This window comes from Trichomycterus rosablanca, chromosome 24 (genome assembly GCF_030014385.1).
Source record: "Trichomycterus rosablanca isolate fTriRos1 chromosome 24, fTriRos1.hap1, whole genome shotgun sequence".
Lineage (NCBI taxonomy): Eukaryota > Metazoa > Chordata > Actinopteri > Siluriformes > Trichomycteridae > Trichomycterus > Trichomycterus rosablanca.
In genome coordinates this window covers 11,226,459-11,370,637 of record NC_086011.1, presented here as the reverse complement: position 1 = coordinate 11,370,637, position 144,179 = coordinate 11,226,459, and the positions used below count along the sequence as shown (strand labels likewise).

At 38.4% G+C, this 144,179-nt stretch overlaps 2 protein-coding genes across 7 annotated transcripts; both read left to right on the top strand.

The window, feature by feature from the left end:
* Nucleotides 1-35,113: 35,113 nt before the first annotated feature.
* On the top strand, nucleotides 35,114-39,580 carry tmem167b (transmembrane protein 167B). Its single transcript, XM_062986613.1, has 3 exons — nucleotides 35,114-35,204; nucleotides 36,426-36,557; nucleotides 39,247-39,580. Exons 1-3 carry the CDS (start codon nucleotides 35,195-35,197, stop codon nucleotides 39,327-39,329), a joined length of 225 nt encoding a protein of 74 aa, XP_062842683.1. The 5' UTR covers nucleotides 35,114-35,194; the 3' UTR covers nucleotides 39,330-39,580.
* A 7,915-nt stretch (nucleotides 39,581-47,495) lies between these two features.
* Nucleotides 47,496-143,582, top strand: srpk1b (SRSF protein kinase 1b). 6 transcript variants are annotated; one of them, XM_062986605.1, is made up of 17 exons: nucleotides 47,496-47,728; nucleotides 49,381-49,435; nucleotides 99,529-99,644; nucleotides 107,727-107,835; nucleotides 108,985-109,072; nucleotides 110,858-110,945; nucleotides 112,388-112,494; nucleotides 114,201-114,366; nucleotides 117,137-117,162; nucleotides 120,776-120,983; nucleotides 132,540-132,670; nucleotides 132,758-132,902; nucleotides 136,182-136,273; nucleotides 137,211-137,318; nucleotides 138,315-138,384; nucleotides 139,257-139,349; nucleotides 142,063-143,582. In XM_062986605.1, the coding sequence occupies exons 1-17, from the start codon at nucleotides 47,716-47,718 to the stop codon at nucleotides 142,245-142,247; spliced, it is 1,800 nt and encodes a 599-aa protein (XP_062842675.1). In that variant the 5' UTR covers nucleotides 47,496-47,715; the 3' UTR covers nucleotides 142,248-143,582. The 6 variants fall into 6 exon arrangements, with proteins under 6 accessions (XP_062842675.1, XP_062842674.1, XP_062842670.1 ...); XM_062986604.1 differs by having other exon boundaries at nucleotides 132,752-132,902; XM_062986600.1 differs by having other exon boundaries at nucleotides 132,540-132,902; nucleotides 136,185-136,273.
* The last annotated feature ends 597 nt before the right edge of the window (nucleotides 143,583-144,179 follow it).

Genomic DNA, 144,179 nt, shown 5'->3' with positions numbered 1-144,179 from the left:
TTTACTGTGTCATTACAAAATGCATTTTAAATGTCAGACAAGGTGAAAGAATAATTTCTGTTTTGGTGTTTTTTAACAATTCTATTACTTTGTTGATATTGACATTACAAAATGCATTCTAAGCGTCCAGCAAACTCAAAGAAGTTCAGGAATGTTTTATGACATGAATATGACACAGTAAATGAATTGTGTTCATATATTTCTCATATTTTGTTGATGGTGACATTGCACAATGCATTTTAGTGTCAGACAAGCTTTAAGAAGCACTAAAAGCACAGTTCTGGAGCAGTTCAGTGTTTTCGAAAAATTACTTTAATTTGATCCAGGGCCGGCGCTAGGGGGGGGCTGAGGGGGGCATTGCCCCCCCAAATTGTGTCTTTGCCCCCCCAAGCAGGGGCGTAGCACCAAATTCTGGGCCTTATGCACAAGAAGTGACCGTGGGCCCCCTTGCGCGTCTACCGGACTGCCGATCCACATCGGGTGCTCTATTTCTACGTTTCTTTTCTCATTGTGCCTTCTAGGGCCCTCCCCCGATTTGGGGCCCTGGTGACTCTATCCCACTTTGCTCCCCACTACGACGCACCTGGGTTTTACTGCCCCCCCAAGCAAAGCGGTCCAGAACCGGGGCTGATTTGATCTCTGTGACATTACAAAGTGCATTTTCAGCATCGGACAAGCTCAACAAAGCGTTTAATTTTTAGTGTTTTAGTGTTTTTGTACATTTCTATTACTTTGTTGATAGTGACTGTACAAAAAGGTTATTAAGAATCAATGAAGTCCCTTAAGCACAATTTTTTAATTTTTGGGGTTTTTGTACATGTCTTTTAGTTGGTTTACTGTGTTATTACAAAATGCATTTTAAATCTCAGACAAGGTGAAAGAACTGTATTTAGCAAAGTTCTGTGATGTGTTCTTGTTTTTGTACATTCCTATTACTTTGTTGATAGTAATGCATTTTCTGCGTCATACAAGCTCAAAGATGCGTTTAAGCGAAGTTCTTGAGTGGTTTAGAAAAAAACAACGTTTCCATTGCATTATTGATCTATGCATTATGCATTTTTAGCGCCATTTTTGTACATTTTGTACATTGTTATTACTCTGATGATACTGAAATTACAAAATGCATTTTTAGCGTCCGACAAGCTTAAAGACACGCTTACGAACAGTTTGTCGCAATAATCAAAGTAATAGGAATGTACAAAAACACTAAAACACTTCCAAACTGTATTTAAAGCCCTCTTTGAGCATGTCTGATATGAAAAAGGCAGTGTGTATTGTCACAGTGAACAGAGTAATAGAAATACAAAAATACTAAAAACACTTCAAAATTTATTTTTTCAGGTCAGTTTCATTAAAGTAACAGAAATGTACAAAACACTTTTTTAAAAGCACAGTTTAGAAGTGTTTTGGACATTCCAATTACTTTGGTGACATACCAAAATGTTTTTCATTTTCAGTGCCAGACAGGCTACCAGAAGCTCTTTAACCACTGTTCCAGCTTGTTTTAGTGTTTATTAGTGTTATTCTTATTTGTTTTATAAGATATAAGGTATACTTTATTTGTCATATACAGTACAATGAAATTCTTTCTTCGCATATCCCAGCTTGTTTGGAAGCTGGGGTCAGAGCGCAGGGTCAGCCATCATACAGCGCCCCTGGAGCAGACAGGGTTAAGGGCCATGCTCAAGGACCCAACAGTGTCTGCATAGCAGAAACTGGATTTGAAGCGCCAATCTTCCGATTGATAGCCCAATGCTCTACCCACTAGGCTACCACTGTCCCATTTAGTGACTTTACGAAAAGCATTTTCAGCATCAGCCAAGCTAAAAGAAGGACTTCAAGCAGAGTTCTACGTTTTCAATATTTTAATTATAGTGATGTTACAAAATGCATTTTCAGCATCAACCAAGCTCTATGAGGCGTTTTAATCAAAGTTTTAAAGGTTTTAATGTTTAAGTAAACTTTTATTAGTTTGTTGATAGTGACTTTGTACAACAAATTTTCATCGTCAAACAAACTTTAAAAAGCACTAAGCTTAGTTCAGTGGTGTTTTTGTTCATTCCTATTACTTTGATGATACTGACATTGCAGAAAGAAATAGACAAACTTAGTGAAGCCCTTTTAGAAAGGCTCTTTGGTGTTTTTTAACAATTCTATTACTTTGTTGATATTGACATTACAAAATGCATTCTAAGCGTCCTGCAAGCTCAAAGAAGTTCAGGAATGTTTTATGACATATGAATATGACACAGTAAATAAATTGTGTTAAAATATTCCTCATATTTTGTTGATGGTGACATTGCGCAATGCATTTCAGTGTCAGACAAGCTTTAAGAAGCACTATAAGCACAGTTCTGGAGCAGTTTGGTGTTTTCGATTAATTACTTTAATTTGACCTCTGTGACATTACACAGTGCATTTTCAGCATCAGACAAGCTCAACGAAGCGTTTAACTTTTAGTGTTTTAGTGTTTTTGTACATTTCTATTACTTTGTTGATAGTGACTGTACAAAAAGGTTATTAAGAATCAATGAAGTCCCTTAAGCACAATTTTTAAAATTTTTGGTGTTTTTGTACATGTCTTTTACTTGCACTATAAGCACAGTTCTGGAGCAGTTCAGTGTTTTCGGATAATTACATGGTTTCCTTTTTTTAAAGGTTTTGTTGTACATAACACCAATCCAGACCTGTTGTCCACCAGAGTAGACATTTACCACCCAATCAAACAGCAGCTTTGACCAGCCCATCATTAGGACCCTATCATCATCAGTAAAAAAAAAATCTGTACACTTGAGGCATGGCAACACTCCAGCCAAGGAAGCAAAGTAAGCACTCTTTTAACTAATCGGATTTAGAGTACTGTTTTTAAGGTCAATGGGTCAAGTCCCACCACTAGCAGATTACCACTGTTGGGCCCTGCTTTAAGGAAAATCACTTTCTTTAAAACGTTTCTTTAAAATTCTTTAAATTGGGCTGATGCTTACAATTTATTTTGTAATTTCACAATCTACAAAATAATAAGAATTCAAAACAAGACTAAAACACCAAAAACTGTTCTTAAAGGACATTTTTGAGCTGGTCTGAAGCTAAAAATACACTGTGCAATTTCACTATCAACAAAGTAATGGGAATGTACAAAAACTCTAAAACACTCTTGGGATTAAAGAGCCTCTTTTAGCATTTTGTAATATTACAGTGATCAAAGCGATAAGAATGTTTACAAACACTTAGACACTTAAGAACTATGCTTAAAGTTATTCTATGAGCTTGTAAAACGCTTAAAATGCATTGTAAAATGTCCCTATCAACAAAGTAATATAAACATACAAAACACTAAAAAAACACTACAAAACACAGAGCTGTGCTTAAAGGACTTCTTTGAGCTTGTCTAATGTAATGTCATAATGAACAAAGTTAAAGGAATGTTAAAAAAAAACTAAAACACCGCTTAACAGTGTTTAAAGCGCTTCTTTGAGATATTCTGACAATGAAAATGAATTTTGTTAAGTCACTATCAACAAATAAAAAAAATTTACCAAAAAATTAAAACACTCAAAAACTTTGCAGTCACTATCTTTATAAAAATAGAAATTTACAAAAACACTAAAACACTCAAGACATGTTCTTAAAGCACTACTTTGAGCCTAACTTACGCTAAAAAATGCAATAATCCAAGAACTGTGCTTTAAATGCACATTTTTGCTTTACTTTTAAGTCACTTTTAAGTCACTTTTAACTAAGTAATAGAAATGTACAAAGACACAAAAATTGTGCAATGTCACTATCAATAAAGTGATTGTGGGCAAATGTAGAGTAGCGGTTAAGGTACTGGACAATCAAATGGTCACTGGTTCAAGCCCCACCACTGCTAGTTTGCCACTGTTTGGCCCTTGAGTTGAGCAAAGCCCATAACTCTTAGTTGTTAGAATTTCTTTTTACAAAAACACTAAAACACTCAAGACCTGTGCTTAAAGCACTTTTTTGAGCCTAACTAATGCTAAATCAATGCAATCATCCAAGAACTGTTCTTCAAATGGATATTTGAGCTTATCTAATGCTCAAAAGGCATTGTGTAAAGTCACTTTTAACTAAGCAATAGAAAGGTACAAAAACACAAAAATTTTGCAAAATTAACAAAGTGATTGTGGGCTGTTATTGCCTGCTGTAAATGTAAACAAAATAACAGTAACGTACAGAAACGCTGACACACCTCAGATTTTTGCTTTTGGTTGCCACTGTTGGACCCTTGAGCAGGCCCATGCCCCTTAGTTGCTTAGACATTAAACAGTCACAAAACACTCAAGGACTGTCCTTAAAGCGCTTCTATGAGCTTGTCAAAAACTGAAAATACAAACACTCAGAACTGTGTTTAAATGTATCTTCAAGCTTTTGTGCGGCTGAAAATGCTTTTTGCAGTGTCACTGTGAAGTAATAGGAATGTTCTCAACTAAATCACTCCAGAAATAAGATATAAGATGAAAGCTTCTTGTCTGATGTTAAAAATGCTTTGTGCAATGTCACAAAGTGACTGTGAGCAGTTGTAGCCTATCGGTTAAGGTACTGGTTTAGTAACCAAATGGTCATTGGATCACTCCCCACCACTGCTGTATTGCAACTGATGGGCTCTTGAGCAAGGCAAATAATCCTGTAGTTGCTTAGACAGCACATGGTCACAGTACTGTAAGCTATTGTGCAATGTCACTATCAACAAAGTAAAAGGAATGTACAAAAACATTTTAAAAAGTTGCTTAAAACGTTTCTTTAAATTCTGGGCTGATGCTTAACATTTATTTTGTAATTTCAAAAGCTACAAAATAAAAAGAATTCAATATAAAAAAAAAAATACTCCTGAACTGTGTTTGCCGTGTTTCTTTTACGTCATTGCTAAGAATGCACAAAGACACTAAAGCACTACAGAACTATGCTTAAAGCATTCCTTTAATCTTCTTTGACGATTAAAATGCGATGTATAATGTTAATATCAACAAAGTAAAAAAAATTACAAAAACACTTAACACTCAAGAACTGTGCGTTTCTTTGAGCTGGTCAGGCGCTGAAAATTAAAACCAAAATAGAAAACACGCAAAAGTTTTGGTTGAAAGGTTTTTTGAGATTCTTTGAGCTAGGTTGATGCTTAAAATTCTTTGTGTAATTTCACTATTAAAAAATTTTAGTTTACAACAACACTAAAACACAACAGAACTGTGCTTAAAGAACTTCTTTGAGCTTGTCTGATGTAATGTCATAGTGAACAAAGTAAAAAGAATGTTCAACAAAACTAAAACACCTCTTAACTGTGCTTAAAGCACTTCTTTAAGCCTAACTAATTTTAAATGCAATCATTTTGTTATTTTACTTTTCACAAAATATTAGCAACTCACAACAAAACTAAAACAACAGAACTGTGCTTAAAGGACTTCTTTGAGCTTGTATAATGCGCTTCTTTTTTGATGCAATCATTCAAGAACTGCTTCAAATGCATATTTGAGCTTATCTATTGCTCAAAATGCTTTGTGTAAAGTCACTTTTAACTAAGTAATAGAATGCACACTGAATGTCACTATCAACAAAGTGATTGTGGGCTGTTGTGGCCTAGTGGTTAAGGTACTGGACTAGTAATCATAAGGTCACTGGTTCAAGGCCTACTGTTGGACTCTTGAGCTTAGACATTATACGGTCACAATACTTTTGGATAAAAGCGTCTGCTAAGTGCTGTAAGTGTAAATGTAAACAAAGCAACAGGAAAGTATAAAAGCACTGACACAATTATGAACTTTGCTTTAAAAGCTTCTGTGAGCATGTCTGGTGGTGAAAATGCATTTGTAATGTCATGATCAACAATGTAAATCAATGTACAAACTCACTAATACACTCCATGATGCAATTTCACTATCAACAACATAGTGTGACATTGTCAGTGTCACAATCCAAATTTTTAAGGAATGTACAAAAACCTCTCCAACAGACCACAGTACGTGAGGCTTCAGGACTGTGTGTCCAACGTAGTGGTTAGCAGTACAGGGGCACCACAAGGGACTGTCCTCTCTCCATTTCTTTTTTCAGTATACACCTCAGACTTTCGACATAACACACAAGACTTGTTTCCTGCAAAAGTTCTCGGATGACACAGCCATTGTTGGATGTTTATCTGATGGGAACGAACCGGAATATAGGAGGATTATCAAGGACTTTGTTACTTGGTGTGAACTAAATGTGCTTCACATTAACACCAGTAAAACTAAAGAATTGGTGATCGACTTCAGGAAAAAGGTGCATCACACCACACCTGTGCGCATCCAGGGTTTGAACATTGAGATGGTGAAGGAGTACAAATACCTGGGTGTTCACCTCAGTAACAAACTGGACTGGTCTAGCAAATCGGATGCTAAGTAAGGGCCAAAGTAAGGGCCAAAGTCGCCTCCACCTACTGAGGAGACTGAGGTCCTTTGGAGTGTGCCGACCACTGCTATGACACTGTGGTAGCATCAGCCATTTTCTATGGAGTGGTGTGCTGGGGTGGTGCAATCTTGGAGAGAGACAAAAAAAGACTGAACAAGCTGATCAAGAAAGCGAGCTCTGTCTTGAACTGTCCTCTCCAACCTGTAGAAGGAGGATGATAGCCAATGATAGCCAATGATATACAGTGTATCACAAAAGTGAGTACACCCCTCACATTTCTGCAAATATTTTATTATATCTTTTCATGGGACAACACTATAGACATTAAACTTGGATATAACTTAGAGTAGTCAGTGTACAACTTGTATAGCAGTGTAGATTTACTGTCTTCTGAAAATAACTCAACACACAGCCATTAATGTCTAAATAGCTGGTAACATAAGTGAGTACACCCCACAGTGAACATGTCCAAATTGTGCCCAAAGTGTCAATATTTTGTGTGACCACCATTATTATCCAGCACTGCCTTAACCCTCCTGGGCATGGAATTCACCAGAGCTGCACAGGTTGCTACTGGAATCCTCTTCCACTCCTCCATGATGACATCACGGAGCTGGTGGATGTTAGACACCTTGAACTCCTCCACCTTCCACTTGAGGATGCGCCACAGGTGCTCAATTGGGTGTAGTCCATCACTTTTACCTTCAGCTTCCTCAGCAAGGCAGTTGTCATCTTGGAGGTTGTGTTTGGGGTCGTTATCCTGTTGGAAAACTGCCATGAGGCCCAGTTTTCGAAGGGAGGGGATCATGCTCTGTTTCAGAATGTCACAGTACATGTTGAAATTCATGTTTCCCTCAATGAACTGCAGCTCCCCAGTGCCTGCAGCACTCATGCAGCCCAAGACCATGATGCTACCACCACCATGCTTGACTGTAGGCAAGATACAGTTGTCTTGGTACTTCTCACCAGGGCGCCGCCACACATGCTGGACACCATCTGAGCCAAACAAGTTTATCTTGGTCTCGTCAGACCACAGGGCATTCCAGTAATCCATGTTCTTGGACTGCTTGTTTTCAGCAAACTGTTTGCTGGCTTTCTTGTGCGTCAGCTTCCTTCTGGGATGACGACCATGCAGACCGAGTTGATGCAGTGTGCGGCGTATGGTCTGAGCACTGACAGGCTGACCTCCCACGTCTTCAACCTCTGCAGCGCGTTTGTGTTTGGTTGTGTTCTGTATTTCAGCTCTTAAAACACCTCTGTTTTGTGAGGAGTTATAACCGTTTCTGTTCGTAGGAAGCGCGTTTATTTGTTTTGTACACCAGCGCATAACACCGTTTTCCTTTAGAATTACAGCCGCTTTTGTCCGAACGAAGCACGTTTGTGTTGGTTTGGTTGGTGGTTTTTGTATTCCAGCTCATCATCGCCTGTTTCATCCGGAATTAAAGCCGTTCTTCTGTGACTACCAGCAGAAGCGCCGGTGAATCCAACATAAACATCATCTCCAACTCATCTTGTAAAGCTAAGTATATTTCTTTGTTGTTATGGCCCCAGCAGGAGCGCTGTATCCATGTTCCGAGTGTAATATGTTCAGTTATTCCTTCTCCGTGTTTAGTGATAACTTTACATGTGATAAGTGTAGATTAGTGGTTAGTCTAACGGAGAAGATCTCAGTGTTAGAAGGGCGCATTCGGGCGTTAGAACAGACTACTACTAGTGAGGGCTTAGATTCAGCTGTAGCAGTCCCGAATGCCAGCAGTTCAGGTACAGAACCCCAGACTCCGGCATTAGAGCCCTCACAGCGGGGCGACTGGGTGACGTCTCGGCGACATAGTCGTAGGGAAAAGCACCGACCATCTCAGTTGCACGTGTCCAACAGGTTTTCCCCACTCAGTGAGCCACCCGCTGAGAAGCCTGTTAATGTAAGTGCTCTGGTTATAGGAGATTCTCAGCTCCGACACGTGCGTATTGCAACCCCCATAGAGACACCAGCAACCATAGTCACCTGTATTCCGGGGGCCAGGGCGCCTGACATCAGAGCAAACCTGAAAGTGCTGGCTAATGCTAATCGTAGATTTTCGAAGATTGTTATCCACGTCGGCACTAATGATGTTCGTTTACGGCAGTCTGAGGTTACTAAGAGTAATGTTAAAGAGGTGTGTGAGTTAGCTAGGTCGATGTCTGAGGCAGTAGTGTGCTCTGGCCCCTTACCGATTCGACCCAGTGGCGAAACCTACAGCAGGTTGTTGTCGCTGAACCGCTGGATGTCTAAATGGTGCTCAGAAAACTGCATCGATTTTGTAGATAACTGGTCCACCTTTGAGGGAAGGCCTGGTCTTTTGAAGCGGGATGGTGTCCACCCCACGTGGGAGGGTGCTGCTCGCATTTCTTGCAGCATAGGTGACAGGCTTTACCACCGCGTTAGTGTAGCGGCAGATAGTGTTAAATGACTATCCAGAGCCAAGACCAGGCAGCAGACTAACAGGCCTAACCGACTGTCTGCGAGTCGCCATCGGACGTCACCCGGAATCCTTAGGTCACAAACCATTGAGACTGTGTCTGTTTACCGTGGCAGGTGTAAGCCAAAACAAAATCAAAAAGTATGTCATAATAACTTAATTAAAATTAATCTAAATGAGCATCATGAAAACCCTAGTAAAGTTAAACTAAAGTTAGGACTTCTAAACATCAGGTCACTTGCATGCAAAACAGTAATTGTAAATGAAATAATTACAGATAATTGTCTTAGTGCCCTGTGTTTAACCGAGACCTGGGCTAGACCTGATGAGTATCTAAGTTTAAATGAAGCATCTCCTCCGGGTTACAGTTATGAACATAAGCCACGTCTTAGCGGTCGTGGTGGAGGAATAGCCGCAATTTATGATAAAGACATAGGTCTTACTGTAAAATCATCTCCCATAACAAACTCGTTTGAAGTTCTTATCTCTGACATAACCAATAAATGTTCATCTGATAAAAATAGTATGTTTAAACTGGTTACTGTTTATCGACCCCCTGGTCCTTACTCAGAATTTCTTAACGAATTTGCCGATTTTCTTTCTAAATTAGTCTTATCAACTAAGAAAGCTTTAATTGTTGGTGACTTTAATATTCATTATGAGGATAAGTGTAATCCACTCAAAATTGCGTTTGATTCTATTTTAGAATCCTTAGGCATCACCCAAAATGTAACAGGACCCACTCACCGCTGTAAACATACCTTAGATTTAATACTTACTTATGGTATAAACATAGACAACCTGGAAATTATACCACAGAATGACTTAATCTCTGATCACTCCCTACTAATATATGAAGTGTCCCTGTCCAATAATATACAGCAACCAAATCGTTTTAAATGTAAGCGCACTATTACATCTGCAACTGCAGCAGCGTTCATAAACTGCCTACCAGAATTACCAAATATATCAGCATTAGAACCTAAAGAACTAGATCAGGCAACTCAAAACCTAGAGACCGTACTGCGCACAACCTTAGATAACGTAGCCCCACTCAAAACTAAACTGATTAGGGAGAAAAAACTTGCTCCTTGGTACAATGACCACACATGCGCACTTAAACAAGCAGCACGGAAATTAGAACGTAAGTGGCGTCACACTACACTGGAGGTGTATAAGATTGCTTGGAAAGATGCTCTAACTGAGTATAAACATGCACTTATAAAAGCTAAATCTTTATATTATTCATCCCTAATAGAGAAAAATAAAAACAATCCTAGATTCCTTTTTGAGACAGTGTCCAAATTAACTAAAAACGTCAATGAAACTGAATCTAATATACCGCCCGACTGTACCAGTGATGATTTTTTAAAATTCTTTAATGACAAGATAGAAAAAATACGACTTCAGAGTCAGAGTGTGTCACTTGCCAATGTTAAGTATGGACTCACTCCGAGCAGCATTGGTGATAATAGTAACGAGTTAATCCAACTAAATTCCTTTAATCCAATCTCCCAAAATGAACTAACTGTGTTGATTAAATCATCGAAGTCATCATCGTGTATACTCGATCCTGTTCCAACTCGTTTACTTAAAGATTTACTCCCAGCTATTGTAGAGCCCCTGCTTACATTAATCAATGCATCCCTTAGCCTTGGGTATGTACCTAAATTGTTTAAAAGTGCTGTTATTAAACCCCTGATTAAAAAACCTAATCTTGATCCACATGTTTTATCTAATTATAGGCCAATTTCAAACCTTCCTTTTGTCTCAAAGATATTAGAAAAAGTCGTTTCCAAACAGCTATGTTCTTATTTGAATGAAAATTGTATTCATGAAAAATTTCAATCAGGATTTAGACCCAACCATAGTACCGAAACCGCATTAATTAGAGTAGTTAACGAGTTGTTAATGTCTTCTGATAATGGATGTGTCTCTTTTCTTGTTCTATTAGATCTTAGTGCAGCGTTTGATACGGTCGATCATAACATTTTACTGGAGAGGCTAGAAAATACAGTAGGTGTTAAAGGACTCGCACTCTCTTGGTTTCAATCATATTTGACTGACCGCTCTCAATTCGTTTATGTAAATAATAAATGCTCAGAAACTACAAAAGTAAAGTGTGGTGTTCCACAGGGGTCGGTACTTGGACCGCTATTATTTACACTCTATATGCTTCCACTAGGTGAAATTATTCATAAACATGGCATAAACTTTCACTGCTATGCAGATGACACACAGCTGTATATATCAGCCAAACCAAATGATACTGACACAATCAGTAAGATAGAAGATTGTGTAAACGACATAAAAAACTGGATGTCGTGTAATTTTCTTTTACTTAATTCAGATAAAACTGAGGTTTTACTTGTTGGCTCTAAAGCTGCAAGAGACAAGTTGTCTAACCTGGTGCTAAACTTAAACACGTTCTCTGTTACTCCCAGCCCAGATGTAAAAAACTTAGGTGTCACAATAGATTCAGATCTCTCCTTTGATACACACATTAATAATATTACTAGAGTTGCTTTCTATCATTTGCGTAATATCTCTAAAATAAGAAATATACTATCTGTTAATGACGCCGAAAAACTGATCCATGCGTTTATAACTTCTCGGTTAGATTATTGTAATGCTCTTCTAACTGGATGCTCTGGTAGATCCTTAAACAAACTCCAGTTAGTTCAAAATGCAGCAGCTCGAGTGCTAACTAGAACTAAAAAATTTGATCATATCACTCCTGTTCTATCATCTCTACACTGGCTGCCAGTTAAATTTCGCATTGATTACAAAATACTTTTACTAACCTATAAAGCGCTACATGGTCTGGCTCCACAGTATCTGAGTGAGCTTATTAATTACTACAACCCAGCACGTCCACTTCGTTCACAAGATGCAGGGTTACTTATAGTTCCTAAAATTAAAAAGACCAAAGCTGGTGGAAGAGCATTTTCTTACAAAGCTCCACAACTCTGGAATAATCTTCCTGCCTCTGTTCGGTATTCGGACACAGTCTCAATGTTTAAGTCTAAACTGAAAACATATTTATTTTCTCAGGCTTTTGATTAGTATAGACAAAGGCGCAGAGCTTGGGGGTTCTTGGTCATAGAAACTTGTGGTGATCAGGGATGTTGGGTCGCTGTCGTTCTGCCTCTCTTGTCCAATCACTCTGGTTTGGGTAGGAGAGGTGGGCGCTGATGTCCTGTGAAAGCCTTCATGACCTTGTTACCTGCTCGCTCTCCCTTTTAGTTATGCTGTAATAATTAGGGCTGCCGGAGTCTAAAACTCTCTGTAAAACTGTTTGTCAACTAGCATTGTACATTATTAACTACATTCTCTGTTGTTTTACCCCGAGGGCATTCTGATGGAAACCTGTTTACCCGCCGAGGTTAAGGATTAAAGTCGAGACTGCCGGGACAACGATGCTGCTCCTGTCAGATGTGACGGGTCTGGAGTAATTGCAACGACAAGAAATCACTACAGACTTCATTGAAGACTAGAGCGGATAACAACTCTATTATTATTTAATTGTTTATTTATCTATTTATTACCACTGTATGACTTTTAGATCATTCAATTCTGTGTTTGTATGATTTGTGTAAATCGTGTATTTATTTAAAGTATCCTCCAGACCACCCAAGAAGGATGGGCCCTGTTGAGTCTGGTTCCTCTCAAGGTTTCTTCCTGTAATTTTCAGGGAGTTTTTCCTTGCCACAGTCGCCCTCGGCTTGCTCAACAGGGGTTTTTGTATCTGTTGGTCCTGGATTTTGTAAAGTTGCTTTGAGACAATGTATATTGTAAAAAGCGCTATATAAATAAAGTTGACTTGACTTGACTTGACTTGCAGCAATGCTGTCAGCACTCATGTGTCTATTTTTTAAAGCCAACCTCTGGATATGACGCCGAACACGTGGACTCAACTTCTTCGGTCGACCCTGGCGAAGCCTGTTCCGAGTGGAACCTATCCTGGAAAACCGCTGTATGACCTTGGCCACCATGCTGTAGCTCAGTTTCAGGGTGTTAGCAATCTTCTTATAGCCCAGGTCATCTTTGTGGGGAGCAACAATTCTATTTCTCACATCCTCAGAGAGTTCTTTGCCATGAGGTGCCATGTTGAATATCCAGTGGCCAGTATGAGAGAATTGTACCCAAAACACCAAATTTAACAGCCCTGCTCCCCATTTACACCTGGGACCTTGACACATGACACCAGGGAGGGACAACGACACATTTGGGCACAATTTGGACATGTTCACTGTGGGGTGTACTCACTTATGTTACCAGCTATTTAGACATTAATGGCTGTGTGAGTTATTTTCAGAAGACAGTAAATCTACACTGCTATACAAGCTGTACACTGACTACTCTAAGTTATATCCAAGTTTCATGTCTATAGTGTTGTCCCATGAAAAGATATAATGAAATATTTGCAGAAATGTGAGGGGTGTACTCACTTTTGTGATACACTGTATGTATTACTTTTGTATATATTACTTTTTTGATATTTTTTAAAAGTAAATAACTACACACTATGTGTGCAATATTTTTCACAGAGCTGTGCTAAAATGACTTTTCTGAGCTTGTGTGATGCTGAAAATGCTTTGTGCAAGGAGCAATTACTTAAGAATGCACAAAAACACTAATACACTACAGAACTATGCTTTTTGAGCTTGTCTGTTGCTGAAAATGCATGGTGCAATTTCACTATCAAAAACAGAACTGTTTGAATTGCAGCTGGCAATATCACTATGAATAAAGTATAAAAAGATGTACAAAAATACTCATACACTAAAAAAAGAACTTTGCTTTAAAAGCTTCTTTGAGTATGTGTGGTGCTTTGTAATGTCACTATCAAAAAACAACAAGGAATTTACAAAAACAATTAACCACCACAGAACTGTACTTAAAACACTTCCTTGAACTTGACTGACACTGAAATGCATTTTGCAATGTCACACTGAACCAAATAATAAAAATGTTCAAGAACTTTTGAAACACTCCAGAACTGTGCTTAAAGTGCTACTTTGAGCTTATCTTCCGCTGAAAATGCATTGTGCAATTTCACTATCAACAAAGTAATAGGTAGCTTGTATGATTTTTCTTTGTGAAATGTCATTATCAACAAAGTAATAGAAATTTACAAAAACCCTTAAACACTCCTACCTTTTTTTAGGGACTTTACAAATTTGAATTTAGAATTTAATTTGAATTTTGAATGAAGTTTTTTAGTGTTTTTGTACATTTCTATTGGGTTGTTGATAGTGAAATTGCAAAATGAATTTTCAGCGTCAGACAAATCACTTTAAGCAGAGTTGTAGAGTTTTGTCTAACGCTAAAAAATAAGAACTGCACTTTAAATGCTTCTTTCAGCTTGACGGACACTAAAAATGCATTGTGCAATGTCGTTGTCAACAAATTATTAGGAATAATAATTGAAAAGAAACCCTCTAGAACTGTAGCTTAAAGTGCTACTTAAAGCTTGTCTCACGTTAAAAAATGTATTATGAAATGTAACTCTTAACAAAGTAAAAACAATGTACAAAAACACAAAAAGACTCAAGAATTGTGTTTAAAGTGCTTCTTTAAGACCATCTAACGCTAAAAAAATGCAAACGCTTGAGAACAGCGGTTTACATGCATCTTTGAGCTTCTGTAATGCTTAAAATGCATTGCGTAATGTCACTATTAACTAAGTAAGTGACTATTAGAACTATTAGAACTAACTAAGGTCTAATAGTGCTTCTTTTCTCAAGAGTCAAGAAAGGCTTTTTTGTCCTTTTAGCTATATACAAGTACATATTGAAATGAAACAACATTCCTCCAGGACCAGAGTGCAACATAGAACAAAAAGTGCAAGACAATACAATACACAGTGCAGATAAATACAGTACAATAAATACAAAAAGGCCTGCAATAAATAATACAAATAAATACAGAAAGACATTTCTAATCTAAAAAGTAACTAAGGGAGACAAGTGGTCAGTACATGGTACTGAGTAAATGGTAGGTGAGGTAGAAAGCACATTCTGATATAGCTTAAGTTCCCTGACCGGGAATCGAACCCGGGCTGTGGTGGTGAGAGCATCAAATCCTAGCCACTAGACCACCAGGGAAGCTTTCTTTGAGCTTGAGTGACGCTAATATGAGCTTGCTCAGTGTCACAATCCAATTTTTTAAGGAATGTACAAAAACTCTTAAAAAACTTCTTCTCTCTTCCGCTCTTTTGCTTCTTTTTTTTGCTACACTATCAAACACTAACACTTCATAGCTGTGCTTAAATGACTTTTCTGAGCTTGTGTGACACTGAAAATGCATTGTGCATTTTGAGCAAATAGTTAAGAATGCACAAAAGCAATCCAAAACTCTAGAACTGTGCTTAAAGCACTTCTTTAAATTTGTCTGATGCTGACAATACATTTTACAATTTCACTATCAACAACCCAAGAGAAATTTACAGAAACTGTGCTTAAAGCATTTCTTTGAGCTTGTTTAAATTCAAATGTGTAAAGTCACTAAGAAAAAAAGAAGAGGAAAGTACACGAATACTCTCCTGAACTATGCTTGAAGTGCTTTTTGAGCTTGTCTTACTAGCTTTATCTTAGTAAGTCTTTAACCAATATTAACCATAACCAATTCTTTAATCAATATTATTTAAGTAAAAAATGTACAAAAACAAAAACACTAAAATATTCCACAGATGTGCTTAAAGCACTTTTTGACCTTTAGTGAAGCTGAAAATGCATTTTGAAATGTTACTATTAAAATTTTTTTAGGAATGTACAAATACGCTAAAACACTCAATATCTGTGCCTAAAGTGCTTTTTGAGCTTGTCCTATGCTAAAAAAAGCATTGTTTAATGTCACTGTTAACAAAATAAAAGTAAAAAAAAACCCACTAAAACACTAAAGAACTGTGCTTAAAGTGCCGCTTATACAAAAAAACACTAAAACACTCTTAAACCTTGCCTAAAGTATTTCCTTAAGCTTATCTGACACTGAAAATGCATTGTTCAATGTCACCATTTTCAATTTAAAATAAATGACTAAAGTGCTTTTAAAGCATGTCTCACGCTAAAAATGCAAAGTGCTTCTTTGAGCTCTTCTGATGCTGAACATGCATTATGAAAGGTCACAGTGAATAGAAATGTTGAAAAACACAAATTTTTCCAGAAATGTGTTTAAAGCAGTTTTGAACTTATCTGAAACTTAAAATGCATTTTGTTATGTAATCATGAACAAAGTTTTAGGAACGTACAAAAACACGAAAATACTCCTGAACTGTGCTTAAACTGCTTCCTTGATTTTGTTTGACTCTTAAAAAAACATTTGTAGTGTCACTATAAAAATGGTAACACAAATGTACAAAAACAGTAATTTCTCCTGAACTGTGCTGAAAACACTTGTTAAAGGGTGTCTGATGCTGAAAATGCAACTTGCAATGTCACTATCAAAAGAGTAAAAGGATTGTTTAAAAACACTTAACCACTCCCAAACTGTGCTTAAAGCGTTTCATTAAGCTTGTGTCACACTAAAAAATGCATTATCAACAAAGAAAAAGGAAAGCAAAAAATTTTCAAAAACCTTGTTTAAAGCTTTTTTTGCATTTGTATGACAATGAAAATGTATTTTGTAATGTCATCAGTCATTGAAATGTACGAAACACTAAAGCACTCCAGAATTAGGCTTAAAGAGATTCTTTGAGCTGGTCTGATGTTGAAAATGCAGGATACAATGTTGCTATAATAAAAGCATCAAAGAATGTACAAAAACACTAAAACACTTCCAAACTATATTTAAAGCCCTCTTTGAGTCTGTCTGATATGAAAAACTTTTTTAAAAGCACAGTTTAGGATTGTTTTGGACATTCCACCAAAATGCATTTTCATTTTCAGTGCCGGACAAGCTAACAGAAGCTCTTTAAGCACAGTTCCAGGTTGTTTTAGTGTTTATGTACATTCCTTTCTGTTTTAGTGACTTTACGATAAGCATTTTCAGCATCAGCCAAGCTAAAAGAAGGACTTTAAGCAGAGTTCTTTAGGCAGAGTTCTACGTTTTCAATATTTTAATTATAGTGACATTACAAAATGCATTTTCAGCATCAACCAATGTTTTAATGTCTTAGTAAATTTTTATTAGTTTGTTGATGGTGACTTTGCACAATGAATTTTCATCGTCAAACAAGCTTAAAAAAGCACTACGCTTAGTTCAGGGGTGTTTTAGTGTTTTTGTACATTCCTATTATCTTGATGATACTGACATTGCAGAAAAAAATAGACATACTTAGTGAAGCCCTTTTAGAAAGGCTCTTGATTGTTTTGGTGTTTTTTAACAATTCTGTTACTTTGTTGATATTGACATTACAAAATGCATTCTAAGCGTCCGGCTAGCTCGAAGAAGTTTGTTTTATGACATATGAATATGACACAGTATATGAATTGTGTTCATATATTCTTTATCTTTTGTTGATAGTGACATTGCACAATGCATTTCAGTGTCAGACAAGCTTTATAAGCACCGTTCTGGAGCAATTCAGTGTTTTCGAACAATTTCTTTAATTTGATCATTGTGACATTACACAGTGAATTTTCAGCATCAGACAAGCTCAAAGAAGCGTTTAATGCAATTTTTTATGCAAGGTTATTAAGAATCAGTGAAGCTTAGTGAAGTGCCTTAAGCACAAATTTTTAATTTTTTGTGCATTTCTTTTACTTGGTTTACTGTGACATTACAAAATGCATTTTAAATGTCAGACAAGGTGAAAGAACTGCTTTTAGCAAAGTTCTGTGATGTGTTCTTGTTGTACATTTTTATTACTTTGTTGATAGTAATGCATTTTCTGCGTTATACAAGCTCAAATATGCATTTAAAGCAAAGTTCTTGAGTGGTTTAGTTTTTTGTACGTTTCCATTGCTTTATTGATCTATGCATTATGCATTTTTAGCACCATTTTTTTACATTCTTATTACTCTGATGATACTGAAATTACAAAATGCATTTTTAGCGTCCGACAAACTTAAAGACACGCTTAGGAACAGTTTGGAAGTGTTTTAAAATGTTGGACCTTTTTATTACTTTGTTCACAGTGACATTTCAAAATGCATTTTCAGTGTCAGACAATCACAAAGCGCTTTAAGCACGGTTCTGAGGTGTTGTAGGGTTTTTTTACTTTGTTGATAGTAACATTACTATAAGGGGTTTTTGTATCTGTTGGTCCTGGATTTTGTAAAGTTGCTTTGAGACAATGTCTATTGTAAAAAGCGCTATATAAATAAAGTTGACTTGACTTGACTTGACATTAGACAATGAATTTTAAGCATCAGGCAAGATCAATGTAGCACTTTATGCACATTACTGAAGTGTATTAGTGTTTTTTTTTAACATTCCCATTACTTTGTTTACTGTGACATTACATAATGAATTGTGTTTCTATTACTTTGTTTAGAGTGATTTTCCACAATGCTTTTTCAACCTCAAAGATGCATTTAAAGAAAAGCACATTTCTATTACTTTGTCCACAGTGACGTTACAAAATGCATTCTCTGCATAAGATAAGCTCAAAGAGGCACTTTAGGCACAGTTCTGGAGTGTTTTTAGTATTTTTTTGTATTTCTATTACTTTTATTCTGTTACTATTAAAATGCACACTGTATTTTAAGTATCAAACAAGCTCAAATAGGGCTTTAAGCACAGTTTAGAGATGTTGTAGTGTTTTTGTACATTCCTATTACTTTGATGATAGTGACATTGCAACATGCATGTTCAACATCAGACCAGCTCAAAGAATCGCTTCAAGCACAATTCTACGCTGAAAATACATTTTGAAATTTTACTATGAACAAAGTAATAGGAATGAACAAGAAAACAAAAACACTCCAGAATGGTGCTCAAACCGCTTCTTTGAGCTTACAGTCAAGCCAGAAAGTCTGCACATCCCTTTCACCTTCTCCACGTTTTATTACATCACATTACATTAGATTGAGTTCTTTTTTGCCTCAAACATCTACACACAATCGGCAATAATTCCAAAGTGAAAACAGGGTTTAGAAAATATGCAATTTTATTTTACTGACAAAATTTTTTTAGGGGTTACATATCTGTACACATACTTAGCCTAATACTTGGTTGCTGCACCTTTGGCGGCAAGTACAGCTTCAAGTCGTCTTGGGAAAGAAGCTACGAGCTTGGAACACTTGTTTCTGGACATTGTTGCCCATTCCTCTTGGCATATCCTTGCAGGCTTCGTCAGGTTGGATGGGGAGCATTGGTACACAGCCATTTTCTGCTCCTTCCACAGATGTTTGACTGGATTCAGGTCTGGGTTCTGGCTTTGTCATTGTGGGCTGTTTTGTGTATAATCTTGTAACAAAAAATGAACTCAATCTATTGTAGAATGAGTCTGTAATGTAATAAAATGAGGAGAAGGTGAAAGGGATATGCAGACTTTCTGGCTTGATACACTTGCTTAAAGTGTATCATTGAGCTAGTCTTACATGGAAAATGCATTGTACAATGTCACTATCAACAAAGTAATCAAAATATACAAAAACACTCAAACTTGAACTGAACTGTACTTAAAGCGTATCTTTGAGCGTCTTATGGAAATGCATTGTGCAATGTCACTATCAACAACAAAGAGAATGTACTAAAACAATAAAAGCCCTTGAGAACTTTGCTTTAAACGATTCTTTGAGCTTCTCTGATGCTGACATATAGTGGGAATGTCAACAAATTAATACGAATGGACAACAATGCTAAAACACTCCTGAACTTAAAGCACTTCTTTGAGCTAGTCTGATGCCGAAAATGCATTGTGCAGTGTCACTATCAACAAAGTAATAGGAATGTATAGAAAAAAAAAACTTTTATAACTGTGCTTTGATCTTGTCTAATGATTTAAATACATTTTGAAATTTAACAAAGTAATAGGAATTTCCAAAAACATCAAAACACCACCAACTGCTTAAAGCGTCCAAAAAAACACTAAAACACTCCAGAAGTTTGCCTAAATCTTTTTTGAGCTTGTCTGATGTTTTAAATTGATTTTGTATTGTCACTATCAACAAAGTAATAGGAATGTTCAAAAGCATTGAAATACTCCAGAAGTGTGCTTCAAGAACTTCTTTGAGCTTGTCTGAAGCTGGAATTGTTTTAAATGTCGCCTGCAACAACGTAATTCGAATGTACAAAAACACTAAAACACACCAGAGCTGTGCTTGAAACAAAGAGAATGTACTTTGAGTTTTTCTGATGCTGAAAATGCAATTTCAAATGTCACAATCAATAAAGTAATGAAAATGTAAAACACTAAAACACTATAGAACGCTTATATGAGCATGTCTCATTCGAAAATGCATTTGTCAATGTTGATATCAACTAATGTAATGTCTGAAATGGACAGAAACAGTAAAACACTCTGGAACTGTGCTTCAAAAGCTTGTTTGAGCTTTTCTATCAAAATCTCTTTTGAAATGTTATTATAACAAAGGTGATTTAAGAAAACACAAAAACACTTCACTGTTGTGCTTAAAACTTTCTGAGCTTGTATGACGTTCAAAATGTCTTTTTACAAAAGTCACATTCAAAAAAATATAATGAATGTACACTAAATGCATCACTATTTTTTTAAATGCTTATTTGAGCTTGTTTTATACTCAAATTGCATTTTGCAGTGTCACTATCAAGAAAGTTATAGGAATGTACAAAAATACAATAACATTAAGTGCTTAAAATGCTTGTTTTAGCTTATCTGACATTTAAAATTAATTTGGCAATGTAACTATCAACAAAGTAATAGATCATCAGACAAGAGTTTGAAGCACAGTAGTGACATCTTTTAGTGATTTTGTACATTCCTATTACTTTGTTGACAGTGACAATGCAGAAAGCATTTTGAGTGTCAGACAAGTAAAGTCAAATACATTTTATTTGTATAGAGCTTTTTACAATGGACATTGTCTCAAAGCAACTTTACAGAATACAGGACCAAGAGATCAAAAACTCCTGTTGAACAAGCCGGGGGTGACAGTGGCAACGATAAACTCCTTTACAAAAAGAAACCTTGAGAGGAACCAGACTCAGCAGGGACCCCTATCCTCCTTGGGTGGCCTAAAGAATAATTCAAATAAATATGATTTACACAAATCATACACACACAAAATTAAATTAAACTAAAAGTTATAACTAGCAAAAAATAATAATGTAAATAATTGGAGTTATTATTTATTCCAGTTTGTGATAAAGTCCGTAGTGAGTTCTTGACATTTTTGGTGCAAACACGCCGGGCATCCGTCACATTTAGCAGGAGCAGCAGTCTCAACTTGCAGGAGTCAATGGGTAAACAGGTTTCCAGGTTCAGAACCACCTCAGGGTAAAAGAACAGAACATGTAGTTAAAATGTGAAATCGCTAAGAGTAAAATGTCAGTTTTACAGAGAGTAGCATGAGCATGGCACCCCTAATTATTACAGCATAACTAAAAAGGAGAGCAAGCGGGTAACAAAGTCATGAAGGCTTTCACAGGACATCAGCGCCCACCTCCCCCACCGTCATCAAACCTGAGTGATTGGAAAAGAGAGGCAGAGCGACAGCAACCCAACATCCCTGATCACCACAAGTTTCTATGACCTAGAACCCCCAAGCTCTGCACCTTTGTCTATAGTTGGGGTGGGCAGCTCCGGTCCTAGGGTTCAGAGATCAGGCGCAGCCAGAAGCCAACAAAGCACCAGCAAATCTGACAAACATGAGAGCACCAGACTGCCCAGATCCCAGACCCCCAGGACAAGAGCCACACACCCCTAGTTTGGAAAGACTAATAAAAAGCCTGAGTAAATAAATATGTTTTTAATCTAGACTTGAACATTGACACTGTGTCTGAATCCCGAACAGAGGCAGGAAGATTATTTTAAAGTTGTGGAGCATTGTACACCCCAAATCAGAAGAGGTTGGGACAGTATGGAAAATGCAAATAAAATAAAAAATGCAGTGTTCCTTAAATTTACTTTGGCTTTTATTTGATTGCAGACAGTTTAAACCCAAGATATTTCATGTTTTGTCTGCTCAACTTCATTTAATTTGTTAATATACCTCCATTCCTGCATTTCAGGCCTGCAACACATTCCAAAAAAAGTTGGGACTTTGGGATAATCATGGTTTGGTACAAAAGCAGCAACCAGGAAAGGCTGAGTCTTTGATGAGCAAAGATGACCAGAGGATCTCCAGTTTGTCTACAAATGCGTGAGAAAATTATTGAAATGTTTAAAAACAATGTACCTCAAAGAAAGATTGGAAGTGATTTTTATATTTCTCCCTCTACAGTATGTACTTCAAATTGTACTGGTTGTCCTGTGTAAATATTAAATAAATTCTTCTTTTTGTCTTTCGGAGAGTGTCAAAAAAAAATTCCGTTGTACGCAAGTATAATGACAATAAAGGTTCTTCTTCTAATAATAATATCATTAAACGATTCAGGGAATCGGGAGGAATTTTAGTGCTTAAAGGCCAAGGGCGCAAGCTAAAACTGAACGCCCGTGAATTTCCATCCCTCAGAAGGCACTGCATCAAGAACCGCCACTCAACAATGGCTGATATAACCACATGGGCAAGGGATTACTTCGGCAAACCATTGTCAAGCACTACAATACGGAGTTACATGCACAAATGCCACTTAAAACTTTACTGTGCAAAAAAGAAGCCTTATGTTAACCATGTCCAGAAGCGGCGTCGACCTCTCTGGGATTGGAGGCATCTAAAATGGACCATCACACAGTGGAAACGTATTGTGTTGACCAAAAAAATGGACACTGTGTGCTCTGGACCAAAGACGAAAAGGACCATCAAGACTGTTATCAGCAACATGTCCAAAAGCCAGGGTCTGTCATAAGTAAGTAAGTAAGTAAGTAATTTATTTATAAAGCACATTTACAACCAAAGTGCTGTACATGTTGAAACATAAAACACACATATAAAAAAAAAGCAACACAAAGTATAAAACAGTAGAACAACAGAAACGCAGACCATGACACTCATCCAGGAAACGCTAGTTGGTAGAAGTGCGTTTTTAGTCTAGATTTAAAAACAGAAATGGAGGAAGCGGCCCTGATGTCCAAAGGTAGACTGTTCCACAACCTCGGAGCAGCAACTGCAAAGGCTCGATCACCTTTGAGCTTTGACCGTGACCGTGGCACAGCCAAGAGCAATTGATCAGATGACCTAAGAGATCTAGGAGAACAATAGATTGATCTTAGCAATTGATCTAAGGTGAAAAAAGCTGCTTCTAACAACAGAGTTTATTTGTTTATCGAATTTCAGGTCAGAATCAAATATTACCCCAAGATTCTTTACCTGTGATTTCACATAGTCTGACAGTTCCCCAATGTTTTCTATTAAAGGATCTGTATATTTGGGAGAGCCAAAGAGAATAACTTCTGTTTTATCCTCATTCAGTTGAAGAAAACTATTTGCTAACCAACACTTAATCTCTTTCAAGCATTCCTTCAGGCATTTAAAAGAGCACAAATCGGTTGGACGCAGGGGGAGGTACAGCTGGGTATCGTCGGCATAACAATGAAAGTGAATACCATACTTCCTGATGATTTTCCCCAAAGGAAGCATATATAAAGCAAACAGTACCGGCCCCAGGATAGATCCTTGAGGAACCCCACAGCCAATGGTAGAAACAGAAGAAAAGAAATTACCGACATGTACTGAGAAGGTCCTATTGCAAAGATAAGACTTAAACCAACTCAGTGCTGCCCCCCTAAGGCCAACCACATGCTCAAGACGTTGAATGAGCAAATTGTGGTCAACAGTATCAAAAGCGGCGGTAAGGTCTAATAAGACTAAAATAGCACACTTTCCTGCATCTGCAGCAAGCAGCAGGTCATTAGTCACCTTTAGGAGGGCTGATTCTGTACTATGAAAAGGTTTAAAACCAGACTGAAAAATTTCAAAGATGTCATTTTTTGTCAAATGAGCCCACAGCTGAGAAAGCACCACTTTCTCCAATACTTTAGAAAGGAAGGGTAGTTTTGAGATTGGTCGATAATTATTAAGTATAGAGATATTAAGATTATGTTTTTTAAGTAAGGGCTGCACAGCAGCATGCTTAAAACACACAGGAACAGTACCAGAAGATAGACAGGCATTTATGGAGTAGGACCAATCGTATCAAATGTTTCCATAAGGAGGGAAGTGGGGATAATATCACCAGGAGAGGTTGTGGGTTTCATGCAAAAAACCACATCTTTCAATGCAGAAAGAGAGATGGGCTCAAAAAGATAGAAGCTATCCGAACACCCCAAATTTGGATGGGGGTCATTATTAGAGGGTGTTATATTTAATTTAATTTGATTGTCTCAATTTTCCCCATGAAAAACTGCAAAAAATCCTCACAAATTTTAGAGGACTCGACAGGGTAACAAATTGGTGGATTTAGAACAGAGTTAATAGTAGTGAATAAAACTCTGGGTTTGTTACTGTGCCTAGATATAATATTTGAAAAATAGCTTTCTCTAGCCAGCCTAGTAGCTTCTTGAAAAGCAAACAGGCAGCTCTTTAAAATCTCAAAAGATACCTGACGCCTGTCTTTCTTCCATTTCCGCTCTGCTTTCCGACACTCTTTTCTAAGGATGAGGATATTATCATTTACCCATGGCTGATTGGGTTTACCCTTAGCCCGCCTGGTTGTGAAGGGAGCCACAGAGTCAAGGATTGATGAGCAGGTGGAGTTAAACATGGTGACCAATTCATCAGCAGTTGAATTAGATAAAGGAGGCACATTGCACTCTAGAGGGGACATCTTAAGAAAAGATTCTGAAAAAATGCTTGCTGTAGCAGAGTTTATAGGCCGATAACGACAGCTTGTAGCTCTGGTGCCGGTGGCTTGCATTGGCAATGTGATATTAAAAAATACTGATTTATGATCAGAAAACCCAACATCCTCGATTACAGTATTATTAATAGGAAAACCATAAGATAAAACAAGATCAAGAGTATGACCGAGACTATGAGTGGGACCACTGATTGACTGTACAAGGTTAAAAGATTCTATTAGGTGCATAAATTCACTGACCATAGGTTTGTTTGGGCAACAGACATGAATATTAAAATCCCCCAGAATTAAAAGTCTGTCTGCAGTAGGTATAATCCAAGCCAAGAAGTTAGAAAATTCATTGATAAAATTACCAACCACTTTAGGTGGTCTATATATAAGAGCACAAATCAGAGGATTACTACAATCCAGTTGTATAAGCTGCACTTCAAAACTAGTAAAATGTTCGACTGAAAGAGCTTCACATTTAAATCGGTTATTAAAAACCACAGCCACACCCGCTCCTCTACCAGTGGCTCTTGGACAGCTTAAAAAGGAACAGTCCGGAGGGCACAGTTCCAGTAGAGGGCTAAATTCGTCAACACTGAGCCATGTTTCAGTTAAAAATATAAAATCTAACTGATGATTTAAGAAGAAATCTTTCAGGATAAAAGTTTTGTTCGTGAGTGTTACGGAGAATTCAGTTCCCCCTGTTTCCCCTTTAACGCGCATGTGCAAAAATCATGACGGTTTTTTTCTGTCGCTTCGTTGAGCATCGGTTTATTTGGAATATGTATTTATAGCGGTATGTTCTTTTCAAATTTCATGTTGTATGCTACGGAGCCCCTAAGGTGACATCCTCTGAAAAAAAAATAACGCGTGGCCACGACTTAGTAACGCGTTCCCACGCCTTATTAACGCGTGGCCACGACTTACTTAACGCGTTCCCACGCCTTACTAACGCGTGGCCACGACTTAGTAACGCGTGGCCACGACTTACTTAACGCGTTCCCACGCCTTAGTAACGCGTGGCCACGACTTACTTAACGCGTTCCCACGCCTTAATAACGCGTGGCCACGACTTACTTAACGCGTTCCCACGCCTTAATAACGCGTGGCCACGACTTAGTAAGGAGTGGGAATGAGATCGTGGCCACGACTTAAAAAGGTTGAAACAGTTGAATATTGTTTACTCTGTTTACTTTCTTGACTATCGTGTCAATAAACAGAATGGATGATTAAAGCATTGTACTTGCTTACTTTATATTTATTACATCTACAACAGTAGCGAACATTAACGTGTGTATAAACATTACTATGACAACTCGCATACGTCTGTGTGTGCGTAACAGTTCCGTACTGAAACATAAAACCATCACACGTTCCATACATTAACACATGTTGTTAGGGGAAACAGTTGAATGTGGTGTGATCATCTGTTACACCCAGGAGGGAGACTGCATATTACATCAAGGCTCCAAAACAAACAATCTACGGCTAACAACATGTGTTCTCTCTACCGCTCTGAGTACAACCAAAAGCATAACACCCAACCATCCTCGCTTTCTACTTTAATGTAGCTAGCTACTAAAAATATCAACCAAAACTTGTGAATATCACTCCACTATTACACTGGTGAATCGTGCTGCTTCGTGCGGTTATTTAAGAGGCTTATAAAATAAAAATAAAAGGAAACATTAAGAGGCTTCCAGTTTAGTGACGTCAATTCAGTGCGCAGTAGCATTAGCTTACATGTAGCAATATTCATATTTTGACTCTTTAACGACTTCATAATTCAGAGGATCCAGTGATAATAGACAAGTGGAATCTCCATAAAACAAAACGTAACAGCTTTGGAAAATTTTTTATGACTACAGGATGCGAGAGAGGCAATTTTCTAAATCTCCATTCATATTTCCCATTCAAAATTTCTCTTTGACCCGGGTTACCAAATATGGGCATAACAACATGGCGTGGCCTACAAAATGATGACACGACTTCAGTGGTCTATTGGAAAGTGTATTGTGGTCAGATGAGTCATTAGTCCAGGTTTTTTTTTTTTAAACTGTTGATAGCAACAAGTCCAAAAGCCAGGGTCTGTTATGGTATAGGGATGTGTCAGTGCCTTTGGCAAAGGTATTTTACACTTCTGTGATGGCAGAGTTAATGCAGAAAAGTGCATTTCATCTGCTGCCCTCAAAACGGCATCTTTCCCAGGGACGTCCTTGCCTTTTTCAACAAGACAATGATGCAGTTCAAAAACACATGCTGCACACAAAAGTCTGACTGTGAAAGAAGAGGGTATGGCTACTGGACTGGCCTGCCTTCCTGCATACCTGACCTGTCCCCAATAGAGAATGTGTGTCCCCAATGAACAAAAAAATTTGACATAGACAACCCTGTACTGTTGGACAACTTAATTATTGAAAAAATGGGACAAAATAACCTGAAACCCTTTTATTTTTTGGCACCAAAATGTATTTTAAGAACATGTTTTTTACCTCACCTATCATTTACTCAGTACCATGTACTGGCCAACACTACACTTGTCTCTAGTCTTGTCTCCCTTAATTACTTTTTTTAGATTAGAAATGTCTTTTTGTATTTATTGTGCAGTTGTTTATTTGCACTGTGTTTTATATTGTCTTGAACTTTTTGTTGTATGTTGCACCCTGGTCCCGGAGGAACGTTGTTTTGTTTCAATATGTACTTGTACAGTATATAGCTGAAATGACAATAAAGCCTCTCTTGAACTTGAAATAAATATAAACTTAAGCAATGGATATCCAGCAAAAGCTTTTGTACCCATCTTTAGGCAGCATTCTTTCACCACAATTGATTAGTCACTTAGTGTTGCTCATAGCTCAGAAGCCATTTCTTGCACTTTTGTAGTATACAGATGATGTAGTATACAGATGTAGTATACATCTAGATGATGTAGTATACAGATCAATTTAATCAGAAATGTATTCTGCAAACTAAAACCACAAAACAGTAACATCATTGCATCAAGTCCATGTCCAGTTCTCAAGTGTGTATTGTTTTTATAAGTAAGCATGCCCCTGTTTACCATTACTGCAAAACTGTAATGATTGCAGTGATTGAATCCAACTGTGTTGAAGGCATAAAGGTTTTGACTGTCTGTGGACCAAGAACATCTGCCCTCTTTGCAAACAGTAACAAATGACACAAATCGAATGAAAAAAAAATCAAGTTTATATTTGAAGTAAAATTACATATGAAAGAAAGTTGTCTCTAATGCTTTAACATTTTCTTTTGACTCTCCCACAGAATTACATTACATAATCTCTTTACTCCCAGTTTGCAATGCTAAACTAAATACAAGTATAGATCATGTCACATCACTACAGATTTGACTTTTGACTTTACCTCAGGCAATTAAAAGTTGTAGACTTGACACAAATCGAATGAAAATACAAACAAAAATAAACTTTATATTTGAAATAAAATGACATATGATATGAAAGACGGAAACAGTAATAAAAAAGTTTCCATACCCTGAGTTGTCTCCAATGCTATTACATTTTCTTTCAATTCTTCCACAGAATTACAATATATCATCTTTTTACTCCCAGTTTACAATGCTAAAATGCCAAAATTATACTGAACACTTGTCACTTGGATTATAGCATATATTAATGAGTATGAGTTGTTTTAACTGCAGCTTAGCACATCATTGACATTGCTGAATGGGAGAGCATATAAGGAGCAGAATACCTTAAGTTTTTCTTTCTCTACATCACATACTGTAGCTCAGATAGGACAACTCTGTTATTTCTTATGTCCTTCCAAGTCCCTTATGCCTGTTCCAGGCTTATCAAAATCTCATCGAATGTATTTAGGTGCACACGTATACTGTTGTCGTTGCACACACTTGGGGAAGGTCTACCCTAGAAGGCACGTTATAAAGACTGTAGGGTACTGCATCAATTTTTTTTCTTTAGTGTTTAAGGGCACTTTATCCTATTTTCTCAATTGGAAGGGTATCTAAGAGGGCACTCTTGGTTTTTTTTTTTTTCATCAGAAAGGCACCTAGAGGACACCCAGTGCTGCATCACATTTTATCCACTGAAGAGACATCTCTCCATTAGATGATCTGGCACTAACTGGGCACTTCATCATTGTTTTTTAGCTATAGGAACATCTTGTTCAACAATTACTTACATTACTTACATTGTGGTAAAATACTGTTGTGAACACTGTTTTTCTTTCAGCTGCTTCTGTATTTAGGGGTCACCACAGCGCATCTGAGTTTTAATGTATGATGAAACTTTGCTATTTTTATCTGGGCCTAGGACTGGTACTGAGCGTGCACTGATAGTGCGCCTTAAAGTGGCAAGGCAGTTTCGGCCATCCATCTCTTTGGACATTATACAGTCATGTCTGTGAAAACACCTGACTAGCCGATAGCACCTCTGAAATTTAAACCCTTGATCCACAGATTTCAGTGGTAGTGGGCTAGTTAATCCTGTGGCTGGAAGCAGCTCACTACTATGCGTGATTAATCTTAAACATTTCGCAGTAGACACTTTTAAACTTATTTGCAGCCCAAACAAAAGCACCTGACTTTTTTTCTTTTTCAAAATGTATGATGTTTTATCATCTTTATTGTTATTACAGTTACAATGCTTTAACATTAAACATTTTAAAAAGCTATCACTATTTTACCCATTTAGTGCCTCAAAGCACATTTTTGTAAACAAATATTATTTTCATGCATTATTTATTAATTACTTTATTTTTTAATCACATATGGGGCCTTTATTTTAATCTCTTGAAGGAAAAGAGACAGCCTCAATGGTATTGCATGCATCCCAAAAAATTTAGTTATAAATGTTTGAGTTTATTATGCCACTATTTTAAAACAAAAGACTCTGCATCTCATTTTATATAAACTGATCAGCCATAACATTAAAACCACCTCCTTGTTTCTACACTCACTGTCCATTTTATCAGCTCCACTTACCATATAGAAGCACTTTGTAGTTCTACAATTACTGACTGTAGTCCATCTGTTTTTCTGCATGTTTTGTTAGCCCCTTTTCATGCTGTTCTTCAATGGTCAGGACTCTCACACGACCACTACAGAGTAGGTATTATTTGGGTGGTGGATCATTCTCAGCACTGCAGTGACACTGACATGGTGGTGGTGTGTGTTGTGCTGGTATGAGTGGATAAGACACAGCGATGCTGATGGAGTTTTTTAACAACTCACTGTCACTGCTGGACTGAGAATAGTTCACCAACCAAAAATATCCAGCCAACAGCGCCCAGTGGGCAACGTCTTGTGACCACTGATGAAGGTCTAGAACATGACTAACTCAAACAGCAGCAATAGATAAGTGATCGTCTCTGACTTTACATCTACAAGATGGACCAACTAGGTAGGAGTGTCTAATAAAGTGGACAGTGAGTGGACATGGTATTTAAAACTCCAGCAGCCCAAGACTGAGCCAGCCTTCTTGATCAGTTTGTTGAGTTTCCTTGAAACTCCCGCTCTGTTGCTGCCTCCCCAACACACTGCTGCAAAGCCCTCGCAACAACAGACTGGTAAAAGATAGGCAACATCTTGTTGCACACATTAAAGGACCTAAGCTTTCTCAGAATTATTATTAAACCTAGAATTATTAATTTATACCTAATTAATTGAATTTGACACTTTTACTCATCAAATCATGCATTATGAACAACATAAAATAAAAATACATGTGTATTTGCAGCTGTAAGATATATAGCAAATGTAATTTTTGCATTTGAAGAGTTGAGATTTTATTGTTGCTCAAAACTAATAAAAGAGTATTACAGTAATCCCTCGCTATATTGCACTTCGACTTTTGCGGCTTCACTCTATCGCGGATTTTATTTGCAAGCATGTCTAAATATAAATCGCGGATTTTTCGCTGGTTCGCGGATTTCTGCAGACAAGGGGTGTGTTCGAAAAGCTAGGGAGCTCTCTACATAGACGCATTTCACGTCATCCTGTGCGCGCTCCCGATAAGGAGGCTGTTCCAAATCCTAGATGCCTTAATATCCTCACTTCTTAACATTTCAACGTTATTTTCACTCAAAAACGAGTGAGCATCCGACGCTGCCTTATTAAGGTATTAGTGATCAAGGTATTAGTGATCAAGGCAATCCCAGAATTCATTGCGGGTTGGGCACTCTTCTCTCGCAGAAATATAAACATGGCTGACGGTGCGGACAAACGAATGGAGTTCTTTTCAAACGTAAATAAAATATTACTGATTTTTAACCTGTATAAACTTGTACCGAGTGTTTTTATTTGCAAGTTCGGGCTTGTCAGGAAATGTAACCGTTATCGTTACATGAAGGGAGACGTTATATTGACGTTAGCATGCTGTGCTACCTCAATCCATTGGTTTTAATGACAAGATGCTAAATACTAAAGCCGATGGAATCGGGTTATAAAAATAACCATATAAACACATGGTTTTTACTTCGCGGATTTTCACCTTTCGCGGAGGGTTCTGGAACACAACCCCCGCGATCGAGGAGGGATTACTGTACTGTGTTTTGCTTGTCCAATGCAGAGAAATCAATGAAGTTGTATCTTTAAGTTGACCTGATCTGGAAGTTTTTTTTAACAAGGAAGACGTTATGTTATACTACTTGCCTGATAGTTGTTTACAAGTGCAAGCCACACTTTTAACTGCAGTGAATGAAAAGTGATTATGAGATTGTAAGTGTAGGGAGGCAATCTTTGAAAATGTTGGGCTGTAGTGCAGAGTGGCTTTGGATAAGTTCTAGTTAGGATGAGTTCTAGCTGTTCTACCTTTCTGTTCTATCCTCCCAAGGATGGCAGTAATAGGAGTGGGGAGAATTCTCCAGACGACGCTCAAAGCTCTATAACTGCGCCTCCAGTTGGCACTCCAAGCTCCATTAAGGCTGCCCCAGACAGACGCCGCTCAAAGATGACGCTCAAGTTTCCACGAGGCAGCTCCAGGCGGCATTCCAGGTTCCACGTCTGAGCCTCCAGAAACTTTATGGCCCACACTGCTGATTTTAGACAGCTTTTTGGGGTTCTCGTCATTGACTCAGGACAATCTTTCTGTGAAACTCTTGCCAGTCTTATCTGGCTTGCCTGAACTCAGGGCAGCTCAAGCTGCCTACTCATGTCCTGCCTGCCTCAGAACTTTCATTGAGATGTCAAGTTTGCCCCTCATGTCCAGACCCCCTTTATTTTTCTTTTGTAAGTGTAAGTTTTTCGGGGGAAAGGGGGGGGGGTGCTATGTGTTATGCTTGTGTTAGTCTAGTTCATGTTTAGCTTTAGCATTGTTCATGTATGTTTAGATTTGCGTTAGCAGTTAGCATAGCATTTAGTTTAGCTTTAGCATTGTTAATGTGTGTTTAGATTAGCATTAGCGTAGCATTTAGCTTAGCTGTACCATGGTTCATGTGTTTGTGTCTGGTCTTGTCTTGTGTACCCCTGCCTTGTGTTTTGTTATTATTAAACATTGTTAAATATCTCTGCGTGTGTGTCCGCCCCCTCTTGTCATGTCTCTAGCCCAGTTGTTACAGTTGGCAAAGATGAAGGCACTTAAAAGGACAGCACAAGTGACATTCTTGTTGGTTGTTGACTAGATTATAAAAATTCAGATTTCCAAAAGATTTTAAAAACCTACTGTAAGTGGCCTTACTGAAATAAAAGCAGATTTATTCACAGTAGTGAATTGCAGAGATAAGGTGCTGTGAAAAGTTTATATCAGTGACTTTGACATCAGTTTGACTTAAGTTAATTTAGTCTTCTTTTTTGCTATATAAACTCTATTTTTATTTACCAATTGTTATGGTTGGTCATAACAGTTACTAAGTGGTTGATATGGTATGGCAGGTTGTTTTTGCTATGGTATGCCAGTTTGTTTTTAGCCAAAAGCTAAGATGTCGCTAGTCTCCTCTCTTACCGGCTGCCATAGCTGTGCTCATCTGGATGTGAAAATTGCCAAGAATGCAGAGCTTGAAGGCAGAAAAACTTTACTACACCAGATCAAAGAAGATGAAGCAAGGTATCTATTGATACAAAAATGCGAGAAGTGCCCTCCATCCTTTCTCCTACTGGTTAGCCTGATGGTTGTAATTGGTTGTGTCCCACTTGTCATGCTGGTCCCAGCATGAACCAACTTAAGTCCCAAACTATTTTAACTGTTACATGTGCCATTTTAAAACAAAAATATTGTAATAAAAATAATTTTAATAACCTAATTAGCATTGATTCATGATAATAATAATAAATAAGAATAAAATTAGGACTATTAAACATTAGATTACTTGCATATACAGGGGTTGGACAAAATAACTGAAACACCTGGTTTTAGACCACAATAATTTATTAGTATGGTGTAGGGCCTCCTTTTGCGGCCAATACAGCGTCAATTCGTCTTGGAAATGACATATACAAGTCCTGCACAGTGGTCAGAGGGATTTTAAGCCATTCTTCTTGCAGGATAGTGGCCAGGTCACTACGTGATGCTGGTGGAGGAAAATGTTTCCTGACTCGCTTCTCCAAAACACCCCAAAGTGGCTCAATAATATTTAGATCTGGTGACTGTGCAGGCCATGGGAGATGTTCAACTTCACTTTCATGTTCATCAAACCAATCTTTCACCAGTCTTGCTGTGTGTATTGGTGCATTGTCATCCTGATACACGGCACCGCCATTGGATGCACATGGTCCTCCAGAATGGTTCGGTAGTCCTTGGCAGTGACGCGCCCATCTAGCACAAGTATTGGGCCAAGGGAATGCCATGATATGGCAGCCCAAACCATCACTGATCCACCCCCATGCTTCACTCTGGGCATGCAACAGTCTGGGTGGTACGCTTCTTTGGGGCTTCTCCACACCGTAACTCTCCCGGATGTGGGGAAAACAGTAAAGGTGGACTCATCAGAGAACAATACATGTTTCACATTGTCCACAGCCCAAGATTTGCGCTGCTTGCACCATTGAAACCGATGTTTGGCATTGGCACCAAACATGTGACCAAAGGTTTGGCTATAGCAGCCCGGCCGTGTATATTGACCCTGTGGAGCTCCCGACGGACAGTTCTGGTGGAAACAGGAGAGTTGAGGTGCACATTTAATTCTGCCGTGATTTGGGCAGCCGTGGTTTTATGTTTTTTGGATACAATCCGGGTTAGCACCCGAACATCCCTTTCAGACAGCTTCCTCTTGCGTCCACAGTTAATCCTGTTGGATGTGGTTTGTCCTTCTTGGTGGTATGCTGACATTACCCTGGATACCGTGGCTCTTGATACATCACAAAGACTTGCTGTCTTGGTCACAGATGCGCCAGCAAGACGTGCACCAACAATTTGTCCTCTTTTGAACTCTGGTATGTCACCCATAATGTTGTGTGCATTGCAATATTTTGAGCAAAACTGTGCTCTTACCCTGCTAATTGAACCTTCACACTCTGCTCTTACTGGTGCAATGTGCAATTAATGAAGATTGGCCACCAGACTGGTCCAATTTAGCCATGAAACCTCCCACACTAAAATGACAGGTGTTTCAGTTATTTTGTCCAACCCCTGTAAGTCGAAATTGTAAATTAAATCCTCACGGGTAACTGTCTGAATGAAATTTGTCTAACTATAACCTTGATAGACTTAATAACCATTTAAGTTTAAATGAAGCTGCTACTTCCTGATACAGTCATGTACATAAGTCACGTCACAATGCCTCTGGGTGATTCTTAACATGACACCTGCAAACTGCTGCAACACCAACTGATATTCAAGGAAACTGTTCTAAACACTTATTTAAAAAATGAAAAACTAGAATAACAAGGTTAGACAATTAAGCACTCCCCTGATTTAAAACTTTGTATACCCACATTTTGCTTTAATTACAGCCTGTTTGGGTATGCTTAGCCAATGATTGCACATCAAGCTGATTTTTATTCAATTCTGACACAAATGCAGCATTTCATTCTTTTAAATGCAAACCTGTATGTGTTGTTTTTCTTTTAAGAGGTTGAGTGACATTAAACCAATGCAATTGATAGTTTCATTTTGGCATATTTTAGCACTACACAGTGGAAAGCAAAAAAGTTGTGCCTTGATTTAATTCCACAGTCAGTCGTATACAGTTTGGACAAAAATTCAGCATTTTGTTTTTAAATGGGTGTTATGGTGGCTTGGTGTGTGGCACTTTACAGCAAGCAGGTCCCGGGTTCATTTTCCAGGTGGAGCGGTCCGGATCTGCTCGGTGTGGATTTTGTAAGTTATTGTGTGTGTGTGTGTGTTTGCCCTGTGATAAACTGGCGACATTTAAATTTGGCAGTGATTTCTTTCCATATTATTGGATATCATCCTTTTCGGTCACTATCAAACCTACAAGCCATATATTACCAAATCCAGTTGGTGGCGGTAGTGCACAATAAAACGGTTTGCCAACCCCCCATATAATGTTGACGTTGACGGAGCAGTAGCAGAAGAAGAAACCGTTCATGCTAAATTGTGTTTCGAGATTATAAAGCAAAACTATATGTTGTCATCATGACTAATGGTAAATTTAACTATACGCCATTAACCATCTGTTAAGCTTTAATAGTTGAAAAATAGTTATTGCTAATCTGCCCAATTTCTAACTAGATTGAAAGCTAATGCTAACTATCTAGCTTGTTGGCTCATTGTGTAGACGTGATTTTAGTAGTACTCTTGTTATTTACGGTTAAAACCTTTAGATTTAGTATTTAAAGTGTACTTAGTGGTTATCAAATAATTATGACTGATGCAGATGCTGATGAATTCATATACATCACCTATCATTTAGGTAAACATAGCTAGACAGCTAACTAGCTTTGCTTCACGTTAACTACGCTACAGTTAAAGTCTAAAGCTTACATTGTGTTATGGGAGTATTGGGATTTATTTATTTGCAGTTTATAATATTTAAAATATAAAATGTATTAAACAAAGTATATCATAGCAAATGTTTATATATATATATATATATATATATATATATATATATATATATATATATATATATATATATATATACACACACACTGATAGGAATCATATTTTCCTTTTCCATTCATCAAACCCAGATTAATTTGCCACACTGACTATCAGAAAGTAAAGCATATTATGACTTTTGGTGACTTTAGGTTTGTTGCTAAGCCATTAAAATTCAGATTCACAAAGCTTCAGACTTAGTTTCTTTAAAAGGTGGAATGGAACTTAGTAAGTGCTGCAGTCAGAAATAGGCAGTTAAGCAGTTTGTTTTACTGTTCTGTGAGCTTGTGTGGCTTGTAGCTTAAGGTATTGTTGAGCCTTAGTAAGGAAATGCCAGATGGGTATTTACCTCCTTGCAGCTGCACCAAAGACACTTATCTGGTTAATGTGCAAAGAAGTAATAGAGAGAGAATAGCATGGCTTCCTGTAGGAATCTAACATGGCCCAATAAAAAGTAGCAGTCGGCAGCTTTATATGCTTTAAAGGAGTTGACCCGTTAGTTGACTGGGGCACCTTATAGTGGCTGCCTTTGTGAAAGTGACATACTATGATAGCTTTGTGTGGTCTGTAAGCTTTTCAGTACTACTACTGCCACTTTTTGTCTAGAGTTTAGTTCAGTATAGCTGTGTGCATAAGTTTTATGCACATGTTAAGCCTTTAAGCACCTGTTACTAGGTCTAAGGCTTCATACATTTGGTCACATAGTAAATACATGTAGTTTAAGCACAAACCTATGCATTTACTATCTTTTTGCTTTTGTTTACAGTGTACTCATTTGATGGCATCCTTGTATTTGGACTGCTCTTCATTTGCACTTGTGCATATCTGAAGAAGGTTCCTCGCCTTAATAGCTGGCTCTTGTCTGAGAAAAAAGGGGTGTGGGGTGTGTTTTACAAAGGTAAGTATGTTTTTGGGCTGTAACTATTTCGGTCATAAATATGTAGACACAAGACCATGAGCTGATTAGACATTTTGTTTCAGTTCTCTGGGCATTAATACACCCTAAATTTTTTGAAAATCCTTTCCAGAGTACTTTGGTTTGTATTTGTGAGAAACTATGGCCATTCATTAAAACTGCATATGTGAGGTCAGTTTCTATGTTGGACTATAAGGTGTTTAATTGGTATGAGGTCAGGGCTCCCTGCAGACAGCTGGAGTTCCTCCACACTAAAATCCTCATACCGTGTGTTTATGAGCTTTGGTTTGTGCACTAGAGCACAGTCATGCTGAAACCAGAAAGGCCTTAGAAAAGGCCCAAACTTACGGAAGCGTATTGCTGCCACACAGATAAAATAAAAAGCCGTCAGTATGTCATTATAACGAGAAAAGGATGTCGTTTTAACGAGAAAGGATGTCATTTTAACAAGAAAAGATGTCGTTATAACGAGAAAAGGATGTCGTTAAAACGAGAAAAGGATGTCGTTATAACGAGAAAAGTTCATTACCTCAGATGCTGCATAGCTGTTGGAAGCGTATCTGCTGATGGAGAGACAGTTTGCACACATGCAGGATGCTGTAGTTTGTGTAACCTTGCAGCTTGTCGTGCCGATCAAGATTCTCCTTTAAGAACAACAATGTCTAAACTTAGTTTATTATTCAACATTTGTCTGACATTCGGCATTCCGATCTAAATAAGTGCTTCAAAAAACACATAAGACCCACTTATTTTATGATTTCTTACACTAATAAAAATAGTCAACATACTACAAAAACAATTTTATGTTAATTTTAAGATTACGTCTATTTATCTAAGGAAAGGTTATAATGAAACCGTTTATCAAGGTCCCACTTCATCTAATGAGTTAGGGACCGTCATAAAACTAACTGAGAAACGTAGGAGATATTAACTCTGCACTTATCCAGACAAATAAATCCATTTACATCTTATATATAATTTGTATATTTGAAATATAAATGTATTACAGATTTATTGATCTTTATTTAAATGTAATGTAAAATAAATACTATGTTATTTCAAAAAATAAGGTGTGTGTAGTAGGTGAGAAACATTGATGTGTTTGTGTAAAAATTGTTTGACATTAATTCATCAAATCATACAAGATTTAAATGGATTTATTTGTCTGGATAAGTGCAGAGTTAATGTCTCCTATGTTTCTCAGTTAGTTTTATGATGGTCCCTAACTCGTTAGATGAAGTGGGAGCTTGATAAACGGTTTCATTATAACCTTTCTTTAGATAAATAGACGTAATCTTAAAATTAACATAAAATTGTTTTTGTAGTATGTTGACTATTTTTATTCGTGTAAGAAATCATAAAATAAGTGGGTCTTATGTGTTTTTTGAAGCACTTATTTAGATTGGAATGCCGAATGTCAGACAAATGTTGAATATTAAAGTTTAGACATTGTTGTTCCTAAAGGAGAATCTTGATCGGTACAACAAGCTGCAAGGTTACACAAACTACAGCATCCTGCATGTGTGCAAACTGTCTCTCCATCAGCAGATACGCTTCCATCAGCTATGCAGCATCTGAGGTAATGAACTTTTCTCGTTATAACGACATCCTTTTCTCGTTTTAACGACATCCTTTTCTCGTTATAACGACATCTTTTCTCGTTAAAACGACATACTTTCTCGTTATAACGACATCCTTTTCTCGTTATAACGACATACTGACGGCTTTTTATTTTATCTGTGTGGCAGCAATACGCTTCCGTACAAACTTGCCATAAAGTTAGAAGCAATTCTTTGATTTTAGATGAGTTATTTTTAATATTGCTCAGCAATAGGTGTGGCTGACACATCTTAACTCAGTAATTAAGAAGGGCGCCCACATTTGGCCATATAGTATAGACTCACCAAGCTCTTATTAGAGTACACCTATCTGGTGTGTTCAGTGCTGTGAAAAAGTATTTGCCCCTCAGCTGATCTCTTCTATTTTCGACAATTTATCACATTTAAATGCTTCAGATCTTCCAACAAATTTTAATCAAAGAGGAAAACCTCTGTATTGTAGTGCATTGCATCGCATCCTCAGATATAAGATTTTAGATGTTCAGCTTAGGCTTGCGCCCTTGCACTGTATACACTTATACTACTATAGATTTCCTGAATCATTTATGGATATTATGCAATGTAAAGGGAGTAATATGCAAATTTCTTCCAGTCTTTTTGGAGGAACATTGTTTTTAAACCTTTTAATAAATTGCTCTTTTGGCCTTTCATGGATACAGCTTTTGTTTCAAATCATGATTACAGTCACAAATAGACATTACTTGTTTTAAATCACATAATTATTTAGTTCATATACAGTATATTACAGAGTGCTGTAAGCAAACCAAATTAAACTTAAATATAGCTACCTTACACAGTGTTTGAGTTTATATTATTTGTAATTTATGTTCTGATCACAGTGTTTTCTCTCTCACCAATTTGAAATTAACATGATCATGAAATAAAAATGTACATAGCATGTTTATCCATTTACACTATTCATGCACTCAAGAATAGACCACAGAATCTTTAAAGAGTCCTGATTAGCGCTGTAGTGTTGCATATAAATGCACTGGTGTTACCCATTGCATTCAAATGTGTTGACAGGCTTTATGTTTACTTTTTCTCCACAGCTGCAATAATCGGAACACGGCTTCACTTTGCTGTGGCACTCTCCTGTTTGTGTATGGCATTTTACCTGGTCTTTTGGAAATGACACTGACTGAGTGGTCAGAAAATGGTGTATGGACAAATACAACAATTAGAAAGCACACAAGCCCAGGTCCCTAATACTTGTGTCTGTTTCTCTATGGTTCAAGTTACTATTTTAATCTTTCTTGGAGTTTTCCATTTAATTATTTATTGTTGACTTAAGGTGGGGGATGAAATACATTTTAGCCTGTACATCTATGGCTTTTTATTTATGGTTGGACAGTCAGAATAAAGAAACACTATATTTTTCCTGAATTGTTTGCAAATAATCATTATCTTGATAAAATGCCTTGCATAGCATCAGTGTAACTGTAGTAAAATATTTTGATTTGTAGTTAGTTGTCTTATTTTTAGCAATGCTGAGTCATGCTGACATGTTTATTTAAAAGAAAAATTTGCAAAGCTCTTAATTCTGTGTTTAAAAGGCTAAACACAATTCAAAAAATTCAGACTGTCGCCTCACAGCAGGAAGGTCCTGGGTTCTATTCCCAGGTGGGGCGGTCTGGGTCATTTCTGTGTGTGAGTTTGCATGTTCTCCTTGTGTTTGCGTGGGTTTACTCCGGGTGCTCCGGTTTCCTCCCACAGTCCAAAGACATGCAAGTGAGGTAAATTGGAGATACTAAATTATTCATGACTGTGTTTGATATAACCTTGTGAAGTGATGAATCTTGTGTAATGAGTAAATACCGTTTCCTGTCGTTAATGTAACCAAAGTGTAAAACATGACGTTAAAATCCTAATAAACATACAAACAATTCAGAAAATTCAGGCTGCAGAAAATATGGCCATAGATCTATGGTAATAAGACAAAAACACAAAATCCTAAACAATCAACTTTTTTAAACACTAGCACCATGTAGAATAAATAATACAAATGCTCAGTCTGTGTCTGACCAAACCAAAAACACTTTGGTTCTAACAGGTTTTAGCAGATTTGTGTTCTTCGACTGTTGTTTACCTAAACTTGAGAAATGAAATGTTCACTTTGGAAGCACTTCTGTAAGTCGCTCTGGATAAGAGCGTCTGCTAAATGCTGAAAATGTAAATGTAAAATGTGTCTTAAATGTATCCTGATTTACAATGGTTCTTGGTCTGCACTTGTAGAAATGACTTGTATGAGTTTTTATTTTAATTAATGCAGCTAAGAGAGCAAGCAAAGACCCCACAGTTCCTCTACTGTCTCAGACCATCTGCTAGTAAAGCAGTGGAGTTGCATGTTCTATGTAAAATGATGCACTTCATGTGTGATTCTGCAGTTGTGAAAAAGAAAAAAAAACAATTAAATCAGCAAAGAAACGATCTGCATAATACATTCCTATGATGCCTGTTCAACAGCTCAGCCATTAGAGAATTAAATCTGATTTATTGCTTCTGTATGTGCTGTACTCATGGCCTTATATAACAGTTTACAGTACATAACAATGTGTGTTAAATGTATTTAAACATAAACAAGGTAAGATGTTCTAAACCTAAATTTTGAATGATCTAAACCAGTACTTTTTGCTTGATATCTTCTTATTGAATTTTGGATGTAATAAAGGGGAGCAAATCAAACTCTTATTAAGATCGTATTACCTTATAAAAGCTATCGTGTTTGATGTTAATGTTCAGATTAGTACTTACATTTACTCCCACCATTTTAATCTCAACTAGGTGGCATTTATGGTTATTATTTTGTCATTTTACACTTGTTTAGCTGTTGGTGCTGTGCTATCCTGGAGCATTATTGATGATTTATATTGGAAAAAAACTTTTTTATATTAATTAAAATAAGCTTTATTTAAACTATGTCTTTCATTTATTTAGTCAATACATAATCACAAGACTTCACTCTTGGACCTTATGTGTATTAGTGTGAATGTATAGCAGTTTTTGTTTAAGCATAGTTTGAGTCGATGACAGTGCCTTCATTGATAATTACTTTTGTTTAAATTTTTTTTTTTGTAAACACACAATTCTTTTCAGCGCTCTGGTCACCCCGGCTGCTTGCACAAAGCTTCCCAGCAGTGCTATGAGCCTACAAACAGACATGATTGGCTAAAAACAAAATGAAAAAAGAAGAAAATAAACAAACAAAAAATTTTAAATAATGTTTGCATAAATGCATTCTTATAATTGGGGATGGGGCTGTGTTCAGAATGAGACTATCACAACAAACTCATGTTAAATAGTGGTCAGCACACATCAAAAAAGAAACCCTAATTAACCCCTTATAAAATTCAGCTGTCATAGTAAGATTTTGAAAGATTTACCTGTTGCATCTTACAGCAAAAGCCATAGTCCACAAAGCTGACAAAGCATCAGTGTTCTTATTGTTAAAAGGTATCAGGGTAGAAAAACTTTTTTGAGGCCATGGAACGCAATGAAGGCAGTCATCAACAAATAAAATATGATGACTTTTTTTTCAGTTCATGATGATGTTACAAAGAACTGGATGTCCCCACAAAATTGATGAAAAGACAAGAGAAAAACTGGCCAGGGATGCTGCCAAGAGGCGTACAGCAACATTAAATGAGCTACAGCTTGATCTACAGCATTGGTTCCCAACCACGTGTCATTTATTACCGGGCCACACAGAAAGAATAAATAATTAGAGATTGCTACAAAAGCAACGAAAACACTGCTTCTATTACCAGCACGGAACCGTGTTACTGTCCTATCACCCCTAGGTGGGAGCGTCTCATCACAACGAAAAAAGTTTAGGGTTTGCCACCATTTGTGAGTAGTATTGTTATTCTATTTTAAATCCCCCCACCCCCGCCACTTTGTAAAATTATATCTTATATGAAACCGCTTCGGCTGGGGATTGCTAAGCAACAGGAGTTTCTTACAAGTACTGGCTGTGTACTACTGTACTGGCTGTGGGACAGTATGGAAGATGCAAATAAAAAAACTTTGACTAATTTAATTGCAGACTGTATGAACCCATTTAACATACTGATTTGATTGACCACCATACACTGTGTGATGGTCCATACCAGATACTTCGCAGCCCAAAGCCGCTTCGGATTTGGAGTTTTATGTAGTACAGTATATACGGACTATATGGAAAAAAGTATCAAGACATATCTCTTAATCGTTGAATTTAGGTTTTATTTAGTCCCGAATTCGAGCATAGTACAGTAACTAGTCTTAAAAACTTTCTCCTTCCTAGATATTCAATGACCAAGTGTGAGTGGTCTTATTGTCAGGCACATATATTGCATAAAAGTCCCAAATGCTCTTCTGATTCGATAACTGCAGAGTTCCAAACCTCCTCTGGAATTAACATCAGCGCATGGGTTTCCATGGTCAAGCAGCTTAATGCAAGCCTTAATCACCAAGCACAATGCCAAATGTCAGATGAACTGATGTTAAGCCCACCACCACTGGAGCAGTGTGGGGAACAGTTTGGGGAAGGCCCATTTCTGTTTCAGCATGACTGTGCTCCAGTGCATGAAGCAAGGCTCATGGTTGGGTGAGTTTGGTATGGATGAACTTGACTGGCCTGCACAGAGCCCTGACCTCAACCTCATCAAACACCCACACACAGTGCTGTACATGCCCCTTACATGATTTCTTCTGTTTTTCAACTACTTTTATGTTTAGTTGGAAAGATAGAGAAATAAAGACAAAGACATCACTTTTAAATGATCACTCCATTTATTAAACATTTACATTTTCTGCATTTAGCAGACGCTCTTAGCCAGAGCGACTTACAGAAGTGCTTCAATAGTGAACATTACCTTACTCTAGTTTAAGTAGACAACAGTCCAAGAAGTTTTTTAAACGTACCTTTCATCTATGTATAAAGTAATTGCTACTTTTGGCAGTAACAACTGCAATCAAACTTTTGCAATAACTTGGCCCACTCTTTTTTTGCAGAAATGTTTTAATTCAGCAACACTGGAGGGTTTTCATGAACTTTCATATGTGGTCCTGCCACAGCATCTTAAAGTTGTCCTGCTGCATATACCAACTGCACTTGAGCTTTGGGTCATGGACTTATGGGTGGACATTCTTCTTCAGGATTCTCTGATAGGGAGCAGAATTCACGACCATGTCAGTAATGACATGTTGTCCAGGTCCTGTGAAAGCAATAGAGCCCAGGACAATCACAGTGCCACCATGTGGTGTTAGCTTTATGCCAGATGTAAGGTGACCCATGTTTTCCAAAAAAATCCACCTTTTACTTAGTCCACAAAATACCATGGAGGGGGCCAAGGTAGAATAGGTCCTCAGCCCCCTCAGGCTGCTTGTAAAAGGCAAGCAAATCAGAAGCTTTGTTTGACGTGAGGTGTGACCCGTGTCTGCGAAGGAAGGGATCCTAGTGTTTGAGGGGAGTGGCGGCTAAGGCTGCCGGTGTTGAGGCAGACGCTGCTGCCTCCGTGGTCATGCTGGCTGCAGTGATAACCCAGAGTGCACAGGCACCTCAGCCGATACCGATACCAGTATTTTAAAATGTTGGCTGATACGGTTTGAGAAGTCGCAGTGTACGATCACCGTTCTGTGCCGCATTCCAATTTGATACACCACCTCAGACAGCTGCTCAAGCACTTCATATGGCCCTTCCCTTTATAGTGTGACTAAATTCGTGCACAGCATCCATACTGGTGCTTAACTCTCACATAATCCTAGCAGGTTTTTGGCTACTATACAGAACCGGGTGGTGACCCAAATGCATTATTCACTGGTGTGCTCATGGTTGAACATCAGCTTCGCTGGTATGGACCCAGTGGGGTCCTGGACAGCGGAGCGGCAGGTGAGCAGCACCAACGGCAACTGCAGATCCCAATCAAGCTGATGTTTCCCCACAACCATAGCCAGTTGGATGGTGAGAGTGCCATTAAACCGGTTGTCAAGTTAGTTGCTCTGCAGGTGGAGAGGTGTGGTGCATGTCTTCCAGATACCCAGGTGTGCTCACACCTCACCCTGAACTGGCAGAAGAAGTCCTGGAGCAGATGATTGACGGTGGTTTGCGCCCTCTGATCAGGAACACCCTGGGCCAAATAATTTCAGAGAGCCAACATTGCTATCTGGGTGTTTGTTGTGTCTCGTTCAGTACAACCCTAATGCTTTATCAAAAGTCTAGGGGTACTTATGATTGTGGCACATGTGCATTTGTTAAAATTAATTACTTCTTGTTAATTATTTTTGGGCAGCACTCTGGTGTGTCTTGCAACAAAAGCAACAAAAAGGAGTTCTAAGGACCTGATTTTTCCTACAATCACTGTGTGGAGTTTACATGTTTACCTTGTGTCAGCTCATGTTCTCTGTTTCTTTCCACTCCAAAAAACACAGAAAATTGGATGCTCTGGGATATTAACCAGATTGACTAACGTAATATGTGTACATATTACAATTCTATTAAAAATCAGGCAACACACGGACGAGTACTTTTGTATTTGAGACCATCGCTGAATGTTCTAGTTTACATTCAACTGTTAAGGTAGGCTGTGCTGTGTATTGTAGCTTCCATTTATTCTATCATTCAATTTATAAGTGTAATTTAATGACTGCCATGAAATGTGGCACATTTCTAATTCGTGAAATATGTGATTTTTGAAAACGAGGTCCGTGGAATTAAGCACATTTTTCCGTTAATTTAATAGGGCGCTAATTATGAAGTTCCAATCATTAAGTCACAGAACAAAACGTTAATTGTGTACTTGTATATACTTGAATTGTATACCAAAAATGTAATTTATGATTTGATGTTATTGAGCGATACCTAATGTGTTCACACCAATAAATACATCTGCAAAGCTCCTCTGGCATATTTGGCAAATAATTGATGTGGCTTCTGGCTTGTTAAACATGAGATAAAAAATATTCAGACAGGGCTACACAGTAAGGCTGGGAAGAGAAAGTGAAGAACGTTTAATAATACTGTATTTACATGCCAAGCATGTAATCAATATACAGTAAATTTAAAAAAAGTATTCAGATTTCTTGTTTTTCAGCACTCATTATTGTGTTGTGGAAAACATGTTTGAATAGTATTCATGCTGTGGCAATCCAAAATGCAGTTAGGTGCATCCTGTTTGCTTAATTAACCTTGAGATGTGCCTAGAACTCAACTGAACTACAGCTGTTGCAAATTAAATTGATTTGTCAAAGTGTGACAAAGAGCCCATACTTTACACTGTATTCTCAAGAAAAAAAACAAGCCATGAAGTCTATGAAACTGCATGTACATCTTCGCAATCAAATTGTGGCAAAACATAAATAATGACAAGGAAGACTTTGAATGTTCTCAGGACCACAGTGGCCATGATCATAGAAGTAGGTAATAACCAGACTGTAAAAGAGAAAATATCCAAAGATGGGAGAAACTGTTAGATGGACAACCATTTCTGCAATATTCCATAAATTATATCTTGATGGCAAGTGGCATGAGAGGCAATACAAAAGCCACTGTTGTTTGTAAAAATCCTGTTTTAAAGTCTCCGACCTCTGGCCCCTGAAATCAAAACAACTGCACAGAAGTATACTTATCTAGCAGAACTGGAAGCTGTAGAAGAATGTCTGCAACTCTAGGTCCTGAAAATGAGTGGACAATGGCTGAACTTGGTAATTTCTCTGACTATATTGGTCATGTCTCTGACTATAGAATCTCCCACATTTAGTGTTGCTGGTGGAGGAAGCCATAATAAGGCTCTGCATACATTATGTCTAGCAGAAGAATGCATGGTTAAGGTCACCTGTAGTCATGTTGGTGGTAGTAGGTGGTCCTGGGTTGGAGCATACTCCCTGTTCCGTTTGACCAACCAGGGACTGGTTTACAACCAATCATGCAGAAGGAAAAACAGTGGTAGTTGTTTGTTTATTAGGATTTTAACGTCATGCTTTACACTTTGGTTACATTCATGACAGGACAAGTAGTTACTCATTACACAAGATTCATCACTTCACAAGGTTATATCGAACACAGTCATGGACAATTTAGTGTCTCCAATTCACTTCACTTGCATGTGTTCGGACTGTGGGAGGAAACCAGAGCACCTGGAGGAAACCCACGCAGACATGGAGAGAACATGCAAACTCCACACAGAAAGGACCCGGACCTTCTTGCTGTGAGGCGACAGTGCTACCCACTTAGCCACTGTACCGACAGTGGTGGTAAAACACATAGGACAGTCCTCACATACTTCTAAAATATAGAATCTGTATGTTGAGATGTTGGCAGATGAGTACGGTAGTTAGAGTGCCTGCTGCCTTGCTTTCCCTCACAGGCTGTTGCCCATGTGTCAATGCTCGACAAGCTTCAGTCAAACACCCAAGTGTGGCCATGGATTTGCAGCCTGGACAGAAACAGTTTCTGGTTGTGGAGCAGTGGTGTCCAGAGCAGCCACAGCAGCAGTATTGTTGACCGTAGCTATTAAAGAGTCAAGTAAGTCTTCACCTTTATAAATCGGGTGCAGAAAAGTTGTCCTGCCCTTCAAGTTTGGCGATTTTCTCGTATTTTCTCGGCCCTGCAGCCAATGTTTGCCCCCTGAGCAAGGCCCCTTACCCAAAGGTTAGCTTTCAAACAATAGCTGTTATACATGGAAAAATTATTTTACTGTATATGTATATATATGACAAATAAAGGCATTCTATCTGCAATACATTATATGCAACTATAAATGTGCAGTTTTGTTCATGCTTGCAATGCTCTTCATATTATTCCTTTTTAGGTTAGTACTACTACCATTATTATGTAGTAATCAAAATGAATAGAAGTAAATTTATATTTATATTAATTTAATATTATTATCATTATTTATTTAATTTTTTTAAGATTCAAAAGTCCTTTATTTATTAATTTACTTTACTTTTACTGAGTACTTTTATTTGTACTTATATTGAATAATTCAGACCTTGTCCAGTTTATATAACCCCTGGGATGAGGTTCTGCAGAGTGCTGGAGAGGCTCTCTGCTGTTGTGTAGCACATTGGGTAGACACATGTACACAGTGTCAAACTGTTTTGCACAGGCAAGGCTCCATCTCTGGGGAAAATTATTCGTAGCCAGCCAACCTACTGCATATAATTTAATTTTTTTAATCAAGTTCTAAACAAAAATTTTTTAGTCTCTGAATCAATTCATCTGTGTGCAAATCGACTGCACAGCTTCGGAGTCAGCGGTACAGTCTCAGAACACTCAACTGTGGAATCGACTCTTTCTGGAATCGACAGTAGGAGAACGTGCAGACTGAAAATATTGGACGTGTTATTTGGATATCTACGCTGTTATAAAACTGCAACGTGTTTATATTGCAAGTCTGAGACAAAGCTAAAACTGCTACAAACTACACCTTAGTTGGCTACGGGCTACAAACAGTGAATGTGTGGGAGCAGCAGAATATTTCTGAAAGTGTGTTCAGATACAAATTTACTGGCGGGAGAGTCAGTTGTTTAACTTCACTATGGAGAGGAAAGGTGAGCGTTTAAAGATTATTTTAAAGTAAAACATCTTGAGAACGTGTACTTTGTGTTTATTGCAAAATAATGTTTGTGAAAGTTAAAAAACAACTGTTTTTTACTGTGATTGCTAAACAATAACTCTATGCTTCAATGCTGTCCCACACTCATTCCGGCTACGTCCCAAACGGTATCCAACTGCACTAGAAAGGGTGTTTTATCTGTGCACTGACAGTGTGCTGTTGTTTCTACTACTTAGTATTGTAGTGTGATATTTGGGATTCAACCCAGCAGTGTAGCGAGCAAGAAAAGCTAACTGGCTCATTGGTTATTTAAATTGATAACTATATGACGTGTTAAATTTAATAGTTTACATAGTTCCCAGATTGACTTTTTATTCAGTTTCAAAAAATAGGTAAATGCATTCATTGCAAAATACGAGCAGAATCTAACATGTGCTGCTACCACGGAGTTGTTATTATAAATTCGAATTATAATTTATAAGAAATTATACGAAATAACTTTGTCTACATTTCTGTATGTTTTTCATTCGAAATAGGGTGTTACACAAAGCGGTTACTTCTTACGACATGTAGTGAAACTACCTATAGTGACCATTAAGCCAATTGCAATATTGCCTAAGCTTTTAACAATTGTTTTAACTTTGAAACGGAATATGTTAAATTCAGGTTAATATAAGCCATTAATTAATGATTACTGATTATGTGTCCAGAAGGTTTTCATAGAACACATTAGGCACTTTAGGTAGGCAACGCTACTGTTAAATACTACTGTGCATATCCATTAGTGGTGCGTGAACAGATATTATCCACAGAGGAAATCAATTCAACAATTCTAACCCAAATCTCCCCAACATTTAAGCAGTTTAGAAATACCAGACGGGCTCATTTTTTTTTTTCTAAAAAAACAGAACATATAAGATACTATATGTAGTGTTTATAGTACACACATGTATGGGATAGTGGAATTGTTTAGCCAGTTGGAACACAGCATAGGTTAACAGTAGCCACATAAAAAAAAAAAAAAAAAATTATTTACCTCCAGCTCTCTCTGAAAAACCGAACAGACTATCCCTGCTGGCTGTGTAGCCCTATCTACTCCTTTACCCAGATTATAAAAATTTTTTCTCCTTGCTGTTTCCCTGCATATCAGCACACAACAACTTAAATCACTCACTTCTTGCTGATGTTCTTGCTATAATTGTATTATTATACCACACAATTGTTACTCGTATGTGCTTTTGTGACAAAACGTAGTTTGGGAGACCAGACAGACTTGTCTTCAGTTCCTCCTGGTGACAGATTGAGTAGTGTGTGACCCCCTATTGTCGATCAGTCGTATAGTGTGAAAACCATGACTTCCGATTACAAAATATCAAGTTGTGTTGTGTGAACTGTACAGCATTCTTACCACTTTAAAAGCTAAGTAGAATTAGGATAAGCCAGTGTTACACAATAAACATTGGTTTGTTTTAAAATCATTGTAATATGAAACCAACTTCACCAAAAACAATTTTTACAATAACAAAAAGTGTGGTGCAGGCTAGTAGAAATTAATATAAAAACAGCCTTAGTTCCATGTGCAGTGCATGTGTAACATTAATTTATTATTATTTTATTTAAAAAATATATTTCTTTGTGATGTGACAGTGCTTGCCCTTCAGGCGAGAAAGAAAAGGAACAAGCTGAAAAAGCCTGGCAACAGGTAGGTTGTTTTCTTATATAAAGTGCTCATTCTAGTCCAGCAAATTTTGTTATTTGGCTCCACCACTGCTAGTATTTTTCAGTTTAACTATTAAAGTTGGTTTTGACTAAAAAAATTCCACCAACACTTCATTAACATTTAGAAGAACAGCTCTGAAAAAAATTACTAGACCACTCTGAATTTTTCTTAAATTTGCATCTCAATAGGCTCTATGCACGCAAGCTCTGTGACGCGTTTCCGTTTAGCGTTAGTCGGGCAGTCTAGCTTCCGGTTTGTTATAAACACCGGCAAATTTCTAATCACAACATGTCGTATAGCGGCGAATATACAGAGTTTGAGTTCTAAAATTAGTAAGAAGGTTTTGTGTTTTCAAAAACAAGATCGGGGTGGATCGGTACATTCTCAGGGTTCATGTTGAACGCTGCATCCGACGGGTTAAAAAGAATCCGCTTGTTAAGTGGTGACGTGTCGACCTTATGATACGTCACATGGCATTTTGCCGGTAGATGGAGATATTTACTTACAAATTGAATTAAGTTGCACAGTGAAGGTGATTCTTTGTTTATTAACCTGCTGCTTTATTTCTTGATATTCTGTAGGATTATTTTCTTTAGTTTTATTATGATGATAAATGTAACAATAAATAACAAGTGATAAATGATAAATAACAAGCAGCAATGATAATTTAGATATGAAGTTTCTTCCTGTAGCATAGTCAAAAGAAGCATGCAAAATATCTGGTTCTGACATTGCCATGGTCAAAATCTCACAAAATGGGAGTTTATTTATTGAGAAAAATATATTTAAAAAAAAGTAGCTTCACAGAAATCCAGTAAAGACAAAAGTTTGAATATGAAATGTAAAACCCCCAGGTGAGCGAGGCCAGGGGCAACAGTGGCAAAGAAAATCTCCCTCAGAGCTGAAGAAGAAACCTTGGGAGGAACCGAGGCTTATGAGGGGGGACCTCCTACTCTGGTCAAACTACCTACAAATAATTGACAAAAGGTCCCTGTATCATCACATACAGGCGCATCTCAATCAATTAGAATATTATCAAAAAGTTAATTTATTTCAGTAATTCAATTCAAAAAGTTGACTCATATTTTTTAGATGCATTACAAACAGAGTGATCTATTTCAAGCGTTTATTTCTTTTAATGTTGATGATTATGGCTTACAGTCAATGTAAACCCTTCATTATCTCAGAAAAGTAGAATAATCAACACAAAATACCTGCAAAAGTTTCCTAAGCCTTTAAAATGGTCCCTTAGTCTAGTTCAGTAGGCTACACAATCATGGGGAAGACCGCTGACTTGACAGATGTCCAGAAGGCAGTCACTGACAACCTCCTGCTGTATCCAAGCATTTTAATGGAAAAATGAGTGGAAGGAAAAAGTGTGGTAGAAAAAAGGTACACAAGCAACAGGGATAACCACAGCCTTGAAAGGATTGTCAAGAAAAGGCCATTAAAAAATATGGAGGAGATTCACAAGGAGTGGACCTCTGCTGGAGTCAGTGCTTAAAGAGCTACCACACACAGACGTATCCAGGACATGGGCTACAACTGTCTTGTTTTCAGATGAAAGTTTTCAGAAGGAATTTTGCATTTCATTTGGAAATCAAGGTCCCAGAGTCTGGAGGAAGAGTGGAGAGGCACACAGTCCAAGCTGCTTGAGGTCTAGTGTGAAGTTTCCACATCAGTGATGGTTTGGGGAGCCATGTCATCTGCTGGTGTTGGTCCACTGTGTTATATCAAGTCCAAAGTCAGCGCAGCCATCTACCAGGACATTTTAGAGCACTTCATGCTTCCCTCTGCTGACAAGCTTTATGGAGATGCAGATTACATTTTCAAACAGGACTTGGCACCTGACCACACTGCCAAAAGTACCAATACCTGGTTTAACAACCACAGTATCACTATGCTTAATTGGCCAGCAAACTCACCTGACCTAAACCCCATAGAGAATCTATAGAGTATTGTCAAGAGGAAGATGAGACACCAGATCCAACAATGCAGACGAGCTGAGGGCCGCTCTCAAAGCAACCTGGGCAACCTCAGCAGTGCCACAGGCTGATTGCTTCCATGCCACACTGCACTGAAGCAGTAATTCATGCAAAAGAAGCCCCGACCAAGTATTGAGTGCATATTCTGTAAGCCATAATCATCAACATTAAAAGAAATAAAAACTTGAAATAGATAATATTACTGTATTATTATTTGTAATAAATCTATATAATATGAGTTTTTTTTTTTTTTTTAATTACTGAAATAAATTAACTTTTTGATGATATTCTAATTTATTGAGATGCACCTGTAAGTCTGCTGTTATAATCAGGTGTACTGATATATTCATAGTAGTAATAGAATGATGGTGGTAATATATAATTAATTCAGTGAGCATTGTGGATTTTTCTTTCTTTAACATAAGGGTACCAACAATTTTGTCCACGTACATAAAACAGAAATGTTGTGTTGAGGTCTCTTGAACTGCACTTCAGTTAATTCCAACAGTTTGAACAAAACTTCCAATTTAGACTTCTTATGGCATCTGGTGTTGTCCTCACACTGCTGGAGCTCTTCATGTTTCAGTTGCAGCTGGACTCTTTTTCCAGTAAAACTCCTCATTACACTATTTAAAAAAAAAAAAAAGATTTCAGATTCTGGCATTAATATAGATTTTAGTTGGTTTATTTGGTCACGTGTTTGAGCATTTCAATGCATTAAATCTAAATAAATCCATAAATAAACAATACATATTTAAATCTTTGCACTTTACGGTCAACATTCATTCATTCATTCTCAGACAAACCTGCAGTGTTTAATACACACCATAGGCCAGGGGTAGCCAAGACGGTGCCCGGGGGCACCTGGTCGCCCGCATGGACCATGTGTGTCGCCCGCAGGGCATGTTATAAAAATAGCACTAAGTCACCATGGAGCTCCGTCGAAAAATTTTACTTAATTGTGGCTGTTTTTGAACCAATAACATTTGCATTAATGTAGATTTGAAAATGACAATATTGAACAGCCCCGGTTCTGGACTGCTTTGCTTGGGGGGCAGTAAAATTAAGTGGGCATGTAGATAGTCATGTTTTTGAAGGCAGAAATATATTCAGGGTTTGATTTGTGTATGAATGATGACAGTAAAGCTATTGATACTGGCTTAAATTGATGTATGGGGTAAAGTAAAATTTTGTGATTGGTTCAGAGATCATTTTAAAAAATAGCCTTTGCTTGCATTGTGCTTGGTGGCAAAGACACAATCTGGTATTGAATATACAATTTTAATAAAAAAAAAATTCTATATGAACACGGACCTTGTCTGGGGTCAAAGTTCAATATTGATATTAATAATAATAATAATAATAATAATAATAATAATAATAATATGCCATGGACAGTTTTATCTACAAAATAAAAAGGCCCGGTTTTATTATTTTTTCTTTAGATTTTGACATACTGTAGAATTAAACTTCATTTCATTTTGTGGATAAATGCAAAAAAGTACATATAAACAACAAAGAAAACAGACATCATAACAGACAACAAAAATCATAATTAGCACTTTACCTTGTTATTATCAGATCCACATCTGCCGGAGCATGGCTGGAACTGGCCAGTCTTGTGCAGTCCGCAAATACTCTTTTGCAATTCAAAAGAAAATTTCGAAGAGCCATTTTGTAAAGTAAATTGACTACATCACGGTCACATGAGCCTACGTTTAAATTAAGAGCACAGTGCGTATTTAGTGCGTGCTCTCACGTGCAAATAACGTAACGCTACGTTTGCATGTGTCATGCTTAGTAGGCAATACGTTGTAACGTGTGTACGCGTCTCATGAATATGGGAAGCCAAACGTTGCACATTGTCAGTGTTTGTCACGGTCCCTTATTCACATGCAGATATATTCATGTTATAGTTCACTGATTGGCTATAAGTTGTGAAGAGGCGTTAACACGTCATATTTTGCCTTCTGTACACGTACATATTTTACGTCTGGACACGTAATATTTTTACGTGTACAGGCGTTAGAACTAAGACGATTTTGGCCCCAAATGCATGCCATAGCCGAGTCCCTCGTATTTTCAATATGCCACAGTGCTGTGTGCTGTACTGCTTCAACAGGTCCGAGTCGAAAAAAAACTACCCAACTGTCTTTTTACCGCTTTCCTTGCGATTAGATATCATGAAGTAATATTTTTGTTCATAATTCAATGTAAAAAGGTAAACTGTCATTGATATTCATTACACGTGTTTCAAGCTTTTTTTTTAAATTTCATATAATAATGTGAGATTCTGGATTTTTACTGTATAAGCTATACTGATTAAAAGTAAAACCAAAGAGTTAGAAATGTCAGTTTTCATGTAATGAATTAAAAATATGACCGCTTACCTCTTGATGAGGTGACATGAAATGAATTAATGACATGAACTTTTCATGATATTCTGATTACCTGAAGTGCACTAGTGTACTGCACATCTTGTCTTATTAGTATCTTAATGTATGTTTCTAGTATATATAATATATGTATATAATAAGACCTTTTCTCGTCCAGACCGCTATTGAGAAGGACTAGACATTTACGACTCGGGTAATGTTTGTAAATCCAATTTCCAACGACAGCAACACGAGTTCCTTAAGTTTTCCACAAACAGAATTTATTTTAACTTTCTTCTTACATTGACTTATCCGTTAATCCAAGTTTCTTATAAAAACTCACTATGTTCGCATTTGGCGTATAACAAACAAAACTACGATCATAAATCTGTTGCTCCACGTCCTCTTTCTTTCCGTATATTTGATAAATATTGTCGGTATATAGAGTCGGTACAATTCTGCCCCCCCCGCAGGCTCCACCGAAGAGGACTAATGAATAACAGCATACACTGATTACCAGGAAAAATCATCAATAGCTGAAATACCAAGTCACCTCAAATAAGTATTCTTTAACCAAACAGAAAATATTTATGACAATAAACATAGATCATTACAATTAGTGCAATATGGATCTTACAATATATATATAAAAAGGTTCACAGGTTTAGCCATAGTTGTTTGCGTTTGCGATTAGGTTCGTTTGGCCCCGGAAATGACGCGTGACGTCACACTTAACAAGCGAATAAGTTGTTCGACACAGTGATCGCTATCTGGGAGCATAAATCAGCTGTTTACAGTATCATGATATTGGAACCTTGTCAAGGGATGGAGCTAAACATTCGTTTTTGACTGCAATTTTTTAAATAACGTGCACATTTAAATATTGTAAATATATGTATTATAATTTATACTCTGTTTTTAAACAAAAGCATAAAAAGCCAACAAAAGCCTCTTCATTATGTAAACATACCTCTTATGTCTACACTCTTTGATTATTTTATTAGTTCTACAATTACAGACTAGTTCATTTGTTTCTTTCTATACTGTGTTAGCCTCCTTTCTGTTCTTGATGACCAGGACCCCCACAGAGTAGGTATTATTTAGGTGGTGGAGGATTCTCAGCACTGCAGTGACACTGACATGGTGGTGGTGTGTTAGTGTGTGTTGTGCTGGTATGAGTGGATCAGACACAGCAGCGCTGCTATAGTTTTTAAACACCGTGTCCACTCACTGTCCACTCTATTAAACACTCCTACCTTGTTGGTCCACCTTGTAGGCATAAAGTCAGAGACGATCACTCATCTATTGCTGCTGTTTCAATTGTCATCTTCTAGACCTTCATCAGTGGTCACAGGACGCTGCCCACGGGGCCCTGTTGGCTGGATATTTTTGGTTGGTGGACGATTCTCAGTGCAGCAGTGACAGTGAAGTGTTTAAAAACTGCAGCAGCGCTGCTGTGTCTGATACACTCATACCAGCACAACACACACTAACACACCACCACCATGTCAGTGTCACTGCAGTGCTGAGAATCATCCACCACCTAAATAATACCTGCTCTGTGGGGGTCCTGGGAGAGTCATTGAAGAACAGCATGAAAGGGGGCTAACAAAGCATGTAGAGAAACAGATGGACTACAGTCAGTAATTGTAGAACTACAAAGTGCTTGTATATTGAGTGTGTAAAACAGTTTTTGCTGTTTCTTACGTTTTGTGAATCTGGTTGTTTAACATTCATTTCATAATGAATAGACCACTTGAATGGCGTTAAAAAGACTTGAAATAAAATCTTTTTACATTTAACTTCAAATTGACATTTTTTTTTTCTCTTTTGTAACGCGATACAAGGTTTTGAACTGAACAGCATATATATTTCATACCCCATTGCTGCCAGCTTGACACTGATAAATTCTGTAATGACTAATTCTTGATAACCTGCTGTAATAAACATAAGAATAAAAAAATTCCTCCTCGCATTTACAACAAATATGTTTTTGGTGAAAGACATGTTAATACTGTAACATCAAATTAATCAATTGACAGGAAATTTATTATGGTCTGACATATAACATTTGATAATGAATAAAAGATAACTCATTCATATATTGGTGAACAAAACTTTTTACACTTAATCAAAAGATTGAGGGTAAATTGCTAATATATCCAGTCAGATACGTTTAGTTATATGTTTTATTAGGATTTTAACATCATGTTTTACACTGGTTACATTCATGACAGAAATGGTAGTTACTCATTACACAAGATTCATCAGTTCAAGTTTTAATATCAAACAGTTATGGACAATTTTGTATCTCCAATTCACCTCACTTGCACGTCTATGGACTGTGGGAGGAAACAGGAGCTGCCGGAGGAAACCCACGCAGATACAGGGAGAACATGCAAACCTCACACAGAAAGAACCCGGACCACTCCACCTGGGAATTGAACACACATACAGTATATATATATACAGGTCCTTCTAAAAAAATTAGCATATTGTGATAAAGTTCATTATTTTCCATAATGTAATGATAAAAATTAAACTTTCATATATTTTAGATTCATTGCACACCAACTGAAATATTTCAGGTCTTTTATTGTTTTAATACTGATGATTTTGGCATACAGCTCATGAAAACCCAAAATTCCTATCTCAAAAAATTAGCATATTTCATCCGACCAATAAAAGAAAAGTGTTTTTAATACAAAAAAAGTCAACCTTCAAATAATTATGTTCGGTTATGCACTCAATACTTGGTTGGGAATCCTTTTGCAGAAATGACTGCTTCAATGCGGCGTGGCATGGAGGCAATCAGCCTGTGGCACTGCTGAGGTGTTATGGAGGCCCAGGATGCTTCGATAGCGGCCTTAAGCTCATCCAGAGTGTTGGGTCTTGTGTCTCTCAACTTTCTCTTCACAATATCCCACAGATTCTCTATGGGGTTCAGGTCAGGAGAGTTGGCAGGCCAATTGAGCACAGTAATACCATGGTCAGTAAACCATTCACCAGTGGTTTTGGCACTGTGAGCAGGTGCCAGGTCGTGCTGAAAAATGAAATCTTCATCTCCATAAAGCTTTTCAGCAGATGGAAGCATGAAGTGCTCCAAAATCTCCTGATAGCTAGCTGCATTGACCCTGCCCTTGATAAAACACAGTGGACCAACACCAGCAGCTGACATGGCACCCCAGACCATCACTGACTGTGGGTACTTGACACTGGACTTCAGGCATTTTGGCATTTCCTTCTCCCCAGTCTTCCTCCAGACTCTGGCACCTTGATTTCCGAAAACAGTACTTTGGACCACTGAGCAACAGTCCAGTGCTGCTTCTCTGTAGCCCAGGTCAGGCGCTTCTGCCGCTGTTTCTGGTTCAAAAGTGGCTTGACCTGGGGAATGCGGCACCTGTAGCCCATTTCCTGCACACGCCTGTGCACGGTGGCTCTGGATGTTTCTACTCCAGACTCAGTCCACTGCTTCCGCAGGTCCCCCAAGGTCTGGAATCGGCCCTTCTCCACAATCTTCCTCAGGGTCCGGTCACCTCTTCTCGTTGTGCAGCGTTTTCTGCCACACTTTTTCCTTCCCACAGACTTCCCACTGAGGTGCCTTGATACAGCACTCTGGGAACAGCCTATTCGTTCAGAAATTTCTTTCTGTGTCTTACCCTCTTGCTTGAGGGTGTCAATGATGGCCTTCTAGACAGCAGTCAGGTCGGCAGTCTTACCCATGATTGCAGTTTTGAGTAATGAACCAGGCTGGGAGTTTTTAAAAGCCTCAGGAATCTTTTGCAGGTGTTTAGAGTTAATTCGTTGATTCAGATGATTAGGTTAATAGCTCGTTTAGAGAACCTTTTCATGATATGCTAATTTTTTGAGATAGGAATTTTGGGTTTTCATGAGCTGTATGCCAAAATCATCAGTATTAAAACAATAAAAGACCTGAAATATTTCAGTTGGTGTGCAATGAATCTAAAATATATGAAAGTTTAATTTTTATCATTACATTATGGAAAATAATGAACTTTATCACAATATGCTAATTTTCTGAGAAGGACCTGTATATATATTGTTGTTTGAACATCATTAATACATGGGATTTGACACTCTATCTTAAAGCTTGCCTAACCTGGCACTGTGCAAGTAGAAGATGCATAAAAATGACATTTTAATGGTATGCTTCAAAGCTAACTAAAACATGAATCTTAATACTGGTCTGTCAAGCTAGATGTAGTGTTTGTCTAGTCTAGCAAAACAACCTCTTACCAGTTTACAACTAGCCTACTTGCATGGTTCTAAGGAAATGTTTGCTAACGTACTTACCTTCATATTTCGCTGGAGTTGTACATTTAAAATCCCTTTTCCCGCTTGTTAGAAGAAGCAGTACAAACCATGCGTCGGTCGGTCTAAATCGTTCACTGTCAGACGAGGTTAATCTTGAAGACAACGTGTAAAAGAGAGCCATGGCTAACGTTATCTGCTTGTTGACGACCGGTGTTCTGTCGATTTGTCCTACCCTATCAAAATTTCCTACCGTAGCGCAGATTTATAGATCTATCTGTCGATTTGTCCTACCCTATCGAAATTTCCTACCGTAGCACAGATTTATAGATCTATCTGTCGATTTGTCCTACCCTATCGAAATGTATTCCTGTAGTAAATATTTAAGTTTTATCGATCTATTCTTATTAAAATTATGCTTATCTTATTATAAACTATAGGTAGCACGTCTTGATAGCTCTATATATTATTATAAACTAGTGGTAGCACATCTCAATAGCTCTATATCTTATTATAAACTATAGGTAGCACATCTCGATAGCTCTGTATCTTATTATAAACTATAGGTAGCACATCTCGATAGCTCTGTATCTTATTATAAACTATAGGTAGCACATCTCGATAGCTCTGTATCTTATTATAAACTATAGGTAGCACATCTCGATAGCTCTGTATCTTATTATAAACTATAGGTAGCACATCTCAATAGCTCTATATCTTATTATAAACTATAGGTAGCACATCTCGATAGCTCTGTATCTTATTATAAACTATAGGTAGCACATCTCAATAGCTCTATATCTTATTATAAACTATAGGTAGCACATCTCGATAGCTCTGTATCTTATTATAAACTATAGGTAGCACATCTCGATAGCTCTGTATCTTATTATAAACTATAGGTAGCACATCTCGATAGCTCTGTATCTTATTATAAACTATAGGTAGCACATCTCGATAGCTCTGTATCTTATTATAAACTATAGGTAGCACATCTCAATAGCTCTATATCTTATTATAAACTATAGGTAGCACATCTCGATAGCTCTGTATCTTATTATAAACTATAGGTAGCACATCTCGATAGCTCTGTATCTTATTATAAACTATAGGTAGCACATCTCAATAGCTCTATATCTTATTATAAACTATAGGTAGCACATCTCGATAGCTCTGTATCTTATTATAAACTATAGGTAGCACATCTCGATAGCTCTGTATCTTATTATAAACTATAGGTAGCACATCTCGATAGCTCTGTATCTTATTATAAACTATAGGTAGCACATCTCGATAGCTCTGTATCTTATTATAAACTATAGGTAGCACATCTCGATAGCTCTATATCTTATTATAAACTATAGGTAGCACATCTCGATAGGTCTGTATATTATTATAACTAGTGGTAGCACATCTCGATAGGTCTGTATCTTATAATTAGTGGTAGCACATCTCGATAGGTCTGTATCTTATTATAATTAGTGGTAGCACATCTCGATAGGTCTGTATATTATTATAAACTATAGGTGGGTCATTCCTACTATTCGGTGCCATTTCAGGTTGGTAACTTTCTATAAAAAAGTGCAAAACCTTTCATGGTTTTATCATTTTATCTGAAGGAGGGCTTGTTAAACTATAAGAAATAAATGTTGGTCCAGCTCAGGATATTATACTTTAATAATTTTGACCAAATTTTTTGCATGTGACACAGGACAAATGTCCCCCCTGTTACAGGACATTCTCTTCTCTATTAATAAGTGTTTTAAATGCACAGTTATTTTAATATTTATATTTTCTAAAAGCTTAAATGTCCCTAAATTTATCCTGCAATTTTTTTTAACAACGTTTTTATAAACAAGCTTTATCTAAAAAAAGATACGTTGTTTTTAAAGGCACAATGTAATTTTAATACATTTCTTTTAGCATAAAAAGGAATTTCAATGGAATTTGGCTCCATTTTTAAATTATTTCATTTTATGGATTCATTTCCTCCAGGTAACCACAAAGATATGCATAATAATTGTTGATTTTATTTAATTAATATAAAAAAACACACACAGGTAACAGGGTGGACAGACGAGAAACAGGGTGGACAGGACATAACGGGGGTGGACATCATACAGTTACCAACAGTAAATTTCATTAAAAAGAAGCAACTTGTGTCCCCCACCCTCATTCTGCACCTTCAACGATCAAATGTACTGAACACCTAAAGTAATTATCAGGAACATTTTTCAGTCTAGTGCTCTCATTTACAGTGGGGAAAATAAGTATTTGACCCCCTGCTGATTTTGTAAGTTTACCCCCTTACAAAGACTTGAACAGTCTCTCATTTTTATCGTAGGTACACTTCAACTGTGAGAGACAGAATCTAAAAAAAAAATCCAGAAAAAAAACATTAAATAAAGGTTATAAATTAATTTGTATTTAATTAAGGGAAATAAGTATTTGATCCCCTACCAACCAGCAAGAATTCTGACCCCCAGAGACCGGTTATGTGCCCATGAGGCACACAAATTAGTCCTGTCCCTGTATAAAAGACTCCTGTCACAGAATCAGTTTCTTCCATTCAAATCTCTCGACCACCATGGGCAAGACCAAAGAGCTATCAACGGACGTCAGGGACAAGATTGTAGACCTGCACAAGGCTGGAATGGGCTACAAGACCATCAGCAAGAAGCTTGGAGAGAAAGAGACCACTGTTGGCGCGATAATTTGAAAATGGAAGAAATACAAGATCACAGTCAATTGCCCTCGCTCTGGAGCTCCATGCAAGATCTCGCCTTGTGGGGTAAGAATGATTCTGAGAAAGGTAAGGTGTCAGCCCAGAATTACATAGGAGGAGCTTGTCAATGATCTCAAGGGAGCTGGGAGCACAGTCACCAAGAAAACCATTAGTAACACACTTCGCTGTAATGGATTGAGATCCTGCAGTGCCCGCAAAATCCCTCGGCTCATGTACAGGCCCGTCTGAAGTTTGCCAATGAACACCTGAATGATTCAGAGAAAGCTTGGGAGAATGTGATATGGTCAGATGAGACCAAAATTGAGCTCTTTGGCATCAACTCCACTCGCCTTGTTTGGAGGCAGAGCAATGTCCAGTGGGGATGGTGTTCTTGGGGTCATATCCAGCATTTCTCTGCTCCCGGCTCCCTTGAGATCATTGACAAGCTCCTCCCGTGTAATTCTGGGCTGACCTCATATTTCTCAGAATCATTCTTACCCCACCAGGTGAGATCTTGCATGGAGCTCCAGAGCGAGGGCAATTAACTATGATCTTGTATTTCTTCTATTTTCGAATTATCGCACCAACAGTGGTCTCTTTCTCACCAAGCTTCTTGCTGATGGTCTTGTAGCCCATTCCAGCCTTGTGCAAGTCTACAATCTTGTCCCTGACGTCCTTTGATAGCTCTTTGGTCTTGCCCATGGTGGTCGAGAGATTTGAATGGAAGAAACTGATTCTGTGACAGGAGTCTTTTATACAGGGACAGGACTAATTTGTGTGCCTCATGGGCACATAACCGGTCTGTGGGGGTCAGAATTCTTGCTGGTTGGTAGGGGATCAAATACTTATTTACTTCAAATACATATACTCTGCTTTCTCTTCCTTTCTCGCCATTTCTTTCTCTGTGCTCTCTTCTCTCTTTCACTGAGGTCTGACACTTCTTTTTTTTTCTACCTTCATCTCTGTCCCTTCTCCACCTCTCCTTCTCTTTACTAAGGTATCTCTGCCTTTTTTCAGGGTCTGCTTCACGATGTGCCCTGTAGCGCCTCTGCTTTTCTGCAGCAGACAATGGTGCCATTCCCTGACAAATATATGCATCCCATTTAACTAATCTTTTTCAACATATATAACAAATAAATTCATATTAAATGAATAATAAATACCAATACTTCATCTTACTTCCACCCTATTACTATGTGTCCACCCTGTTACTGTGCAAAACAGTAACATTTTATGCTAAAGTTAGCATTACTGCTCATGTGATATACAGCAGGCTAGTTCATGGCGACCACAGACAAAGATTTTTAACCTGTTTATTAACCATATTTTTAAAATTACAAAAATGTATAACTTTCCATTATAAATTAGCATAACAGAGTGGACATGTTGTGCTTTACCGCATCAGTAAACCTTTCTAAAACATTGAAAAAAGAATGAATAAAGTATGATACCTACTCTGTTTTTTGTGGATGATTTCCCTCCAAAAATGTATGCTACTTCCTGGTAGTCAAGTGACTAGAGGAAGAGTCAGGGGGCATGTCCAGACAAATTTTCCATCACAGTAACAGGGGGGACAGTTGACTCAGGGACACAACTTATTTTAAAGACTTTAAATATTAAAAATGTATTAATAACAAAATATAACATTTGGTGAGAGATATTATAAATAAGGCTATACAACAACAATGAAAAATGTACTGTAGAATTAGTTTGATTTTTATTACTTATATTTGTAAATGAATTTGAGAAAACATGATTGGGGACATGGCAGTTAAGCCTACTTGCACTAAAATCAGAGTGTTTTTTTTTTATTAAATAATCCTGGGAACACTTCATTGTTTTTTATGGTGGAGGGCGGTTAATCATGTAAGGCAAGCTTATAGAAATAAGTATTAGCCTATTTTTACACAAAATATACCATATTACATCATGGGGACTCAAATGGCACCGAATGCTAGGAATGACCCAGGTAGCACATCTCGATAGGTCTGTATCTTATTATAAACTATAGGTAGCACATCTCGATAGCTCTATATATTATTATAAACTATAGGTAGCACATCTCGATAGCTCTATATCTTATTATAAACTATAGGTAGTACATCTCGATAGCTCTATATATTATTATAATTAGTGGTAGCACATCTCGATAGGTCTATATATCATTAAAAAACGATGGGTAGCACACTTGATTCATTGACCTGTCTCTCAGACATATATCTAAATTTTTTTTTTATTAGGATTTTAACATCATGTTGATTACATTCATGACAGGAACGGTAGTTACTCATTACACCAGATTTATCAATTCACAAGTTTAATATCAAACACAGTCATAGACAATTTTGTATCTCCAATTCACCTCACTTGCATGTCTTTGGACTGTGGGAGAAAACCGGAGCACCCAGAAAAAAACACCACATAGACATGGGAGAACATGCAAACTCCACAAAGAAAGAACACACCTGTAAATCGAGCCCAGGACCTTCTTGCTGTGAATCAACAATGTTACCCTCTGAGCCACTATGTGGCCCATACATCTCAAATAATTGTGTAATTTTTAAACTAGTTTATTAACAACAACAACAACACATCCTGAGTCTCTGGAGGATTAGTGTCTACATTTTTTACATATGTAGTTCGGGTGTAAATTCTGCACATTAAAATTTACCCATCTACTGTCACACTGCACCCGAGAAAAACAGGTAACAATGCTGTACAAATCAGTAAATAATGTTGACTTTTTAATAATAAAGGTAAAATTAGATGAAATCTGTATAATATAGCTGCTCTAAATATTTACAATTTCAATCATGCTCTTGTCAGCTCTGTCTTGCAGCATGGAGCAACTTATGCAGTAATCAGTAATCCTTTGCATTGTCGTAAATCACCACTCAGCCCTGCTGTCTTGAAGTTGCCTTGGCTTCATAATTCCTATTAATTTATGGAGACATTGGCAAAAGTTACAAACTGGTTTAGCAAATTCTAACTAGTTTAAAATGTTCAATAACAATAACACCTCCAGCTGTTATTTATACATGCATATGAACTTGAGTTCATCCTGAAAAACTTACAATGTAGAAGCACTTTTTAGTTCTACAATTACTGACTGTAGTCCATATGTTTCTCTACATACTTTTTAACCGGCTTTCACCCTGTTCTGGACCACCACAGAGCAGAAATTATTTAGGTGGTGGATCATTCTAAGCACTGCAGTGACACTGACATGGTGGTGGTGTGTTAGTGTGTGTTGTGCTGCTATGAGTGGATCAGACACAGCAGCGCTGTTGGAGTTTTTAAACACCTCACTGTCACTGCTGGACTGAGAATCGTCCAACAACCAAAAACATCCAGCCAACAGCGCCCCGTGGGCAGCATCCTGTGACCACTGATGAAGGTCTAGAAGATCCCCGACTCAAACAGCAGCAATAGATGAGCGATCATCTCTGACTTTACATCTACAAGGTGGACCAACTAGGTAGGAGTGTCTAATAGAGTGGACAGTGAGTGGACACGGTATTTTAAAACTCCAGCAGCACTGCTGTGTCTGATCCACTCATACCAGCACAACGCACACTAACACACCACCACCATGTCAGTGTCAGAATGATCCACCACCTAAATAATACCTGCTCTGTGGGGGTCCTGACCATTGAAAAACAGCATGAAAGATGCCAACAAAGCATGTAGAGAAAGATATGGACTACAGTCAGTAATTGTAAAACTACAAAGTGCTTCTATATGGTAAGTTTTTCAGAATGAACTTAAGTTCATATGCATGTGAAGGCAGGCTAGCGAGTTCTTTTGGCAATATAGTGTGTATAATATATATATATATATACAGTGTATCACAAAAGTGAGTACACCCCTCACATTTCTGCAGATATTTAAGTATATCTTTTCATGCGACAACACTGACAAAATGACACTTTGACACAATGAAAAGTAGTCTGTGTGCAGCTTATATAACAGTGTAAATTTATTCTTCCCTCAAAATAACTCAATATACAGCCATTAATGTCTAAACCACCGGCAACAAAAGTGAGTACACCCCTTAGTGAAAGTTCCTGAAGTGTCAATATTTTGTGTGGCCACCATTATTTCCCAGAACTGCCTTAACTCTCCTGGGCATGGAGTTTACCAGAGCTTCACAGGTTGCCACTGGAATGCTTTTCCACTCCTCCATGACGACATCACGGAGCTGGTGGATATTCGAGACTTTGCGCTCCTCCACCTTCCGCTTGAGGATGCCCCAAAGATGTTCTATTGGGTTTAGGTCTGGAGACATGCTTGGCCAGTCCATCACCTTTACCCTCAGCCTCTTCAATAAAGCAGTGCTCGTCTTAGAGGTGTGTTTGGGGTCATTATCATGCTGGAACACTGCCCTGCGACCCAGTTTCCGGAGGGAGGGGATCATGCTCTGCTTCAGTATTTCACAGTACATATTGGAGTTCATGTGTCCCTCAATGAAATGTAACTCCCCAACACCTGCTGCACTCATGCAGCCCCAGACCATGGCATTCCCACCACCATGCTTGACTGTAGGCATGACACACTTATCTTTGTACTCCTCACCTGATTGCCGCCACACATGCTTGAGACCATCTGAACCAAACAAATGAATCTTGGTCTCATCAGACCATAGGACATGGTTCCAGTAATCCATGTCCTTTGTTGACATGTCTTCAGCAAACTGTTTGCGGGCTTTCTTGTGTAGAGACTTCAGAAGAGGCTTCCTTCTGGGGTGACAGCCATGCAGACCAATTTGATGTAGTGTGCGGCGTATGGTCTGAGCACTGACAGGCTGACCCCCCACCTTTTCAATCTCTGCAGCAATGCTGACAGCACTCCTGCGCCTATCTTTCAAAGACAGCAGTTGGATGTGACGCTGAGCACGTGCACTCAGCTTCTTTGGACGACCAACGCGAGGTCTGTTCTGAGTGGACCCTGTTCTTTTAAAACACTGGATGATCTTGGCCACTGTGCTGCAGCTCAGTTTCAGGGTGTTGGCAATCTTCTTGTAGCCTTGGCCATCTTCATGTAGCGCAACAATTCGTCTTTTAAGATCCTCAGAGAGTTCTTTGCCATGAGGTGCCATGTTGGAACTTTCAGTGACCAGTATGAGAGAGTGTGAGAGCTGTACTACTAATTTGAACACATCTGCTCCCTATGCACACCTGAGACCTAGTAACACTAACAAATCACATGACATTTTGGAGGGAAAATGACAAGCAGTGCTCAATTTGGACATTTAGGGGTGTAGTCTCTTAGGGGTGTACTCACTTTTGTTGCCGGTGGTTTAGACATTAATGGCTGTATATTGAGTTATTTTGAGGGAAGAATAAATTTACACTGTTATATAAGCTGCACACAGACTACTTTTCATTGTGTCAAAGTGTAATTTTGTCAGTGTTGTCCCATGAAAAGATATACTTAAATATCTGCAGAAATGTGAGGGGTGTACTCACTTTTGTGATACACTGTATATATATATATATATATATATATATATATATATATATATATATATATATATATATATATATATATATACAGTGTATCACAAAAGTGAGTACACCCCTCACATTTCTGCAAATATTTCATTATATCTTTTCATGGGACAACACTATAGACATGAAACTTGGATATAACTTAGAGTAGTCAGTGTACAACTTGTATAGCAGTGTAGATTTACTGTCTTCTGAAAATAACTCAACACACAGCCATTAATGTCTAAATAGCTGGCAACATAAGTGAGTACACCCCACAGTGAACATGTCCAAATTGTGCCCAAATGTGTCGTTGTCCCTCCCTGGTGTCATGTGTCAAGGTCCCAGGTGTAAATGGGGAGCAGGGCTGTTAAATTTGGTGTTTTGGGTACAATTCTCTCATACTGGCCACTGGATATTCAACATGGCACCTCATGGCAAAGAACTCTCTGAGGATGTGAGAAATAGAATTGTTGCTCTCCACAAAGATGGCCTGGGCTATAAGAAGATTGCTAACACCCTGAAACTGAGCTACAGCATGGTGGCCAAGGTCATACAGCGGTTTTCCAGGACAGGTTCCACTCGGAACAGGCTTCGCCAGGGTCGACCAAAGAAGTTGAGTCCACGTGTTCGGCGTCATATCCAGAGGTTGGCTTTAAAAAATAGACACATGAGTGCTGCCAGCATTGCTGCAGAGGTTGAAGACGTGGGAGGTCAGCCTGTCAGTGCTCAGACCATACGCCGCACACTGCATCAACTCGGTCTGCATGGTCGTCATCCCAGAAGGAAGCTGACGCACAAGAAAGCCAGCAAACAGTTTGCTGAAGACAAGCAGTCCAAGAACATGGATTACTGGAATGCCCTGTGGTCTGACGAGACCAAGATAAACTTGTTTGGCTCAGATGGTGTCCAGCATGTGTGGCGGCGCCCTGGTGAGGAGTACCAAGACAACTGTATCTTGCCTACAGTCAAGCATGGTGGTGGTAGCATCATGGTCTTGGGCTGCATGAGTGTTGCTGGCACTGGGGAGCTGCAGTTCATTGAGGGAAACATGAATTCCAACATGTACTGTGACATTCTGAAACAGAGCATGATCCCCTCCCTTCGAAAACTGGGCCTCATGGCAGTTTTCCAACAGGAAAACGACCCCAAACACAACCTCCAAGATGACAACTGCCTTGCTGAGGAAGCTGAAGGTAAAGGTGATGGACTAAACTCAATTGAGCACCTGTGTCACCTCCTCAAGTGGAAGGTGGAGGAGTTCAAGGTGTCTAACATCCACCAGCTCCGTGATGTCATCATGGAGGAGTGGAAGAGGATTCCAGTAGCAACCTGTGCAGCTCTGGTGAATTCCATGCCCAGGAGGGTTAAGGCAGTGCTGGATAATAATGGTGGTCACACAAAATATTGACACTTTGGGCACAATTTGGACATGTTCACTGTGGGGTGTACTCACTTATGTTGCCAGCCATTTAGACATTAATGGCTGTGTGTTGAGTTATTTTCAGAAGACAGTAAATCTACACTGCTATACAAGTTGTACACTGACTACTCTAAGTTATATCCAAGTTTCATGTCTATAGTGTTGTCCCATGAAAAGATATAATAAAATATTTGCAGAAATGTGAGGGGTGTACTCACTTTTGTGATACACTGTATATATATATATATATATATATATATACAGTATATATATATATATACAGTATATATATAGTGTGTATAATATATATATATATATATATATATATATATTATACACTCTATATATATATATATATATATATATATATATATATATATATAATATTGTCTGAATATCTGAATAATCTGAATATCTATCTATCTATCTATATATCTATATATACAGTATATCTATATAATATATATATATATATATAAGGTCATATCTCGTAAACAGACAACAGTTTGTTAATATCAACAATTGTAGTTCTGCCATTGCTCCACTGTCCCAAGGCGTTCCCCAAGGCTCAGTATTAGGTCCCCTTTTGTTTATTCTTTATATGCTCCCCCTTGGTGACATCATACGTCGGCATGGTTTACATTTCCACTGCTATGCTGATGATATTCAGCTTTACATCTCCTCCAAATCCATTAATACTGAACTTCACTCCACTCTGACAAATTGCATCACTGAAATGAAATTGTGGATGAAAGCTAATTTCCTCAAATTAAACTGTGAAAAATCAGATATGATCATCGTAGGTCCTACAACCCTGGCAAAAACCACAAAAAATTTTCAAATTACCATTGATAATGACACTTTGTCTCCGTCTTCTAACATCCGAAATCTTGGTGTAATTTTTGATAGCAACCTCTCTTTTGACCGCCATGTAAATCACATCACCAAAACTGCTTTCTTTCATCTAAAAAACATAGCACGTCTACGTCCATCACTCTCCTTTTCTGCCGCCGAAACCTTGATTCATGCTTTTATTACATCCAGAATTGATTATTGCAATAGCATCCTTTATGGTACATCTAACAAAATCCTAAAAAAACTTCAGTGTATCCAGAATTCAGCTGCTCGCCTCCTTACTCATACTCGCTCCCGTGATCATATTACACCTGTTCTCCAAAAACTTCATTGGCTTCCCGTTGCTCAACGCATTCAATTCAAAATTCTTCTATTCACTCACAAAGCTCTCCATAATCAGGCCCCATCCTACCTCACCGACCTGCTCCATCATCACATTCCCTCCCGTAGCCTTCGCTCTTCTGAGGCTAACCTACTGTCCATACCCTCTAGGACCAAGCACCGGACCTGGGGTGACAGGGCCTTTTCCATAGCTGCTCCATCTTTATGGAATGCTCTCCCCAAACACCTACGAGATTGTCCTGACCTGTCCAAATTCAAGTCACTTCTCAAAACTCATCTATTCAAAATGGCATTTAACTTGTAACAACACGAAATAAATGCTTTTATTTTTGCTATTCTTTTTAATAGTTTTTATACTTAGATCACGACAGAAATGTGAAGTCCTAGATCCTAAAACTTGTAAAGTTTTCAGTTTCCTGATTGCATGTGAATCTGTCCTGTTTGTCTAATTTTAAGAAATTGTTCTATATTTGTTGTTCTCTCTTATAATTTAGCTAACTGTCTTATGCTGCTCTCTTTGTTTTTATCTTAATTATTCTTGATGTTGATGTACTATTTTGATTTTGTACTATGATTTGTATGGTGTATGTACGTATTTGTTTTGATTATTTGTCTTATGTAAAGCGTCTTTGAGTATCTTGAAAAGCGCTATATAAATAAAATGTATTATTATTATTATTATTATTAGGTTTCCACCTGGAATGGTTTTCAATGAATGTTTGTGCCTTGTCTAGAGTGAATTTTTGGAATTTGTTGCTTTTTTAATGTGTTTGAGACCATCAGTTGGGTTGTGCAGAGGTAGAGTTGGTAAAATATAAAACATATTCTGGTTTGTTTACCACTTTTTGGTTCACTACATAATTCTTCATAGTTTGGATGTCTTCAGTATTAATCTACAATGTAGAAAATAAAAATAATCAAGAAAAAACATTGAAGAGAAGGTGTGTCCAAACTTTTGGCTGGTGTGTCCAAACTTTTGGCCTGTACTGTATATATATATATATATATATATATATATATATATATATACTGGCTAATATATATATATTAGCCAGTATACAAAACATTTAGTAGTAAATAATATTATATATATATATATATATATATATATATATATATATATATATATATATATATATACAGTGTATCACAAAAGTGAGTACACCCCTCACATTTCTGCAGATATTTAAGTATATCTTTTCATGGGACAACACTGACAAAATGACACTTTGACAAAATGAAAAGTAGTCTGTGTGCAGCTTATATAACAGTGTAAATTTATACTTCCCTCAAAATAACTCAATATACAGCCATTAATGTCTAAACCACCGGCAACAAAAGTGAGTACACCCCTAAGAGACTACACCCCTAAATGTCCAAATTGAGCACTGCTTGTCATTTTCCCTCCAAAATGTCATGTGACTCTTTAGTGTTACTAGGTCTCAGGTGTGCATAGGGAGCAGGTGTGTTCAAATTAGTAGTACAGCTCTCACACTCTCTCATACTGGTCACTGAAAGTTCCAACATGGCACCTCATGGCAAAGAACTCTCTGAGGATCTTAAAAGACGAATTGTTGCGCTACATGAAGATGGCCAACACCCTGAAACTGAGCTGCAGCACAGTGGCCAAGATCATCCAGCGTTTTAAAAGAGCAGGGTCCACTCAGAACAGACCTCGCGTTGGTCGTCCAAAGAAGCTGAGTGCACGTGCTCAGCGTCACATCCAACTGCTGTCTTTGAAAGATAGGCGCAGGAGTGCTGTCAGCATTGCTGCAGAGATTGAAAAGGTGGGGGGTCAGCCTGTCAGTGCTCAGACCATACGCCGCACACTACATCAAATTGGTCTGCATGGCTGTCACCCCAGAAGGAAGCCTCTTCTGAAGTCTCTACACAAGAAAGCCCGCAAACAGTTTGCTGAAGACATGTCAACAAAGGACATGGATTACTGGAACCATGTCCTATGGTCTGATGAGACCAAGATTAATTTGTTTGGTTCAGATGGTCTCAAGCATGTGTGGCGGCAATCAGGTGAGGAGTACAAAGATAAGTGTGTCATGCCTACAGTCAAGCATGGTGGTGGGAATGCCATGGTCTGGGGCTGCATGAGTGCAGCAGGTGTTGGGGAGTTACATTTCATTGAGGGACACATGAACTCCAATATGTACTGTGAAATACTGAAGCAGAGCATGATCCCCTCCCTCCGGAAACTGGGTCGCAGGGCAGTGTTCCAGCATGATAATGACCCCAAACACACCTCTAAGACGACCACTGCTTTATTGAAGAGGCTGAGGGTAAAGGTGATGGACTGGCCAAGCATGTCTCCAGACCTAAACCCAATAGAACATCTTTGGGGCATCCTCAAGCGGAAGGTGGAGGAGCTCAAAGTCTCGAATATCCGCCAGCTCTGTGATGTCGTCATGGAGGAGTGGAAAAGCATTCCAGTGGCAACCTGTGAAGCTCTGGTAAACTCCATGCCCAGGAGAGTTAAGGCAGTTCTGGGAAATAATGGTGGCCACACAAAATATTGACACTTCAGGAACTTTCACTAAGGGGTGTACTCACTTTTGTTGCCGGTGGTTTAGACATTAATGGCTGTATATTGAGTTATTTTGAGGGAAGAATAAATGTACACTGTTATATAAGCTGCACACAGACTACTTTTCATTGTGTCAAAGTGTCATTTTGTCAGTGTTGTCCCATGAAAAGATATACTTAAATATCTGCAGAAATGTGAGGGGTGTACTCACTTTTGTGATACACTGTATATATATATATATATATATATATATATATAAAATATTATTTACTACTAAATGTTTTGTATACTGGCTAATACACAAGATGTTCTGTTAATACAGATCTTTAATATATATATATATTTGCTATATTTACTAATATATATATATATACAGTGTATCACAAAAGTGAGTACACCCCTCACATTTCTGCAGATATTTAAGTATATCTTTTCATGGGACAACACTGACAAAATGACACTTTGACACAATGAAAAGTAGTCTGTGTGCAGCTTATATAACAGTGTAAATTTATTCTTTCCTCAAAATAACTCAATATACAGCCATTAATGTCTAAACCACCGGCAACAAAAGTGAGTACACCCCTAAGAGACTACACCCCTAAATGTCCAAATCGAGCACTGCTTGTCATTTTCCCTCCAAAATGTCATGTGATTTGTTAGTGTTACTAGGTCTCAGGTGTGCATAGGGAGCAGGTGTGTTCAATTTAGTAGTACAGCTCTCACACTCTTTCATACTGGTCACTGAAAGTTCCAACATGGCACCTCATGGCAAAGAACTCTCTGAGGATCTTAAAAGACGAATTGTTGCGCAACATGAAGATGGCCAAGGCTACAAGAAGATTGCCAACACCCTGAAACTGAGCTGCAGCACAGTGGCCAAGATCATCCAGCGTTTTAAAAGAGCAGGGTCCACTCAGAACAGACCTCGCGTTGGTCGTCCAAAGAAGCTGAGTGCACGTGCTCAGCATCACATCCAACTGCTGTCTTTGAAAGATAGGCGCAGGAGTGCTGTCAGCATTGCTGCAGAGATTGAAAAGGTGGGGGGTCAGCCTGTCAGTGCTCAGACCATACGCCGCACACTACATCAAATTGGTCTGCATGGCTGTCACCCCAGAAGGAAGCCTCTTCTGAAGTCTCTACACAAGAAAGCCCGCAAACAGTTTGCTGAAGACATGTCAACAAAGGACATGGATTACTGGAACCATGTCCTATGGTCTGATGAGACCAAGATTAATTTGTTTGGTTCAGATGGTCTCAAGCATGTGTGGCGGCAATCAGGTGAGGAGTACAAAGATAAGTGTGTCATGCCTACAGTCAAGCATGGTGGTGGGAATGCCATGGTCTGGGGCTGCATGAGTGCAGCAGGTGTTGGGGAGTTACATTTCATTGAGGGACACATGAACTCCAATATGTACTGTGAAATACTGAAGCAGAGCATGATCCCCTCCCTCCGGAAACTGGGTCGCAGGGCAGTGTTCCAGCATGATAATGACCCCAAACACACCTCTAAGACGACCACTGCTTTATTGAAGAGGCTGAGGGTAAAGGTGATGGACTGGCCAAGCATGTCTCCAGACCTAAACCCAATAGAACATCTTTGGGGCATCCTCAAGCGGAAGGTGGAGGAGCGCAAAGTCTCGAATATCCGCCAGCTCCGTGATGTCGTCATGGAGGAGTGAAAAAGCATTCCAGTGGCAACCTGTGAAGCTCTGGTAAACTCCATGCCCAGGAGAGTTAAGGCAGTTCTGGGAAATAATGGTGGCCACACAAAATATTGACACTTCAGGAACTTTCACTAAGGGGTGTGCTCACTTTTGTTGCCGGTGGTTTAGACATTAATGGCTGTATATTGAGTTATTTTGAGGGAAGATTAAATTTACACTGTTATATAAGCTGCACACAGACTACTTTTCATTGTGTCAAAGTGTCATTTTGTCAGTGTTGTCCCATGAAAAGATATACTTAAATATCTGCAGAAATGTGAGGGGTGTACTCACTTTTGTGATACACTGTATATATAGTATGGATACACCTAAATAAAATGGGAATGGTTGGTGATATTAACTTCCTGTTTGTGGCACATTAGTATATGGGAGGGGGGAAACTTTTCAAGATGGGTGGTGACCATGGCGGCCATTTTGAAGTCGGCCATTTTGGATCCAACTTTAGTTTTTTCAATGGGAAGAGGGTCATGTGACACATCAAACTTATTGAGAATTTCACAAGAAAAACAATGGTGTGCTTGGTTTTAACGTAACTTTATTCTTTCATGAGTTATTTACAAGCTTCTCTTTGTTTACAGCCATTGACATGTCGCAGAGGTTAACACGTGGGGAGCGGATAGAAATTGTGTTGATGTCTGGTGAACGCAGTACCCGGGTCATTGCAGCAGATTTCAATGCAAGACACCCTACGAGACCACCCATCTCCCATGCTACAGTTAGCAAACTGCTTGCCAAGTTTCGTGAAACTGGTTCAGTGTTGGATTTGCCAAAATGTGGACGCATGAAAACTGTCACTAATGAAGAAACATCAGTGGCTGTCCTAGCTTCATTCAGCAAGAGCCCACAGCGTGGCACTCGCCGCATGTCACTGGAGAGTGGCATCAGTAGAACATCCCTTCGGCGGATATTAGCTACTCACAAATGGCACCCTTACAAACTCCAGCTGCTGCAGCATCTCAACGAGGATGACCCAGATCGGCGCACTGAATTTGCAGAATGAGCAAAACAAAAATTGGAACAGGACCCTCAGTTTACACAGAACATTTTGTTCAGTGATGAGGCAAACTTTTATGTGAATGGTGAAGTTAACAAACAAAACCACCGCTATTGGTCTGACACTAACCCACATTGGATAGATCCCTCCAAGACTGTTGGAACACAAAAATTGATGGTATGGTGTGGTATATGGGGTACAAAGATAGTGGGGCCATTCTTCATCAATGGAAACCTCAAGGCCACTGGATATTTGAAATTGCTACATGATGATGTGTTTCCCTCTTTATGCACTGAAGCTGGCACGTTCCCTGAGTTTTTCCAGCAAGATGGTGCACCACCACATTATGGGTGTCAGGTTCGAGCATTCCTAGATGAACAGTTTCCTGGAAAGTGGATTGGTCGTCGTGGGCCAGTTGAATGGCCCCCAAGGTCTCCCGATCTGACCCCCTTAGACTTTTATCTTTGGGGTCATCTGAAGGCAATTGTCTATGCTGTGAAGATACGAGATGTGCAGCACCTGAAACTACGGATACTGGAAGCCTGTGCTAGCATTTCTTTTGCGGTGTTGCTATCAGTGTGTGAAGAGTGGGAGAAGAGGGTTGCATTGACAATCCAACACAATGGGCAGCACTTTGAACACATTTTATAAGTGGTCAGAAACTTGTAAATAACTCATGAAAGAATAAAGTTACGTTAAAACCAAGCACACCATTGTTTTTCTTGTGAAATTCTCAATAAGTTTGATGTCACATGACCCTCTTCCCATTGAAAAAACTAAAGTTGGATCCAAAATGGCCGACTTCAAAATGGCCGCCATGGTCACCACCCATCTTGAAAAGTTTTCCCCCTCCCATATACTAATGTGCCACAAAAAAGAAGTTAATATCACCAACCATTCCCATTTTATTTAGGTGTAACCATATAAATGGCCCACCCTGTATATATATATATATATATATATATATTTACTACAAAATGTTTTGTATTTATATTACAGATCTGTAATATATATATATATATATATATATATATATATATATATATATATATATATATATATATATATATATATATATATACTGTGTATGTGTATATATATATATATATATATAAATGACATATACAAGTCCTGCACAGTGGTCAGAGGGATTTTAAGCCATTCTTCTTGCAGGATAGTGGCCAGGTCACTACGTGATGCTGGTGGAGGAAAACGTTTCCTGACTCGCTTCTCCAAAACACCCCAAAGTGGCTCAATAATATTTAGATCTGGTGACTGTGCAGGCCATGGGAGATGTTCAACTTCACTTTCATGTTCATCAAACCAATCTTTCACCAGTCTTGCTGTGTGTATTGGTGCATTGTCATCCTGATACACGGCACCGCCTTCAGGATACAATGTTTGAACCATTGGATGCACATGGTCCTCCAGAATGGTTCGGTAGTCCTTGGCAGTGACGCGCCCATCTAGCACAAGTATTGGGCCAAGGGAATGCCATGATATGGCAGCCCAAACCATCACTGATCCACCCCCATGCTTCACTCTGGGCATGCAACAGTCTGGGTGGTACGCTTCTTTGGGGCTTCTCCACACCGTAACTCTCCCGGATGTGGGGAAAACAGTAAAGGTGGACTCATCAGAGAACATTGAAACCGACGTTTGGCATTGGCACGAGTGACCAAAGGTTTGGCTATAGCAGCCCGGCCGTGTATATTGACCCTGTGGAGCTCCCGACGGACAGTTCTGGTGGAAACAGGAGAGTTGAGGTGCACATTTAATTCTGCCGTGATTTGGGCAGCCGTGGTTTTATGTTTTTTGGATACAATCCGGGTTAGCACCCGAACATCCCTTTCAGACAGCTTCCTCTTGCGTCCACAGTTAATCCTGTTGGATGTGGTTTGTCCTTCTTGGTGGTATGCTGACATTACCCTGGATACCGTGGCTCTTGATACATCACAAAGACTTGCTGTCTTGGTCACAGATGCGCCAGCAAGACGTGCACCAACAATTTGTCCTCTTTTGAACTCTGGTATGTCACCCATAATGTTGTGTGCATTGCAATATTTTGAGCAAAACTGTGCTCTTACCCTGCTAATTGAACCTTCACACTCTGCTCTTACTGGTGCAATGTGCAATTAATGAAGATTGGCCACCAGACTGGTCCAATTTAGCCATGAAACCTCCCACACTAAAATGACAGGTGTTTCAGTTTCATTGTCCAACCCCTGTATATATATATACTGTATATATATATATATATATTATATATTATATATATTACAGATCTGTATTATAAATACAAAACATTTTGTAGTAAATATTATTCTAACCCTCTATGAGGGATATCTTAATCTCAAATAATTAGAACTGAACTGACAAGGGAGCAGCAACAAAATAATTTTACACATACCAATAGCTAAGTACATAAAACACGTAATAAATGCTCAACATATTCCCTCAGTAATTAACTTTAAACTCAACTTTAAACTTTGCACAACCTTAACTGTGCATATTATCAAATTACCATGATTAAATAAAACATTAACACACAGCGTTATTAGATAAACATTTATTCAAGTACAGCTAATTTGATCACTTTGCATATATTTTTTTTAAAGTCACATAATAACGGCATTACATACACTTAAACTTTAAACTTTTTAAAGAATTAAAACAAAACCACACGTTACTAACTGCTACAAGAAATAAAATAGGCAAAGGTAGCACAGAATTATAGGCGTTCCCCGCATCGAGTCAAAAACTGATGTGCGCATGCTCGGTAGGACAAATCGATGGGTAGGATAAATCGACAGAACACCGGCGAATGAATACCGGAAGTTGATCTGCCAGTATACGAGAACCCGGAAGACAGTCGTGCATAGAGCCTATAATTATGGTAACCATTTTATTCTACTTTATTAGTAATTTCATGGACCTCATTTTTTTTTTTTAAATCACAGATTTCATAAATTTTTTGAGAAAAGTTACACATTTCACAGCAGTCATTAAATTACTATCATAAATTGAATGATTGAAGCTACAATACACAGCACAGCCTACCTTAATGTTGGGATGTAAACTTAAACATTTAGCGACATCTTAAAGATGAAAATTCTCCTCTGTGTTTTGATACCCTACCACACCCCACCCCCACTCCGCGTCCACAGAATTGGTTGGGAGTTTTGAGTGAGGAAAAGAATGGTTTGATTTAGGAACAACTGGCAGCGGGATACAGTAAGCATGAAGTTGCTTCCATTTTTAACATTTTAAAGACAGCAGGTTATAAGAAACAGTAGACATTGGAGACAAAAAAGCTAGAGTACAGACCAGCAGTGGATGAAAACGATTCTCCACTGATGACCACTAACTTATTTGAATGTTGTCATTTGAAAAACTGACCTACAAAAAGTTTGGCAAACAGCAGTGCACATTTAACGATTTTTAAAAAAAAAAAGAAAAAAGCTCTTCTATCTGTTTAACTATGTGTTCATATGCAGTCTGTTCATCCAAAAGTTTTTCCATGAATGCAACTGTGATGAGGATTATGCTTCCTGTAGTCAATGATAATTTCTTTTCACACCATGGATACAGTACAGGTGCTTCCTGCTTTAGACAGAGAAGCTTTTTCTTGATTTCTAATTATGCAATGATTTAAAATACAGGTGTTCTGCTCTGTGGCTCTCCTGATACTTTGAAATAGGATAACTTTTTATAAGTGTTTCAGTGTTCCTCCTCAAATTGCCTATTTTTAATAATTTGGCTTGCATTTAGTTGTTGGGGAGTGATGCTGGTTGTGGAGTATTTCAAAAACATTGGAGGCTCATTGACTGGCAACTGGTGAAATTGATGTGCTGAACAGTGTGAGCAACTTAAGAAGACATGATGGGCATACAAATTCTAGTTAGCTAGGCATTATTAGTACAAACTGCTGAAATCAGCTATTTCTGCATTGCACTCAATACAGCTACAGTGTCTGTGTGTTTGTTTATGCTGTTCTCTGACAAGTTTGGATGCATTTACTAATGTAAGGTGTGGGTAGGTGTGCCAGTTCAATGGCCAGTTCAGATGTCAGTTACCCACCCATTTGCCACCTCCTTTTCCTCCTCCCTCTCAAGCCCTGCTTTTCATCACACTGTTTTCAGTGATACTTAGAAGTGCTGAAGCTAACAGGCAGCCATACTTAAAAATAATACAGAGGGGGGAAAAAAGAAATTAAGGATGCTAAGAAATATAACGGTAAAGGCTCTGGCTAATCCATCCTGTTCCACGCTCATGCTATGAGGGTCCTGGACTGGATTGTTGCAATCAACACTTGTGGTAAAGCTGGCAAGTAGGTAGGTGCAAGTGAGTGTTTTTGTGTGTGTGTGTGTGTGTGTGTGTGTAACAGAGCTAAGCAAAGCTACAGTAATGGAATGGTTTTATTTTTACTTAATAAGCAGATGTATTTTTGATGAGCTCAGTTGGCTGCCAAGGTACTGACTTTTGGGTGGCAGAAGTGTGGCTGTGTGATGTGTGCTGGTAAAGCAAAGTTTCCATAAAATTTATACTAATGTCTTTGCTATATGAATCTGCTGACTCGATCTAAATCTGCTTGATTGTCCTGTTGTAGGGGTTTGTTTTGGTTTGGTTGTGTCTACTGTTTTGCATTAAAGCTTAGTCATGAATATGAACATCATTTATGCACCATCCTATCAAAAAAAAGCCATTTGATTTAAGTCAATATTAGGAATTTGAGGGCTCGATATTTTATTAAAAAAGTAATGCAGTTCAATTGTTACAACAACTTTTGCTGCAATTCAGAAAATTGACACCCTTGCTGGCGCACTAAATGTTGTATTTTTTTATTTTTATTACATCTTTGTATATTAGCAGTCTGTGACAAGGCCACGAAGTAACGAAGAAGATATGAAGAGCAGTTATTTACATTGTTTTCTCAATGAAATAACTTAATTAAGGCAACTCTCCTGTAAACACTATAGCTTTATATTGTATATGCTACTCACTAACCAATAGCTTTAAATAGCCCCTATTAGTAGAAGGAACTCACATTGTCCCCCCCTTCCCCACACAGGTTGAAAATCCCTGCGTTAACACAGCAACGTGGACTAGGCACAAGGTATCGGATGTTTAGTATCGGAGCCTCGTTTGCGAGTACGAGTTAATGAGCGCGGTATCGGGCTAATACCCGATACCAGTATCCGTACTCATGCATCTCTAGTCATTATAATACATGTGTTTTACTTTAAACTCTTTATTGACTAAAATGTACTCGAGTTTATTATAAATAAGTTTTGCTCTTGTCTCCAGAGAAGGATTGCACTGACAAAGGTGAGTGTGATAAGAAGAATAGAAAATAATCACCCTTTATACTCCCATCAGTGACCTGGCAGGACAGTGGACGATTTAAGTGTTAACAGAGGTTTCTTAGATAGAACATAGGAACAGGTCTAAACCAGCTAGAACTGGGTTTTGGATGTGATACAATGTAATTGACGCACTTCTCATCACTTTCCAGCTACATTCCATTTTAACAGTATTCTTGGAATATTGGAAGATGACTACTGGCAATCATGCCTTAAGCATATCACATATACACATTCTAAGTAGTTATTGATTATATATTAATACTTTTAGTGTAAAATTTTAATCTTAAGATTTTTCTCTTTTAACATTTTATAATAACAACCTGTAACAAATGTGCTATTAGTGTAATACAGGGGTGTCAAACTCACGGCCCGCGGGCCAGATCCGGCCCGCCACGTCATTTTATGTGGCCCGCGAGAGCTTAAACGACTATGATTGTTGTGATGGTTCGAGTCGTTACAGAGACGCACTTATAATTTAATGGGACACCTGCGCCTTTAAATAAATGTTACTTACTTACTTACTTACTGCGCCTTTAAACGGCAACCGGTGGCATCGTAGTCATGGCAACTAACTTTGACCTTTACTGAGAAGCCATGTGACTTTTACGGCAAAAGAACGCGGGGTAGCGTAGTCAGTAATGTAAACAATAATAAATAAATACAAATAATTATCTTGCAATATAATACCAAAGCATCGTCTGTAAGTAGTGGCGTTTATATTCTCAGTTGTTTGTAAATGTTTAGTGAGTATATCACAGCGTTTTAGTTACAAATTTACCGTAATGAAATACTGTTGTTACCGTTACTATAGCAATTAGTATCTTTACACAAAATGCTAACTCGTTAGCGCTATTTTACGTTTGGTTAAAGCTCATATTGTACCAGATGTAACACTTAACTACAGCTGTGTGCTTGTACTGTATTAAGTTCTTTATTGTTTTTATTGTTTGTATTTTTACATAAATGTTGATTTTGTGACCTGCAAAGTTACCGCATCCCACCAGTAGATGTTAAGAAATATTTACACATAATCCCAAAATGTACAAAAACATAAGTAAAAAAATTAAGCTGAACGAGGAAATGTTATGAAAGTTTAATGAAGTTTGTATTTCAGGAAGAAAAACGGTGCGTAATGACTTGTGTTATGAGGCCGTGTCTGTGGTAAAGGAGGACAATATAAATGCAGAATTCAGCCTCCAAGAAAAACAACAGACTGCAATCACAGCAGAATACGTTACAATCGGCCCTTTGAGGGCCACAATAATGCTGATGTGGCCCTCGGTGAAAATGAGTTTGACACCCCTGGTGTAATACATCACCACTTTGAAGGGATACAGTGTAAAAACAATAAATTGTTGTTTATTTCTTAAACAAGCAGTATTTAGCCTAGTTTTCCATGTATGATCTGGACATGTCACTGACACAGGTGCATGATATTGAAATTTAAGGCTACACTATGTCAGGTTTGAAATTAAATGGTTAGAAATTACTCTAAAACATCTTCCATAATGCCTGATTTTGCCATGACTGAATTCTGGCAACCTTACTAAAACAATTCCAACTTAATGTGCCAACAAATTATTTGTCACATTTGTAAATTATATGCATTAGATTTAATTAAAAGGATGACTCCATATTATTACCCCCTGTTTGAAGTAGCATTGTCACATCATCACTGACCCACTTCTATGCTTGACTGTGTGGATAGTGTTCTTATGGTTATATGCCTTGTCTTAGAGCTAGAAGACCTCCCTCTTGTGCCAGACAGACCCCTGATCCATGTGATCAAACAGTTCCCTTTTATTTGTTACTCCATAGAACTCTGCTGGCCTGTCCAAATTCCTTCTTGCATATTCCAGTTTCGGGGCTCGTTTTTCAAAAATCACAAATTTCATGTTATTTTTTTTTTTTTAAAGTGCCACATTTCAAAGCAGTCATTAAATAACACTCATAAATTAAATGATAGAATAAATGAAAGCTACAATGCACCGCACAACCTATCTAAATAGTTAAACCTAGATATTTCAGCGGTTGGGGTAATTGGTTGGGAGTTTTCCAAACTCGGCTACCCAACTGGTGTGCTTAGCTGCTTTCGACATCTTGGGCATTTTAACTAACTGATTGCTAACTAAATTGCCGTATGATTGCTAGTGTAACAGACTTTTTTGTGGTCTAGTGTGCTGACAATGTTTGATGTATGTGTTTATGTATTGAGTGCGTGTGGCACGCTGGCTCAGTGGTTAGCACTGTTACCTCACAGCAAGAAGGTCCTGGGTTCGATCCCCAGGTCGCGGGGCGGTTTGGGTCCTTTCTGTGTGGAGTTTGCATGTTCTCCCCGTGTCTGCGTGGGTTTCCTTCGGGAGCTCTGGTTTCCTTCCACAGTCCAAAAACATGCAAGTGAGGTGAATTGGAGATACAAAATTGTCCATGACTGTGTTTGATATTAAAACTTGTGAACTGATGAACCTTGTATAACTAGTAACTACCGTTTCTGTCATGAATGGAACCGAAGTGTAAAACATGATGTTAAAATCCTAATAAAACAAACAAACATATTGAGTGCATTTTGTCTCTTTGGGGATTAAATAATCAATGGAAAAGTGTGCTTCGTCATACATGTGATCGTCTCTCTGTAGTCTGTGCTGCGCCTCAAAAGAACAAGTCAGTAAAATATTATGCTTCTGATAGTTATCGGTCTGTCTATATACAGTTTATTTCTTACTTTATAAACTCGGCAAAGTCTAAAGACGCTGGGTTACACCAGGACCCCTTATAGTGCAAATTAACCAGTAAGCGTGATGCACTTGAATGCTGCACAAATGAAAAACGTAAATTGGTAAACACAAACCTTACATTTAAAATTTCACATCAAATTGCATATTACACAGGAAACAGCTTATTTCACAGTCTGTGATGCGATTTTCATGGCTGTGGATTAGGTAGGGCCTTACCTATTGTCCATTTGGACTGGTAAGAACTGAGGGATGGATGAGCCTTGTGAGTAGCCTCTGGGCAAATCTATTAATATTCTTGAGTAGCTCAGCCAAAGCCCAGACTCCATGAAACATCTATGCAGAGACCAAAAGATGCTGTTCACACATGCTTTCTATCCAGTCTGATGGATTATCTGCCCAAATTGAGTAGTGATTGATGATGAACCACGAGGAAAATTATGTATTTAGAATAGCAGGATATTTCGTTAATACTACCATGCCACTCTTATTTAATCCCTACATGCAGTTGCAGTATTACCTTTATGCCAGATGTAACAGGACTCATGTTCCACCTTGACTCATCAGTGCACAGAATATTATCCCGTAAGCTTTGGGGGTCATCTTGATGTTTTTGGCAATTATGAGATGATTCTTTGTGTTCTTTTTGTCAGCAGTGGTTTGCACCTTGTAATACTCCCATGGATGCCAATTTTGTCCAGTGGCTTTCTTATTTTGAAATGATGTACAATGACCTTAACTGCGGCAATTGAGGCCTTTAGTTGTTTAGTTGTTCATTTGGGTCTTTTTTGTCTCCTGGATGAGTTGTTTAAGGCAGTGTTTTTGTTTGGACTAAATATGTAAATCACATTTGTTTAAAAACAATGTTTTAGACATTCATTTGCGGAATACGGAATTTAATTACTATCGAAGTATGCTTTTCTCACGGGGAATGCACAAATGTGCACATATCCAACAGTGTGGCTATGCTGATAGCACACCAGATTATACCATTAGTAGGGCTGAGGTGTGTGACAGATCTCCAGCCCCAATCCCAAAATAAATATTAACTGCCAGCTGTTGGAAATAAATTGAAAGGACTTCTTAACCGACAGCATTTATTAAACATCGACTTCTTTGTCAGTAATCGGTTAATCATTTCATCATTAATATGCCTTCATAAGACATGATGACTAACATCTGCTGATAAAGCATAATTTCTGCCATGACTGACAGCATTTATGTTTTTTCCATAGTAGACCCCCGATTCTACAATAAAGCCTCGATTCAGTAAAAAGTTGTACTAGCTCTTTCTATGCAGTAGGTGGCCTTGCCAAGCAGCATGAAGTGCTTCTGTGGAAAGACACAAGTTCAGTACAAGGATCTAGAATGAGTGTTTCTGATTCACTTTAAACAAGAGATCTGTGTCTGCAACCTGCTGCTGCTGTGAATGAGAAACAGATGGAAGAGGGACATACAGTGAGGAATCCCTCTATCTAGCCTCTAATTACAAGAACATTAGTAAGGTTGAGCTGTGGTGCTTGGGAATAAGCCATGGCCATTTAGTTTGTCTTGAATGTGTTGTTGGGGCTAAGTACCAAGCACTGTGCAGCTCAGTCAACTATGTATATGTTTTAAACATAATGAGCATTTTCCATTGCACGCACATATTGAAGAGATTCACATGATGCACGTTTAAGAGATTCACATGATACACAACAATCTTTTTCTGCTGGCTTTTCCACGAAGAACCAAGCTTAAAATAATAAACACTTTTGACAATATTGACTAACAGTATTGACACTGTATTCAGATGCCGTTTTATATTAAATGCATTTTAAAACCTTAAAACTTGGCAATGGTGAAAACATAGTCAGCAAAAGAATAAAGTGGGGTAATGAAACTTAATTGCTTTGTTAATCTAAGGGCGATTTAAACTCAAAGGGCGACCCTCAAAACTACGACAATTCCAGGATTGGAACTTGTTGTCTACATCTAAACCTGGTCTTCCTATTTTACAGTTTCATAGTCAACAGTTTCATAGTCAACATGTCATATTTTATCTCACATTGTCATTCTCCGTTTAAGGCTGATTTACAGGGATGTACAACAAGAAACAGTTGTGCGTTGGTACTGCCTCACTCCGTAGGAAACAACGGCTTAACCACGCAAAAGCAGTTTTGTTGTGCATCATGTGATTGCAGCCAAATTTGGCAAACCCTTTTAGGTCTGTAACAACACTTGCTCTTGGTGTCTTTTTTGTGACACCTAAACATCTAGACAGTTTTCCTCTTAAGCCTTTCAATGACCTTGGCAGGATACCAAACTAGCTTAGTTTGCCATCCCAGCTGTAGAAAAATTACTAACCACTGCTTGTGCTTGGGTGGTTATGCCACAAAATTACATTATGGAGAGTCTGTTAAGATATTTTTGACCAATCAGATTTTTAGATAAAAGTATTTTTTCCAAATATTTAGTTAAAAAAAACAGTTGCAGAACTCACAACACTGTCTTAAGATTTGAACTCCTCACTAGTAGGCTAGAGAATTGGACTGCTGTGCCATCTGAGTGCCTAGTGTATGTAAACCTTTGTCCTTACCTGTTTCTACAGGTAATGTCAAAGTGTTTACCTAATAAGACAGTTTAAATGGCAAAAAGTAAATAACAAAGGTGATAAAAACAAAGGAAAGCCAGACAAAAATGTAGAGATTGCAGGCCAGATGGGCACGAGAAAAAAACAAATGTGTAAAAGGAAAATAGGATTAACTGAAAAAGACAAACAATAAAACAAATTCCTAATGGTAAAACATTAAGGCGCCATGCAGTTCTGATGTAGCAATTAAGAGGATGTTTTTTTTTTCTTTACCTGCAATGCAGTGCCAGTCTTCTCCAACCTATCAGAGTATTAGGCTGTGAGAGAAGGGGTGGGCTTTCATTGCTGATGCCAGCAGAGCCAATGCGAGAGAGAGAGAGAGAGAGAGAGAGAGAGAAGTAGCTTTTCTCTCTTTGTTGCTGTATTTCAGTGCATGAGCTGCAGCCACTGCTTCTGGTTTAATGGCTTAGGCTCTTACCTGCAAGCCTTTGCCACATCCATACCTGATGGGCATCCGAGCGTCCTGTAGGTAAGCCCAGCGTCTCTGCCTCTCTCAGCTTAAGCTCTATCTGTATAGGTCCATTACACAGAGCAGTGTTTTATTTTGCAAATGCTGGCCATGTAGATTTGGTTTGTCATTTAGGAACTTCAGTTTTAAAGTTGTTTATGACTAAATGGTGTGAGTAGTAGAAATAACTAGGGGTGGGCAATTCTAACACGAGTTTCATGTTCTGCTTTTCTGTAAAAAAATACTATCTGGACTTTCTGGACTATCTGGACATCTATGTGCCAAAAGCACATGTTTATTGCAGTAACATGTCGTTGATGTAGAATGTTGAAAATATAGATAAATAAACTCCAACTGGGCACACACACTCATTTTTTTTACTAGTGTGACTGGACTCTCACAAGCTACTATAGTGTCAATAGACATACAACCCCAAATCAGTTGGGACAGAATGGAAAAATGCAAATAAAAAATGCAATGTTTCTTATATTGACACTTATTTCATTGCAGACAGTATGAACCCAAGACTTATTTTAGGTTTTGTTTGGTCAACTTTGTTGTATTTGTTAATAGTCATCTATTCCTGCATTTCAGGCCTACAACTCCAAAAACGCTGCGACAGTAAAGCGTTTGCCACTTATAATGTAATGTTTCCATTCCTTCTCACAACACCTAAAAGACCTTTTAACACCAAGGATAATGAGCAGTGAGGTGTTATTTTCTCTCATTCTTCCTGCAAACGCATCTTAAAGTGTGCAACAGTACAGGGTTGTTGTTGTCTCCAGTAGAGAATGTGTGGATAATTGTGTGACGAAAAAAGTCAGTACTGCAGGCAAGCCAGTCCAGTACCTTCTTCTTTTGTAGACATGCCTTTGTAACATGTGCAGCATGTGTTTTTGCATTGTCTTGCTGAAAAATGCAGTGCCCCTGGAAAAGATGTCGTCTTGATGACAGACCCTGGCTTTTGGACTTGTTGCTGATAACAATCTGGATGGTCCTTTTCGTATTTGGTCTGGAGCACACAGGATCCATTTCTTTTAAAATGCTCTGAAATACTGATTTGTCACTGTGTAATTGTCCATTTCAGATACCTTGGAGCTCAGAGAACTGGATGCTGGATGCACAGCAAAGTTTTAGGTGGCATTTGTAAATGTAACCCTGTATTGTAGGCTGATTACTAGCCCTAAATTGTCCCTGTCCCACCTTTTCTTGGACTGTGTTGCAGGTCTGAAATGCAGAAATGGATGTACAGGGTGAGTCAAAAGTCGCAGGACACTCTTTTATCTAAGAAACGAAAGGGAAAATGACATATCTGAATACCCCAGCAAGTAATGGGTGAGGGGGCCTATCTTTTAGGCTATGTCCGGAACATGGCCGCCATCTTGAAAGCCGCCATATTGGATCAAGGGCAAGTTTTTCCAATGGGAAGGTGGTCATGTAGTATATAAAAGAAAATCGATTGCCGCAATCAGATTTGCAATATCTCATGTAGGGCTGGACGATATGGCAAAAATTTATATCACGATATAACTCCTAATTTTGGTCAATACAATATAATTCTGATATCGATATGAATAATACAAATGTCAGAAAAACTGCCAAGAACACCAAAATTGGATGGCTGTATCTGTAAACCTCTTTTTTGGCCGAAGATTCATGTACGGTGGCCTTGGCCACCACTGGCTTCGTGCCTGTGGCGTATGTCATCACGCACTGACGTAATGTATATCGATCGAATTTGTTAAAAAAATCATATCACCGTTATTGAAACATTTTCTATCGCGACATATATCGATATTGAATTATTGTCCATCACTAATCTCGTGTGGTTCAAAAGTTATCAACACAGAAAGTTGCAACAACAACCGAGAACGTTCCCTGTGATGCACAGCTATTTGACGCGTTCAATGTGTTGTCCCTGGTGCTGAACACAGAGCTGAAGGCGCTGGATCCAATCGTTATAAACCTGCATGAGAATCTCTGGAGAAATGCTGTCACAAGCCTCCACGATGCGGTGCTGAAGGTGGTGTTTGTTGCGGATTTTCTCAGCATACACAATTTGTTTGAGATGACCCCAGAGATAAAAGTCGAGTGGTGTGAGGTCGGGTGATCTGGGTGGCCATTCCACAGGACCACGACGGGTGTCGTTGTTGTGTCAATTGTTGAAGTCTGTGGCTATCATACGGCAGCTGCTTTCCCCGGACATCAGAATCAATTCAATCCTCTCTTCTTTTGTCAATTCCATCTTCAGTTACCTGTAACGAACAACAAAAGTTTAGAAATTTCTGTGTTGATAACTTTTGAACCTCAAGAGATATTGCAAATCTGATTGCAGCAATCAATTTTCTTCTTTGATATGCTACATGACCACCTTCCCATTGGAAAAACTTGCCCTTGATCCAATATGGCAGCTTTCAAGATGGCGGCCATGTTCTGAATATAGCCTAAAAGATAGGCCCCCTCACCCATTACTTGCTGGGGTATTCAGATATGCCATTTTCCCTTTTGTTTCTGAAATAAGAGTGTCCTGCGACTTTTGACTCACCCTGTATAATAACAAATTAAATGAAGTTGACCAGACAAAACATAAAATATCATATCGTCTGCAATGAAACAAACTGCTTTTTTAATTGTATTTTCCATACTCTCTTAATTTGTTCTAATTGTACCAAAAAGCCAGCGCTTACAAACATAAGTTAACATCTCAGTGAGCAGGTTAAAAATCCATAAAAATGGCCGCTCAGGTGGCGCAGCGGTAAAAACACACGCTGGAACCAGAGCTGGGATCTTGAATACATCATATCGAATCTCAGCTTTGCCTGCCGGCTAAGGCTGAGCGGCCACATGAACAACGATTGACCTGTTGTTCAGAAATGGGCGGGACTAAGCCGTATGGGGTCTCTTTCTAATAACTGGTGCAATTACGTCTGCTGGCTGATTGATGGTGCCTGCACAGAGATGAGAAAAGAGTGCTCTCAGGGTGTGTCTCTCTGTACACAACGCTGAGCTGCACTGCACTCATCAAAGTGTAGGTGATAAGATGCATACCCATGCATACATGCTGCCCTTGTGCCCTGTGCTTCGTTCTCGTTCTTCTTCGTTCGGGATCGGCATTGGTGGAGGAAAGCATGACGCAATCGGGCAATTGGACGCGCTAAAAAGGGAGAAAAAGGGGAGAAAATGCATAAAGAAAAAAATATATATATAAATAAATAAATAAATATATAAATCCATAAAGTTACCTTAAAAATACAACCTTTTAAAACTTTTTCTATAAACACCCAATCATTTAGGTTTTCTTCTGTGAACACATTCTTATTTACAATTGTAATCAACTTGTGGTTGTACAAAAACTCTATGATTTCAAATTAAAGAAGCATTCAGTTAAGCAAGTAGATGACATGCCATGGGACTGGTAGATCAGAAAAGTACTTATTCTCGGACTGGCAGTAACGCAGTTGATTTGCATGATGGTCATGAAGGTCAAATAATTGCAGAACCATAAAAGACTTCTAGTGATAAATTGTATTGTACCATAATGTAACTATTTTTTGACACTTGCTATGTAAATAAAATACTTAAACGGAGAAGCAAGAAGATGCAAGACCATGATACTTCACGCTCCTGGTTGTTTTCTGCTGGGTCTTGCTGTGTGGTAACATGGAAAGTAAATAACCTGTAAATAACCTGATAGTCCCAAAAACAACAATTCTTATGGCTCCTTTTCATTTTACTCTTGCCGCACGTGGCTGAAACACATTGCAAAGTGCACTCAAACTGGACTCATTCATCTCAATTTCTTATTTTAAGTAATATTTAAAGAACATTTTTATTGATATTTGTAATTTAGGACCATCGTGTGCTTATTATATTTGTCTTATATTATGTCTTTTTTTATATATATATATATATATATAATATTTGTATTATATTGTGTGTGTGCGTGTGTGTGCATGTGTGTTGCTTTGCTATCCTCCTTCTTTATTGTCATTTTACAAAGTGGCCTTTGCTGCTTGCCAGTCCGCCATTGTAAATGAAAATTTGTTCTTAATTACTTGCCTGGTTAAATGAAAAAAATGATTAATAATGCCAAATTTTAAATTAGTGTAGACTAAATGAAAGAATTGAAATTGAAATTGAAAAAAGAATTTGGTTTGATGTGTAACCTTTATTGTTGTACATGTTTTAGTCATGACATAATATTGCCTTTACAAATATAAAATATTAAAATTGTATAATCATTGTGATTAGGCAAATATCAAGTTGGACTCTGCATCAGAATAAAATAGTACCTATGCCATTCCTAGTATTTCAAAATTGCTTTCTGATATCTGTTCTCAAAGATCACTTTTACATATATCTTTACATCCTGACCCTCAAAAAACCCCCACTTTTAGCGTAAATGAAGCCTTAAAATGCAGATTTTAGAGATGCACGAGTACCGATACTGGTATCAGGTATTTGCCCGATACCGCGCTCATTAACTTGTACTCGTACTCGCAAACGAGGCTCCGATACTAAACATCCGATACGGTGTGCCTAGTGCACGTTGCTGCGTTAAGTGTGAACTACCCAACAACTCGATCCGACCGGCTCGCTGACTGCTCGGCGACTGGATCAAGTTTTCTAGCGCGTCAGATATCTGATCTGAGATGTGCGACTGGGAATGGGTGACATGTGGAACAGCCAATGAGAACGCAGGATACAGCGTGAGGGGAAACGCAGAAGAGGAGTGTAAACAGGTGGGACAGGGGCTTAATTAATATAGTTTATATCAGAAAACACCGGCACACACACGTTTTACAGTATTTCTGATTTGATCGTCCTCTACAAAACACGCTGCATTGAAAAATTATTAATTAACCTCCAGCTCACTATAGAACAATCCATGCTATTCGTGTTGCCAAATCCATTCAGATTCATTTATTTTTCCTCTTTGATTTTACCCTGCACATCAGCGCACAAACACTTTGATCGCTCGCTACTTGAATGAATGTGTAACAATGTAAAATGAATGTGTAACAATGTAATGTGTTTTAAAAAAAAGTTATGTAAGATCAGCAATGTTGATTACCAAACAGTATGTGGGAGTGAGGGGCAGACTCACCATAATAAAATGCAAGGAATGTAGGCGATGGACAGCAAGTTTTGTTGTGTTGAAAGTGGTGAATAGGAACACTCATGGTGATTCTCATCAAGCAGTGGGCAAACTTTTTCCACTGCGTCTCTGTTGTCATTATGTGACAGAAAGCTGTAATCTTGTTTTCAGCAGCCCGAAAATGTGTTTTTCTACACACAGGCACGAAGCATCTATCCTGAGAGCATACACTTACTGTATTTACAGAGGTGACTTATCTTGCCATCTGTGCTAAATACTGTCAGAAGTTACAATGTAATCCTTGTTGTGTAATCTACTGAGATTGAATGCATGTTTAGCAACCTTTGTTGATTAATCTCTTATAATATTCATCTGCACATTTTACACCTGGTGGATAATTGTAATTTAATTTAATAAATTAATCAATAAAACAATTTAAATGACTTTAGGTTAGAGGTGGGAATCTTCAAAATAAGGCTGGGCATTTTGACTATATCCAATGGTGGGAAGTTTATAGTTTTTAATGTGTAGTAGTTGCAATATTCATGACTAAAGTGATCAATGCAAAAAATATTATTGTCTGTATTGCAACTTCATTGTGGCCTGCCAAATGCACACAGGATTTGTAAAGATAAGTCAGTATTTAAGACCGTTTCTGCACACTGTATCACCTAAGAAAGATCTACATCTCCATTCAAATCACTTAGTTGTTATAAAAGTAATTTCAGTCAAACTCCCCAGCAGTTTTTAGAGATACTTCAACTTAAGTCAGGCTGTGAATCACATAATTTTGGGGCTCAGAGACATCTTAGGGTGATAAAAGAATTTTATTTCTTACTGACAGACTGTCAGACAAGCATTCTGCCTTAAATAGTTTTGAGTAGTGCCCAGTCAATGACTGCGTTGTTTTAGCCAAGGACTCCACTAGCGAGGCCATCCCTTTCGAGACCACAGATGCCGATAAGCAATCTACATCAATAGTTTTAGCTGCCTGTAGTATTAGTATCCTGAACTGGCGAACTTAGCAACTGATGTACTTTTGCCTGGGACAGCATGGAAAATGCAAATAATAAAAAGCACCGAGATTCTTACATTTACTTTGACTTTTATTTCATTGCAGCCAGTATGAACCTGAGATATTGCATGTTTTGTCTGGTCAACTTTATTTAATTTATTAATAAACATCCATTCCTGCATTTCAGACCTGCAACACATTCGAAAATAAGTTGGGACAGTAAAGCATTTACCACTTTGTAATGTTGCCATTTCTTTTCACCACACTTAAAAGACGTTGTGGCACCGAGGATACCAAGCGATTTAGTGTTTCAGGTTTTATTTTGTCGAATTCTTCCTGCAAACACGTCTTAAGATGTGCAACAGTACGGGGTCGTCGCCTCCGCATTTTCTGTTTCAAAATTCTCCACACATTCTCTATTGGGGACAGGTCAGGACTGCAGGCAGGCTAGACCCTTTTCTTCCTTTGTCATGTGTGCAGCATGTGGTTTAGCATTGTCTTGTTAGAAGAAGAAGAAGATATACTTTATTTGTCATATATACATATACAGGTGTACAGTACAATTAAATTCTTTCTTCTTTCTTTCGTCTTTGGTCCGGAGCACACAGCATCCATTTTTTACCAAAAAAAGACATGGAATGCTGATTCATCTGACCACAAATGTGACCACACATTTCCACTGTGTGATGGTCCATCCTAGATGCCTCCGAGCCCAGAGAAGTTGACGCCGCTTCTGGACATGGTCAACATAAGGCTTTTTTTTTTTTTTTTTTGCACAGTAAGGTTTTAAGTGGCATTTTTATTTTATTTAACCTTTATTTAACCAGGCAAGTCATTAAGAACTGCTTCTTATTTACAATGGCGGCCTGGCAAAAGGCAAAGCCTCTTGAGGAACAATCATACAAACAAATTTACATAAGACACTGAAAACAAACAACGATGATCACAATACAATAACACATAGTCGAATCATCCAGCAATAGTATAAAAGAAAAATCAATTTGTCATACAGCTGCATGTATCTCTTTAGATATCTGTAATTTGTTTTTTAAAAGTTGTCTTAGAAATAAATGTATCCAGTCTTAGAGTTTTTTATGCAGTTTGTTCCAGTCTATGGCTGCAGCCACTTGAAATGATGACTGACCAAAAATGGTGTTCGTTTTTGGAACCTTCAGTGAAATACGATGAGCAGCGCGAGTATAATAAACTGAAGATGAGGTTTGCAATAAATGACACAAATAGGGAGGAGACAAACCAAGCAGGGTTTTGTATATGAGCATAAACCGATGAATAGCACGACGAGTGTGTAAAGATGGCCAGTTCACAGTAGAATAAAGGGTACAGTGATGTGTTTATCGCAAACCGAATGGCAGAGTGACAAGTTTCAGAAGATCACTTTTTCGAGCTGACCTGTATATAACCTCACCAAAATCTAACAAGGGGAGGATGGTCATTTGTACAAGTTTCAGTTTAGCAGATCGACTAAGAGAGGCCCGCATTCTATACAGAGAGCCTATTTTTGATCTAACCTTAGATTGTAATTTACTAATGTGATATGAAAATGTCAGTGTGCTATCTAGCCATATGCCCAAATATTTATACTCTGAGACCTGACTTAAAGTAGCCCCATCGACAGTGATGATGTCATGGACTGCTTGGTGAACCGAACCTCTTTTGCCAAACCACATAACCTTAGTCTTGGTGGTATTTAACACAAGATCCAAATTAGAAAAGGCCTGTTGGACCATCAAAAAGCTATTCTGGAGCGATGAAAATACTGCCTCCGGAGATGGACCAATAGCATACAGAACTGTATCGTCCGCATAAAGATGGATTAATGTGTCTTCAACAGAGTAAACAATGTTGTTTATGTATAAAGAGAATAATGTTGGACCTAAGATCTAAAACCAGACTGAGCATCAGATAAAACATTGTACGTAAACAAAAAAATTGAGAGTTGCTTATTTACAAGTTTTTCAGTTATTTTTGATATACAAGGGAGAATAGAAATTGGTCTATAACAGTTCCGGTCCGTCTGATCTCCTCCTTTAAAAGAAGGTCGTACTAATGCTGCTTTCCATACCTGTGGGAACTCTGCTGTATAGAAGGACCGATTTATAAGGTATGCAATGGGGGCAGCAATAATGGGAGCTGCTATCCTATAAAAGAAGGGGTCCAGCTCATCAGACCCAGCTGGTTTTTTAGTGTCTAACTTTAGCAAGTCATCTAAGAGCTCACCCTCTGACACAGCCTGAAGAGTGAAAGTGTGTTTAGGATCAGGACGTTTAATGGGTGCAGTCAAATTTGGAATTTCATGAGTTTTGGAAATGGAGTTTAAAGAAGATGGAATACTGATCCCAGTTTGCATAAAATGTTGATTAAAAATATCCACCATGCGCGCCTTATCAGTAACTACACCTCCATCAGTCTTAAGTGAAAAAGGGAGCTGAGTAGAGGGTTTATTTTCAAGATCCTTTATCGTCTTCCAGAATCTTTTCGGATCAGAACCACAAAGAGAGAACTGTTCTTTAAAATAATCAACTTTGGCCTTTCGAACAGCCTGCGTAGATTTATTTCTGATTTATTTAAATGTTAAATATTCGATTGGGGATTTAGACAACCTAGCCCTACGCAAGCTTATGGTCAAACCAAGGGCTATATCAATTTTTTGTTCTTACTTTCTTAAAAGGGGAATGCTTATTAACAATAGCACCAAACATGTTACAAAACAGGCTCCATGCATCATTAACAGAGGGGATCAGACTGACTCTAGACCACTTCACATTTGCTATATTGTGCAAAAAAGCTTGAATATTAAATTTTCTAAAATTTCGCCTATATCTAATCTGTACAGGCTTTTTGACCGAACAGTTTGTTCGAATGCAAGCAGTAAAGCAGTGATCACTAATGTCACTGCAGAACACTCCTGACATACATATAAGGAGAATTTGTAAGAATGATGTCAATCAAAGTGGCCTTTTCAATATTATTTAGAACAACCCGAGTAGGATGGGATATAATTTGATGGAGATTTAAAGAATCAAATTGTTGTAATACTCTATCAGGTGGCCTTAACATATCCCAATTAAGATCCCCTAAAAGAATGAATTCAGAACTAGTAAATGATGATAAAGTATTACTTAAGGCTTCAAGGGTACTGGCTGGGGCTGAGGGAGGGCGATAACATCCAGCCACTGTCAAAGGATAATTATTTGAAAGCTTGATGTTAAGAACTAACAGATCATACTGTTTTGGGATGGATTTTGCCAAGGCCACAGAGCATTGAAGATCTTCTCTTATAAAAATCACCACTCCTCCACCCTTAGAGGATCTATACTGTCTAAACAGACAATGAAATTTCAGGGTAGGAGACAGACTTTCTTAACCATGATTCTGTTATAACCAGAACCTCAGGGTTTGCACTATAAACCCACACTTTCAACTGATCCATTTTTGGCAGTAGACTTCTGACATTAATATGTAAAAATCCCAGATTTCTTCGGTTACAGAAGTCATCAGAGCTAAGTTCCTTTGTGGATTCAGTATTAGCAGCAGGGCCAGGTTGGACATGAACATTACCCGATATGATAAGCAGAAGAACAATCAGAGCACGACAAAGTACTGTAAGAATAGCGAATTGTCGTTTTTTGACAACCGGTTTAGCATTACAATCAGGTGGCAACACAATATGAGCAAAAAACAGCCTCATCATATGCCATGGTAATAATGATGACAAAGAGCAATTAGTATTTAAACCAAAGATTTTTGTAAAAAATAAGCAGTCTGCATCTCTATGCGAATAATACCCAAAAGACATTGTTCTGCAGTTAGGCGTGAGTATAGCAGCCGGTTCGTAAGAATCCCTAACTATGGGTTGTGTTAGAAGAAATACAACCCCTGGCAAAAATTATGGAATCACCACTCTTGGAAGATGTTCTTTCAATTGTTTAATTTTGTAGAAAAAAAATAAATCACAGACATGCCACAAAACTATCATTTCTCAAACTGTCAACCCTCTGGCATTAAGAAACAATAAAAAAAGAAACAAATATAATAGTTGTGGTCAGTCACAATTGCTTTTTTTAGATCAAGTAGAGGAAAAAAATATGGAATCACTCAAATCTGAGGAAAAAATTATGGAATCATTAGAAAACACTGCACCATTATTACTTTGTTGCACCACCTCTGGCTTTTATAATGGTTTAAACTCTCTGAGGCATGGAGTTAACTAATGACAAACAGTATTCTTCATCAATCTGCCTTCAACTGTCTCTTGCTGTTGCCAGATCAGCTTTGCAGGTTGGAACCTTGTCATTGACCATTTTCTTCAATTTCCACCAGAGATTTTCAAATGGATTGAGATCCGGACTATTTGCAGGCCATGCCATTGACATTATATGTTTTCTTGAAGGAAAGTTTTCACGTCCTTTGCCCTATGGCAAGATGCATTATCATCTTGAAAAATGAAGTCATCATCACCAAACATCCTTTCAACTGATGGAATAAGAAAAGCGTCCAAAATTTCAATGTGGACTTTGGCATTTATTGAAGACCATCTCCCCTGTGCCTTTACCCGACATGCAGGCCCATATCATCAACAACTGTGGAAATTAACATGTTTTCTTTAGGCAGTTATCTTCATAAATTTCATTGGACAGACACCAAACAAAAGTTCCAGCATCATCACCTTGCCCAATGCAGATTCGCGATTCATCACTGAAGATCACTTTTATCCAGTCACCCACAGTCCACGATTGCTTTTCTTTAGCCTACTTTAACCTTGTTCTTTTCTTTTTAGGTGTTAATGATGGCTTTTGTTTGGCTTTTCTGTATGTAAATCCCATTTCTTTTAGGTGATTTCTTACAGTTCAGTCACAGACATTGACTCCACTTTCCGGCCACTTGTTTCTCATTTGTTTTGTTGTGCATTTTCTGTTTTCAAGACATATTGCTTTAAGTTTTCTATCTTGATGCTTTGATGTCTTACTTGGTCTACCAGTATGCTTCCCTTTTACAACCTTCCCATTTTGTTTGTACTTGGTCCAGATTTTAAACACAGCTTACTGGGAACAACCAACATCTTTTGCGACATTCCACAATGATTTATCTTCTTGAAGGAGTTTTATAATCCTCTCATTTGTTTCAACTGACATATCTTGTGTTGGAACCATGATTCATGACAATCTGCTTTGTGCAACAGCTCTCCGAGGTGTAAGCACTCTTTTTAAACTGAAGAATAATTAGCAAATCTAATCTGCTGCAGATGTTTTGTTTTTAAACTGCAAATTACAGAGTGATTCCATATTTTTTTCCTCTACTTGATCTAAAAAAAGCAATTGTGACTGACCACAACTATTATATTTGTTTCTTTTTTTTATTGTTTCTTAATGCCAGAAGGTTGACATTTTGAAAAATGATAGTTTTGTGGCATGTCTGTGATTTATTTTTTTTCTACAAAATTAAACAATTGACAGAACATCTTCCAAGAGTGGTGATTCCATAATTTTTGCCAGGGGTTGTATAAAACAAAGAACAAAAGAACAAAGCAGATTAAAGAAAACCATGACTAGTTAAAATAATTGAACTAACAGACACGCAAGAGATTAGCGCAGCAGATTTGCTTACCCAATACAGGAAAAAAGATGCAAATAAATAAAAGACAGTCCAGCCGGCGCGCTGATCCAACAGCGGCGGTGTTAGTCAGATCCAGCCGGTGCGCTGATCCAATAGCAGCGGGGTTAGTCACCAGATCCAGCCGGCGCGCTGATCCAACAGCGACGGTGTTAGTCAGATCCAGCCGGCGCGCAGATCCAACAGCGGCGGTGTTAGTCACCAGATCCAGCCGGCGCGCTGATCCAACAGCAGCGGGGTTAGTCACCAGATCCAGCCGGCGCGCAGATCCAACAGCGGCGGTGTTAGTCACCAGATCCAGCCGGCGCACTAAGTAATAAAAACTTTGGCAAAAATGTATTAAACAAAATAAATAAAATGAATAAATAAATAAAAACAACAATAATAGAAACAACTGTATTAGGATTTTAAACTTAAACAAAAAACAAAAAAATCTTCATTTTGAATACCCAGCTCATTTAACAGCTCCAGAGCGAGTTTAACCGCGGGGACGTCTGAAACTAAACACTCAGCCATCACACCAGAAACAAAACAGCTTAAAATCTCAAAATCACACCAAAACTATCATATAGAAATAAAAATTAAAGTAAAATAAATCTGTGGTGCTACTCTGCGTGCTGTGTGAGGATTCGTGTTGTCGTGCATGTAACTCCATATTGTAGTGCTTAACAAAGGTTTGCCAAAGTAATCCCTCACCCATGTGGTTATATCAGCTACTGTTGAGTGGCGGTTCTTGATGCAGTGCCGTCTGAGTGATCGAAGATCACGGGCGTTCAGCTTGAGCTTGTGCCTTTGACCTTTATGCACTGAAATTCCTCTCGATTCCTTGAATCGTTTAATGATATTACGCTCTGTAGAGGGAGTAATATGCAAATCCCTTCCAATCTTTTTTTGAGGTACATTGTTTTTAAACATTTCAATAATTTTCTCATGCATTTGTTGACAAACTCTGGCCATCTTTGCTCATCAAAGACTTATTTTATTCATGCCTGAAACACATTCCAAAAAAAGTTGGGACGGGGCAATTTAGGGCTAGTAATGAGGTGGAAAACTAAATAATGACATGATTCCAGACAGGTGATGCTTTTGTACCAAACCATGATTACAATCACCTGTTGACATCACCTGTCTGGAATCATGTCATTATTTAGTTTTCCACCTCATTACTAGCCCTAAATTGCCCCGTCCCAACTTTTTTTGGAATGTGTTTCAGGCCTGAAATGTAGGAATGGATGTTTATTAATAAATGAAATTAAGTTGACTAGACAAAATATGAAATATCTTGGGTTCAAACTGCCTGCAATCAAATAAAAGTCAAAGTAAATGTAAGGAACACTGCATTTTTATTTTATTTGCATTTCCATACTGTCCCAACTTTTTCTGATTTGGGGTTGTAACTTGTCAATAGCTTTCACAATGGTTTCTGGGCGAGGGTTGATGGTGGGGGGGCAAGTTCAAGGTTGGCACACTGAAGGAGTGTCATATCCAAAAAGTTTGAAAACCTTCTAACTTTTTAATTTATGTGTTTCAGCCACACCAGTTGCAAACAGATATAATAAATCAGTTATGTAAAGAAAATCATAATCTTCCAACATTGCAGCAATAGTTTAAGGTAAGGAACACCAGTGGCCTGCAGAGAGCCCTGACTTCAGCCCCACTGAGCAACTGGAAAATCAATTAATCAATCTTTACAAATTTCCTCAGACACAATTTAAGGTCTTGTGAGAAGTCTTCTGAAGGCTGTTGTAATGCCGAAAGGAACACATAGAGGTTACTATATTCATAATATGTGTTTTCAAAATGTGATTTCCAGCAAGCTCATGGTCAGGTGTCCAAATACTTCATATAGTCATATAGTGTATTTGTCAATATTGAGATTCCTTTGTTACAATATTAGAAAGGTTTAAGCTCTCGGGTGGCACCTCAGTCTAATATGCTAGTTTACTAGTGCCCCTGACCTGGCTGGGCATTCAATAGACACAATTTGTCTCAAAGAGAAAAGGGCAAATAAGAAATTACCTAATCGCTGATTTAACAGCTACTGATTGAAGGGCTGGCATTAGTGGCAGAATAATACAAAGAGAGATGCGCGGTTCTTCGTACGTGCTAAAGCTCCATGTCAGAATACACCACTTTTAAACTGTTAAGTTGATTTAATTTTACCACAGTTGTTAAAATAAAGTTCAATAAAATGCTAAAAAGATTATTTCTAAAGCATAAACAATGCAAAATAATGTTAGTATTTTAATGAACAAAAAATGGTTTTAGTCTCTACAATACAAATATCAGGTTTCTTGCAAATGTATGCAGAAAAGACAAATGGCATTATGGATTTGTCACCTAAAATAATTCAAATATAAACATAGTTAGACACAATATTCAAAGATTTTAGTAACTTGTTTGCTTATAAGTTTTCTTCACCCTCTTCAGACCTGAACTCCACCTGCGGGGAGCCACCCAACCCAACTCAGCTCTGCAGGAGCAAGAGGAGGAGATCCTGGGCTCTGACAATGAAGAGCAGGAAGATCCCAATGACTACTGCAAGGGTAAGGACTTTGATCTCTTCTTACACATTAAACTAGTTTTGACAGTATCAAAATTTGTATCGTCACTACCAATACCAGTAATGACAATCTTTATCAGTTCATTACCACAAAAATGATCAAGTACAACCCTTAAATTTTAAATTATTTTAAAACTACAAAACTATGTACGAACCCTATTTCCAGAAAAGTTACAAAATGCAATTAAAAGAAGAATCTGTGATTTGTTAATTCTCTTAAATCTTTATTTAACAGACAAAAGTACAAAGACGTCTAATGTTTTTACTTAAAGTAAAGTACTTAAAAACCCATGTGGCTATATTTAGCACAGTAGCATGATCGTTTCTTATGCAGAGTTGTCTGACAGTTCATGTATGGTAACTGGTGAAAAATTATTTGCAATTTTGTTTTATTAAATGTTCTTTTTGAACTGATGATGACTTTCTCAGAAAGTTAGGTACAAAATGGTGAGCCACAACCCATCATTGCCTGTAAAGGCTAAGTTTCTGGTCAATCCTTATTTAAACCCAGTTATTTTCTTGTTACCAATGTAACTGTGTTGTGGAATGTTTTAAAACACTGTAACTTTAACTTTTCACTCTTGTTTTGCCTCTGTCCCAACTTTTTTGAATGTGTTGAAGGCACAGTGTTTCCGCTACATGTAATTTGCGGTGGCGGCTCACCGCTGCTTAATTATTGCCACTGCTCCATCAGAATTTATATAATTACATGAAACCGCAATTACAAAAGCAGATGGCTTTTATTTTGGAGTGAGGAATACAGAAGTGGAAAAATGTCTATCTTTACACACCTGACAAGCGAGCGAGACAGGAGCTGCGTCCGGAATCGCATACTTAGAGAGTACTACTAGATTGGAGGAAGTATGCACTACTCTGCCGGTAAAAAAAGTACATACTTCCAGTACAGAAGTATGCAGTATGCACACAACACTGCTACTCACTACATCCGCCATCTTTCCAAGGTCAAGTGATGACGTGGGGCATCACGCCGTAATCACGACGTAATATCACCATGGTTACAGACTCATTACAAACCCCACTCGCCAAACTTTTGGATATTTATCGTGTTTTTGTTATTTATTCGTCTTTAAAATGTTTTATTTTATTTATCTTACTTACGCTTGTAAACAGAGGATCGCTATCTTTCTTGTTTCTTATTACGCTTCGAACGCCTACGCAGCTCCAGTTGCATTATGGGATACATTAACGGACCGCAAGTGTGCATCGCTTGCATACTCAAACATGGCTGCCCAATAAGTAGGTCATCCGGGTACTTCTCGCGTACCTCTTTGTGTATACTGTGTATTCAGACATACTAACCGCTCTCGCGTCCTCATTTCGCGTACTATTGAGTATGGAAGTATGCGATTCCGGACGCAGCTAGGGAGAAAAAGAGGAGAGAGGGGGAGAAATAGAGGAGAGGAAAGAAAGAAAGGTAGATTAAACTAGCTAACGTTAAGTTAGATTTAAGTTTTTTAAGTTAGGTTTATTTAGAATGCTACTTTCGGTTTGGCACATACTGCCTAATGAATGGAGCCTGTTTAGATTCTAAGCTTTAAAACAGTGCTGTCAAGGCTAATGTGTTCATTTTTAACATGGATTAATCATATGATTATGATTAATATGATTGTGTTGTTCCATTTATTAAAAGCTTCAGTCTTAAGAAAGAAAAGTGTGATTAATCGCAATAAGTTATGCAATTAAGTTATTCTTTTATCCATCCACAGCCACACTTTAAGCTTTTTTCTTTAGGGGAATATATACTGTATATGACTGGTGTATATATATATATATATATATATATATATATATATATATATATATATATATATATATATATATATATATATATATATCTGTATATATATATACAGTGTATCACAAAAGTGAGTACACCCCTCACATTTCTGCAGATATTTAAGTATATCTTTTCATTGGACAACACTGACAAAATGACACTTTGACACAATGAAAAGTAGTCTGTGTGCAGCTTATATAACAGTGTAAATTTATTCTTCCCTCAAAATGACTCAATATACAGCCATTAATGTCTAAACCACCGGCAACAAAAGTGAGTACACCCCTAAGAGACTACACCCCTAAATGTCCAAATTGAGCACTGCTTGTCATTTTCCCTCCAAAATGTTACGTGACAGCCATTAATGTCTAAACCACCAGCAACAAAAGTGAGTACACCCCTTAGTGAAAGTTCCTGAAGTGTCAATATTTTGTGTGGCCACCATTATTTCCCAGAACTGCCTTAACTCTCCTGGGCATGGAGTTTGCCAGAGCTTCACTGGTTGCCACTGGAATGCTTTTCCACTCCTCCATGACGACATCACGGAGCTGGCGGATATTCGAGACTTTGCACTCCTCCACCTTCCGCTTGAGGATGCCCCAAAGATGTTCTATTGGGTTTAGGTCTGGAGACATGCTTGGCCAGTCCATCACCTTTACCCTCAGCCTCTTCAATAAAGCAGTGGTCATCTTAGAGGTGTGTTTGGGGTCATTATCATGCTGGAACACTGCCCTGCGACCCAGTTTCCGGAGGGAGGGGATCATGCTCTGCTTCAGTATTTCACAGTACATATTGGAGTTCATGTGTCCCTCAATGAAATGTAACTCCCCAACACCTGCTGCACTCATGCAGCCCCAGACCATGGCATTCCCACCACCATGCTTGACTGTAGGCATGACACACTTATCTTTGTACTCCTCACCTGATTGCCGCCACACATGCTTGAGACCATCTGAACCAAACAAATTAATCTTGGTCTCATCAGACCATAGGACATGGTTCCAGTAATCCATGTCCTTTGTTGACATGTCTTCAGCAAACTGTTTGCAGGCTTTCTTGTGTAGAGACTTCAGAAGAGGCTTCCTTCTGGGGTGACAGCCATGCAGACCAATTTGATGTAGTGTGCGGCGTATGGTCTGAGCACTGACAGGCTGACCCCCCACCTTTTCAATCTCTGCAGCAATGCTGACAGCACTCCTGCACCTATCTTTCAAAGACAGCAGTTGGATGTGACGCTGAGCACGTGCACTCAGCTTCTTTGGACGACCAACGCGAGGTCTGTTCTGAGTGGACCCTGTTCTTTTAAAACGCTGGATGATCTTGGCCTTTGTGCTGCAGCTCAGTTTCAGGGTGTTGGCAATCTTCTTGTAGCCTTGGCCATCTTCATGTAGCGCAACAATTCGTCTTTTAAGATCCTCAGAGAGTTCTTTGCCATGAGGTGCCATGTTGGAACTTTCAGTGACCAGTATGAGAGAGTGTGAGAGCTGTACTACTAAATTGAACACACCTGCTCCCTATGCACACCTGAGACCTAGTAACACTAACAAATCACATGACATTTTGGAGGGAAAATGACAAGCAGTGCTCAATTTATACATTTAGGGGTGTAGTCTCTTAGGGGTGTACTCACTTTTGTTGCCGGTGGTTTAGACATTAATGGCTGTATATTGAGTTATTTTGAGGGAAGAATAAATTTACACTGTTATATAAGCTGCACACAGACTACTTTTCATTGTGTCAAAGTGTCATTTTGTCAGTGTTGTCCCATGAAAAGATATACTTAAATATCTGCAGAAATGTGAGGGGTGTACTCACTTTTGTGATACACTGTATATACACCCCACAGTGAACATGTCCAAATTGTGCCCAAATGTGTCGTTGTCCCTCCCTGGTGTCATGTGTCAAGGTCCCAGGTGTAAATGGGGAGCAGGGCTGTTAAATTTGGTGTTTTGGGTACAATTCTCTCATACTGGCCACTGGATATTCAACATGGCACCTCATGGCAAAGAACTCTCTGAGGATGTGAGAAATAGAATTGTTGCTCTCCACAAAGATGGCCTGGGCTATAAGAAGATTGCTAACACCCTGAAACTGAACTACAGCATGGTGGCCAAGGTCATACAGCGGTTTTCCAGGACAGGTTCCACTCGGAACAGGCTTCGCCAGGGTCGACCAAAGAAGTTGAGTCCACTTGTTCGGCATCATATCCAGAGGTTGGCTTTAAAAAATAGACACATGAGTGCTGCCAGCATTGCTGCAGAGGTTGAAGACGTGGGAGGTCAGCCTGTCAGTGCTCAGACCATACGCCGCACACTGTATCAACTCGGTCTGCATGGTCGTCATCCCAGAAGGAAGCTGACGCACAAGAAAGCCCGCAAACAGTTCGCTGAAGACAAGCAGTCCAAGAACATGGATTACTGGACTGCCCTGTGGTCTGACGAGACCAAGGTAAACTAGTTTGGCTCAGACGGTGTCCAGCATGTGTGGCGGCTCCCTGGTGAGAAGTACCAAGACAACTGTATCTTGCCTACAGTCAAGCATGGTGGTGGTAGCATCATGGTCTTGGGCTGCATGAGTGTTGCTGGCACTGGGGAGCTGCAGTTCATTGAGGGAAACATGAATTCCAACATGTACTGTGACATTCTGAAACAGAGCATGATCCCCTCCCTTCGAAAACTGGGCCTCATGGCAGTTTTCCAACAGGAAAACGACCCCAAACACAACCTCCAAGATGACAACTGCCTTGCTGAGGAAGCTGAAGGTAAAGGTGATGGACTAAACCCAATTGAGCACTTGTGGCGCATCCTCAAGTGGAAGGTGGAGGAGTTCAAGGTGTCTAACATCCACCAGCTCCGTGATGTCATCATGGAGGACTGGAAGAGGATTCCAGTAGCAACCTGTGCAGCTCTGGTGAATTCCATGCCCAGGAGGGTTAAGGCAGTGCTGGATAATAATGGTGGTCACACAAAATATTGACACTTTGGGCACAATTTGGACATGTTCACTGTGGGGTGTACTCACTTATGTTGCCAGCCATTTAGACATTAATGGCTGTGTGTTGAGTTATTTTCAGAAGACAGTAAATCTACACTGCTATACAGGCTGTACACTGACTACTCTAAGTTATATCCAAGTTTTATTTCTATAGTGTTGTCCCATGAAAAGATATAATGAAATATTTGCAGAAATGTGAGGGGTGTACTCACTTTTGTGATACACTGTATATATACAGTATATGTGTGAAGGTGAAGGTGAAGTCAGACCTGAGAAACAGGCTACAGGGGGACCATCTGGCAGCGTGCATGTTACTGAGCATCAATGGGCCACCTCTGGCAGAGTTTCCCTATGATAGAGCCAAGGAGCTCTTTTTTAAAAAGAAATCACGGAAAATTAAGTGCTCTAAGCTAGGGCTTGGCGATTTTCACGATTAATTTGGTTAATTCGCATGAACGTTTTCACCCGATGTTAGAATGTGACAATCTCGATTGTTTACATACTTTATATTTTCATTAAAATACCAACATGTTACGAGGCAGAAACTGACCAGACGCTCGCGGAATATAAATCAGGGAAAGTTTAATATAAAAAGGGCAAAACAGTGTACAAAATCAGGTAGAGTCCAAAACCAGAGGAAAAACTAAACAGTATACGGAAGACAACAAGGATTATACACGGTAACGGTTCGATTCAGTAATAAGGAGCGCAAACACGATCGGCAAAACGAGACAAAAACAGAAGAGTTTAATTAAGATTCACTGAATCAAACCTGAGAAACTGAATCAAAACTCCGGAGCCGGTGAGCACGATCAGGATTGGCTGACCGGGACATGTGACAGTCCGTGAGAGCATGGGATTTGTAGTCCATATAGTTAGAAGCAGAACATGCCTCATTTATAACTTGATGGCAGCAATGCATCTTAAAGTCGGGACAGGGCCATGTCTAACCATTGTGTAGCATTCCCTCATCTTTTAACAACAGTGTGTAAACATCTGGGAAGTGAGGAGACCAATTGTTGTCCCATTGTTGTCTGATGTTGGATTCTAGCTGCTCAACAGTCCTGGGTCTTCTTTGCTGGATTTTTCATTTCATGATGTGCCAAATGTTTTCTTCTGCAAAGCCATGCTGTTGTGATGGATGTAGTATGTGGTTTAGCAGTGTCTTGCTGGAATATGCAAGGTCTTCCCTGAAAGAGATGTTGTCTGGATGGGAGTATATGTTCTAAAACAGGGGTGGGCAAACTTTTTGGCTGAGGGGTCACACTGGGTTTTAAAATGTGACAGACGGGCCGGGCCAGTAGCAGATGGGGGGTGAACTAATATAAATTATCAATCAAATAATTAAATGTCTGTGTGTGTAGACGATAGACTTGACTTTAACAAAGGTCGGTAGTGTTTGGAGTGCCAAACTAGTGGAATCAACTAAAATGCAGGGTATTAAAGAAAAAAGGGGAAATAAAAGCAGGCTCTAAAGTAGGGCTGTGCGATATGACTAAAAACTCATATCTCGATATGCTTTTAAGAAGTGGTGATAGTGTCTCACTTTTAACATCTGGTATGTGTTCCATGTTCTGTTATGTATTGTGAATAAATCATGGGTCTATTTCAGATTTGCTAATCAATGCATTTTGTTTTCATTTACATTTATTTACATTTTACACAGGGTCCCAACTTTTTTGGAATTGGGGTTGTACTTTTGTCAGTTAAATAAAGATTTTAAAAAATCAACAAATCACAGATTCTTCTTTTTATTGCATTTGCAAACTTTTCTGAAAAGGGGGTTTGTAAATATTATTAAAGAAAACAGTCTTTGTTTTCAGTTAATTAGACACTGCTTTAACGTGTCAAATAATTTTAAGATGTGAGTTATGATCATTGAGTTCCATTTAACACATTCTTTTCTTGTAAGGGGGGAAGCTACCAAATATGTGTGATATCTGCCAAATATCTTTTTCTGTCATACATATACTGACTGAATTCCCTAAATACTTACAGGAACGTCAATCTTTAGTGATACCTAGGAAACATATTTAAATAAGCCAAAACTCCTCAGTTTCTCAAAAAAATTGGTATAAAAGAACACTAAAAAGAATCTAAAATGACAACATACTAAAACAGTACCTAACAAGGGCTATAGACTGATATAAAAATTACCTACACTTCCGGCCTTGAATATAACCATTGTGCAAGCACAGTGTAAAACATCTAAATAAACAATCATTGTGTTTGCTTACACTTTACAGGTGTTTTTAGCCACTATTCTGGATTTTTTTAGGCTAATGAGTAGAAAGAGCTATGATAATTACTGCTTTATTTTTCTAACATACCTTCTAATAGACCACTGAAGTCGTGTCGTCATTTTGTAGTCCACGCCATGTTGTTATGCCCATATTTGGTAACCCGGGTCTAAGAGAAATTTTGAATGGGAAAAATGTATGGAGATTTCGAAAATTGTCTCTCGCATCCTGTAGTCATAAAAAATGTTCCAAAGCTGTTCCGTTTTGTTTTATTTCTTCTGTTTTTTTTCACTGGATCCTCTGAATTATGAAGTTGTTAAAGAGTCAAAATATGAATATTGCTACATGTAAGCTAATGCTACTGCACACTGAATTGACGTCACTAGACTGGAAGCCTCTTAAATAACCGCATGAAGCAGCGTGATTCACCAGTGTAACAGTGGAGTGATATTCACAAGCTTTAGTTTATATTTTTAGTAGCTAGCTACATTAAAGTAGAAAGCAAGGATGGTTGGGTGTTACGCCTTTGGTTGCAGTCACCAAACTGGCGGTATTGCGGGCTGCTTATTGTAGTTCAGTGATGTCTAATTAATGCGCAGTAGCATTAGCTTTCGTGTAGCATTATTAATATTACGACCCTTTAACACGTAATTCAGAGGATCCAGTGATGTACAGCAGAAAAATTTACATAGGACAAAACGTATAGGGTTCTGAACATGTTTATTTAGCACAGGATGCGTTAGAGCCGATTTATTGAAAAAAACATTCATTTTTGCCATAGGAAATTAGGGGACTTAGACCTGGGTCTCCAAATATGGGCATAACGAGGACTACAGAATGAAGCATGACTTCAGTGGTCTATGTCTTACTTTAATATAATGAATAGAAATATGGTATATGGGCTTAATGGGTGTACTTTTTACATACATGGTGAGCATATGGATGGATATACCTTGTACACAAATATTATTGTAGATAAAAAAAAAAGAAAAAGATGTAAAAGAAACCACTTTTCCCCATTGACGTTCTGCAGGTGGTTATCACCATGTGAAGATTGGTGACCTGTTCAACAGCCGCTACCATGTGATCCGTAAATTGGGCTGGGGGCATTTCTCCACTGTGTGGCTGGTGTGGGATATCCAGTAAGTTCTACCACTTTTTTGTGAGAAAGACCATTTGTAGAGCAAATATTAATTTCTGAAAACTTGTTGTTCATGCACACCACTATGAAATGACTAATTTAATAATTTTAGCAATAATTCTAATGATAAAACAAAAAATTCACAAAATAAAATGAGAAAAGTGAAAAAAAACCCTATAATTATTAACTAAAAATATGACAAAAAAAAAAAATCTATTTGATCCATTTAGATTAGACCCTGTATGATCAGAAACTGAAAGTATGTTGTTTCTCTTGTTTTTTACATTACCTTTTTGAAAATGTTACCAGACGTCAGCAATTAGAAGTCATCTTGGATGATTTAGTTGTTATTCAGAACTCTATATTTTATACTATCTTTTCATTCTAAAGAAGCAGCACCTTACAACCCACAAGCTTAAAACCTGAGTGTTCGGTTGAAAATCAGCCTGTATGTTTACCTAAATTTACTAAAATCATAATTTTTTTGTCTAGAGATTATGGCTGTTTTTTTTAATTCGCAAATTTAACCCCTTCAAATCCTCACATTATTTTAATAATATTTTTGTCTGAACTTGCATTGACAATTCTTAAGGCTTTTGGTGAAAAACTGAATCAGAGGCCACAGTGGGCACAAGTTTTAAATTTATTCTGGTTTGATTAATTTCTACTGCAACATGTAGATGGTAGGGTCAGGATTTGGCATAAGCAGCTTGGCATAAGCATGCTTTGTGTCAACAGTTTAGGCTATTTCTGTAATGTAATGGTGGGTTTCCTTAACACATGGTGTTCTCTTTAATAAAAATAATTAAACAATTATGTGATGCAGTCATTTTAGCATGACCCAATTAAGATTCTGATAGTTAAAACGGCCATTGGTTGACTTTCTGCGGCCTACCACTCTTGGAATATGCCATAATATAAAAGTATTATTGACTTATAATATTGATATTATTAGTTTCCCTGAAGTTTAAGAGATTAAGACTGGCACCTACCCATTATTATATACTATATAAACATACAAATGATTATGTGGAGGTAATATTTGTGTAATAAATGATATATTAATTGTGTGAAAACCTTAGACCTTTGGTTTTACCTTTTAATAAGTAAGTTAGTAAATAATAAAGTTAATGCAAACTGTGTGTTTTAGAGAAAAGAACTTTGTGGCCATGAAGGTGGTAAAGAGTGCAGAGCATTACACTGAAACAGCCCTAGACGAGATCAAGCTCCTGCTCGCGGTAAGCATCACCAGCACTGCTGCTATGGTGACCACTGTGATAAATAGCCAATTAGCGCTGGTCTGCGTCAGCTTATTTCTAGAATATTCCTCTCTGCACTTTAAAACTAATACAGTTTAATAGCCAGAGGTTTTTTTTACATCTTTAGAGGCTTAAGGATTGTGAGAGAAAACAATGTAGGTTTAAGCTGTGGTAAAAGGATGATGATTATACAGTGGGGAAAATAAGTATTTGATCCCCTGCTGATTTTGTAAGTTTACCCCCTTACAAAGACTTGAACAGTCTATAATTTTTATGGAAGGTTTATTTTAACAGAGAGAGACAGAATATCAACAAAAAATCCAGAAAAAAAACTTTAAATAAAGGTTATAAATTAATTTCTATTTAATTAAGGGAAATAAGTATTTGATCCCCTACCAACCAGCAAGAATTCTGACCCCCACAGACCGGTTATGTGCACATGAGGCACACAAATTAGTCCTGTCCCTGTATTAAAGACTCCTGTCACAGAATCAGTTTCTTCCGTTCAAATCTCTCGACCACCATGGGCAAGACCAAAGAGCTATCAAAGGACGTCAGGGACAAGATTGCAGACCTGCACAAGGCTGGAATGGGGTACAAGACCATCAGCAAGAAGCTTGGTGAGAAAGAGACCACTGTTGGCGCGATCATTCAAAAATGGAAGAAATACAAGATCACAGTTAATCGCCCTCGCTCTGGAGCTCCATGCAAGATCTCACCTGGTGGGGTAAGAATGATTCTGAGAAAGGTGAGGTCAGCCCAGAATTACACGGGAGGAGCTTGTCAATGATCTCAAGGGAGCTGGGAGCACAGTCACCAAGAAAACCAGTAGTAACACACTTCGCCGTAATGGATTGAGATCCTGCAGTGCCCGCAAAGTCCCTCTGCTCAAGAAGGCTCATGTACAGGCCCGTCTGAAGTTTGCCAATGAACACCTGAATGATTCAGAGAAAGCTTGGGAGAATGTGATATGGTCAGATGAGACCAAAATTGAGCTCTTTGGCATCAACTCCACTCGCCGTGTTTGGAGGCAGAGAAATGCCCAGTGGGGATGGTGTTCTTGGGGTCATATCCAGCATTTCTCTGTTCCCAGCTCCCTTGAGATCATTGACAAGCTCCTCTCGTGTAATCCTGGGCTGACCTCACCTTTCTCAGAATCATTCTTACCCCACAAGGCGAGATCTTGCATGGAGCTCCAGAGCGAAGGCGATTGACTGTGATCTTGTATTTCTTCCATTTTCAAATTATCGCGCCAACAGTGGTCTCTTTCTCACCAAGCTTCTTGCTGATGGTCTTGTAGCCCATTCCAGCCTTGTGCAGGTCTACAATCTTGTCCCTGACGTCCTTTGATAGCTCTTTGGTCTTGCCCATGGTGGTCGAGAGATTTGAACGGAAGAAACTGATTCTGTGACAGGTGTCTTTTATACAGGGACAGGACTAATTTGTGTGCCTCATGTGCACATAACCGGTCTGTGGGGGTCAGAATTCTTGCTGGTTGGTAGGGGATCAAATACTTATTTCCCTTAATTAAATAGAAATTAATTTATAACCTTTATTTAAAGTTTTTTTTCTGGATTTTTTGTTGATATTCTGTCTCTCTCTGTTAAAATAAACCTTCCATAAAAATTATAGACTGTTCAAGTCTTTGTAAGGGGGTAAACTTACAAAATCAGCAGGGGATCAAATACTTATTTTCCCCACTGTATTTAAATTGTTTATGACTGTCTAAAATGTGTGAACTCACTTTCTGTCTGTCTGATTTAGGTCCGAAACTCTGACCCAAATGACCCCTGCAGAGAAAAAGTAGTGCAGTTGCTGGACAACTTCAAGGTTTCAGGCATCAATGGCACACGTATCCTTTCACAGATATTTTTCTAGTTGCTTTGAGGAAATATTAAACTATATATTTGTGTTATTGTGCAATGAATCAAGAGCAATTGATAAAAAATACTGACGAAAGAGGTTATAGTCCAAACGGTATTACATTCTCAGAGTGCCCAGAGTTGTGTGTGTGTGTGTGTGTGTGTGTGTGTGTGTGTGTGTGAAGAATAATGGAGTGAAAATGGTTACATGTACAGTATTCTGATGGCCTTCAGGTAGAAGCTGTTCTTTAGCCTGCTGGTCCTGCATTGAATGCTGCAATGATGCCTGATATGGCAGTCTTGTGCGGAGTGTGGTCAGCAGTGATTTTTTTGTAGGTTTTTTTAGACACCGGCTGTGGTAGATGCCTTGTAAAGCTGGTAGTTTGTTACTGATGATGAACCCAGCTGCTCTCACAACTCTCTGGAAGGCCTTGCGGTCATGGAGAAGGAGAAAGTCAGTGTGCTCTCTATGGTGCACTTGTAGTTTATCAGGATTTTAGGCAGGAGGCCAAATTTCCTAAGTCTATGAAGGAAGCTGATGAGCAGACTTTACTATTGCCTTGATGTGTAAGGCCCAAACCATTAGTGAGATGCACTGCTTAACCACTGTGCAGTCATGGCCCTATGATAAAATAGGATAAAAATTTGTTGCAAAATAAATTAAAAAAAATATATTGCAAAAGCTTTACAACTGTTATTTAATTTAAAAAGAAAGAAATATAAAAAATGTGGCCCTGTGTAAAAAAAAGTCATTGTCGCCTTAGTTACTTAATCAGCCAATTTAATTGAGTACTTTCAGTCCTATTGACAGCAAAATCTGAGATATATCTCTTAGGTCTAGAAATGAATACAAACATATTTCTTACGGTCATGGAGAAAGCAGCCAGTCAGTATGCTCTCTATGTTGCCCTTGTAGTTTATCAGGATTTTAGGCAGGAGACCAAACTTCCTAAGCCTACGAAAGAAGCTGATGAGCAGACTTCACAACTGCGTTGATGTGTAAGATCCAGGTCTTTAGTGAGATGCAGCCTAGCAGTCCTAATTTGTTTCACAGCAGCCTTTCAAATGTACAAATGAACATGTGGTCATCCTCCTGGAGCTTCCTGTAGTCCACAATTATCTTTTTAGTTTTGCTGACCTTGAGACAGAGATTGCTGTCACTACACCATTCAGCTAACACTCTGATCTCATCCCTGTAGGTCATTTCATCACCATTTGTAATGGGGCCCATGATAGTGGTATCATCAGCAAACTTGAGGATGATGTTGGAGCTGTGCTTAGCAACACAGTTGTGTGTAGGAGTGCATGAGGGGGCTGAAAACACATGCATTTGAAGCTCCTGTGTTCAGTCAGTATTTCATGTACTGTGTCATCTTTTTAGTGTTGTTCATTTTCTCCTCCCTTTCTCTGTTTCCTTAACTGGTGCTTTCAGATGTGTGCATGGTGTTTGAAGTCCTTGGACATCATTTGCTAAAGTGGATTATTAAGTCGAACTACCAGGGGTTGCCCCTGATCTGTGTTAAAAGCATCATTCGTCAGGTACAGTGCCTATATACAGTGGGGCCAAAAAGTATTTAGTCAGCCACTGATTGTGCAAGTTCTCCTACTTAGAAAGATGAGAGAGGTCTGTAATTTTCATCATAGGTACATTTCAACTATGAGAGACAAAATGAGGAAAAAAAATCCAGGAAATCACATTGTAGGATTTTTAAAGAATTTATTTGTAAATTATGGTGGAAAATAAGTATTTGGTCAATAACAAAAGTTCAACTCAATACTTTGTAACATAACCTTTGTTGGCAATGACAGAGGTCAAACGTTTCCTGTAAGTCTTCACCAGGTTTGCACACACTGTAGCTGGTATTTTGGCCATTCCTCCATGCAGATCTCCTCTAGAGCAGTGATGTTTTGGGGCTGTCGCTGGGCAACACAGACTTTCAACTCCCTCCACAAATTTTCTATGGGGTTGAGGTCTGGAGACTCCAGGACCTTGAAATGCTTTTTACAGAGCCACTCCTTCGTTGCCCGAGCGGTGTGTTTGGAATCATTGTCATGCTGGAAGACCCAGCCACGTTCCATCTTCAATGCTCTCACTGATGGAAGGAGGTTTTGGCTTAAAATCTCACGATACATGGCCCCGTTCATTCTTCCCTTAACACGGATCAGTCGTCCTGTCCCCTTTGCAGAAAAACAGCCCCAAAGCATGATGTTTCCACCCCCATGCTTCACAGTAGGTATGGTGTTCTTGGGATGCAACTCAGCATTCTTCTTCCTCCAAACACGACGAGTTGAGTTTTTACCAAAAAGTTCAATTTTGGTTTCATCTGACCACATGATATTCTCCCAATCCTCTTCTGGATCATCCATATGCTCTCTGGCAAACTTCAGATGGGCCTGGACATGTACTGGCTTAAGCAGGGGGACACGCCTGGCACTGCAGGATTTGAGTCCCTGTCAGCGTAGTGTTGTACTGATGGTAGCCTTTGTTACTTTGGTCCCAGCTCTCTGCAGGTCATTCGTCAGGTCCCTCTGTGTAGTTCTGGGATTTTTGCTCACCGTTCTCATGATCATTTTGACCCCACGGGATGAGATCTTGCGTGGGGCCCCAGATTGAGGGAGATTATCAATGGTCTTGTATGTCTTCCATTTTCTTACAATTGCTCCCACAGTTGATTTATTCACACCAACCTATTTGCCTATTGTAGATTCACTCTTCCCAGCCTGGTGCAGGTCTACAATTTTCTTCCTGGTGTCCTTCGACAGCTCTTTGGTCTTGGCCATGGTTGAGTTTGGAGTCTGACTGTTTGAGGCTGTGGACAGGTGTCTTTTATACAGATAACAAGGTCAAACAGGTGCCATTAATACAGGTAACGAGTGGAGGACAGAAGAGCTTCTTAAAGAAGAAGTTACAGGTCTGTGAGAGCCAGAAATCTTGCTTGTTTGTGGGTGACCAAATACTTATTTTCCACCATAATTTACAAATAAATTCTTTAAAAAAACCTACAATGTGATTTCCTGGATTTTTTTTTTTCTCATTTTGTCTCTCATAGTTGAAGTGTACCTATGATGAAAATTACAGACCTCTCTCATCTTTCTAAGTAGGAGAACTTGCACAATCAGTGGCTGACTTTTTGGCCCCACTGTATTTACATTCATTATCATTCATGTTAGGATTTTGTGCAGCTATGCAAAAACAAACTATACTCTTAAGATATACCTTTAAAGTAAGGAATTATCTACCATAGGTTTTACAGGGTCTGGACTATCTGCACACCAAGTGTAAGATCATTCATACAGACATTAAGCCAGAGAATATTTTGATGAGCATTGATGAGTCATACATCAAGAAGCTGGCTTCCGAGGCATCTGAGTGGCAGAAATCTGGAGCTCCTCCACCATCTGGCTCTGCAGGTAAGTTCACAGTCTGGATATTTTAGGAATTGTTTTGCCAAATAAACAGGAAATTTGACTATGTACCAAGAAGATACAATGCCATGCACAAATTTGTCCTATCCTGATTTCTTTTGTTTAAATGTTGTTTTTGTTTATGTGGTACACTTAATTTCTTAAAACAAATTTGAGTGTACATTAAGGCAGATGCTTTTATCCACATCACCTTACATTTGTGACTGAATACAAATACTTGCAAGCAATCAATGGTTAAGGGCCTTGTTCAGGGGCCCACCAGTGGCAACTTGGTGGTGGATGTCAGTCAGAGATTTTCCAATCAGTAGTCCAATAGCTTAACCACTGTGCTGTCACTGCCCTGTGATAAAATAGGATAAAGATTTGTTGCAAAATAAATTTAAAAAATGATCGCAAAAGCTTTAAAACTATTACTTAATTTGAGGGCAAAAGAGTGGCCCTGTGTAAAAAAGTCATTGTCGCCTTAGTTACCTAATTCACCAATTAACCAGATTAAATTGAGCACCTGCAGTCCTATTGAAAGCAAAAGCTGAGATACATCTCTTAGGTCTAGAAAATATTACAAATGTATTTCTGAGTCTCTGGGACCCCATTGTCTCCAACTGGGGAAACCCTGGAACAATTATAAATCTTTTTAATATTTTGTCAACATCAAAATGTTTGTTTATTCATTGTCCAAAACACATTAATGGCTTTTGGAATAATAGGTGGTTTATGTAGCACAGGTACTTAAGTAACTAGTTAAGGATTATACATATCTTAAGCTGTGCTCTTGACCGGCCAGGTACCCAAAAAGGTACTCACTCTCTTCTCTCCTCCCACCAAAACTGGGTGGGGTGTAGGTTTGCGGCTGCCTTCTCCAGTAGTCCACAACTAGTTCCTTTGTTTTGTTTATGTTCAGTATGAGGCAGTTAGCCTGGCAACAGGTTAACAGCTTATCTCACTTAAGCCTGTAGGCCAGTCTTTGGGGAACTATAGTATTAAAAGTGGTCTCAGATAGTTCCCTTTGGTTTTGTATGGTTGAGGGTGGTGTGTAGGACATGATAGATGACATCCTCAGTAGAACCTGAGGCAAACTGAAGTGGGTCCATGGTGATTGTTGTCTTCATAACTACCGGTTGATAGTGGGACCACAAACTGAAATAGGGGCTCATTGAAGATAAAGGTAAACAAACAAGGTAGCTGATCAGCTGAGAAATGCTATCTAGGTCGGCCACTTTCCAGGTTCTTGTGCTTCAGAGCTCCTGAAACCTCTTCCTCCGAGATGCTGATTACACACCCATCATCTCTAACAGGGCTGCTTCTTTTTGCACAACTTGTTGACATGGCAGTGCTCGTGCATTTAGCCTCAAAGTCTCTGGATTCACCAATAGTCCTCAGTCCCTGCCACATGTCGGGAGTAATTCAGCTGAAAATGAGCTTTGTGTCAGAAAGATTTGTATACGTTCATGTCCTCCCATCATGAGCTCCGCGTTGTAAACAGCCATGCACGCACGAGTATTAAAGCAATAAGCCACGAGAGACCGTGCGTTACTGCGATTTTATCATGGGGAAGGTTGTAAAACGTCTTTCCCCGTGATAAAATCATAGCAGTAACGCACGGTCTCGAGTGGCTTATTGCTTATGGTCTTTTTTCTCGAGCTTATTGCTCGAGTGGCTTATTGCTTATCCCAAAGCATTCTTCCGCGACCCCAGGTAGTTCGTTAACAGTGTTGCTAGGCAACATGAGGGCGAACATAACATTCACTTTTTCTTTTCAGTGGCGTATTAATATGGAATGATGTGAGGTGGTCATAGGTGTGCGTTTATCGGGGATTTTACAACGGCTTCGAACGTGGCTCAGCCAATCAGATTTTAGGACCAGAACTATCTGTTTTATAAGGATGGTTTTATACTTTCCCTACTGTAACTGTAGCATGCTGGCAGAGCTAACTTTACACCCACAAACATCAGTGAAACTTGCCCAGGACATGTCCAAGTCAGTTTCATCAAGCGTGTTCTGTTACGTGAGTTCTGATAAGATTGACCTTCCCTGTACCACCCGCCTTTCTGCAACTTTATGTAAAAGCCTTGGTTTATATTCTAACATGAGGACCCTAGTTGCTCTTGAGACATGTTGGTTAAAGAGCTGCCTGCATAAAAGGTGACTGATTAATGGATAGTTGTCCTGGACTCTCCATATGCTATACTGCTTTCTTTGAGACCCTGTCTCTGGCTGGTGAAAAGAAGCAGTTGGCAACTGTGTTTGAGGGGGTGTGTGAAAGTCTGCGGTCCCTGTCAATCATAGTGGTGGTCTGCATTGGCAGAGGAAATAACAGTTGTGGGAATTAGATATGACTAATGTTTATTCTTTTTTTTTCCATTAAATAAATAAATAAATGAAATATAAAGAAATATGCAGGAGTAATTTTAACTGCAGGATAATTAGCACTTGCATACTTTTGATTATTGCTAAATATTATTTTTTATGTACTTTTCCAAATCCTATGTATTTTAATGTATTTTTTAAATGTATTTTATGTATTTTCCCCAAATTCTATGTAATTTTATGTTTTTTTTCCCCAAATCCTAAATTTCAAATCCACCTTTAGTCTTCTTTGTAAAACTTTATTTTAATTGGGCCATTGGCAGCTCTGCCTTTGAAGTTGGCCCAGTCTCTCTCTCTATATGCCAATCACTGTAGCCGCATGTGGTTTGTCTTGATTCTGTTGTATTTTTTTTAAAGTGTTTAAACGTGTTTGCTCTCATTTCACAGTATGCACAGCTCCAGTCCCCAAACAGGTATGATCTGTTATTTATGTATTCATTAATTTAATTCCATAATTAACTTAACAGGATAACCACTGTCATTTATTTTAAGTGTATTTAAGTATGGTTTAATGTTTTTTTCCACTGACAAGATGTACTGTAGATGCTAGTGTCTAGTTTTAAAAGCATTGTTTCACAGCAGCCTTTCAAATGTACAAGGACATGTGGTTTTGTTAAGAAATTTGAAATGAATTGGATTAACTTTTTTGGATTAAATTTGGATTAGCTATTTTGAAGAATAATAAATTGCGCTTTTTAGCTATAGCTCCAGTCATGTTTTAATGATATCCAGCCATGAAAAGTGTACTGTTTATTCAGTTTCCACAGGTTTTCCATACAAACCCCATTTCTGGCAAAGTTGGGAGATTTTTGTATATGCAATAAAAACAGGATTTGCTAATTCTCTTGAATATTTATTGAACTGACAAAAATACAAAAGTTAAGTTTCCCTGCAGATCAGCTTAATTATATTTTGTTAATGTAAACAAAGTTAGAATTGCCTCAAACACCTTCAAAAAGTTGGGACAAATGCATGTTTACCACTATGTTACATCACTTTTACTGTTAATTACACTTTTTAATTTTTAGTTTACTAACTTGCAATTTTGCAAGTAAATAGTATGTCCAAATCTTAAATCTTGCTTGATTTAAGATGTAACTTTCTCAATAGTCTGTGGTTGCAATTTTTTAATTTTCCACTTCATGACATGTTTCTTCAATAGCAGACAGGTCCTGACAGCCGTCAGGCCAGCCAAGCACACATACTCTGTGTCTACAAAGCTATGCTGTTGTAGCATGTGAAGGATGAGGCCTGGAATTGTCTTAATGAAAAAAACTCGACTTCCAGGATAAAGACATTCTCTTGGTGGCAGCAAAATCCCAATATATGGCTCTGCATCAGTGTTACCCTAGCAGTATGCCACTTAGCAAATACAACCCCTGGCAAAAATTATGGAATCACCACTCTTGGAAGATGTTCTGTCAATTGTTTAATTTTGTAGAAAAAAAAAAAATCACAGACATGCCACAAAACTATCATTTTTCAAAATGTCAACCTTCTGGCATTAAGAAACAATAAAAAAAAAGAAACAAATATAATAGTTGTGGTCAGTCACAATTGCTTTTTTTAGATCAAGTAGAGGAAAAAAATATGGAATCACTCAAATCTGAGGAAAAAATTATGGAATCACTCTGTAATTTGCAGTTTAAAAACAAAACATCTGCAGCAGATTAGATTTGCTAATTATTCTTCAGTTTAAAAAGAGTGCTTACACCTCGGAGAGCTGTTGCACAAAGCAGATTGTCATGAAACATGGTTCCAACACAAGATATGTCAGTTGAAACAAATGAGAGGATTATAAAAGTCCTTCAAGAAGATAAATCATTGTGGAATGTCGCAAAAGATGTTGGTTGTTCCCAGTAAGCTGTGTTTAAAATCTGGACCAAGTACAAACAAAATGGGAAGGTTGTAAAAGGGAAGCATACTGGTAGACCAAGTAAGACATCAAAGCATCAAGATAGAAAACTTAAAGCAATATGTCTTGAAAACAGAAAATGCACAACAAAACAAATGAGAAACAAGTGGCCGGAAAGAGTCAATGTCTGTGACTGAACTGTAAGAAATCACCTAAAAGAAATGGGATTTACATACAGAAAAGCCAAACAAAAGCCATCATTAACACCTAAAAAGAAAAGAACAAGGTTAAAGTAGGCTAAAGAAAAGCAATCGTGGACTGTGGGTGACTGGATAAAAGTGATCTTCAGTGATGAATCGCGAATCTGCATTGGGCAAGGTGATGATGCTGGAACTTTTGTTTGGTGTCTGTCCAATGAAATTTATGAAGATAACTGCCTAAAGAAAACATGTTAATTTCCACAGTTGTTGATGATATGGGCCTGCATGTCGGGTAAAGGCACAGGGGAGATGGTCTTCAATAAATGCCAAAGTCCACATTGAAATTTTGGACGCTTTTCTTATTCCATCAGTTGAAAGGATGTTTGGTGATGATGACTTCATTTTTCAAGATGATAATGCATCTTGCCATAGGGCAAAGGACGTGAAAACTTTCCTTCAAGAAAACATATAATGTCAATGGCATGGCCTGCAAATAGTCCGGATCTCAATCCATTTGAAAATCTCTGGTGGAAATTGAAGAAAATGGTCAATGACAAGGTTCCAACCTGCAAAGCTGATCTGGCAACAGCAAGAGACAGTTGAAGGCAGATTGATGAAGAATACTGTTTGTCATTAGTTAACTCCATGCCTCAGAGAGTTTAAACCATTATAAAAGCCAGAGGTGGTGCAACAAAGTAATAATGGTGCAGTGTTTTCTAATGATTCCATAATTTTTTCCTCAGATTTGAGTGATTCCATATTTTTTTCCTCTACTTGATCTAAAAAAAAGCAATTGTGACTGACCACAACTATTATATTTGTTTCTTTTTTTATTGTTTCTTAATGCCAGAGGGTTGACAGTTTGAGAAATGATAGTTTTGTGGCATGTTTGTGATTTATTTTTTTTCTACAAAATTAAACAATTGACAGAACATCTTCCAAGAGTGGTGATTCCATAATTTTTGCCAGGGGTTGTATGCCAGTCACCCAGACTGTGGGCATTGACTTACCCCCAAACTGTGAAGCATGTTGGGTTTTGCAACTTTTGCTGTTAAAAGTCTTAATGGTCTTTTATCCGGAGAATTTGACAATGAAACATTTCCTGAAACATTAGCTGAAATGTAGACTCGTCTGACCACAGCACATGTTACCACTGTCTTTTGGTCCTTCTAAGATGAGCTTGGGCCCAGGGAAGTTGTTGGTTTTCCTGCATAGTATATGGCTGTCTCTTTGCATGATAGAATTTTGCATTTCTTGAATGCTGCATTTCTTGATGCAGCAGTGGACTGTGTTATGTCACATTGTTTTTCTTAAGTACTACCAACCCAGTGTGAATATATTTATTACACTAACATCATGATGTCATACAATGTTGTTTGAGTGCTTGAAGTTCAAACACGTTTAACAGTAGTTTCTGCCCTTGCCCTGCATGGACTAATTTCTGAATGTCTTAAATCTTTTTACAACTCTATGGTAAATGATAAAGACCTACATTCAATTTTGCATTGAGAAATATTTTTTTTGTACTTTGTTACTTTGTCAGTGTCACAAATTGTCAATAAGTGGTGAGACTTGGGACAGTTTAATGTTTTTTTTTTTTACTTGCCACTGCCACTTGACACTGACAAGTTGTAGTTGCTAGTGTCTTTGCTCACAGATCATATTTTACAAAATGCCATAACTTCTGTAAATGAGGTTTGTAGTATTAGTAAGCAACCCCCCTCTAATTAATAAAAATAATTTAACCACAAAAGATAACAATCGGTTGTAGTTGGCAGTAAAAAAAGATTGTTTTACCCTGTTATTTGAAGAGTGAAAGCAAATAAATTCAGAGTAATTTTGCCCTCCCCAAACAATTTTCAAGTGCAAAGACAGAAAACATAGCACTTGGGCTTCAAACTCAGTCCTGGACTTTTGTGTATGTACAGATAAAGTCATAGGTAAAGTCATTATTTTTATTTTTTTCCTTAGACAAAGATGTCTAAGAACAAAAAGAAAAAGATGAAGAAAAAAATGAAGCGACAGGCTGATCTATTGGAAAAACGTATTCCAGACATTGAGGGGCTGGAGAGATTAAACAAAGAAGATGTGGATGATGAGGATGAAGAAACAGAAACCCCTGAAAGCATTTTGTCCAACAGTCAAACTCTGCATGAAATTACAACTGAGGCCACATTGGGTGAGAAAGTCTTTCATGTGGTAATTAAATGTTTTCCACAGGACAACATGTAAAAACATGTAAAAATAGATATAAATACACTGCCTGGCCAAAAAAAAGGTCACCACCTGGATTTAACTAAGCAAATAGGTAAGAGCCTCCCATTGGATAATTACTGCATGGGTGATTGTTTCAGCTGGCAACAAGTTATTTAACCCTAACTGATGCAGTGAGTAGCTTCTCATTTGTTAAACAACTATGTCGAAAGACACATCCTGTGGTCATGGAAAAGAGGTTAATCTGTTTCAGAAGGGTCAAATTGGCATGCATCAAGCTGAGAAAACATCTAAGGAGATTGCTGAAACTACTAAAATCGTGTTAAGAACTGTCCAATGCATTATTAAAAAGTGGAAGGACAGTGGAGAAACATATTCGAGGAAGGAATGTGGTCGGAAAAAAATCTAAGCGATCACTTAAACGTTTGGTGAAATGGTAGAAAAACTACAGTAGAACTCAGGGATATGTTTAATAGTGAAAGTAAGAGCATTTCCACATGCACAATGAGAAGGAAACTCAAGGGATTGGGACTAAACAGCTGTGTAAGCCTTAAGAAAACCAATTGTCAGTGAGGCTAACCGGCAAAAACGGCTTCAATTTGCTAGGGAGCATAAAGATTGGACTCTGGAGCAATGGAAGAAGGTCATGTGGTCTGATGAGTGATGGAACCCTGTTCCAGAGTGATGGGCGCATCAGGGTAAGAAGAGAGGTGGCTGAAGTGATGCACCCATCATGCCTAGTGCCTACCGTACAAGCCTGTGGGGGCAGTGCTATGATCTGGGGTTGCTGCAGTTGGTCAGGTCTAGGTTCAGCAACGTTATGTGCCTAAAGAATGAGGTCAGCTGACTACCTGAATATACTGAACGACCAGGTTATTCCATCAATGGATTTTTTCTTCCCTGATGGCACGGGCATATTCCAAGATGACAATGCCAGGATTCATCGGGCTCAAATTGTGAAAGAGTGGTTCAGGGAGCATGAGACATCATTTTCACACATGGATTGGCCACCACAGAGTCCAGACCTGAACCCCATTGAGAATCTTGGGATGTGCTGAAGAAGACTTTGCGCAGTGTCCAAATCTCCCATCATCAATACAAGATCTTGGGGAAAATTAATGCAACCCTGGACAGAAATAAATGTTGGGACATTGCAGAAGCTTGTGGAAACATTGCCACAGCGAATGCGTGCCATAATCAAAGCTAAAGGCAGTCCAACGAAATATTAGTGTGTGACCTTTTTTTTGGCCAGGAAGTGTATATACAGTACACTGATCAGCCATAACATTAAAACCACCTCCTTGTTTCTACGCTTACTGTCCATTTAATCAGCTTCACTTACAATACTTTGTAGTTCTACAATTACTGACTGTAGTCCATCTGTTTCTCTGCATGCTTTGTTAGCCCCCTTTTATGCTGTTCTTCAGTGGTCAGGACCCCCACAGGACCACCACAGAGCAGGTATTATTTGGGTGGTGGATCATTCTCAGCACTGCAGTGACACTGCACTGTCACTGCTGGACTGAGAATAGTCCACCAACCAAAAACATACAGCCAACAGCGCCCATTGGGCAGCGTCCTGTGACCACTGATGAAGGTCTAGAAGATGACTAACTCAAACAGCAGCAGTAGATGAGCGATCGTCTCTGACTTTACATCTACAAGGTGGACCAACTAGGTAGGAGTGTCTAATAGAGTGGACAGTGAGTGGACACTGTATGTAAAAACTCCATCAGCGCTGCTGTGTCACTGCAGTGCTGAGAATGATCCACCACCCAAATAATACCTACTCTGTAGTGGTCCTGTGGGGGTTCCTGACCATTGAAGAACAGGGTGAAAGCAGGTTAACAAAGAATGCAGAGAAACAGATGGACTACAGTCAGTAATTGTAGAACTACAAAGTGCTTCTATATGGTGAGTGGAGCTGATAAAATGGACAGTGAGTGTAGAAACAAGAAGGTGGTTTTAATGTTATGTTTTTAGAATAAAACTGTAAACTTTTATATTTATCTTTAATGACTTATCTTGTTAGAACATGTAGACCTGGACAGCCTTGATTTTGCAGAGCAGTTTACTTGTTATCACTAAGCACTCTCATTTGTGTTTGAGAAAACAGTATATTTTAAATAGCCCTGTTAAATCTAAAAATCACAAAAAACATCTTTTAGCAATGTAATGTGGCTTGAAGGTCTCAACAAGCAGCATACTACACCATGACCAAAAGGGATAAGAACCTATTAAAAAAATACAAGTGGTTCAGTGGGTAAGTGGTTAAAATGTATTACTCTGAAAGGGTAATTTTTTTTAATTTTTTTTTTAATTTAGCACGTCCAATTTCGTCCCATCTATCATCCTCTCATTAGTGGATCTTCCTTTTAAGGATTCTCCACAGGTTCTCAATAGGAATGAGGTCAGAAGATGATGGTCAAGTCAAGTCAACTTTATTTATATAGCGCATTTTAAAACAGACATTGTCTCAAAGCAACTTTACAAAATCCAGGACCAACAGATACAAAAACCCCTGTTGAGCAAGCCGAGGGCGACTGTGGCAAGGAAAAACTCCCTGAAAATTACAGGAAGAAACCTTGAGAGGAACCAGGCTCAGCAGGGCCCATCCTTCTTGGGTGGTCTGGAGGATACTTTAAATAAATGCACGATTTACACAAAGCATACAAACACAGAATTAAATTATCTAAAAGTTATAACTGGTAATAAATAGATAAATAATAATAGAGTTGTTATTCGCTCTAGTCTTCAATAAAGTCTGTAGTGATTTCTTGTCATTCTTGGTGCAATTACTCCAGACCCGTCACATCCGGCAGGAGCAGCATCGTTGTCACTGCAGTCTCGACTTTAATCCTTAACCTCGGCGGGTTAACAGGTTTCCATCAGAATGCCTTTGGAGTAAAACAACAAAGAATGTAGTTAATAATGTACAATGCTAGTTGAGTAAAACAGTTTTACAGAGAGTTTTAGACTCCGGCAGCCCTAATTATTACAGCATAACTAAAAGGGAGAGCAAGCAGGTAACAAGGTCATGAAGGCTTTCATAGGACATCAGCGCCCACCTCTCCTACCCAAACCGGAGTGATCGGACAAGAGAGGCAGAACGACAGCAACCCAACATCCCTGATCACCACAAGTTTCTATGACCAAGAACCCCCAAGCTCTGCGCCTTTGTCTATACTAATCAAAAGCCTGAGAAAATGAATATGTTTTCAGTCTAGACTTAAACATTGAGACTGTGTCCGAATCCCGAACAGAGGCAGGAAGATTATTCCAAAGTTGTGGAGCTTTGTAAGAAAATGCTCTTCCACCAGCTGTGGTCTTTTTAATTTTAGGAACTATAAGTAACCCTGCATCTTGTGAACGAAGCGCTGGGTTGTAGTGATTAATAAGCTCACTCAGATGCTGTGGAGCCAGACCATGTAGCGCTTTATAGGTTAGTAAAAGTATTTTGTAATCAATGCGGTATTTAACTGGCAGCCAGTGTAGAGATGATAGAACAGGAGTAATATGATCAATTTTTTTGTTCTAGTTAGCACTCGAGCTGCTGCATTTTGAACTAACTGCAGTTTGTTTATGGATCTACCAGAGCATCCAGTTAGAAGAGCATTACAATAATCTAACCGAGAAGTTATAAACGCATGTATCAGTTTTTTGGCGTCATTAACAGATAGTATATTTCTTATTTTAGAAATATTACGCAAATGATAGAAAGCAACTCTAGTAATATTATTAACGTGTGTATCAAAGGAGAGATCTGAATCTATTGTGATACCCAAGTTTTTTACATCTGGGCTGGGAGTAACAGAGAAATTGTTTAGGTTTAGCACCAGGTTAGACAACTTGTCTCTTGCAGCTTTAGAGCCTAGAGTTTTATCTGAATTAAGTAAAAGAAAATTACACGACATCCAGTTTTTTATGTCGTTTACACAATCTTCTGTCTTACTGATTGTGTCAGTATCATTTGGTTTGGCTAATATATACAGCTGTGTGTCATCTGCATAGCAGTGAAATTTTATGCCATGTTTATGAATAATTTCACCTAGTGGAAGCATATACAGTATAAAAAATAGCGGTCCCAGTATTGACCCCTGTGGAACACCACACTTTACTTTTGTAGTTTCCAAGCATTTATTATTTACATAAACAAATTGCGAGCGGTCAGTCAGATATGATTGAAACCAAGAGAGTGCGAGTCCTTTAACACCAACTGTATTTTCTAGCCTCTCCAGTAAAATGTTATGATCGACCGTATCAAACGCTGCACTAAGATCTAATAGAACAAGAAAAGAGACACATCCATTATCAGAAGACATTAACAACTCGTTAACTACTCTAATTAATGCGGTTTCGGTACTATGGTTGGGTCTAAATCCTGATTGAAATTTTTCATGAATACAATTTTCATTCAAATAAGAACATAATTGTTTGGAAACGACTTTTTCTAATATCTTAGAGACAAAAGGAAGGTTTGAAATTGGCCTATAATTAGATAAAACATGTGGATCAAGATTAGGTTTTTTAATCAGGGGTTTAATAACGGCACTTTTAAACAGTTTAGGTACATACCCAAGGCTAAGGGATGCATTGATTAATGTAAGCAGGGGCTCTACAATAGCTGGGAGTAAATCTTTAAGTAAACGAGTTGGAACAGGATCGAGTATACACGATGATGACTTCGATGATTTAATCAACACAGTTAGTTCATTTTGGGAGATTGGATTAAAGGAATTTAGTTGGATTAACTCGTTACTATTATCACCATTGCTGCTCAGAGTGAGTCCATACTTAACATTGGCAAGTGACACACTTTGACTCTGAAGTCGTATTTTTTCTATCTTGTCATTAAAGAATTTTAAAAAATCATCGCTGGTACAGTCGGGTGGTATATTAGATTCGGTTTCATTGACGTTTTTAGTTAATTTGGACACTGTCTCGAAAAGGAATCTAGGATTGTTTTTATTTTTCTCTATTAGGGACGAATAATATAAAGATTTAGCTTTTATAAGGGCATGTTTATACTCAGTTAGAGTTTATACTCATCTTTCCAAGTAATCTTATACACTTCCAGTGTAGTGTGACGCCACTTGCGTTCTAATTTCCGTGCTGCTTGTTTAAGTGCGCATGTGTGGTCATTGTACCAAGGAGCAAGTTTTTTCTCCCTAATCAGTTTAGTTTTGAGTGGGGCTACGTTATCTAAGGTTGTGCGCAATACGGTCTCTAGGTTTTGAGTTGCCTGATCTAGTTCTTTAGGTTCTGATGCTGATATATTTGGTAATTCTGGAAGGCAGTTTATGAATGCTGCTGCATTTGCAGATGTAATAGTGCGCTTACATTTAAAACGATGTGGTTGCTGTATATTATTGGACAGGGACACTTCATAAATTAGTAGGAAGTGATCAGAAATTAAGTCATTCTGTGGTACGATTACCAGGTTGTCTATGTTCATACCATAAGTAAGTATTAAATCTAAGGTTTACAGCGGTGATTGGGTCCTGTTACATTTTGGGTGATGCCTAAGGATTCTAAAATAGAATCAAACGCAATTTTGAGTGGATTACACTTATCCTCATAATGAATATTAAAGTCACCAACAATTAAAGCTTTTTTAGTTGATAAGACTAATTTAGAAAGAAAATCGGCAAATTCGTTAAGAAATTCTGAGTAAGGACCAGGGGGTCGATAAACAGTAACCAGCTTAAACATACTAGTTTTATCAGATGAACATTTATTGGTTATGTCAGAGATAAGAACTTCAAACGAGTTTGTTATGGGAGATGATTTTACAGTAAGACCTATGTCTTTATCATAAATTGTGGCTATTCCTCCACCACGACCGCTAAGATGTGGCTTATGTTCATAACTGTAACCCGGAGGAGATGCTTCATTTAAACCTAGATACTCATCGGGTCTAGCCCAGGTCTCGGTTAAACAAAGTGCACTAAGACTATTATCTGTAATTATTTCATTTACAATTACTGTTTTACATGCAAGTGATCTGATGTTTAGAAGTCCTAACTTTAGTTTAGCCCTACTATGGTTTTCATGATGCTCATTTAGATTAATTTTAATTAAGTTATTATGACATACTTTTTGATTTAGTTTTGGCTTACACCTGCCACGGTAAACAGACACAGTCTCAATGGTTTGTGACCTAAGGATTCCGGGTGACGTCCGATTGCGACTCGCAGACAGTCGGTTAGGCCTGTTTGTCTGCTGCCTGGTCTTGGCTCTGGATAGTCATTTAACACTATCTGCCGCTACACTAACGCGGTGGTAAAGCCTGTCACCTATGCTGCAAGAAATGCGAGCAGCACCCTCCCACGTGGGGTGGACACCATCCTGCTTCAAAAAACCAGGCCTTCCCTCAAAAGTGGACCAGTTATCTACAAAATCAATGCAGTTTTCTGAGCACCATTTAGACATCCAGCCGTTCAGCGACAATAACCTGCTGTAGGTTTCGCCACTGGGTCGAATCGGTAAGGGGCCAGAGCACACTACTGCCTCGGACATCGACCTAGCTAACTCACACACCTCTTTAACATTATTCTTAGTAACCTCAGACTGCCGCAAATGAACATCATTAGTGCCGACGTGGATAACAATCTTTGAATCTTCGAAAATCTACGATTAGCATTAGCCAACACTTTCAGATTTGCTCTGATGTCAGGTGCCCTGGCCCCCGGAATATAAGTGACTATGGTCGCTGGTGTCTCTATGGGGGTTGCAATGCGCACGTGTTGGAGCTGAGAATCTCCTATAACCAGAGCACTTACGTTAACAGGCTTCTCAGCGGGTGGCTCACTGAGTGGGGAAAACCTGTTGGACACGTGCAACTGAGATGGTCGGTGCTTTGCCCTACGACTATGTCGCCGAGAGGTCACCCAGTCGCCCCGCTGTGAGGGCTCTAATGCCGGAGTCTGAGGTTCTGTACCTGAACTGCTGGCATTCGGGACTGCTACAGCTGAATCTAAGCACTCACTACTAGTAGTCTGTTCTAACGCCCGAATGCGCCCTTCTAACACTGAAATCTTCTCCGTCAGACTAACAACTAATCTACACTTATCACATATAAAGTTATCACTAAACACGGAGATGGAATAACTGAACATGTTGCACTCGGCACTGGGATATAAAGCTCCTGCTGGGGCCATTATAATAATAGAGAAATGTGCTGGTAGTCACAGAAAAACGGCTTTAATTCCGGACGAAACAGGCGATGATGAGCTGGAATATAAAAACCAACAACCAAACAACACAAACGCGCTTCGTTCGGATAAAACGGCTGTAATTCTAAAGGAAAACGGTGTTTATGCACTGGTGTACAAAATAAAATAAACAGAACGTGGTTCCTACGAACAGAAAACGGTTTTAACTCCCCACAAAACAAAAGGTGTTTAAGCGCTGAACTACAAAAACAAAAAAAAAACACAAACGCGCTTTGTTTCCGACAAAACCGGCTGTAATTCTAAAGGAAAACGGTGTTTATGCGCTGGTGTACAAAACAAATAAACAGAACGCGGTTCCTAAGGACGGAAAACGGCTTTAACTCTCCACAAAGCAAATATGTTTAAGCGCTAAAATACAGAAACATCCAAACACAAACGTGCTTCGTGCGGACAGAAAGCGGTTTTAATTCTGGATGAATAAGATGTTTATTCGCTGAATTACAAAACAAACAAACTAAAACCGGCTTCGTTCGGATGCCGGTAGCAGAAGTTTTCACAAGCACGGATTTACGTTAGTAAACACAAGCGTAAACACAAGCGCTTTTTTACGATAGACAAAATAACACTCTATATCAACTATGCGCGAAAGATTAACGTTTAAAACATACGTATATAAAAAGTTATTTAGCTAATGGCTACAAACAAACAAACAACTAGGCTACAGTCTCAGCGTGCGGACCACCGGACCACCGGACCACCATGGTGGCCAAACCATGATTTGTATTGTCTTGCATGAAAAAATATTTTATTTCAGAAGGCACAATTTATGCCATGGCAGAAAATGCTCAGTTAGGAACTGAGTTATTTCACTTTCCAATATTCCGGCCCAAATTCACCACTTCCTTGCTGACGTTGCAGTCTTGTGGAAACACCAAGCCATTCACGAGCCATCCAGAGCTCTATCCATCAGGACTATCCATTGTAGCACGACATTCATCGATGAATAAAACTGTTTGAAAATGAGTCTTTATCAATTTCTGAGCCCACTGCAAACGCTTTGGTTAGGGGTGGTTGTTTATGCACAACTGCCAGCCTGTGGGGAATCCTTCATCAAGAGGTTCGTGACACTCCGGAGACACCATCAGCTTCAAATACATGTTTGCTGCTCATCAGTGGCATTTTTACAGCTGCCCTTTTAATAAGAATAATTGGTTTTACAGAAGCTTTTCTTAGTAATCCTTTATCAGACCGTATTTGTATGTGCTGTGAATCACTCGCATATGTTTTCACAGTTCGATGATCTCTCCTGAATTTTCGTTAAAAATATCAATTGTTTTCATGCCTTTTGCAAGACATTGAACTATTTCCCGCTTTTGATCTTCAGAAAGGTCTTTCTTCCTCCCCATATTGTATAACTGTGACTTGCTTAATAATGTTGAACAGTCTCTTTAAGTAACTTTACCTTTAACCAAGATCACCTGGCAATCTAATTAACAAACCTGTCTGAAATTGATACCAGACATCTTAAAAGGTATGAGAAATTTTCAATAACTAAAACCTAAATGCTTTTAACCAAAAAAGTAAAACCCAATTTCTATTAATATTTCATCTAATAATAATTTGGAACGCAGTGTATACATATTTTTTTCCTAGGCAGAGGCAAATATTTTATTTAAAAAGTTTTGTATTTCATGCAGTTTATTATGCCATGTACCCCAGTAAGGTCCCTAGGGCCTTTTGGGGAGAAAAAAAACCAGGCCCTCCCATCATACATAGTGTGCTTCATGTTCTTTTCAGTGTGTTTTTTTTTTTTTTTTCTTTTTTTCTTTTTCAAACAGCATTGTCCACAGCAAACTCATCTAACCATGCCTTTATGGAACTTGCTTTGTGCACTGGTGCACAGTCATGCTTCTACAAAAAAGGCCTTTAACAAACTTTTCCCACCAAGTTGGAAGCATCCAACTGTCGGAAATATCTTGGTATGCAGAAAGCATTTCAACATTTCAAACTTGAGAATCTGGTGGGCTAGCCAGTGGTGGGCTAGCGTGTTTTACTGCTGCACCACCCGAGCGCCTCAGTAAAGGAAAGGCTCGATGCTTTCTGCATACCAAGATATTTCCGCATGTTACCACTGCTCCAGAGTTCAGTGATGGCATGCTTAACAACACTCAATGCAATGTCTGACATTATGCTTGGTGATTTAAGGCTTGCATGCAGCTCCTTGGCCATGGAAACTCATGCCATGAAGCTTCTGTCACAGTTTTTGTGCTGATGTTAATGTCAGAGGAGGATTGGAACTTACTCAGTCAGCAGAGCATTGGTGATTTTTATGCGCTTCAGCACGCTGCGACCCTGCTTTGTAACTTTATGTTGTCTGTCACTTTGTGGCTGAATTGCTGTGGTTCCTAAACACTTTCACCTTTTATTAATACCACTCACACTTGATCATGAAATATTAAAAGGGAAAACAATAATGAACTGCCATGTTGCAATGGTGGCATCCTACAACCCCAATTCCAATGAAGTTGGGACGTTGTGTAAAACATAAATAAAAACAGAATACAATGATTTGCAAATCCTTTTCAACCCATATTCAATTGAATACACTACAAAGACAATATATTTAATGTTCAAACGGATAAACTTTATTATAAACATTTTGAATTTGATGCCTGCGACACGTTCCAAAAAAGTTGGGACAGTGGCAACAAAAGACTGAGAAAGTTGAGGAATGCTCAACAAACACCTGTTTGGAACATTCCACAGGTGAACAGATTAATTGGAAACAGGTGAGTGTCATGATTGGGTATAAAGGGAGCATCCCCGAAAGGCTCAGTCGTTCACAAGCAAGAATGGGGTGAGGTTCACCACTTTGTGAACAACTGTGTGAGCACTGCATTAAAAACCGACATCATTCTGTAACGGATATTACCACATGGGCTCAGGAACACTTCAGAAAACCATTGTCAGTGAACACAGTTCGTCGCACCATCTACAAGTGCAAGTTAAAACTCTACCATGCAAAGCGAAAGCCATATATCAACAACACCCAGAAACGCCGCCGGCTTCTCTGGGCCCGAGCTCATCTGAGATGGACTGACGCAAAGTGGAAAAGTGTCCTGTGGTCTGACGAGTCCACATTTCAAATTGTTTTTGGAAATCATGGACGTCGTGTCCTCCGGGCCAAAGAGGAAAAGGACTGTCCGGATTGTTGTCAGCGCAAAGTTCAAAAGCCAGCATCTCTGATGGTATGGGGGTGTGTTTGTGCCCATGGCATGGGTAACTTGCACATCTGTGAAGGCACCATTAATGCTGAAAGGTACATACAGGTTTTGGAGCAACATATGCTGCCATCCAAGCAACGTCTTTTATAGGGACGTCCCTGCTTATTTCAGCAAGACAATGCCAAGCTACATTCTGCATGTGTTACAACAGGGTGGCTTCGCAGTAAAAGAGTGTGGGTACTAGACTGGCCTGCCTGCAGTCCAGACCTGTCTCCCATTGAAAATGTGTGGCGCATTATGAAGCGCAAAATACGACAACGGAGACCCCGGACTGTTGAACAACTGAAGTTGTACATCAAGCAAGAATGGGAAAGAATTCCACCTACAAAGCTTCAACAATTAGTGTCCTCAGTTCCCAAACGCTTATTGAGTGGTGTTAAAAGGAAAGGTGATGTAACACAGTGGTAAACATGCCCCTGTCCCAACTTCTTTGGAACGTGTTGCAGGCATCAGATTCCAAATGAGTGAATATTTGCAAAAAACAATAAAGTTTATCTGTTTGAACATTAAATATCTTGTCTTTGTAGTGTATTCAATTAAATATGGGTTGAAAAGGATTTGCAAATCCTTGTATTCTGTTTTCATTTATATTTTACACAACGTCCCAACTTCATTGGAATTGGGGTTGTATTAGAGTAGAGCTCTTTAGAATTACCTATTCTTTCACAAATGTTTGTTAAGGCAGACAGCATGGCTAGGTGCTTAATTTTATGCATCTGTGGCAATGGGACTAAATGAAACAGCTAATTACTTTTGTTACTTTTGTCCACATTGTGTGTGTTTGTGTGTTATTAAAAAAAAGACTTTTTTGTTGTACTCGTCTTTACCAAGGGTGCCTAGAATTCTGGAGCTTACCACAGATTTTTGACCTATAAGACCTGTTTGCCAGGATTATTACTTTTTATCAGAGGTAAACTGTGTCCCTTGTCCTCTAAGTAGGGTCACATTGTCATGTAAGACGTTAAAAAAAGCTTCAGAAATTATCCTTGACAAGCATGACAATTCCACTGACCAAATAGTACTAGAGTTCCTAATGCTCTATTTTTCCACCCTGTTTTCCAGATGGTGTTCCAGAAAGTCAGCATACTAAGAGTGATGAGGCTACTGATGTTCAGCAGGACTGGGACAAAACTTCAATCAATCCTTATGCTAGCATCACAGTGGAGGAGTCCCAGCCCATGAACCCTTACCCAGTATGCAACAAGAATACACAGAGCAAGCACAGCCCCCTCACTCCCGATAATAATGGACATTTGCTTTGTGACATGTTTGAGAAACAGGAAATGCTGGACACCCAGAAGATGAACATTTCAGATTCTGTAAATGATTGGGAGATGGAGTCAAATCCAAAAAAAGAGGCAGTACATTCAAAAGATGAACCCACCAACTTGCAAAGAGGCACAGAAATGAAGAGATCACAGGAGGGTCAGTAAGAAAGTGTGGTGAAAGGTTTTCTCTGTACTTCTGACTAACCTTCTCGTCTATTTGTGTTTTTTTTACTGTCTTACTGGTCTTATTACTGGTATTAAGTATAGATTTATTGATATGCTTTGTTATGTTAGTGCTTGGAAAATTCTTAATCAGATTGTTGATTTAAACAAAACACTTTTTAGTTGATTAGTGACTTGTAGGTTATAAAGTAAGTTGCAAATTAACTATTTTGCAAATTAACTATATTGCAAATTAACTATATTGAAGCTGAGCTCCATGACAGTATTAGGGACTTTGACTGTCAAAGACAAATCAAAATGTCAAAATGAGTTTAGAGCTGAGAACTGCAAACAAAACGTTCCTTTGTATGATTGGCATTTTTTTTAAATAGAATGTCATGTCTTGCATTTTCACATACATATGGCTGGGCAAGTTTGGCAAAAATTTTAATCTAAATAAAAAAAAACTTGGACTATACATACAGTTGCAATTGGAAATATTTAACACCCCAAAGAATAAGGGTATTACTTTGAACTTATTTGCAGATAAAGGTCTTTATCAGTTGAATGTTAGAGCAGCAGCATATTTTGAAAATACTGCCATGTTACAATTATTCAGCAAATAGGGTGTTCAGGTGGCACAGCAGTAAAACACGCTGGCACACCAGAGGTATGCTTTTTGTCTTAATTGCTTGTTTATTGATCTTACTACAGGTAATATTAAAAAGAAAAAAAACACACACAGGGTCTTTGGATGTGCTAGTCCAGGCTTTTGAGCTTTTTTTCCTGTTTTACCTGTACCTCCATTCCTCAGAGATACAATATGACTTCCCCTCAACTTTTTGCCTTAAATCAAGCACTACGGTTTGTGAGCAACCAGAGTCTACCAATACCTGATGTACAGTGGTGTTCAAAAAAATAGCAGTGATTTTTAAAAAGTGAATATAGCACAAAATCATTATAATAACTTTTATTTCCATAAATGCAAATGCACTGAAAATACTACACTTTCAATTCTAAAACAAAACATTAACAAAATGTAGCCAGTTTGTGTTAATCCTTTATCGAAAGTTAAGAAAAATGAATATTAGGCTGTTCAAAAAAATAGCAGTGCCAGCATTGCTATTTTGAGCTTTCACTTTACTTTAAATTACTGAACTAATATTTAGTGGCAGAACAATTGTTTTCGAGATCTGTGTTGCATGGAGTCGACCAACTTCTGGCACCTCTGAACAGGATGATTAGACTACATTCCACAGTTCTTCTGCATTTTTGGGTTTTGCCTAAAAAAAAACGCATTTCAGATATCAGCCCACAAGTTCTCTATGGGATTGAAGTCAGGGGATTGGACTGGCCACTCTATTACCTCAATCTTGTTTGTCTGTAACCAAGATGTTTTGGGTCATTGTCATGTTGAAACACCCATTTTAACGACATTTCTTTTTCGACGTAGGGCAACATGATCTCCTCAATTATTCTGATATATTTAAACTGATCCATGATCCCTTGTATGTGATAAACAGATGTAACACCATGGTATGAAAAACATCCTCATATCATCATTTTGTACCACCATGCTTTACTTTCTTCACAGTGTACTTTGGCTTGAATTCAGTGCTCGGGGGTCATCTGACATAATGTCTATGGCCACTAGACCCAAAAAGAAAAATTTTGCTTTCATCAGTACACAAATGTTGAGCCATTTCTCTTTGGACCAGTCAATGTGTTCCTTGGCAAATTCTAACCCATTCAGGACATGTCTTTTTCTTAACAACGGGACTTTGCAAGGAGTTCTTGCTGGTAAATTGGCTTCACTTAATCATCTTCTGTACTCACTGGTAACTTCAGGTGTTCCTTGATCTTTCTGGAGGTGATCATTGGCTGAACCTTTGCCATTTTGGCTATTTTTTGATCCATTCGAACAGTAGTTCTACGTTTTCTTCTGCGTCTTTCAGGTTTTGGTTGTCACTTCAAGGCATTTGAGATCATCTTAGCTGAGCAGCCAATAATTTGCTGCACTTCTCTGTATGTTTTTCCCTCTACAATCAACTTTTTAATCAAAGTATGCTGTTCATTAGAACAATGTCTGGAACAACCCATTTTACCCTGTATTTCAGAAGGAAATTCACTATGACCAATCTGTGCAACATTTGCCACGCTTCTACCTTAAATAAGGGCCAAAACTGACACCCGTTCTTCTGCAGAATGAATGACTTCACCAATTGAACTCCTCACTGCTATTATTTTGAACAACCCCTTTTCAATCAATGCTTCGATTACTCAGAATGAGTGGCATGCATGTCCTTATTGTTGGGTTTGTTTTGTTTTCATTACTCTACTACACTTTCAAGTAAATTTTTTGCTATGTAGAAATATATTTTCTACTAAAAACAGTGATTTATCAGGTTAATGATGTTGGACTGCTATTTTTTTTAACACCACTGTATAACCCCTTGGATACTTGCCGGTACCCACTATTTTGAATCCTGATTGAGGGGGGCCGAAGGGGTCACTTGGATCCGAAGCAACAGTTTCTTATCCATCTGGGGACATTTCCCATTAAAATATCCCAGCTCTCCACAACCCCAACTGCCAGGACACAGCTCCAGATCTTGAGGGATAGTTGTGGCAACCAGATGAACAACAAGAGAGAAAAGAATTTTCACTGTTTCACCATGCTCTGAGAAATCAGGGTCTTGTACCTGAGTGTCTGTTGCAGGTCTTTGAGAGCCTGGTGCTATTGCTGCTGCATGGCAGATAGTTCCTGGAAGGTCTGGGTTAACAGACTTTGCACTGTGATTGTATTTTAAGCTCCCGGCTTTCGGCACAAGCCTAGCAGTTTGTAATAACAGTAGTGACAACCAAGGAGACAGAGGTTTTTGCTTTAATCAGCTATAAAAAAACGGGGAAAAATATCATACACAGGGTCTTTGCAGTCCCACCAGTTTTGGGTTTTCAGCCTTTTCTGTCTTCTTCCTCCACCTTAACAATACAGAGACATAGGAGAGTTTTTTTTTAATGTCACAGATTAAATAGTTTATAAACTATTTTATTTCATTCCATAGTCATTATCATACATATCATATTTCTTATTAAATTTACCATTCTTTTGTTAGGTTAAATACTGCATGGCCAACATGTTTCCTGGAGGGCTAATGTTTCTGCCAGGTCACTACAGCACTTTATTGATTCAAATAATTGATTTGGCCCAATATTGCACAACATCCTGTCCATGGTAGTGCTGACAGTCTCATTGTTTCTGACTTTCTTCTAGCAGCAGACAGTCTGTTGGTAAACCCGCTGGAACCACTAAATGCTGATAAGATCCAGGTAAAAATTGCTGACCTGGGAAATGCCTGCTGGGTGGTGAGTAGAGCAATTACATTTTCGACAATTTTCACTCATGCCAATTTTTTATATGAAATGCTATCATTAATTTTTAAATTCTGTTCCTATTTTAAATTACAAAAAGTTCAAATTTGTTTCACTTTGTAGACTTTTACGATACCAAATAAGAAAAAGTTGGACAGTATGGAAAATCTAAATAAAAATAAAAGGCAGTGTTTTCTACATTTACTTTTACTTTTATTTAATTGCAGACAGTATGAAACCAAGATAGCTCATGTTTTGTCTGGTCAGCTTTATTTCATTTGTTAATATACAACCATTCCTGCATTTCAGGCCTGCAACACATTCCCAAAATAGTAGGGATGGTAAAGCATTTACCACTTTTTAATATTGTTATTCATTCTCACAACACTTTGTCACAAGACATTTTGACACGGAGAATACCAAACAATGAAGTGTTTCTGGTGTTATTTTGTCCCATTCTTCCTGCAAACACACCTTAAGGTGTGCAACATTACTGTGGTGTTGTCGCATTTTTATTTTTCAAATTGTCCATACATTCTCTATTGGAAAGGGTCAGGTCAGTCCAGAACCTATACCCTGTTCTTCTGCATCTATGCCTTTGTAATGTGTGCAGCATGTGGTTTTGCATTGCCTTGTTGAAACGGGCATAGGCGTCCTTGAAAAAGATCTTAAAGGCAATGTAAATGCTCTAAAATCTCAATGTACTTTTCTTTTCCTTTATTACTTTTCAATGTACTTGGTTTTTTGGTAATTATGGTATTTTTAAGCTTACCTAACTGGTTATTTACATTACCTTTGTAAGTACAATCTTGGGTACAGTACCAAACTAAACTTTTATTTAGCCTTTATTACATAAGATTAGTGTGCAGTCTTTAAGTTGCCTTTTACTTTTGTTTTTTTATGTTTGTCCCTTTCTTGGTACTCTCTTTAGCACAAACACTTCACAGATGATATTCAGACACGTCAGTACCGTGCTCTTGAGGTGCTAATCGGTGCAGGCTACAGCACACCAGCAGACATCTGGAGCACAGCATGCATGGTTTGCCTATACACTTACATTATCACTGTAACAGAGATACACAGATTAAATGAGAAATTAATTACCAATAATTCACTTAATTAACTTTATTTCTCTACTGTCCTAGAGTTAAGATTCTTGGAAATTGTTTCTTTGGTAATTGTTTAATTGGATTCTTGGTAACAGGGTATATCTTAGTGCTGACTCTGCAATTTTTTTGTCGAATCCTTTTTGCTAGATTATGATTCTGCTAGATTATGATTTACATGATTTACAATTACAAGTAATTAAGGGAAACTTTGGACTCGCAATAAGAAAGGTCATGTGACAGAGGATATCCTTTAAGCCTTTACTCAAGTCATTACCTATTGATGTTGAAAAAGCACAGAGGGTTTGTACTGTCTTTCTACTCCCTTTAGATTCTTGGTCATCCTTTGGCTTCATGGGGCAGTTCAATGTATGAAGAACTCCTATGATTTTTTTTTGTTTGGCTTGGTTGATAACAAGTAACCATCATCCCAGACCTTTCTTGGACTACCTCTATATTGTGTTTAAATTTTACTCACTTTCGGAGCAGATCTAGCTGCAGTTGACATTCTTTGGAATTTTTGGGCTGTTTGCCTTTAACATTTTTGTTTCAGGACGCTCAGGTGGCGCATCGGTAAAACACACTTTGAGAAACACTATCTCAAATTTGTGAGTTCAAATATTAGCTCTGCTACCTGGGCGCCTATACGGACAATGATTGGCTTGTCCGTTGGGTTGGATGCCAAAGGAGATTCCTTATAACTGATGCAATTACGACCTCTGCTGGCTGATCAATGGTGCCACATATTTGTTTATCAACAGCTACCTCTGTGTAGGCCACAGATTCATTTCTAGCCCAAAGCCTTCCTTTACGCTGGATTGTAGCCATCTGTAAAAGCCTGAAATGAAGGGGGTATTAAGAGGTTAACATCATATTTGTTTGCTCAACAATTAGTTTTGTAAAGAGGTATGCTATGTGTGTTTTTTCAGGCATTTGAATTGGCAACAGGGGATTACTTGTTTGAACCGCATTCAGGAGAGGATTACTCCAGAGATGAAGGTACATTTTTTCTGATTTTTTTGTGATACTGTAACTAACCCTTGTTCATCTGTAGTTAAATACACAAATCAGAAAAAGTTGGGACAGCATGGAAAATGCAAATAATAAAAAAAACACAGAGTTTCTTACACTTACTTTGTACAGCTTGCAATTTCTACTGGCCAAATGATCAAACAGATTTCATCTTAGAGGAGCTGTGAAAGTCAAAAAATCTGGAAGAAAGTAATTCATTAAACTGATAGTATGCTGGTCAGAAAGTGAAAACATGTTCTTAAGTGACAGCAAAAGTACTGCAGGTTATGCCAGTGATATGTACCAAAAGAGCATTTGTGATGTTTGTCAAATGAGCATTATTAAGATCAGGTACTGATGTTGGATGAGATTCATACACACCCTTTATAGGGCATTTGTGCATTGCAGGGCACCTCTGACTTGCCCGTTCACAGCCAGTCTACGTATTGTATGTTTTGGAAGGTGTGGTTTGAACACAGGCCCCCACAGCTCTGTTGCTGTAGGTTACCCACTAACTGCTGTGTCACACTAACTGTATTAACATACAGGGCCCTCTCTGGTTTGTGCAACTTTAATAAAGATGTGACTAATAATAGGGGTGAAGCCAAACAGATAAGACGAAAAAATGGTAAGGTCCAGAAATCACATTCTTCGAGGCATGAATATGGAATATATATGAAAAGGTTTTTATAATACAATATAGAGAAAAGCAAGAATCGCATTAAGAATACGGCATTGGCAAAAGAACAAAGTGAGTTCTGGGTAACGTTTGTTTTTTGCATATAGTTGATTTATAGGCATTTATTACCCTGTAAACATCTCTTTTTAAGTTACCTCTTCTCTCTCCCATTATTTAACAGATCACATTGCCCTGATTATTGAGCTTCTAGGAAAAGTCCCTCGCAAACTCATCATGAATGGGAAATATTCAAAGGATTTTTTTACCAAGAAAGGTAAACTGCATATAACTTATTTACTGCATATAACTGATCACTCCTTTAATGGCTTGTGCAGCTATTAGGATCAAGGCCTACAGGGGACATGAAGCACTAGATTAGTTTGCATTGAAATAATACAAGATGCATTCACACTTTGAATATCCTTACAGGTTTAATAGTCAATGCGACCAGAAAATGTTATTTATATATTTTTTTTTTTCCAAACAACTGTAGCGCCATTATGTTGTAATGTAGAGGGGCAAGCTATAGCCTAGTGGTTAATGGTTCAAGCCCCACCACTGCCAGGTTGCTGCTGTTTGGCCATTTACATTCTAAAATAGCAATCGTTAGCTAAGGTTACAATACCTGCTGCTGATGGGATGCTCCAGCATCTTTGCATAGACTTTGCTTATGGAGAGCATGGACACTTTCAAGAAGTCCCTCTCACAGCGGAGCATCTGGTAAGTGTTTGCCAGGGTTTTGCACAAAAGATGCCCCAAGCATTAGATTCCTGCCAGTAAATCAACTTGCTCGCAGTCAGCATTTTAGTGCAGTTACCGCCAGCTGGAGTTGCCCTCCCTCACCACAACTCTGGGAACTGATGGTCGATCCTTGAGTTCGTATAGTTACTCTCCTCCTCACTGGCTCGAATGCATAACCCATTGGGTTACTTTGAATCTCCTTAAAACACTGTTTCGTTTCTTCTTCTGCTGTAATGTGACTAAATCAACAAGAACTTTTTGCAACTAAGCAGTATGTAATATAACAGGCAACATGGCTTTTATAATTGTAATGACGTTTATAATTGTAATCATTTTACTTTTTTTTTTTTTTTCAAAATAATTTCTAACAGACTTAATTCTGTACAAAACTCTGTACAAAAAGTCTCATTTTCAATTAAATCTTCAAATTCTTAGAAAGTGTTAGGTCACAGTTGTAAGTCACTTTGGATAAAGGTGTCTCCTTAATACTGTAAATGTAAGTTAATGTAAAGATGTTTGATTAATGGTGTGAAGGAACTTTAATAGCCTACACAAACTACCTCAACCCCACCAAACATCTTTGGGATTGATTGGATTGTCCACTGTGGGCCAGGCATTCTTGTAGTAATGCCAGTTTTTTGGGCTCAATTTCTTTTCACAAAAATGAAGCCTGTTATAAGCCAAAAGAGGGGGCTAACTAAATTAATGGCCATGGTTTAGGAATCGGATGTCTGAGCTTATGGTCAGGTGTCAACATAGGGTTTTAGTTCTGTGTTCTACTGTGACTATTTAAGCTATTTCATTACTGTTTCTTTTACTGATATGTGAAGCCTTGTTAAAGCCTTGTTACTTAAATATTGTGTTTAATATGTTAATGGGTCGCCAATAGAATTTGCAACCCTGGTTATTGCAAATTGTATTTTTAAAGTAGTTTATGCAAAATTGGGACTTTTTTTAATGTTATTAGTGTGGTATGGATCTCATTTAGCTTGATATGTTTTTATGTCTGTCTTGTTTTATCCAAAATTGTTTTCTGTTGGTCTTTATGTGCACTGTTCAATAGTTAGGAAATACTCATTAAAGCAAAGATTCAAGTTGAAAATCTTTACTGATATAATTTAGATGTAACAATGGTCAGTGGAAACCAGAATCATTAACTCGCTAGATTAAACTAATATCCAAGTAAAAAATTAAAATTATAGGTTGATCCAGTGTTTACAGTTTTATTACAGCAACGACAGGAGATGGTGTCCTGGGGGATCTCTTTCCAGACCTGTTTTAGGGCTACTTGGTGGCATCAGATGCACTGATAGATAACGTCCAAGAGATTCCCAATTGGATTCAGGTCAATCAGGAACTGCCTATGCACTCTGGCCACATGAGGCCAGGCATTGTCCCACACCCGGAGGAACCAGAGCCCACTGCACCAGCTTAAGGTCTGACAGTGACTCTGAGGGTTTCACCCCGATACATGACAGCAGTATCAGATCTCCATCAATGGTTTGTGCAACCATTCAGCAATATGCCTCCCCAAACCATTCCTGACACACCAAACCGGTCATGTTTGATGATGTAGGCAGCATTATGTTCACCCCAGCATCTCTAGACTCCTTCACTGTCACATATGCTTAGTATGAACCTGCCCTCATCTGTGAAGAGAGCAGGACGCCAATGGCAGACTTGCCAATTTTGTCTGACGAATATCAATCTTAATACCAAACCTGTGAGCACAGGTCCCACTAGAGGATGCCAGGCCCTCATGCCATTCTCATGGAGTCTGTTTATGAAGTTATGTACACCAGTAGCCTGCTGGAGTTTATTTTGTAGGGCTCTAGCAGTGCTTCTCCTGTTTGTCCTCACACAAGGGAACATATACTAGTTCTGCTGCTGGCCTGATGCCTTTTTACTATGGCCTGTTTAGCTCTCCACATGGAATAGTCTGTTTCCTCCTCCATGCTTCTTCTGGATGGGGTGCAAAATTATTACATTTGTAATGTATAGGCTGTTGCCTATCCAGTGCACCTGTTGTCACTTTCATTTGCACCAAAGCAGGTAAAATTAATTGACAATCGCTTATGCCTCCTAATTATACAGATTGATATCGCTGATGTTTAAATGACTTGCTGCCATACTGTAATAATTAAGTGTTCTTTTATTTTTTAAGTAGTGTATGTAGAAAAACATAGTGTATGCATTCAAGAAATTATGATTATGCATTTTTACATTCCCACTTTGTGTTTATTAAGGTGAACTGAGACAAATCACTAAGCTGAAGCCATGGGGGCTTTTGGATGTCCTGGTGGAGAAGTATGAGTGGTCAAAGGAGGAAGCACAGAGCTTCAGCAGCTTTCTTCTACCCATGCTGGATCTTATTCCAGAGAAAAGAGCTACAGCTGCTGAGTGCCTCCGTCACCCCTGGATCAGTTCATAGTGGCACAAATCCTCCAACACAAACACATGCAAGACCTGGGTCTTATCATGGATACACATCTTTGATAGATTATCGTTCTGTTAACATTTTGATGTTTTTTTCTTTTTGTGTCAACAGCATAAACTAAATGTTTCTTTTCATTTAAATTTACAAGAACTGTTTAAAGGTAATTGTTCTATTCAGATGAGATTAGTTTTTCATCAAAACCTGGGGCAATTGCATTTTTTGGGTGCAACTCCCTACATTTTTTTTAAATTCAGCTCTGCTGTTTGACTCCTAAGTGAATTACGCATGGCAGTTGACACTGATTGCAATGTTTTAGACTTAATTTACTTGCTATGTTTAGTCAACAGCCATGTAAAATAAAATTATAGAGTAATAGTCACATTCCACTACAGTATAGTTTTATTTAAGCAAGGCTGTATAATACTAGAGCTTTAGAAGAAACAACCTTTTCCCCCAATTTTTAACATAAGAAATGATGTCATTGTGTTTGTATTATGCAGAAAAAAGCAGCTACAAATTGTATCATGTTCAGTTACAAAAAAATTAGCATTTCCCTAAATGGCTGAAATTGCTTCCTAAGCTTAAATCCTGTCACAACAGCAGACAACTAAAAAGCAATAGCACTGTAACATGTGTACTGCTGCTGTTGTAACAATAACATTTGAATAAGCAATTTTATAAATGCCTGTTCTTATCAGAATCCAATATTCAACAGGGGGATATTTTAAAGTACAATATAGGGGGAAAGTGGGACACCTGTCAAGTAAAATCTGATGCTCCCCGTTAGCTAAAATGCTACAAATCCACTAGAACCATGTGAGAATCGTGGTGGAGACTGATGATGAGAAACTAATGCTGTCAAAATAGGGCTTATGTCACTTCTCTATAGTCAGTGTTTTATGACTGTCATGCAAAAACAATTTCAAATGATGAACAGTAATATTAAAAGTTAAATTCTCAGAAGTGTCTTTCATTTTGTACATATGTACCAAAGATTTGCCACTTCTCTATTTTCACATGATGGCGCGCACATATATTTAAAGTTTTTTTTTTTTTTTTTTTGCCAAGGCTTGCTTGTTATCTTGACATCAATGTTTCAAAACTAATATAAGTATGTATTGATATACCGATGTGTGATCAATGTTTTGTATACTTGAAGAAAGTGGGATTTTGTAAGTTAGGACATTGTTAAGACATCTGCTTGATCTTTTATAGCAGCAGCTTTTAGCTTTTTCCAGTTTCAAAGCATGTGTTGCTCTGTTTTTGATTGTTCACTGCTAAACTAAAACTCTTTCTGTAATGCATACCAATGAAGATTTTGCAGTCAGATCACTGTTTTGTTGTCTGTTCAACCATTATTTGGTGACACAGCAGTGCAGTTCAACCTTGCTGCTTGTGGCTGTTGTAAGGAATATGCCTTGTGAGTTTCCTTTGCTTACCTCCCATCTTCTGCAACATACAGAGGTTGTCTTGTGCATTCCAAAATGCATTTAAGTAATAAGTAAATAGGTGGAGTATTTGATACTCTGCATATGACTGACACTGTCAGCGATTCCTAAAGACACTGGACCAGCCAAAGCTTTGATCAGGATGAAGCAGTTACTAAAGACGAATGATGAGTTAATAAGTTCAATGCTATAGTGTCACATAATAATGAATACACCTGTGCTGAATGAAAATCTATTTAAAGTAGCCAGTCAAGCTTCTGGTATGTTTTGGGGTGTGGGAGACAATCAGAACCCCCAAATAACACAATTTCTCTTATATGCCTCATAACCGACTGACCAGCGCCAAAGCCCAAACCCTGGGCCTTGTGCCAATACTTCACAGCACATCACACATTGACCAGTTTACTCATTCAAACTTAAGGACAATTAAGTGTACCAAGAGGAAACTCACACAGAACATGTCAAACCCTACAGACCA

Bases quoted from the DNA above. Each gene is read 5' to 3' on its own strand.
- srpk1b (XM_062986599.1), top strand. The intron at 49,436-99,528 runs GTAGGTTGTTTT...CACCCTCTTCAG, and splicing joins CTGAAAAAGCCTGGCAACAG to ACCTGAACTCCACCTGCGGG. The intron at 120,984-132,539 runs GTGAGAAAGTCT...CCTGTTTTCCAG, and splicing joins TACAACTGAGGCCACATTGG to ATGGTGTTCCAGAAAGTCAG.
- tmem167b (XM_062986613.1), top strand. The intron at 36,558-39,246 runs GTAAGTATGTTT...TTTTCTCCACAG, and splicing joins GTGGGGTGTGTTTTACAAAG to CTGCAATAATCGGAACACGG.